General features: G+C 36.9%; 1 protein-coding gene across 4 annotated transcripts; it reads right to left on the bottom strand.

Annotated features, from left to right (window-relative positions):
* Window positions 1–46443: 46443 nt before the first annotated feature.
* On the bottom strand, window positions 46444–108203 carry znf608 (zinc finger protein 608). 4 transcript variants are annotated; one of them, XM_051929428.1, is made up of 10 exons: window positions 108033–108203; window positions 104914–105902; window positions 85044–85299; window positions 56329–56416; window positions 52347–54792; window positions 51194–51602; window positions 49458–49612; window positions 48301–48451; window positions 47735–47816; window positions 46444–47426 (listed from the first exon to the last, which is right to left on the bottom strand). In XM_051929428.1, the coding sequence occupies exons 2-10, from the start codon at window positions 105709–105711 to the stop codon at window positions 47420–47422; spliced, it is 4392 nt and encodes a 1463-aa protein (XP_051785388.1). In that variant the 5' UTR covers window positions 105712–105902; window positions 108033–108203; the 3' UTR covers window positions 46444–47419. The 4 variants fall into 4 exon arrangements, with proteins under 4 accessions (XP_051785388.1, XP_051785389.1, XP_051785387.1 ...); XM_051929429.1 differs by lacking the exon at window positions 104914–105902 and having other exon boundaries at window positions 108033–108201; XM_051929427.1 differs by lacking the exon at window positions 108033–108203 and having other exon boundaries at window positions 104914–106256.
* Between the last annotated feature and the right edge of the window lie 35976 nt (window positions 108204–144179).

Raw genomic sequence — 144179 nt, 5'->3', positions numbered from 1 at the left:
AGCGATTGCCTTGCCTTCTGTATATGAGTTAGAGTGCAGGTATCTGGTACAAATACTTGAAGGGAATATAATATTCTGAAGCTGTCAATCGTAATAAGACTTTTGCTTGAGGCCACCGTTCATCCTGTAATGCTGAGTGTACCGAATAATTGGAGGAAACAAACCAAAAGGAACTAATCTCCATACCCTTCCCCCATGACAAGTAAAATTGCACAAAAAATCAAAACCTAGACACTACGGTGTAACAAATTAAGTTACCAAGTGCAAGACTAACCTTAACTGCAAAGTGTTCGTATAATATAATCACTTTTGTAAAATGTTGGTAACTGATAATGCAGCAGTAAATAGGCCGAAAAAAAAATTTGATCTGCTCTTTCTCTACACATGCTGTCTTACTATTTACTTCAACATGCAATAGTATGATGACAACAAATAATCCCACACAACATATGTTTGTAATGAAACCAAGAGTTTTAGAGCTTTTAAACTGTTATTAAGTGGAAACAAACACATAGAAATACTGTCCATTATTACATTTATACTGGCAACTTTTTATCAAGGGGGGGGGGGGTCCTACTGCTCCATGGTTATGATAGTCTTCAGCTTGTTGTTATGTGTTTTTACATTGTGTTAGAGGCCAGAGTTTCCTTTAGCATAATTGCAGGTTTTTAAGAAAACAAAAATGACACCTTTGTTTGCAAATATGCACCCAAAATCTTTTTATAGATGATTGGTGTCACTTATTGCTAATGTAGTTCTATTGAGGGGCATCAGGATTCACGTGGGAATTGACATGGACACTTTGAGTGGTGGGACAGGGAGGAACTACCATAATGATGTGAATCTGATGGATTTTTATTGAATTTATGTGCTGGTTGTGGAACGCTCATTAAAAACACTGTATCTAAATATATAAGTGAGCACCTTAGCTGAAGAACAGTGATTAACTTTGCAATAGTGTAATCTGATTTAACACTGAATGTTCTGAACAATAAGGAAAGATAAAGTGATATTCTGTCAAGTGGTAATCATTTGATGTTATGTTAGCTCATTTCCCCAGGGTGTAAACTTGTTCAACTTCCATAAGCCTTGCATGTAGGGCTGGGATCTTAGAAATAGCTAGCAAACATTCTGAATGAGATCAGCTTTCCTTTCTGGAAGATGCTCTTCCACATCTCATGTCTGAATGGAACTTTTTAAAGTTAGTGATAGTGGTAGTGATTGCAAGGAGCTGTAGTCAAAAGGAGGTTGGTGTCTAATATGTTGGTGAGCCATTCAATTAAAGAAAGAAGAGCCTGTAGATATGGTTTTTGGAGGAATGGAAGGTGCACTTTAAAGAACTGCTGAACCCAGAAGACTCTCCCACCTTGGAGAAGACTGTTTAAAAAGTATTTAATTGGGTCCAATTGCTGAAGTTGAGATGGGCCACAGGGATCAAGGGTACTTTGGTAGATGATACCTACCTAGAAGTGTTGATTATTTGTTGAATATTGTTAAGATTCCCGGTTGATATCCATGTTTAAGTTTTCAATGCAAAAATGGCCCTTTTTTCAAATGACCTGATTAGAAAGTGTTTTTCCAGTAACAGAGAGACTTACACACTTCTTAGCTTTTTCAGGGAAACTCTGCAAAGGTGCCAGAAAGAAGCCTTGATTTAATAGTTATATCTAAGATTCAAGAGGAGCAATATGAACTACAGTACAATATCTTGTATGCTAGCTGTAGTGTCGTATCTAGTTAGGTTATCGTGGGAAAGAATAGGGCCGCTATGCATGTCATCTGGTCCACGCAGAAGTTATCTATAGATCAGTGGTCTCAGACTCTGGTCCTGGAGGGCTGCAGTGGCTGCATATTTTCATTCTAACTATTTTCTTAATTAGTGACCTGTTTTTGCTACTAATTAACTTCTATGAATTAATTTTAATTGACTTGCTCATGAAGACTCATTGTTTCTTTTTCCTTAATTAGCAGCCAAACAATAACGAGATACAAAACGAGCTAATACATGACCAGCAAACTGTGTCCATCATACAATATCTGAAAATAAAGAAAAATGAAGGTCTCAGGAATGTTGATCTGCTCAGGTCCACAAAACATGCACAATGAGAGCAGCAACAAGCCATAGAATTAAAGAATGGGTGTAATTAACAACAAGAATCAACTCCTAATTAAGCAACTGGTAGGAGTCAAATTGGTTGGAGTTTGGGGCCCTCACTTAGTTGGTCTTCTGTTGGCTCACACACTTCACATATGATTTTTGTTTGGGTGCCATTTAAGAAAAGAACTGAAGCAATTCAGAGCAATAAATCCTACAAAACAAGTCTATTAAAATGAAAGGAAAAAGAGTTAATTAGTAGCAAATTAAGAAAAGAGTTAGAATGAAAATCTGCACCCACTGCAGCCCTCAAGGACTGGAGTTTGAGACCACTGCTATAGATTGTTAATTGAATCCATTTACAATGCATGTAGGACCCCAGAAAATTAAGTCTTGCCTCCTCAACAATACACTCTTTTTAGCATATTAAAGCACAGATTGTGCTTGGAGAGTATCCAGTTTGTACAACTGACCAGATGGTTGCATCTCTGGTTACTTGACATCAACCACTTATCCAGATTAGGCTCAAAAGGAGTCAGTACCTAACCTGGAAACATACAGTACAATGCTGAAACCATTACTGGATAGGGTGCTACACCCAATCTTGCACACACTGGGACAATTAAAAGTTTTTAGATAGATAGATAGATAGATAGATAGATAGATAGATAGATAGATAGATAGATAGATAGATAGATAGATAGATAGATAGATAGATAGATAGATAGATAGATACTTTATTAATCCCAAGGGGAAATTCACATTTTAACTTAACATTTTTAATTAACCCAACATGCATGTGTTTGGGATGTGGGAGAAAAACTGGTGTGTCCAGAGTAACACCGATTGTAATAGATCACTCTGCTTCCTTATGACTTTCAGTCTTGGAGCTCAAAGAAAGCCCAGGAGATAGATTAAAGAGCCCCAGATGCCTAAAAAAGTGTGTTTTGTTTTCCTCAGGTATAGACTGGAAGTTGCTGCTAAATGGACACACCCAAGAAGGATAAGGAAGCATATAGGAAGAAGATAAGCCCCAGTAGGTCAACAGAGGGGCACCTCAGGACCGCCTCTTTTAGTCACCTGACTCAAGAGAGCCTTATAAATAGAATCAACTTGGAGAAATCAGTTCACAATCACATGCTGCCATAGTAGGCACTCTAATCTTTGGAGAGTGTACCATTTGCCTATTTTTAAAATAAATCCCATAAAGATGGTCTAAAAGGACATTTGGTATTCAAACAGGAAGGATTGGTTGCATTGGTGACTTTATGTAGTGTGATAAGGATGAGGCAAAAACATTGTAAAGGTTTAGGGCAGCCACCCGTATATTGTTCCACGGCTGCTAAAATAGGTTTAAAGATAAACAGAGACTTTCAATGATCTGAGTCCAAAACAGAACTGATTGTATGGAGGCAAGATGGTGGTTTTAAAGGCCAGTAAAGGAAGTGACGTTATCATTGGATCTGGAACCGGAAGTGACATCAACGTCAGGACCGTGGAAGTGGTGTTGTTGGGAACGGAAATGATGTCTTCAGAGGCACCAGAACCTGGCGGGATATCCTGAGAATGGTCTGCAAGGAACTGAGAGAGACAATCAGTGCACCCCTCCGGCCCCTGGTCTGTTGTGGAATTACAATTACTCAGGCCCTTTAACTGCCTCCTACTCGCACGAGTGTGACAGTAGAAACTAATAGGACATGAACACACAACAATAAGGCCAGGAGAGATGTCACATAATGGAGATGTCCAAAACCCACTATTACCACTTTAAAATCTAAAATTACTGTTCTCTCGTAGGGGGAGCAATTTTCCCAGAATAAGGAATTGAAATAACTCATGTCCTTGTTCTCGAGTGAGGGCAGAGAAGAGTGAGGATTGACCAGTAGGCTGACATAGTGGTAGCAGGTTAAATGACAGCCAATTGGTTTAACGTAGGAACAGCCCAACTCTCTTAGAGGACCCAACAATAAAAGCCACCACTTCTCTGTTTGGAGAAGAGCCAATTTATGGTAGCTATCTATTCAGGATGAGGTCTGAACACTTCCCATAGTAAATGTACTGAATGTGGCCCTCTGGGTCAGATCCAGAATAACCTAAAAAAGATTATATTCTATTACTGGCCCCAGAGACTCAGGGGAAATGTAAATTAAGTTAAATGTAAAATAGTAGAAATGCAAAATGTAAAATGATGATTGTTCCTAGAGACAGAATAGCCTGGTCAGTGCTACTCAGACTTTTACCTCAGCGAATTACACCTGAAGAAGTACATAAAAATGAGGATGAGATATATTTATTTCATAAATGTTTTTCAATCTTTTGAAACAAACTAAAAATAAGTAACAATTTGCTCCAGAAAGTCTCAAAATCATTATATCTTTTTGAAAGATTAAAGGCAAAAAAAAATCAATAGGTGCAGCTGTGCTCTGGTTAAAAGAAAAAAAGCAATTACTATAGTTTTTCCCGTGGCTCACCGCAAAAGCATTGCAATATTAGTTGAAGACAGGTCACATGCTTTTAACTGGAACCATTCCTTTAGGGCATGTGTCCACAGAGGATAAGCAGAGGCTAACCAAGATGAACTTTGTCTTTCATGGTTCAGTAGCGAGGTGCAATCAGCTGCTTATGTTGGTTGACAAAAAGAAATCAACCGGCTGACATTGGGATCTGAGGAATTGAACCATTGATTGCTTTGGAACTGAGGGGTTAAGGCTATAAGATGATAAATGAAAACGGTGGCATAGAATAAATATTAAATAAACTTTAGAAAAATTGTCTCCTTGAATTTACAATAAATTTGTATTATTTTACATAAGAAACATAATTCATTAAACTTATTATTTCACAGAGTGCTTTATTTGGAGAATAAGAACATTCATATAAGACCATTCTACTGAAATGATGGCTGACAGCTTTAATTACCATTACTCAAAACAACTGGAACATTTGTTTGTAGTTGATAAATATGCATCAAGAACAGAAATATTTAAAATAATGCATGTTTAAACAATTATGTAATTTTAATATTTACAGATGAATTGTTTTATATCTTCTTTATATGTATTTTTTTGAGTGATGGTGAAAAAGAAGGCGCATTATGTTAGTGCTCATCAATATTTCATATTTATATACAGTACATTAAATATATATACAATTTTTCTGTCTTAATACCTGTACTTTTTAGTGCTTTCAAAGCCAAGTTAACTCAATTCAGGGATGCCTGTAGCTGGAATCTTTACCAATAGCATGGAGCTCAAGGTAGGGACCATTTAGGTGGCATCCCCAGATTGCAGAAAATAATCATTGGCTCCTGAGCAGTTCAGTGACATACAGTATATCATATATTTGGGAGTGTGAAAAAACCTACATGAACACAGACAGAATGTACTGCCGCAAGTGTGGCAGTTTGGATTTGATGAAGATAACCATAAGATACATGTACTTAGAAAAAGGTAGGGGTCAGAAGTGAGAGATAAGCCAAAACCTAAATGAAGAAATCAAAAAGTACAAATAGGATCAAACACTGGGAAGTCTTTTTAGCAAAATGTAGCCTCTTAGAAAGTCACGGAGTAATGTATTTATCAGCAAAGTCAGAAACCCTGGAAATGCCATGGTTGACCTTTATACGGTCACTTGTTTGACGGCAGAAACATCATGCTTTCCAAAGAATTCTAGGTAACATTATCAGGTTGACAGCTGGACACAAATGTCACAAAATGTTGACACCCACATAAAACCAGATATGATGTTGTGGTAAGATGGTAAAAAAATCCAACATAATCAAGAATATGAAATGTAAAATCCTTTAATCCTTGATGAAATTAATGAATAAAAGTATTATAATGTGTAATAATTAATAAATGTATTCATTATTGAAAGTATAGAAAAAAATGTAAAAGTATACTGACCACAACACAGTACACGCAAATGCTACACATAGCAAAAATATTAATGTCATACTAACTAATGTCATACTGTCAGAGCCACCTTAGTTCATTACATGGTCACTGAAGGTCACAATCTATTGTAAGATTGTCTTAGGGCTGATCACAGGACAAACACTTAAGCACAACCAATTGATAGTAACCAATTTGTCTACAGTGAGGATAACATGGGGAAAAGCCAGGGTTCCCAGAGTAAACGTACATGGTCACAAGAGGAATGAAAATTCTCCACAAAGACATTGATGATTCCAGCTCAATATTAATATTGGTTTAACATCGCATGTCACAATTTGACACTGAATAGCATTGTCCCAAAACTTAAAATGAAATATAAAGCTCAGATGGCTCAGAGATTTGTGCTCCTGCCTGATGGACCCTTGTGATAAATAATTGAGCCTTGACACAAAAAAGAGGTTTGGGGCAGCCTCCCGTATACTTGGAAAATGGCTGCTAAAGCAAAAAGGTTGCAAAAAATGGTCTTTACAGACGAGAGTCCAAAACAGAACTGAGATTTGGTACAGACATGGTGGGTTTTAAAGATGGAAGGAGGAAATGACATCGTGAGGGCTGGAACCGGAAGTGACGTTAAAAGGCCCAGGCGGTAATTCCCGCATTTGGTTTGTAGGGAAAAGAGAGAAATGAGCAGTGCACTGTGCCACCCCCTGGTCTGACCGGGAATTACCTTCTTTCGAGCCCTTTAGCTGCCCTCCATGTGCACGTGTGTGACACCTTGCATTATGGGTTCAAATCCCACACCTAATCTTTGTCTGTGTGGGAGTTTGCATGCTTTCTCTGGGTCAGTATAATTAAGTTTTTCTCTGATGCCCCCAAAGATATGCATGGTAGGTTATTTGTTACATTTAAATTGCCCCCAGTTTGAATGAATTCTGTATTTGTGATCATGTGTGACATGCAATTGGCTGCCATGTCCATGGCATTGTTCCCACATGCCCTATGCTTGTGTTTTCCACAACCTTCAAGTGGATTGGGGGTTTAAGAATGGTGTTTTGTACTCATAGGTAAAACATCCAGAAGAGCTAATTTCTGATGTATGTTAAATTAGAAAAAATACATACAGTAGTTTTATTATACTTTGAAAATTTAATTTCTTAACAGATTTAAGTGCAACAACATATGTTGCTTTTTCAAATGTAAGATACTGTATGCAAGAATAAAACAGAAGAATTGATACTGCTGAGAACTCAACTGCATATAACAGAAGCACAAATAGAAAACTAATAAAGAGGTTAAAAATTCATGAGATGGATTTAAAAATGTGAATTGAGGTAAAGTGTACCAGGAAAATGATCGAGAAACTGAGAAATCAAAACTAACTTTAGTTGAAATTAACAAGCCAAAGTTCTGAAACTAACCTGCAAATCTTTCCTCTAATTATGGCTATAAGAAGTCTTTCTTGAGACAAAACCAGTACACAGATCACAGTGTGTTGCCAATATATAGTGACCAACTGAGCTACCTGTCTAAGACAGGGTGAAATTAATTATGTAATTAACGTGTTTTTTATTTGATACATTGTTTATCCATTTGGTCTGATATACACACCCAATCCCTTTCACTCGTCCTTTTTTGCATAGAGCCGCCTGTTTTCGTTGCTTCCTCTTGTCATTGCTTGTCAAATGGACCACTCCTATAGTCAAAGTGTCTTGCTGGGAAAATGCAATGGTGATCGCCACTGCATTGGCCGGGTTTAGGCTAGAATGACTCTAGCCTAGTCATGGGTTTTGGTTTCCCGAGGTGTGCGTCTATTTATTTTTATATTCACTCATTCATTACCCACAATGCACAGTTATCAGTCATTAGCAATACACCTATAGGCCTCATTTACGTGGCCTGAGCGGGTGCAAGAACGTTGCTATCACGTTGCTACTGCCAGCACATAAAGTTGAACAAAAGAATAAGCTGATAAGACCAATTTTCTTATTTTTAGACGATTATTTGGAAGTTCATTTTTGAGTTTTTTTGACTCTTCTTTTAACGTGATTTGACATGATTTTTCTTCCTAACCCTAGTAACCACGTAGACAAACAGGTATACAAACACATGCACACACAGACACAAGCTTAGATACTTGTCCTTTTATTAAGGTGGATAAGCTGATTTCTTCCTGTCTGGCAGTTACTCTTTGTTGGATGTTTTCAGTGTTAACGTTTGCAGATCACCATCTATTGGAATGTATTTTGTTATGCATGTAGCAATAAAATGCATTGTATTTTTTATTCGAACAGATGGCACATGATAAAAGTTTGCACTGCTTTTACGAATCTCATACCCAATGGCATATAATAGAGTCATAGTAACCAGAATACCCAGATACACAGACACTTGTCATTTAATCAACCTTTAAACTGCTGGAACTGGCTATAGTCAGTTCCCAATGCAACTTGCCTGCATGCCAGAGCCGAGTATATTCAGCGACATACATTTGGCAACGTACATTCATTGAACGCCACAACTGGCTATAATCACTTCCCAGTGCAATTTGCCAGCACGCCGGAGCTGATCAGTCAGTGGCGTACATTCGTAGAGCAGCCATCTCATGACAACTGCCGCCCCCTGCAGCACTGCAGCCTCACTGTCCCTGAGATTCAGCTGCTGCACTAGACTAGCCTACAAGCATCAGTGTTGGCCTCTGTGTGCTTGCGTGCAGCCAGTTCAAGCGCAGTTGGCTCGGTGATTTACTGAATTTCATCAATGGTGTCAATTGCACCTTGTACATTTTGTTCCAGTAGTTTTTTAAATAGTTTTTACAGTTCATTGGCAGTGTGCAAAATAATCAGTGTTGCAGTAATTGTGATGCTCTTTGCATGGAAAAAAATGAGTTTTACATTAAAATTTCACTTTTTCTTTGTGAATTGTGACGTTTACTTAAAAAGTGTAGCAAAAAAGTATTTGGCATCCAGAGGTGCATTAAACCCCAAGTATGTGGCAATTTAATGGTTAAAGTGTTTGGCACCATGATGTAATGGCTCTAATAAAGTAGCAAAGACAGTGAGAAGTTTTGGGGCCCCCGTAGATAGATAGATAGATAGATAGATAGATAGATAGATAGATAGATAGATAGATAGATAGATAGATAGATAGATAGATAGATAGATAGATAGATAGATAGATAGATAGATAGATAGATAGATAGATACTTTATTAATCCCAATGGGAAATTCACATTCTTCAGCAGCAGCATACTGATACAATAAATAATATTAAATTAAAGAATGATAATAATACAGGTGAAAAAAACAGACAATAACTATGTATAATGTTAAATATTAACGTTTACCCCCCCTGGTGGAATTAAAGAGTCGCATAGTTTGGGGGAGGAACGATCTCCTCAATCTGTCTGTGGAGCAGGACAGTGACAGCAGTCTGTCGCTGAAGCTGCTCTTCTGTCTGGAGATGATACTATTAAGTGGATGCAGTGGATTCTCCATAATTGATAGGAGCCTTCTGAGCGCCCTTCGCTCTGCAACAGATGTTAAACTGTCCAGCTCCATGCCAACAATAGAGCCTGCCTTCCTCACCAGTTTGTCCAGGCGTGAGGCGTCTTTCCTCTTAATGCTGCCTCCCCAGCACACCACTGCGTAGAAGAGGGCGCTCGCCACAACTGTTTGATAGAACATCTGCAGCATCTTATTGCAGATGTTGAAGGAAGCCAGCCTTCTAAGGAAGTATAACCGGCTTTGTCCTTTCTTGCACAGCGCATCAGTATTGGCAGTCCAGTCTAATTTATCATCCGTAGGCAAACTCTATGTAATTGTTGTCTCAAAAAGGCAAATAAAACATGAGTTAAAGTGTTACTTTACATCTTTTCAGAAGGGAGTCTGGATACAATTGCCAAAGATGGCAATTCCTTCCATTAAGACTGGCAAGAAGAGGCGGGTCCAGGTGGATGGACACCAGGAAGTGACATCGGTGGTGGAAAGAGAGGGAGAGAAAGACAAGGAGTGTCATCCCCTGGAGCAGCAGAGAAGTAACGTCAGCAGAGCTCTTAAACTCTCCACTATATGCACACATGTGACAGGCGAATGCACATGAGCAGAAACCATGACCAGCAAATGTCAGTGATCACTTAACAGATATCCAAAAAAAATAAAACATTGATCCAAATAAAAAAAAAGTGTAGAAATTATGCCAAAACAATGACAGAACAACCTTTCGAAAAAAACTGCATAAGTGTAAGCAAATCTAAACATTGCAAAATTGTTTTAATTCCAGGTGACAGCTGCTTCTTGAACCCTTTTACTTGCAATTCTTTCCCTCTGTCAGCCTCTTGTATCTCGGTTTCCCTACTAGTGACCATGTGTCCCACCCTAGCCCCTGACTCTTTGGCAGTGAGCAGTCATTAAAACCCACTGTGGGGTTATTTATAGAATAATCCCTAGATTTATTTTACAGGATCACAGGCACCCCAGTTAAATTCCACACCTGTCACTTCAAAATGCTCTCTGGCAGCCCTCAGACATACAGTACAGCATTCATGAGCTCCTATTTATGTTTAAAAGAGTAGGCACTCACAGTGGTTTTGGGGATGCCTGTTTATGTTGGTAGGAAATTACTATTCTTGTGGAGGACTTTTTCTGGATTTGTTTCAGTCTATCTGTGAACATCCACAGGCTGTCTACCCAAATAACTTTGGAAAGACATTTTCCATCTTCCAGTGTTGAGTTCTCTCTATCTGTGTTGTCCAGTTCTTGTGCTCTCAGCATGGCCTTTCTGACCCCGAAAACTCCTACCAACACATCCCTTTCAAAATTCTGCTTTTCCAATTTAAAAGTTTTCAAATCAATGTAGATGTTTAAATAATAAATCCTTTGCATGTGCAGCAATTAATAGTTTTTACATTACTCAGTACAGATTAGACAAAAACCCTGCCTCAATATTCATCTTTGACAAAAAAAGCTTAGATTCTAAAGGCAGAACATATTCAATTCAATTAGATGTATTTGAAACAGCAGAAGCTCAGTTGCTGTATAAATTTCCAAATATAATAACGAAAGCTCAAAATTATATTAAGTAAAACACAAAAGCAACTAATAAAGTAGAAAAAAGATGATGGAAGAAATTCATATCCAAGTATATTAGGTCTTTGTATTCCAAAACATAAATTTAAGGTTGAAAGTCTCTAGAATAACAAATTATACATTTGCTGTTTATGTTATGTATTTTTGTTTTTCTCTGTTCTCTGAAACTCAAAGTGGCAAGGATCATATGGCCTACATGTTACTTCAATGTGTGAAATATCCATCCATCCATCCATCCATCCATTTTCCAACCCGCTGAATCCGAACACCGGGTCACGGGGGTCTGCTGGAGCCAATCCCAGCCAACACAGGGCACAAGGCAGGAACCAATCCCGGGCAGGGTGCCAACCCACCGCAGGACACACACAAACACACCCACACACCAAGCACACACTAGGGCCAATTTAGAATCGCCAATCCATCTAACCTGCATGTCTTTGGAATGTGGGAGGAAACCGGAGCGCCCGGAGGAAACCCACGCAGACACGGGGAGAACATGCAAACTGCACGCAGGGAGGACCCGGGAATCGAACCCAGGTCCCCAGATCTCCCAGCTGCGAGGCAGCAGCGCTACCCACTGCGCCACCGTGCCGCCTGTGTGAAATATGATCATCTTTTATCAAACATGTCATCACTTCTTCCTCAAGATTTATTATCTCCATTTAAGAAACAACCACATGCATAACTACAGTATGTGAACATAAGATAATGCTGGAAGAAAAACTAACCTTCAATGTATCAAGGAATATAAAAAAATCATCAGGTCTACAAGTATGTCCAGTTATGAGATAATAAATAAGTTTTGCGAATAAATTCTCTCATATCTGGAAATAATGGGAAATTTACATCCAGAAATAGAGTGTCTGGATTAGTGAAATACACTTTTAAATTTTCAAAAATAAATCATCCTTGGAGTACAGTACAGTAAAAAGGGCACTGTGATAATCCAAATAGTTGTGTGATGTTGGTGGGGACTACACAAGCTTAACCCCTCCATGAATCCAATGCATCAGTATTTCTTATGCCAGCTTCAATTTGACCAAAAAATACATAAATATATACAACGTAATAAATAATACATATCATCATCATCATCATTATCATTGCCTGACACCCCTCCTGGGGCATAGGCTGTCGACAAAGTTCCTCTAGTCATCTCTGTCCTCTGCCTTCGTCTTCAGCTGGCTCTAGTTGTATCTGTCCCACCTTCTTTGTCAGTGATACTTCCCAGGTAGGTGAATGTTTCCACTTCTTCCAAAGCTTCCTCTTCCAGCATCACCTGGTTTATGTTGCTTGTATTGATCTTCAGGATCTTGGTGTTCCATTTGTGTATATTGATTCCTACTTGTGCTGAGGTACCTCCATAAATACCTAGTATCTACATAAATAAATAATAAGCACATATCGCAAATGTAGCTATAATCTTGAAAGTGAATGTCTAGGGGTATCTTCAGTCTCTTTGTTGCTTATCACAAAAGCACACATTTACATTTTCTGAAGGCAAAATTAGGTCATCACACAACAGCTTCTGTGTGAGGTCTGAGTGATGCTGATGATGGTCAAGCTACTTATATGTTGTTGTCCATGGATAACCTCATGTATTTCTTGGTAAGCTTATGTTTTAAAAACCTGGTAACTGGAGGGTTGCTGTAATCTGGATGGTAACCCATAGATTTGGACTTCAATGGTATTTCCTTTATAAATTAAGGCCTAATTAGTTGTTATAATAATAATAATAATAAAAATAATAATTGCTGTTGTTGTAAATAATAATAATAATAATTGTTGTTGTAGTAAATAATAATAATAACAATAATAATAATAATAATAATGGTCCAGGGTATCAATGCACTATTACTCTTTGTTACTTGATACACCCAACAGTATTGCTTGTGACATGTGATGCAACAACAACAAAAAAAATTGTAATACCACTACTAATACTACTACTGCTACTACTACTACTAATAATAATAATCTTATATATTAAACATCTATGCGTGGAAGTGTGTGTGTCTGTCCAGTAAGTAAGAGGTAAGTAAGAGGTGGAGTCTGGGTAAGACCTCCACTGCCGAGGAAATAGAAACTCGCTTAGCCGCTAATACACAAGCGAGGCCAGCATGTCGGAAAAACGTAACCTCTGAAGAAAGAGTCACTCACTTAGCCGCTATTACAGAAGCGAGGCGGGCACATTGGCAAAACGGCATCCCTTTTACTTTTCCTCCCGCTGCTAATACACAAATGAGGCGAGCACATCGGCAAAATGAAACTTCCCAGGAGTGAGATACCCAGAGTAGTTCCTTTCAATTACCTGACATCTCTACACTTCAATTTTTTTGTGATGATTTCAGCAGTTTCTAGGACCCTGGGCTTTTTACAGCATGGGCTTACACAACTAGTAATAATATATAAAATACTACTTAAATAAAATTAAAACTAATACTACTACTGAACATGCTTAAATCACTTACTAAATGCAGTAAATGCAGGGTCAAAATGAAGCTGACTATATAAAGATTTTAAAAATGAACATGTGAATATGTCATCCACACTTATGAATTTAGCTTTTTGTCCTTCCAATGACAGCAGATAGAAAACCAAATTAGTGATGTTAGCTGCCAATAAAACAAACCAACAAATGAAATTAATCTGACCTACAGTAATTGCTCTTTTTCTATATTAAAGTTGCTTACGTGGTGTTTTCTCACAATTCACCCAATAGCTAAATGGGCACAGCCTGTGTTTTGGGACAATTTACAAACATGTCTTCAATGCAACAACACTCAGGGCACTTCATATGTCAACTAACGTTAGCAGCCTTAAACAACGTGTGTAGGTCCTGAGGTCTATCTGGTAGTAATAATTAATCCACAACCATGTGTCAGTTAGGTACTGTAACATCAGATGATATCTGTTAAACACTTGATATCTAAACTATTACACATAATGTTACTCAACTATTACTCCAGTAAACTGCTAGCTTTAGTAAAGTAGCAGTTGAAGTAAAGTTAGTTCGCTTACTCTGAAGTGACAGGGTCTCCTGCACCGTAGTAGTACAGAGGAACGCTCCTAATGCCAGTGTGGATCTGTAAGTCTTTTTCAGACCTTTGATGTACTCTTCCCTTGCCAATGGCTATTACGGTACAACCCGTAATCCTGTTACCTGGTAAATCTTTCACAATGCTTTTTTTAAATGAAGGTTATTTAAGTTTGATATACTAAAACACTAAGAGGTACAATTTCAGTGTCAAGTTTGCCCAATTACATTCAATCAGAGTTCAAGATACTCTATTATTTGAAAACCTTATTATGTAAAACTGTGCAGATAAGTATTAGAATTTGAATTGCATTAATATCATTAAGTTAATTAAAAAACAAATACACTGCAAACAGGGCTCTTTTGATATCCACACTTCATCTACCTGTGAAAATTACAATTGTAAATAAATTGGTTGGCAACAGGACACATTTACCAGAGGGGGGTACTTGATTTTCACAGGGGCGTACAAATATAGCCCACATAATTTTCAATTTACAAGAAATATTCATGAGAATGCATTAGCAGAACTTCACCCTGTGCAAAGGAACCTCACAGGATCACTTGCAACAAGGCAAATGTAGGTTGTATTGATCAAACTTGTGTACTGGGACACCAGAAAGCACTTGAGCTCACACACACAGAAACCAATCCAGCCATGTTAATTTCGATTCACAATAAATATGCCTGAAAATGCAACCAGTTCTAACAAACAGAACTTCGTCCTACACAATGCAATGCAGCACCATCTCACTGTAATAAGCCAAAGGCAGGCTGTATTGATGAAACATGTAAAAGATGGCACTTTTTGCTTTTCATTCCTCTTTTTCAATATTTATCGCTAGTTTATTTATAATTGTATTCCCTTTCTTTAATGAGTTCCTATCTGGTACAACCAGTATCAAATACTTTACTGCATTGTATTTTGAGTTGCCTTTTCTGGCCATATTTTTATCATTGTTGCCTTAAACTCATCCACAGACATTGTGAAGCTCAGGAGATTGTTGTGACGAAAAACTCTCCCTGGATTCATAATTATATTTTACACAGTGGTGCATGAAAAAGTAGCCATATGAACAGTATGAAGCATCATGCTAGTTATAGCAGCGAACAAATGAAGTCAGGTGAAGTCAGTGGGAAGACTCTATGCGAGTTTTGTTTCATTTGGTTAGTTTTTGTTTTCTGTGTGCATGCTGGTGAGGAACCATTTATTGGATAAACACATTTTATTGCTGACCTCTGTGTGTTTAATCGGCCACATCAAGATCACATGTGAGGGATTTATGGAATAATATCACCCAGTGAATCTCACAATTTAATAATCACCGAGAATGTGGCACCAAAATCATGTAACCCTTCCATTCGTTGTCCTGTGGTTGTAACCAACATTGCGAATCATATGGAAAGAAGTTCTCTTAAGTCAATGTGGCCATTATCACAACTGATGAGTGTGTCAAGAACGTCAGGTCAGCATGTTCTCCATGATTTGTGAACTATATTTTCACTAATATAACTGAATCTTTGTCTTCCCAATGGAAAGCTTGTAATACATTCGTTTTGGAGGCGTTCTTTAAGCATTTTGAATATTTGGATGTTCAGATGGGTAACAGTTATGAGGCATTAACAAAGCCTGCTGTTTCTTTATGTTTATTAACAGAAAAGGTCAAAGATAATGCCTGTATCTCCCTTTATATACTAGCTGCCTGTTTAATCTTACACTTAGCTTATCAGTCATTTCCCTTTTGTGAGTATAGACAGTATAGACAGTTAGTGCAATCTGAATTCATTAGTTATGGAGTTCAGGAGTTCAGCCTTCCACAATTGTAGTCATGCATATATTCTTTATTCATGTTCAAACCACTATTTTCTTTGACTTCTGACACTTCATTTGATAGTGCAATAGCCTCAAACCTGTCCAGTATTGATCTTCTTATTCTCAATAGTATGATCACATGCCTGGTGGCATTTTGATATTAACCTGCTATTTTTTGTTGAATAGCTTCAAAAATGTGTTGCATTTAACCGTACTGTGATGTATTCAGGTGCTTTATATGCCATAGGTATAACAAGGCTCTATTACTAATTCAAAATGCTTAAAAAGGGTAACAAAAGAATATGACTTTAGATTTTTCTGAGATGTTAAATGCTTAACTGGATTGACCATTCCAAGGTAAGGCGGAATTTAATCAATTACTGCAGAAAAAAGCCGATGGGTCTTAACTGTATTGGAAAATTGGCAGACCACATTAAAAAAAAAGTAGATTAACAATGGTGCTTCAGAGTTAGCGTAGATTTAAACCTTGTTAAAAATGGTGATTGCCTTTTTTCCGGGATAAAAATGTTTTTTAAAAAATTAAAATGCTATGAATAACAGTCATAACATAATTGTCTAAGAAGGTGATGGCTACACTGTATGCTGCGTGTCCTGTTGCTTTTCTACACAGTTTCCCTTTTCATTTCATTGTTAATTCAAGTACATAAATGCAAATAAGAATACAAGCACTGATCACGTCTATCCATCTTCTTAGCCTGCTGCTTCCATTAAATGTTCATTGGGAGGTTTACCCCATTTTATTTATTGTAATAGTTAAATGAGAGAGTCAGTGTGCCCAGGCTTACCTTTGGGCTGTTATCCCCTACCCTAACACCTATTATCACAGTAGTGGATACAAGGCGAAAAATAATCAACTATGCTAATGTACAGTTTTAAGTATTAGAAACCAAAGGAAAGCCCACACTGACATGGTGAAAACATGCAAATCCACATACACAGAAGCTGAGGCAGGAATCTCACCAAAGTCCGCGTAGTTTTGAGAAAGCAGAGCTCAGGTCCGGCTTTAGTTTTTTTGCTGCCCTAGGTGAAGTTGAAAAAGTTACACCCAAACCACAGAGTCTGGAAGGCAATGGCTTTTTGGATATTACATGAAGAAGTTTTTCCCCCTTGGAGTTTTGATCGTAATATTACACAGAAATTGTATTGAAGACTGGGGGAGGCAGTCTCCCTTGGTATTGTATTGAGTCTGAGTGGTTGTAATCCTGAGTTTGTGATTCACATTATTAAATTCTGAGAAGGAAATATTTTTTTGAAGTTAAATCAAGGCTACCTGAAAGATTAAGTTTTCCAAGGAGCTTCGGTCTGTAGGTATTTTTGAAGAAGCATACCTGTAACAGCCAATCTTAGAAAGTAAAACTTTGAGTTAAACTCATATTAGAGTTCGGTTAATTTCAATAGAATATAAATTTCTTTCATAGTCATAGACAGTGGTATTGTCTTTTCCTCCTGTAAGTTAGTAAGAGATAGAACTTTCTTGCTATAACTAAGATACGGTGTCTTAATTGAGTCAGTTGTTGTTTAGAACAGGTCCCAGTAAAAAGGGACTTAAAAGACCATTTTCAGTTTAGAAATGGGATAGGAATGCAGTTTTCTGACTGTTTTGAAATGGTTCAGAAACGTTTTGAAGAGATTTGTAATGATTAGAAATGTAACAAGATTTATAAGCTTTGACACAAACTTTTCTAATGTTTGGCATTTTAATTTTTTATTTTTTGTGTGAACTGTTTTACTTTGAATTTTAACTAAAACTTTTAAAAGCAAAGATATTTTGTCTGTGGAATTATTTCAGGCTTTTGTTGAATCCCATTTTTGATGCTAGAGCTGCTGAACTTTGGTAATTTTGTGAAAATGCAGCTACAATACCCTTTACACTATTTTGACTACTCTTTCACTTACAGAATTGGTTATTATGCTACATTAAGATCAATTTCCCGAGTAACAAGCACGTTGTGTCGCACAGATGTTAGTGCTTTTGGCTCACAGGTCCAGGATGGTAGATTTGATTCACTTTCTGACTTTGCTTTTCTATTTAACCGCAGATCCCAAACAGGGTGCACATTAGGTTAATTGGTGGGTGAGTGAGCGTGAGCATGGGATGGACCGCCATAATGTTCTGGTTTGATTTCTGCCTTGCCTCTGATGTATAAAGATAAAATTGATCCTGTAATAAAAAAAAAACAGATTTAGAGAATTAATGGGCAGATGGATGGATGACAAGTATGTTAAATTACCTTCATAACAGCTTGACATACAATATACATTGTTGCCATTTGGAAAACTTGAATGCTTTAAACTCCATTTTCTGTTATTTTACTCTATGCTTCAGTGGTAATAATCCATAGCGATGAAATATTGCTTGTCGTGTTTATAAAGCATGTGGCCTTTTCTTGAGAGAGTTCAATCGCTGCTCATTTATGAACTGTGGTTAATCACACAATCTACTGAAAATGGACCTTGAACTCACTAGGATTTTTACAAGTGAATAAAATAATGGTATTTAATGAAATTCTAATTTCACAGGCAATGTGCTCATATGAACATCATAATAACTACCTTTATTTTAACAAATGTTTAAAGGATTCTTAACAGAATCTTACCATTCATCTGTAAACTTATTAAAATGGCACAAACGTTGCTGACATAATTAAATAAACACGATTAGTTTACATATTTAACTTTTATTAGACAGCTGCAATTTAAATTTTCAGTACCTATAAAAAGAGTTATTGGTGCTTTTTTTCTTTTTGCTTTATGAATAAACTGGGATTTAGACGGAGAAAGGGGAATATGTTTTGCTTGTAATTTGTTTAGAGGTTATTTCCAATATTAGTGCACAAACAGTTTTCCATAAGCAACACCACTTTTTCAGTAAGTAGCTTCTTTTGTTACTAGATGCACAGGCATGATGGGATTACACATCTGTTTATTATTGAAATACAACACTTTATAAGTGCAAATGAAATGTTGCTAAGCTGTTATACTTCAGGCTTTTTTCTCTTAAATTCTCAGCTTACCTTATTTGTTTGTGATTTCTACATTTGTCGCATTGTTCTTTTTTTTTAACATTAATTTATGTTAAGCCTTAGAAAGACAATTGTGTTTTAACATAGCATATCATAACATTCTGAAACCCACTTAATTGAGTTCAGGGGCATAGGGGGTATTAGGCTTGTGTCAGGAAACAGCTCTGTACAAGGAGCTAGTCCATCACAGGGTCCACTCATGTACACACCCTCACTCACAATGGGGTGATTTTAGAGTCTCTAATTAGCTCAAGCTGTATATCTTGGAAATGACTTGGAGATGTGAAAAGAAACTTAAGAAGAATGTCTGGACACGGGATTCAAAGCCAGGACACTGGCACTATGAAGGAGCAGTGCAAACCCCTGAACAACTGTGCCAACTTCAGTTCTGCTTTATTGTATCTCTTAATCTTCAAAGTTGCAGTCAAACTTTGGTTTCAGTTATCAGTTGGTCTGCTTCAACAGATTCATGCGGTTCTGCATTTCAGTCTGCGTGTCTGTTATTATCTGGCGTGACCTCTAGGTACAGTAGAAAAGCAAACCTCAAGAGGTGCACAACTTAATGACGCCGAGAACAAGTCTTAGTAAACAAATCCGTACAACTGTTACAAGATCACATAATTTGAAATCAAATCACCAATATGCATGATATTCTGAGAGATTCAAGTTTCTTTGCCAGAAGATGGTAATGCTTGTTTTTAGACAGTATGGTTTAGAGCTGCAGTTATTCTGATATCTTTTCTAATTTTTTGGTGCTGAATGAGTTCTCAATTTAAAAAAATCTGAGCAATGCAAAAAGTAATCTAACAGCAAGACAATTCTCTGCTCTTTCTAAATTACTGCATGTTTTCATTATCATGCCTTCTATTTTGTAAATGATTAGGCAAAAATTGCTTATATTATTTAAGTTTTATTGTGTGAGCTTTAGTTATTGTGTAGCATTGGGTTCTGCTAAGCTGGAAAGACAGCCCCCCAAAACAACAAGACCAAAAGATGAGAGTTCTCAATGTCAAAAAAGTAAAAATCAAAAGGCTGTAAATGATTAATAAATTGTGCGCAATTATGCACAAACCAAGATTCAAGTTGAAAACCATGCAAAGCACTAACTCACTGCAAGCATACAGAATAGCTAATGTATGTAAAGGTTTTTGGAACTGAATACAAAATCTTTGACACGATGGAGAGGACATTGGGGACAACATCACATGATATAACTTGATGGCTTGCAACAACAAAGAGTCATAAAATGGCATAGACCAGAAGAGTTGAACAAAACGACAGCAAGAATGTAAATAAAATAACATTGAAAATGAATAATGTTATTAAAATGATATAGTAATAAATTAAGAAAATTCTTCAATAAGTAAAACCCAAATTACCACCATGGTTTGGACGCTTACTGCAAGAAAGTAGTCCATTACAAATTACATCTTATTGTTCTCAAATTTTTATAGGTAAAAGTAATCACATCTATAATTACTTTTACATTACTTTCTAAACCCATTCGAATATGTATCATTTACAAAGTACAAGGATAACACACAAATTCTTTCAGTCTTTTAATAAGCAGAAAATAAGCAATAATAGTGAAATGTCATGACATTGACAATTGTTTTTTTTTTTTTCTCTATTTTCGTGTTCACATGTTTACAATGAGACCAAAAAGGAGGACCTGAGAATGGAAAAATCTAAGGAGCTGATGGAAGTGTTGCCAGATACCGGGATGGTGTCAAGACTTCTTTAACATGGCAGTTTGGGTGGGTTGGTGAAGAAAGTTGTTTTTTTTATTTTCCCAGTACTCATTTTTGTAATGTTTGATTTATATATAATATATATTTAAAAATAATCAAAACAAAGTAACAAGCTGGAGACAAAACCAAGCCGAATGTCTAACCCAAAACACAAAACAGAAATCATATTAAAAAAATTGAACTGAAGGTCCACAAACTAAATAGTAATCTTTTCCCTAACTAAAGGTAGTTTTCATGGTGAGTCTTTCCGTAGATTTTTGACAGGTGGAGAGTGATGACACAGTGCGCCACATTTAATGCAATGAGCATAACAACAATAACCAACATGGCCACTGCTATCAGAGCACAGCAATCTTCCAAAATGCCATTGTGATGTGTAACCATCAAAACGATAACATAAACTATCAAAAAAGCTCCAAACTAACAGTTCTAGAACTGCCCAAATGATGAATAATCACACTAGGTAAATAATTTGATTATACATTTCAACATTGCAATAAACAAAAACAGACATCCCAAGACTCCCAGAAAGCAGGATGATTTCCAATCTCTTTGATATTGTACTGGAAACCTCAAGTGGAAGTCCCCAGGGTTGCAAATTGGATCCCAAGAGTGACACCACCCAAGGGTGCCCATTGGAGTGGAAACCCCAAAGAGGACCGTGACCCTAATGCCAGCAAATCCTCGAACAGCCTCCTGTTCCTTTTACTGCATTCATGAACCTCACCCAAACCTCCCTGAAATCGGTTCTGCAAAGGAGGGATGTCTGTCATAATCAAAAACCTGAATGTTTTGGTGTTTAATGGTAAAAGTACTGGTACTTCATTATTTTTTGCATTCTGGTGTGGTATGTAAAATATGAGACATCAGACAGATGATCTTCTCTTCTCTTTGAGATGTTCAAAACACACATGTTATACTACCTCATGAGAATGTATTGTTTTATTTGGTTGTTAGCTCTCCTGCATACACAGCTCATCACTCTGAGTGATGAGAAAATCAATATTTGATTTTATCCTAGCCTGTTGCAGACCAGTTGGTCTCAGTCGTTTGTTATGTCGCATTAGGTGATCGACTTCAGCGGAGCGTGAAGCATGCTGCCGACTTTCTCAGACTAGCTAAGATTATGCAAATGAAGTCTATGACTGGAAAAGTCATATAACATGTGACATGGGTTTAAGTAAAAAACATAATATTCCTCAATAATTCTAGATGGCTGGTGAGCCAGTTGCCTGATTCTCAGTCTGAAGAGAGAGTGAGGCCAGAGAGAGTTTGGACTACAGGACCTTCTGGCTAACAGGTGATAGCCAATTACTACTAACTGGGGAGGTTGAGGCCAGGTTGACTACAGGGGAGTAGACCAGGAAACCAATATTCTTATTATTATTCTGTACATGATTTTTTAACAATCGGGAGCTTTCCATTGTGCTTTGGTGCTCCTAACATGTTTAGATCAAAGCACAGCCAATATTAAATAATAACCACTGTCACCTCACCTTAATCCAACCTTATGGCAGCATATGGTGTCACTTATTGCTTTATTATGGTAGATGTGGGGATATTTGGACATGAAAGTGCCTACGAGGTCTTCAAAGGAAGTGTGTTTCTCTCAAAACATATCAATGACACCCACGAAATGCCACAACCTTGTGTCACTGATGCTACAATTCCCTCCTTTTGTGCTTGTGTGGGATTCTGCATTTCCACTTAATTAACATATGAATGCCATCATCAAATAAATAAACAAAGCATTTCTGCTCTTCTTTACCTGCTTTGAAATAATACAATTTTTGTTATTAATTCTATGTCAGTTACTTCTACAGGTGCAAACCTTTCTCAACAAAAATATTTACTGGAAGTATGCTGTGCCCCAAATAATTAAAAATGTATTTGACATTCTGATATCACAATGGAAGATATAAAGCTGGCTAAGTACAATGTACTCTGGTATACACACTGACAGCATGTGTTGCACTAAACGGGCTAACCAAATGGATTCAGCAAAAATTTGGAACACGTAGTACATCCCACCAATCTATAAGGACTGTACTTTGACAAATGTAGATATTCAGAGAGTGGAAGAGACATGTAGATGGGAACAGCAACCAATTTGAATGTTTTCTACAACAAGAACAACTCACACTAATCTCAACAGAACACAATACCGGGTGACACCATTTTTTGACAGTTCAGACTTGGTACTCTGTCAGTAGACTGTACTTTGAAGAGGTGTTCAAAATAAAGACCTGTATGATAACAATGAATAAGAGAAATAGGTGTATGTCTGGGTATATTTGTAAACATGTAGAAATTACAATGAAGAATTTTGTAAACAGCCCATTTCATATTTTACATTAAACACTTATATAGACCGTAGCCACTTTTAATAACCATGACTCTAAATTAAACTTAGCTAAATCTGCTGCAAACTGACACATAAATAGTACAGTGTGATTTGGTAGTACTAAGTGTCTAAGTAATATCACAAAGTTTGCATCAGGTTGTTTCCTTCCTTTCCTTCCTTCTTGAAGTGCTAAAGTTTAACTCTGGCACATGCATGTTCCACTGAAATAGCAGCTGATTAATTTGACAATTTGCCCAGGACCTTTGCTGAGTTGGAAATTTCATCAGCATGTGTTCATTATCTTAGCAAAATTACCCTCTTCACCTGCTTCCCCTTGTCAGCCCCTGATTCAGTCAAATTTCTCAGGCCTGATCTGAATATACTCAAAAGAATATGTCTATTTCCATTTTTTGGTTTCTACTTGTGAGCATATGGATGTAGTGCATGAAATTAAAGTCAGCAGTCGGAAAGATTCAGAAGTTTCATTGTGATTGAAATAGGAGGAGAGATCTCCAGTTAATACTGCCTGTTGGGGGTCAGCATAATCAAATGAAGTGTTTGGGGAGTGAAGAGAGCATCTGGAGAATCTTTTGCAGTACTCTCTCTCCCACAAAAAGGGATTTTCAATTAAATATATGAGTCTTCTTCTTCTTTCAGCTGCTCCCGTTAGGGGTTGCCACAGCAGATCATCTTCTTCCATATCTTTCTGTCCTCTGCATCTTGTTCAGTTACACCCATCACCTGCATGTCCTCTCTCAACACATCCATAAACCTTCACTTGACCATTCTTCTTTTCCTCTTCCCTGGCAGCTCTATCCTTAACATCCTTCTCCCAATATACCCAGCATCTCTCCTCTGCACATGTCCAAACTAACGCAATCTCGCCTCTCTGACTTTGTCTCCCAACCATCCAACTTGAGCTGACCTTCTAATGTACTAATTTCTAATCCTGTCCATCCTTGTCACACCCAGAACTGATCAAATAAGTAAATTTAATATTATCCATCCATCCATCCATCCATTGTCTCCCGCTTATCCGAGGTCGGGTCACGGGGGCAGCAGCTTGAGCAGAGATGCCCAGACTTCCCTCTCCCCGGCCACTTCTTCTAGCTCTTCCGGGAGAATCCCAAGGCGTTCCCAGGCCAGTCGAGAGACATAGTCCCTCCAGCGTGTCCTGGGTCTTCCCCGGGGCCTCCTCCCGGTTGGACGTGCCCGGAACACCTCACCAGGGAGGCGTCCAGGAGGCATCCTGATCAGATGCCCGAGCCACCTCATCTGACTCCTCTCGATGCGGAGGAGCAGCGGCTCTACTCTGAGCCCCTCCCGGATGACTGAGCTTCTCACCCTATCTTTAAGGGAAAGCCCAGACACCCTGCGGAGGAAACTCATTTCAGCCGCTTGTATTCGCAATCTCGTTCTTTCGGTCACTACCCATAGCTCATGACCATAGGTGAGGGTAGGAACATAGATCGACTGGTAAATTGAGAGTTTCGCCTTGCGGCTCAGCTCCTTTTTCACCACGACAGACCGATGCAATGCCCGCATTACTGCGGATGCCGCACCGATCCGCCTGTCGATCTCACGCTCCATTCTTCCCTCACTCGTGAACAAGACCCCAAGATACTTGAACTCCTCCACTTGGGGCAGGATCTCGCTACCAACCCTGAGAGGGCACTCCACCCTTTTCCGGCTGAGGACCATGGTCTCGGATTTGGAGGTTCTGATTCTCATCCCAGCCGCTTCACACTCGGCTGCGAACCGATCCAGAGAGAGCTGAAGATCACGGCCTGATGAAGCAAACAGGACAACATCATCTGCAAAAAGCAGTGATCCAATCCTGAGCCCACCAAACCGGACCCCCCTCAACACCCTGGCTGCGCCTAGAAATTCTGTCCATAAAAGTTATGAACAGAATCGGTGACAAAGGGCAGCCCTGGCGGAGTCCAACTCTCACTGGAAACGGGTTCGACTTACTGCCGGCAATGCGGACCAAGCTCTGGCACCGATCGTACAGGGACTGAACAGCCCTTATCAGGGGGGCCGGTACCCCATACTCTCGGAGTACCCCCCACAGGATTCCCCGAGGGACACGGTCGAATGCCTTTTCTAAGTCCACAAAACACATGTAGACTGGTTGGGCAAACTCCCATGCACCCTCCAGGACCCTGCTAAGGGTATAGAGCTGGTCCACTGTTCCGCGACCAGGACGAAAACCACACTGTTCCTCCTGAATCCGAGGCTCGACTATCCGACGGACCCTCCTCTCCAGGACCCCTGAATAGACTTTTACAGGGAGGCTGAGGAGTGTGATCCCTCTGTAGTTGGAACACACCCTCCGATCCCCCTTCTTAAAGAGGGGGACCACCACCCCGGTCTGCCAATCCAGAGGCACTGTCCCTGATGTCCATGCGATGTTGCAGAGGCGTGTCAGCCAAGACAGTCCTACAACATCCAGAGCCTTGAGGAACTCTGGGCGTATCTCATCCACCCCCGGGGCCCTGCCACCAAGGAGTTTTTTGACCACCTCGGTGACCTCAGTCCCAGAGATGGGGGAGCCCACCTCTGAGTCCCCAGGCTCTGCTTCCTCATTGGAAGGCATGTTAATGGGATTGAGGAGGTCTTCGAAGTATTCCCCCCACCGACCCACAACGTCCCGAGTCGAGGTCAGCAGCGCACCATCCCCACCATATACAGTGTTGACACTGCACTGCTTCCCCTTCCTGAGACGCCGGATGGTGGACCAGAATCTCCTCGAAGCCGTCCGAAAGTCATTCTCCATGGCCTCCCCAAACTCCTCCCACGCCCGAGTTTTTGCCTCAGCAACCACCAAAGCCGCATTCCGCTTGGCCTGCCGGTACCTATCAGCTGCCTCCGGGGTCCCACAGGACAAAAGGGTCCTGTAGGACTCCTTCTTCAGCTTGACGGCATCCTTCACCGCCGGTGTCCACCAGCGGGTTCGGGGATTGCCGCCACGACAGGCACCAACCACCTTACGGCCACAGCTCCGGTCAGCTGCCTCAACAATAGAGGCACGGAACATGGCCCATTCGGACTCAATGTCCCCCACCTCCCTCGGGATGTGGTCGAAGTTCTGCCGGAGGTGGGAGTTGAAGCTACTTCTGACAGGGGGCTCTGCCAGACGTTCCCAGCAGACCCTCACAACACGTTTGGGCCTACCACGCCTGACCGGCATCCTCCCCCACCATCGAAGCCAACTCACCACCAGGTGGTGATCAGTTGACAGCTCCGCCCCTCTCTTCACCCGAGTGTCCAAGACATGTGGCCGCAAGTCCGACGACACGACCACAAAGTCGATCATCGAACTGAGGCCTAGGGTGTCCTGGTGCCAAGTGCACATATGAACACCCCTATGCTTGAACATGGTGTTCGTTATGGACAATCCGTGACGAGCACAGAAGTCCAATAACAAAACACCGCTCGGGTTCAGATCAGGGGGGCCATTCCTCCCAATCACGCCCTTCCAGGTCTCACTGTCATTGCTCACGTGAGCATTGAAGTCTCCCAGCAGAACGAGGGAGTCCCCAGAAGGTATGCCCTCTAGCACCCCCTCCAGGGACTCCAAAAAGGGTGGGTACTCCGAACTGCTGTTCGGTGCATACGCACAAACAACAGTTAGGACCCGTCCCCCCACCCGAAGGCGAAGGGAGGCTACCCTCTCGTCCACCGGGGTAAACCCCAATGTACAGGCTCCAAGTTGGGGGGCAATAAGTATACCCACACCTGCTCGGCGCCTCTCACCGGGGGCAACTCCAGAGTGGTAGAGAGTCCAGCCCCTCTCAAGGAGATTGGTTCCAGAGTCCAAGCTGTGCGTCGAGGTGAGTCCGACTATATCTAGCCGGAACCTCTCAACTTCGCGCACTAGCTCAGGCTCCTTCCCCTTCAGAGAGGTGACATTCCACGTCCCAAGAGCCAGTTTCTGTAGCCGAGGATCGGACCGCCAAGGTCCCCGCCTTCGGCCACCACCCAACTCACACTGCACCCGACCTCCTTGGCCCCTCCCATAGGTGGTGAGCCCATGGGAAAAATTTAATATTAGCAAAACATTATTATAAAATAATTTGCTTTTAGTGCCTCATGAACAAGTTCTGAAATTCACGATATTAGGGAGTCTACTTCTTTCTCCCTACCAGCTGTCTAGAATTGGTGATTTTTTGGCTTTTGAGTGACCTCCACAACATAGAAGTGGAGTCATTCATATACAAAAATGCACACGGAAATGGTCACTCCAGTTTGTAGGTGAGGTTAGGTCTTTTTAATAAGACAACCATAAACGTACAATGCAGAGCTACACCAGATACTTTCTCTACTCCCAACTACATAAGTTGCCTAGTGGTTCTGCCTTCCTTTATAAACAATCAGTAAGACCTTATTGATAATAATAATAATAATAATTCATTACATTTATATAGCGCTTTATTCTAGTATACATTTCTGCTTACATTTGCTCTCGTAGTTTACTAGTTTATCTGGTGGTGTCTGTGACACTGTATGTAAAAAATTCAAACACATTAAAAACTTCTGGAATTCCAGGCCATTTACCAGCATTACCACTTCTCTCTTTTATTTTTTCATTTTGCATTCATGAACCCTTTGCTTCCAAGTGTCTGCGCTATCTTCCTTTTTTTTTTTTTTTGATCATCTTTTAAAAAATCTTTTTATAAGAATAAGCATTAATATGCCTATAAGCACAGAACTTCCTCAAACAGCTCCTCCTCAAAGCAGGGCCAGTGTGATCTGGTCAGGTAAGTGCTTGCGCTGTGCTAATGTGTCACTAATACAACATTCATTGTGTGGGTGGCACAAAGACATTGTGTAGTTATGAAAGGCAACAATGGCAATTGATTCATTATGTGAAAGAAGGTGTTGCCATCCCTATGTAATTCTTCAAGTTTACACATATCATAATTTTACTTCTGTGAAATAAAAAAATCAATGTAAAAGGTAATAAATTTACTTCATGACCTATTGATGGTTAAATTACAAGACAAGTACTAACAATAATGCAAAATGCGTAGCTTTCTGACATTTAGCTTTCACAGCAGCACTGACGCTGCTCCAGCTTTTGATACCATAATGTCTCTGGTGATGATGATGTTTGCACTAATGGTTCTCTCCTCCATTCACATGTCTTTAGCTGGGATACAGTTTTTAATTTCATTCTCAAACCAGCAGAGCAGGGAAGAAGGCAGAAAATGACTATGGACAATGTGTTAGTCCATTACAGTGTAACGGTCGTCTGGAATATGTGTGCGTCACTGTGAGTTTGTACCTTTCCCCATTCCTGTTAGTGGAATGGCTTAATTTGTAAGGCAATTGCACAAGGGGAGGGGAGCACCTGGCTTGGAGGGCCAACAGTGTGTATGAGGAGGAGCCAACAGTAAATGGGTGGCGGGAAAAAGGAGAGGAGAAGCGCAGAACCAAAAGAGAAGTGGACACCATCACATGAAAAGGCAACAAGGAAAGGATTGACACTGCATGGAAAATGTCAGGTGAACCCGGGTTCATTTCAGGATGAATTATTTTTACTTTCTGGTGAAAGGTATTTGGGAGAGGACCTGACAGGCCAGCACAGGAACTGTTGATCTGTACATTTCCCAGAATAGGAGGTATGGTCGGTGCCTCATTCCCCACCGCAGACTGTGCTAGATATTCCGTACAGATAATATTTAAAGGACTATGAATACATTATTTTTTTTTACTCTTTCTCAAATTTATGTATGAGTAGTGTATGTGTTTAAATGTTTTGTGCCGTAATTTGTGTTGGGTGGGAAGCGCTGCAGCACGATATTATGTATATAGGGTTTTTATTGTTACAGTAAATGTGTGCATCTTCTTCCAATAATAATTTATTACTTAGCCCTGCATTCAGTGGTGTGTCTCTGTACTTGGGGGTGGTGTAGTAGGAAAGTAGTGTTGGTCACTCGTGCTCCGGATTATTTTATTTATTTATTTATTTTTCCTTTGCTGCCACTCTAGAAGGGCAGTGCATATTATAATCGTGCCAGTTCTAAGAGTGCTACAACAGGCCACACTCATACTAAGAATCACAGAGAAGGCAATTTAGAATCGCAAATAAATGTAACTAGGACGTCCTTGGGAGTGTGATGACAAAAATGAGGAATCCACTCAGTCATGGAGAGAAAATGCAAACTACACATGGACAATATCTCAGACAGAAATACAAATTAATAATTTATTCTAGTAAATATAGTAAAATTATAACATCCACTAAAAGATGAGTCTTCTAGGCCCTCTATGGCTTTTATACAGTATTTTTATCTTTATTTGCAAAAAACCACATGCATAGCACTTCCCAACCACTTGCTAGTTGCACCCTCTCCAACTCCCACACAATCTGCTAGACCCTAACTTGTTTCTAACACCTTCCCTGTTTTGGTTGCCCACATTAATGCCTGAATCAAACATATTATAATAAAAATAAAAATAACCCGGATGATATAAGCCGCTTATTCTCATTTCATGTTTCAGATCCATTACATCTCAATGTTTTTAGAAATTTCCTATCAACTTTATGTTCAAGTACTGTACTTTAACCTTCTTTATCATTACAGTTTGCAGACTATTTTTATTCATGTTTTTTTCTGAATGTGCATTTTCCATTGCAGGATCATTGAGAACTGGAAGCCATCCCAAAAGTATTGGGTGTGCACTAACGTAGGAATCAACACTAAATATAAAAGCAATGCATAACAACTTAGCATGCATGTCTTGGGGAGTAGAAGACGTACCGAGTAACCAGACAGCAAGCAAACTGCCATACTTTGCCATAAATTGAACCCAGGGGAATATAGCAGTAAGGAAGCAGTGATAACCAGTGGATCATCACAGTCTCATAGTGAGTAGTATTCAATTAAAATTAATTTCCCTTCTTGTGATGTTATAATAAAAAATAATTATAAAAAATAAAGTAATTTGGGACTAGTATGGTGATTGACACTGATTTATAGTACTGTATTTATAAAAAGTATTCATCCCTTTTGAAATTTTCACATTTTATTGTTATACAGTATGAAATCACACTGTATTTAATGTGTCTTTTTAACATGGATGAACTGAAAAAGACCCTTTAATGTAAAAGTGTAAACAGATCTCTAAATTATTTACAAAGATAAAACACAAAATAATCAATCACATTAAGTATTTACTCCCTTTAATATGACATATCTAAACCCTAACTGGTGCAGGCAGTTGTGTTTAGAAATCACCTTTAATTAGTTAATTGATGATCACCTGTCTGTAGTCGAGAGGTTTTAATTGGCTCTAGTATAATTGCCCCTTATCTGGAAAATTCACCTTGTAATGAGTCAGTATTGTGGTCTAACTCCCCAAGCAAGTTAGGAGAAAAGGTGTTTGAAAAGCACAAGTTAGAGAATGGATACAAGAAAATATCCAAGTCACTGAATATCCATTGGAGTCCAGATAAATCAATCATTAATTAATGAAAAGAGTAAGGCATAACTGGAAATCTGCCTAGAGTAGGCCATCACAAAAACTGAATGATTGTTCAAGAATAAGACTAGTGAGGGAGGCCACCAAGGAATCTAAGATAACTCTGCAGGTATTTGCCAGAAGGAGACTCTGAGGACAGCTGGAGGAAGGTTCTAAGGTCTGATGAGACCATAATTGAGCTTCTTGACCATTAGCTTGTATGTCTTGCTTGGTATAAGCCAAACACTGCATATTATCAAAAACATATCATCCCTTCCGTGAACCATGGCAGTAGAAGCATCATGCTGTGGTGATGATTCTCTGCAGAAGGCCCTGGAAGGCTTGTGAATATAATGGGTAAAATGAATACAGCAGAATATAGGGGATTCATGGAAGAAAGCTTGATGAAGTCAGCAAGAAACCTACGCCTTTGGAAAAGGTTTAGTTTCCATTAAGACAACACACCCAAGCATAAAGCCAAAGCTAAAAAGGAATGGCCTAAAACAACAATGTTAATGCCTTTGAGTGACCGTGTCACAGTATAGATTCCAATCCAATTGACAATTTGTGGCTGAACTTGTAAAAGACTGTTCCCTCATGATCCGCAATGCGTCCTGATAGAGTTTGCGTAGTTTGGCAAAGAAAAATGGGGGAAAATTACAGTGAGATTTGCAAAACAAACAGTGACCTGTCCACATAGACTCAAGGCTGGAATTGCTGCCAAATATGCATTTACTAAATAATGACTTGAGTACTTGTGTTTTATAGCTGTAACTAATTTAGATCACTTTGCAGTGATCTGTTTTCACTTTGACATTAAAGAGTCTTTTCTTGTTGACCAGTGTCAAAAAAGGCTAATTAAATCAACTTTTATTCAATATTGTATCACAATAATATGTTTAAACGTCCAAGGGGGCTGGTTATGTTTTATAGGCACTGTACCATAAAATCATGTCCAGTTGATATCTGTAAGGGCTTTGCACATTTCTATGTAGATTTTCCTCTGGGGTTTTTGGATTTCTTCATAAATTGTCCATGCATGGAAAGGTGTAAGCGCATGTGTATGAATGGTAGGCCCTGTGAATGACTGGAAGTTGTTGCGGAAAATACTAAATAAAGTCTTGAGCCATCATTATATGTGAAATTCAGACATGGCTGTCCATAACTTGCACCTATAGGTATAGCCCCCATGTTTTTTCTTCAAAGCAGATGATATCTTTAAGGAGTTTACACATATCTGTGCATATTTTCCTCTGGGTCTTCTGGATTTCTTCATAAATTAAGTGTGTGTAAATGAATGGGTAGGCCCTGTGAAAGACTGGCACTCCACTAAGGTTGGTTCCTGCCTTGAACCTGACACTGCCAGGATAGTCCTCAACACTTGGCACTCATGAACTGAATAAACAGGTCCAGAAAATGGATGGATGGTGAGTGCTATACATATATATGGCTTTCAGAATTATTCCCTTGAAACTTTTGAAAAAGGGCATACTAAGGCTGGGAAGTGAATTGAACATTTCTTGCTTCATATCTTTTTTTTATTTTGTGAGCTGCTATCATTGTGTGCCACACAAATATTGACAGCAAAACACACCTGAATTATCTTATCTGCCATCAATGTTACTTTTACTAAAGTCGACTGATATCTAATGAGCAACCAACCAATCACAGGTTTTATGTAGGCTATTGAATTGCAATAATTTAAAATTCTGTAAGTCTTAAACAGATATGTAGATTATCAAGATTTGCCTTTGTCGTAGTTTAGGGGAAACTAATTTGTAGTTAAAATAGAAATAAAACACCCTCAAGCATATTGCAAAACCTTCCGCCAAATGTAAGTAGAATTAAATAGATTATACATTGTTAACAAAAAAGATTCCACCACTTATTTCAACTGGATTTTAAAGACAAGATCCAAGTAAGCCTTTGTCCTATATTGCTTTAAGATAAAGGTTATTCTTTCTGAGGTAAATATGGGTTCAGCTAAAAGTATACATTTGTTTCAAATGTCACATTTGTCATATATGACAGATTGGCAGATCTAGTAAGTGAATGTGCATGTTCATCCTAGAATTGGGTGCAAGACAATTACCAGCGGTGTAAGGCTAACACTCCCAATCTTCCTTTCTAACATGTATCATCCTTGACCCTGGGAAACCATCATCACTTGGGATTAGAGGGTAATGACACTATCATTTACTGCTCTGCTCAATCTGTCACTTTAGTCCCCAGACACAGCCTGCACAGTAAAAATACTGCAAGTCAGGCAAAATATGGTGGTGATTTCTTTAGCAAATGATTTCTTCCTATTATGATTAGTATTATACCACTAAACCCATAGGGTAAAACCTTAAGCATAATGTTTTTATATTGAAGTAGGCACAGAAACAGACAAACATATAAAGTTAATAGGTGAAAATATCTTATTTTCCCTACTGAGTAGCACATGCAAGTAAGAATTTCACTGTACTCTGTACACATAAGAATAATGTCCCTATAAACCTATATGACACACTTCTGGAAATACTTAGAAGAGTTTTAAATTTTACCAGAAATTAAGCTTTGAATAGGTCAGACATAGTGGTGCAGTGGTTAGCCCTGCTAAATGCTACCTACAGAGCCCCGAGTTTGAATTCCAACTTGGTCACTGCCTGCATGTAGTTTGCATGTGCATCCATATTTTTGTGAGCTTTCCTCCTAAACTTCCTAAAGATATGCATATTAATTGTGGATCCTAAAATGGTCCAATGTCATTTGCATGTTTGAGTATGCCTCATAATAGACTAGTGCCCTGTCCAGGATTGTTTGTGACTAATAACTGCTGGATAGGCTATGGCTTCAATGAACCTGAACTAAATTAATTGAGTTCAATAATGTGTAGATGACAACTATCATAAGCAGCAGGTGACACAATGGTGACCACTCCACTGCTCCACAGATCCAGAGAATGTATCTCTACAACCCCATCCTGGTACTCTCCATGATGGGTCTGCATGTCTTCATTATGTCTCTATGCATTATAAGGTTTGAACATGAAAATATTTTATGATTGTTCCAACTAAATCATCATTGATGGATTCATGTAATTCTTCGTCCCCACAGAAATTAATTGCAGAATACACTCTGTAAATAATGGTCTCAGTCCAGATCTTCTTGTGAGTATTATAGTGAACACCAATGACCCCTTATACTATATTCTACATATGATTGCAGTTCATACAAACGTTCATATGTTTCAGCTGAATTTATTTATATTTTAATTCGTGTTTAAAATACTTTATATTCAAACATTATGTGAGGATGTTTTCTTATTGTCAGATATGTTTTGGTATGCAAGCTATGTATGCTGTGTATAATTTTGTCATATAATACTTTAAGCTATTTACATATTTGTGTTTGCCTTTAATTCTTTTTTTATCAAATTGCTGCCTGATTTCTTTGTTTTTGTTTTGGTATTTACATTGTGATTAGTGTACATTAGTAAGATGAGTATATGTATATGCATGTTAATTATACTGTATATAAATGAAATCCTCTTCATGTATTCCTGCTTAAATCTATTTTGACATGTATAGGTCTGAGCGTGATGTAGAGGTGGGAAGGAGCTGAGAGCTGCACTGCACACTAATTGTTCTCCTCACCCAGGAACACCTCAATCAACTGGAAGAAACTGTGATGTTGCTGAAACCCTGACTCTATGCCAGCCTTTCCATTCCCTCTGCTACTTTAACAGCAGAGTACCAGAAAGTCACTGCCATTTTGTGACCAGCACAAGAAATAGACACACCAATTTCAATTCAGCCTGTGTAAATTACAAAGACCTTGACAACTGCCATTAAATAGTGCCACAAACTGTTTTTTATTCTTTCTTTACTTTTTTGCTATTTCAAACTATTTAATATTGAGCATTTTGAAAAATAAATTAAGTTAAATTAAAGAAAAGAGAAAACTGAATGTGTGTAATGTTGCAACTCAATTTTTAATAAAATAATCTCTTTAAATAAGCATTCGAATTAACAAATAATCATCAAAGCAATCGGTTTTGATTGTATAGTACTTTGTTGTCCATTACATTATGCAATCAAAATAAAGGAGGTAGAAAAATGTCTTTGAAACTTACCAAATTATAAAAAGGATCATAAGGCCATTTCAGTTGTAGGCCTCATTTACCTAACTGTAGATAGCCAGTCCTGTGCACACTCCTGTGAAACCAGTCACGTAATTTAACATTCCCAGCCTCTCTCAGGTTTGATTTGCCTTTACTCATAGGGATGGTCTCCGTGTGCGTGAAAGCTGACAAACCATGAATGCTTATATGAAAGTACATATGAAATATAACGCAGCAATGAGTTATAAAGATTTGTGGTTGGGTGTTTTGGGCCTCAAAAACAGAAGAGAAGCTTGTCTGTTTGGTGTCTAGTGTGTTATAGACCAGAATGGAAAACAAGAAAAAAAAGGGAGCTGAACAGCTGAACTATCCATACCAGTTAACCTTTCATACAGCGCCAGCTCCGTCAGGCAGCACATTAGGCTGTTAGAAAAAGGGGCAAACACAACTGTGCTGGAAATTTGGCACATGATTGCTAAATGTGACATGCTAGCGATTTTCAGATGTGTAAACTGACATGGTTCGGCGATGAAATCGGCAGCTGTAGTCTGACATGCCCAACAACTAAATGTGACATTGGCTTTAGACAGTAATATGTGACCACATGATTTGGTTTATGTTGTATACTTTCAAAAACAGGTTTGTCTCCATCACCTCCAAATAAGAAAAACTACAACTCTGTTTTAGCAACTGGAATTTAAACTATTCTTCTGATTAACTTCACACTATGCTAGACCAGTGGTTGACACGGCAGATCTAGTGCTCTGGGTTTGACTCCTGTTCCTGGTATCTGTGTACATTGTGGGAGGTACTTGAGTTTTCTTCCCACATCCATAAATATACAGTGTCTGTTCTATAACAGCTCCAGGCATTTCTGAGCATAAGTAGGCCATGCAAATGACAGGTACCCCATCAAGAGTTTTCTCGTGCTTTGTTCTCAATGCTCCCGGGATGGGCTCTGGCCCACCACCATAAGGGACTTGATTAAGCAGATTTGTGAATGTTCTCTTACTACCAGTGTCAGCAGCATTAAAAAGCTTAGCATTAACTTAGACACTGTCTTGTTCATTGTTGAACATTCCAATGTCAGTATCTTATGAGCTGAGTAGACTTCTAAGGTCAAAATTAAATTCTTGAACAAGAATACAATGCAAAGCAATGATTTCTCAAGATACTGTATTTAACAAACGTGTTTTTTTAAATGCAGCTGATAAGAAGAAGAACAACAACAGCATTTATTTATATAGCACATTTTCATACAGATGATGTAGCTCAAAGTGCTTTACATAATGAAGAAAGAGAAAAAAGGCAAAATAAATAAGAAAACACTAATTAACATAGAATAAAAGTAAGGTCTGATGGCCAGGGAGGACAGAAAAAACAAAAAAAAAATCCAGACTGCTGGAGAAAAAAATAAACACAGCATACTTGTGATTTTGTGTATTGCTATATGTCTTCAACTGACTAGGTATGTAGAAACAAGCCTATTTCAGACCAAGATGTGCAGTAAATTGTGATTTCTAAACATTAATGATTACAACAACCGTCTTTGGAATCTTTTTATTGCAGTTATGTGTGAAATCTACAGGGAAGTGACAAAGTAGCAGCACATAGTCTCTATCTATTATTTTTGTGCCAGAAGTATTGAAATTGTACATTTAACTCTCTTGCTCTTACCATTAAAATTGTTCATCACTTAGTAGCAGATGATGTGTGCCCAATGATGGCATGCCAAAAGCAGCAGATGTCAACATTTGCTCTCGACTAAGTCCAAAACATAATAAACAGTTTTGGAACATAGTATAAAATGTAATTTCTTAAAATTCTGTTATGTACGTAGTATATGCAGTATGCTCAGATGGAACTTTATTAGGCCCACCTGCTCACTAATATAAATAGCTCACTTCTGCAAACACCCAATCATGTTACTGCAACTCAATTTATTTAGCATGTAGACATGATCAGGAGATTTTATTATCATTTGCCCAAATATTAGAATGAGCACAATGCATGATATAAGCAGCCATGTCTGTTGGACAATTGTTGGTTCCAGATAAGGAAGTTCTAGCATCTCACAGTCTCTGAAGTTTATAGAGATTGGGGTGATAAACAAAAAAGCAATGACCTGCAGTTCTTTGGTTAAGAACACCATATTAAAAAATATGGTCTGAGGGAAATGACTAGACTCATCCAAGTTAAGAGAAAGGCTGCAAATACTCACATAACAGATTTTTACAACAGTAGTGTAACCAAACTACATGTAAAGGTATGATTAACAAATTTATTTATATACTGCTAAAAAAAATGAAAGGAATACTTTTTAATCAGAGTATAGCATCGAGTCAGTGAAACTTCTGGAATATTGATCTGGTCAGTTAAATAGCAGAGGGGGCTGTTAATCAGTTTCAGCTGCTTTGGTGTTAATGAAATTAACAACAGGTGCACTAGAGGGGTAACAGTGAGACGACCCCCAAAACAAGAATGGTTTAACAGGTGGAGGCCACTGACCTTTTTCCCTCCTCATCTTTTCTGACTGTTTTTTCACTAGTTTTGCATTTGCCTACGGTCTGTGTCACTACTGGTAGCATGAGGCGATACCTGGACCCTACAGTGTGCACAGGTAGTTCAACTACTCCAGGATGGCACATTAATATGTGTCATTGCCAGAAGGTTTGCTGTGTCTCCCAGCACAGTCTCAAGGGCATGGAGGAGATTCCAGGATACAGGCAGTTACTCTAGGAGAGTTGGACAGGGCCATAGAAGGTTCTTAACCCACCAGCAGGATCGGTATCTGCTCCTTTGGGCAAGGAGGAACAGGATGAGCACTGCCAGAGACCTACAAAATGACCTACAGCAGGACACTGGTGTGAATGTCTCTGACCAAACAATCAGAAACAGACTTCATGAGGGTGGCCTAGTGGGCCCTGTGCTCACTGCCTGGCACCGTGGAGCTCGATTGGCATTTGCCATAGAATACCAAAATTGGCAGGTCCACTACTGACACCCTGTGCTTTTCACAGATGAGAGCAGGTTCACCCTGAGCATATATGACAGTGATGGTCTGAAGAGGCATATCCATGAAGGGATGCACAGACCTCTACAGACTAGACAACGGCACCTTGACTGCCATTAGGTATCAGGATGAAATCCTTGGACCCATTGTCAGACCCTGTGCTGGTGCAGTGGGTCCTGGGTTCCTCCTGGTGCACGACAATGCCCGGCCTCATGTGGCGAGAGTATGCAGGCAATTCCTGGAGGATGAAGGAATTGACACCATTGACTGGCTTCCACACTCGCCTGACCTATATCCAACAGAACACATCTGGGACATTATGTTTCAGTCCATTCGATGCCACCAGGTTGCACCTCAGACTGTCCAGGAGCTCAGTGATGCCCTGGTCCAGATCTGGAAGAAGATCCCCCAGGACACCATCCATCATCTCATTAGGAGTATGCCCCGACGTTGTCAGACATGCATACAAGCACGTGGGGGCCATACGAACTACTGAGTATGATTTTGAGTTGCTACAATGAAATTTCGGCAAAATGGACTAGTGTGCTGCATCATTTTTTTCACTTTGATTTTTCGTGTGTCTTTGACTTCAATCAAACGATGTGGCATCCTTTCGTTCCTAACACATTACCCAGGCAGTATCATATCATATCAGTATAGATATCCAGCATGTTTTTTTTCCCTTTGAGATCTGATGTGTTTTCAAAGTGTTCCTTTAATTTTTTTTGAGCAGTTTATATATATATATATATATATTTATATATATATAAATATATATATATATATATATATATATATATATATAAATATATATATAAAAGAATATACTGTATATATAATGGATTTTTATTATATTTTCCCTATTCTTATTATTGTCTGCACTCTCCTTCTTTTCATGGTTGAAAGTAAAGATGTGAATTTCTTTGTGAAGAGGGCTCCTTAATTTGGTCTAAGGAGACCACCGTAGGAAAGGGCTGGGTACTTGTGTGATATTTTAAAATCCTGCAAAGGAAAGGAAGACAAAACAAAAAAAAGAATATCAAGCTGCCAGCCTACAGTTATTATGGCAACAAGCAGGACCTGATAAGAAGAAGTAAACGTTGAAGCCATCATAAAAAAAAACTGAAGAAAATAAAAGAAGGTCATCAAGAAGAAAGTCACATTATCAAGTAGAGGATGGACTTAGAAAACAACTGATCTTGAATGAGGTAAAGGAATTGGAACTATAGGTCAAGCTATCATGGAATAAATAGTTAATTTGATCAGGACAAATTACACACAAACCGAAAAGCTGATTTTGTCTGACAATTTTTATGTTGTAAGTGTTGTGTTTATTTTTTCCAGTTTAGGTGAGCTTGCGTGTTTTAATGTGTGTTTTATTTAATGGAGGTAATTTTGGGGGCATTTGATGATATAATACTTATTTCATCAGCTTATGTGTTAGCTCAGTAAATGAGCCACTTTGATTAAAGATGTTTAGGAAGTGGCTGCAGTAATGCACAGAAGGGTATATCAGAACAATTCACCTTCACGGGCTCTAGTCCTCTCACACACAACTCCCTTCAGGTATGTTCTGCTACCAGGTCTAAAGACAACAAGATGACCTCTAGTGTCTGTCAACATATTTCATATTACAGTACCATGGACACATGGAATAAATTACCAGGTAGTGTGGTAGATAGTTGGACTTTAGGGAACTTCAGATGGATGAGGTTGTTGATGTGAATTGCCTGTTTTTCTCACAATTGTTGTAATGCTCTCATTTTACTTTTCTGAAAAAATCCTAGTTGACTTATTTGGATTTGAAAAATATTGCCTGGTGAGAAAAATCTTGAGACAATTCCACTTATGGTGTACAGGCTCTTCTAAAATAATGTTACTTATAAGACAGCTGGGTTCAAATTCTGGGACAGGCATCGTGTGTGTGGAGTTACCACAGTGACAATCTCTTCAGTGTGTGTTATCCTCTGAGGACACTGATTTTCTTTTCCATATACACCAAAAATGTGTGTTGTAAGTAATCTGCAGCTTTAATCTTGACTAGTATGCAGTAGTGAGGCCTGAAAAGGATTGGAATACTACATTGCGATTACAGCTTCTGGGTTAAATCTTAGTTGATGGAGCAATCAGTATTGCAGCCTGGTGCTGGTAGGTTCTATTTCACTCTAGCTGCATGATGGTAGAATTAGAAAAACAGTGACAGGAGAAAACTGAAACAGTGACCAGAAGGAAATAAAGAATAAACAAAAATTCTGCAACAACTTGGGAAAACCACAAGCCGATACCCATTATTAAGGAAATTTATAAGGAAAAAAAGAATAAAGAAAAAGATTGAGCAGAATATGTCAAGTTTAGTTTTAGTGAACAGTCAACATGGGTTTAGATGGAAGTTGTGTTTTACTAATGTGCTGGAACTCTATAAGGAAGCAACAAATAGATATGATCAGAGAAGTGCAAATGATATTATTTATATTGATTTTCAGAAAGCATTTAATAAGATCCACCATGAGAGATTGTGCATCAAACCTGGCTAAAACAGAAAGCAAAAATTGATGGTGAGAGGAACCTTATCAGAGTTAGGTGATGTTGGAAGTGGTGTCTCTCAGGGGTCAGTGCTGGGACCACTGCTATTTTAAAAATATTAAAATGAATTGGATTGGAATATAAATAACAAGCTGGTTAAGTCTACAGATGATACCAAGCTAGTTGGATTGGCAAATAATCTAGAATCCATTAAATCATAACAGAGGGGCATAGAGTGAATGGAGACTTGGACAGATCTCAGGTAGATGAAATGTGCAATTTGGAAGTATAAATGTAAGATTTAAAAACACAATGGGTGGTCTGAAACTTGAAAGTACCCCTTATGAGAAGGAACTAGCAGTCATAATGGGCTTGTTACTATGAACTTCAAGACAGTGTACAGAGGTCTTTAAGAAGATTAACAAGGAAGTTAGGCTATATGGTATGATGTGTAGAGTATAAGTCAAAGGAGGTTATGCTTAAGCTTTATAATGTACTTGCACAGTCTCATCTAGTGTACAGTGAACAGGTTTGGTCTTCAAGCTACCAAAAAAACATAATAGTGCTAGAAAAAGTCCAGCAAAGAGTGACTAGGCTGATTCGAATTAAATGTGAGCAATGAGAAAAGATTGAAAGAGTTGAACCTCTTCAGCTACTTTAAAATAAGGCCAACAAGAGCATGAGGGACAAAGTTGGAAACTTGTTAAACGCAAATTTCACACAAACCTTTTCTTCACTCAAAACCATAGACACATGCAGTAAATTACTTTGTAGTGTGGTGGACTTTATGGATCTTCAAATTTCAAATTGATGTTATTTTGGAGAAATTAGTTGGATAGAACTAGTGAGTTTTGTTGAGCTAAATGGCCTGTTCTTGTCAAAATGCTTCTAATATTCCAAAGATCTATAGCAATTTTCATATCCTGGTACTGAAAGGGAAAACAGCTATAAGCCATGAGAGGCACTGTCACAAGTTTATAGATGTATAATGCGCCGCAGAGAAACATCCTTAATGAACTTTCCCATTGGAATCAAAACAAAGAAGCGCAAGTCTAAGGAATTAATTTTCCCTTTTTTCTACAGAGGAGAATAAAAGAAAAATACTGTGTGTTGTATCTCCCTTTACCTAATTCACACTGTTGTGAGACCGGCAGACCTTTATGAACAGGCTTCTAGGAACTGCCAGAGCAGTAAGATAATCTTAGCTAATAAGGTACTGAGGTCACAGGTAAACATCAAGGTTCTTATTGTACAAGCAAGTGTCTTAGTATTGTGCTATTAATGCAACCCTTTGGAAATGTACCATCTTTACTGCGCTGATCATATGGTTCAAGCATTACATTAACTTATCGATTTTTCTGATGATAAAGTGTTTTGGAATCTGCTAATGATCTCTTTGGAACAAACTTCTTCTTCTTCTTCTTTCGGCTGCTCCCATTAGGGGTCACCTGAGTGGATCGTCTTTTTCCATATCTTCCTGTCCTCTGCAGCTTTCTCTGTCACACCCATCACCTGCATGTCCTCTCTCACCACATCCATAAACCTTCTCTTAGGCCTTCCTCTTTTCCTCTTACCTGGCAGCTCTATCCTTAACATCCTTCTCCCAATATACTCAGCATCCCTCCTCTGCACATGTCCAACCCAATGTAATCTCTCCTCTCTGACTTTGTCTCCCAACCATCCAACTTGAGCTGACCCTCTAATGTGCTCATTTCTAATCCTATCCATCCTCGTCACACCCAGTGCAAATCTTAGCATCTTTAACTCTACCACCTCCAGCTCTGTCTCCTGCTTTCTGGTCGGTGCCACCGTCTCCAACCCATATAACATAGCAAGTCTCACTATCATCCTGTAGACCTTCCCTTTCACTCTTGCTGATACCCGTCTGTCACAAATTACTCCTGACACTCTTCTCCACCCATTTCACCCTGCCTGGACTCTCTGTTTCACTTCTATTCCACAATCCCAATTACTCTGTACTGTTGATTGCAAGTATTTAAACTCATCCATTTTCGCCAACTCTACTCCCTGCATCCTCACCATTCCACTGACCTTCCTCTCATTCACACACATGTATTCTGTCTTGCTCCTACTGACCTTCATTCCTCTCCTCTCTAGAGCATATCTCCACTTCTCCAGGGTCTCCTCAACCTGCTCCCTACTCTCGCTACAGATCACAATATCCTCTTCGGAACAAACTATGGGTGAATAAAAGAACAGTAACAACTCACTAAAGTGATTCCAGCAAAGGCAAGGCATTACAATGCAGGAGGACAATATTTTTTGTTTTTCAATCTTCCTCCACAAAGCTAAACTGAAATCACATCTGTGTGAAGAATATTTCCAGAAAATGAAGTCATTTTAATCCATTAGTAAATGTATCATTGTTAGTCCATTAAGTCACAGACAATAAGAGCATCATAAAGCTGATCTTGTAGGGGATGCAACACCTGCAGGTAGTTGTGAATTCAAAAACCAATAAATAGCTGCTCTGAATGTTATCCATAACATCCATCATTGCCTAACCAACTGCTATCCCATCTTATGTTTATATGTACGTTTGCAGACATCTGGCAAATAAAAGTAGTTTCTTCAGTATCAGATTTATTGATCCTAAACTACTTTGGTCTTGTCTGTGTAGAAGTAGCTTTTCTTCAACTTTCTAGAATTATTCTCACCACTTGATGCTGTGAACAATATCCTGCTTATCAATTTGCTTTGTGAACTCAGAATTACAGGAAACAAGAGTCTCACTTGTACATAGTGTTTTGGTCTTTTACAGCATTAACAGTGCTCTCGGAAAATCTTTTTAGGCTTGGCCTAAGTGATAGAAGTTCTTCTACCATCCCTTAACATTCTTCAACTAGGCGCACATAGCCATAATACAGCTTCCCCATATCACGCCATTCAATTTTATCTTTCATTTACCAGATTTTAGCCCAGATCTCTCATTTCTTCCTGAGCAGCTAATCACAGATAAACAAGCATTACTTTATATCAATTTTACAAGTTCACTCTCCTATTTCTTTGGGCTTCTCCATCGACAGATCTTTTAATGTGTACTTAAGTGCCTTGCATTCACTTACAAGTCACTAACTTGAGGGTACCTTGATGATACATTGCATGACTTTTTGCTGAATCTATACAATCCCTTTTCTTCCCCCTTCATAATTTCCACAAGAGCCTTTCTTCACTCATATTATTTAATTTTTTGTTACGATTCTTGTTCTTACCACGCTGGTTTACTGCATCTGTAATCCTACCCCTAAGATGCATCTGTCTGGCATATCTGAACCTTCACTATTCTTGCACTTTTCCTTAGCAGTGCTCGTTCCATTGGCTTCCCAGTAAAAAAAAAAAAATCAGAAAGATAAAACAAAACAAAATCTCATACACTTCTGTATATTGTTTGGCCTTGAACCACTATGTGTCTATCTTTTCTTTTCTGTTGACACTTCCAAAGACTCATTTTTACATCATTTATTCAAGTTACAGAATAAGATTCACCTCAGAATCACAGCTTCTCCCAGACCTTCGAGTGCTTCTTGCACCTCTGCATGCCACCTCTTGGGAGAGCCTAAGTCTTTTAATTCTCTGTCGACAACGATACATGATAATTTCTCAGGAATCCAATCTTCCCTGAACACATCATATTTGGTTTGGTACTTGGACATTCTTTTAAAAATAAGTGTTGGTGACAACTGCATTGCTTGTTAGACTCAAGAATTGTTAATTGCATGGGAGTGTTAAACTTGCATGGTTTTGCTAAACCCTCAAACAATATAACTACATAATAATAAATACTAATATGTTTGTTTGGGTTTTAATCCTTGACTCCCTTAACCTTAACTCCAAAGCATTTTTGGGGATTATTTTCATTTAAATTTTGCAGGGTAAACAGAACAAAAATCAATTCAGAGTTACTGTATTTTCTTCAAAATACTGTTTTTGGACAGTTCTTTTAGATGTATGTTTGAAGGACATCTCCACCCAAACATTAGGAGCCAGCAAAATTCCCGATACAATAGGCTTCAATAAGGACCCAAATTAAACAGCAGCAAACAATATAAAAACATCCATGAAAAAATTCAGATTAACTCTGTCACAAAGGAAATTTGGAAATGGTAATTTAACATTTTAACAAAATACGTACATTTGGGATGTTGTGAGTGTATGAATAGATACGACATTTACATTATGTGCCTTGACTAGAGGCCCCTTCAAATTACACCATATTTCTATTAATTTTGAGTTGGAAGCTTCATTTACATAATCCTAGTGAGTCAACAGTATTTGTGGCTCACTTCCGTGACTTTAGCTGTGTAGTCTGATATGTCCAATGACTTGTCCGTCCAGTTTGACTTGATAAAAGCATTCTGCCAAAAGTACAATGCACACAATGCAGGCGCAAGGAGTAAGGAAGATGGGTGTCTTGGACCATACAAACAGAAGACAGGCTTGTCAGTCTAATGTTTCATGTTTTATATACCACGAATGGAAAAAAGGAAAATGAATACCACAAAGTACTCATGTGCAAACCCCACTGTACTGACTTTGCCTCAAGTTCTGTGGAACTTGGGCAAAATGCATTGAAGTTAATCAGGAACAAGAAATCAAGTTAGTTTTGAGTAGATTATATTGGTGTAATGGTCTAGGTGTTCGCTAGGAAAATGTCTGCCAACTATGCTGGACCAATTATTGTGGCCAAAAATCTGACCTGGGATGTGAGACAGCAGTGCTAACCATTGCAACACAATACCTCCCGGAGATAAAATTAATAGAATTAAATATCAGAACAGTAAAATTTCCTACAGGCAGGAAACGAACTCACCAAGGCTTGCCTTGCCTACAGATTCTAGATAGTAAATATTTGCATCTCTGGAGCTAAAAATTAAAATCCTGGCCCTTTTGGTTGTTCACTGCCACTGCTACCAAATAATCGCAACATTAACGCATGTAGATTCTTCACTTGTTCCTGTTTGCATCATCTGCAAAGCACTTTGTGTAATATTATTAAAGGGAGTAGGCACTCATATTACATACAAGTCACAAACAACGATAAACAAAAAGACATTATCTTTTAAGATGCAAAACCACCAACACATTTCCTGTTTCCTTCTGTGTGCACATATTGTGTTTAAATGTATTTTCTAATTTTTACTCCACTACTAGGATTAGTGTTATATACGGAGGTATTGGTGTTGGGGGATTTGTACCATTCAACATTAGCTGTTACAGCTCTGTGATGGATTGCTGGCCTCGCAAAGTATCATGGAGACCTGGAGAAAAAAAATTTAAGCCTGCCACATGGCAAAATTTCCAGGAAAACATTTTTCAAACAAAGTCACTGGTGAAGACAGCATATTCGCTGTGAAAAATACTTTGCTGTATTTTGCTGATCAACACTAGCATCGTGATTTGATTGCAGCGTAACTCGCCATACTTGGAAAGCATTTTCACAGCACTAGCTCTGACATGTAGGACTTTATTAGCTGTCAGAGAAAGGTACAAGCTTGTGATACTTTGGAAACGTGCAACTCTGCTGGAAAGTCATTTCAGAGTCTTCTAATTTAACATCCTATGCAATTTCTCATTGTGTAATACGACATCTTCAGGAGACGAGGCCAGCACCTGCAGTCGTCAAGTTTAAAACCTCTTCTTACTAGAAGTTGTATTATGCAATGTGCACTTAGAGATTTTTTTTTTTTTAATACAAGGGACGTTCAAAAAGTTGTTTTTTTTTGTTTTTTAACTCTATCAAGGATTTTAAAAACAAATGACATCACTTTTCTACACAGTCACCTTTGTTCATGATGCAATTTTCCCAGTGTCATACTAACTTTTTAATGCCCAATTACTACTCCTCCCGCCATCACCGTTTACAACGAAAATATAAAAGAGCGGAACCATTTTGAACGTCCCTCATACATTTTTTTTATATTGTTTGCCATTTTTCCATTTGGGTCCTTGTTAAAGCCCACTGTACCAAGAACTCTACTTCAATTGACCATGAAAACTTGATATTAAAGCACTTGTTCAGCTACTACTACAGGGTGAAGAGATACACAAATGGATCATTTTTAGGCAGAGTAATCTTTTAAAGCTCCTTCCACTGAGTGAAGAACTGTTGGTTAGGTTGCCCAACAAATTTAAAGTGGTCCTTTGTGAGTGGGATGAAGGACATTTTCACCTGACAATTCCTTTGAACCTTAAAAATGTAAATTTCTACTACTGAGTTGCAGAATTAATGAAATGGAAAAACACATACAAAAACAACTTTTTATTCTGATTGCCAAATTATTTTAAGGCAGGTATAAAAAAAGAAAGCATTCAATATACACTTTACATAAAATAAACTAGATTACAGCATGAAACAAGTAACCAGGCAACGTCTTTTAAATCTTTTCCCTAAATGTGGATAATTGTAAACATTTAAAAAGGCTGCAGAACTATTCAAGTAATAGAACAATCACAAATGTCTTCAGCTATGCAGGCTATCGGGTAATTGCCATTCAAGGTCATTAAAAAACATAATTATTATTATTATCATTATTATTATTATTATTAACAGACATACATTATATTTTGCCATTTAAAATCTATACAGTATATACACCACAGTTTTATGGTACTGGCACCCAAAGCCCTCAGAATGAATATTCTTCACAATTCACAATTACAAACAGGTGAATACAGTCCATGTACACGGATGCAGGTTTAAATAATACAAAGCCAAGGAGTTTAGTAAATAGTACACATATGTATTGTACCAAAGTGTCACTTGTATAGCTAGCCTCTCCAAGGGCAAGTAGAGAAAATTACAATATACATACAATCAGGCACACTGATACAGAACAATATATTTCTATACAAATATAGTGGCCATTTCTTTTATTCTAACACTTTAATTTTTTAAAAATTTTTTATTTTTATTTATTTATTTTTTTAAATGTGACAAACACATTTTTCTACTAATGCTTGCCACTAGCAGCTGACCCTGCATGTGTGAGCCTGGTTACTGTTACAAAATAAAAGGTTAAGAATATATATTTCAACAAAAGTGTAATTACAGCAACATTGGTAACTCTGTATAAAATTTTCAATTAAAAAAAATGAAATGACGTTTTTTGCCTGCCATTAAGGCAATCAATATCAACACCATGGAACTGATGTCTGTTATAAAGCATTTCTTCCCATGTGATCCAGTCACATGCTTGCTATGTACATTTTCCCCCCTCTTTTCATTCCCTGCAATATAAAAAGAGAAGGAAAGTTTAGTAAAAAAAAAAAAAAAATATAAAAAGAAAATCTTCCATATTGTTATTCTTTCTAAAAATGCAATCATTTTCAGAAATTGTCTTCAAATACAATATTTTACTCGACAAATTTAGACATATTTTACATTAGCTCAAATCCGTTAGCCTGATTTCTACAAGTACATACTTTGCATAAACACATACTTTTAAGCATAATCCTACCCATTTTAATATGCTTTCAAATAAATTAATCTCGTAATTTCCCCCCTCAAACAATTATTGACTTTTTTTTTTTCTTACCTCCTTTGTGCAGGAAATATACCAGATGCTGTAGCCTGAGCAGCCACCTGCTGACTGGCAACAAGGGCAGCAGAGGTCAAACCTAGAGGGAGAAAATAGAAACCTGCTTATGGCTCTTGCTGTTTCACAATGCATTTAATTGACTGAGCACCATGGAAAATGAAGAGTGCATTACATCTTTGATTTCCACTACAAGCTGATCATCATACTGTTTACATCCTCTTAATCAAACAAGCTGGAGAATTCTAAAATTCTACTCAGGCTGAATAAAAAAAAAAATTGTAAACTGCAAGGCATATTAAAATGTCACTTTCCTATCTGGGTTTGCTTAAATGATTTAAATTATACTTCCACTGACTTCTAACACACACAAGGTCTTCCATGAAATTAAAGAGACTGAATGAAATCAACCAAAGAATTGTGATTGATGTAATGATAGACCTCAGAAAACAGTACAGAACAATTTTCACAATGAAGTTCTGTTTATCAGACTCATATTTTGGACAGACTAACTGCTAAAGGATCTTGAGAAAGGGTAGATCATATGGTTGTTTTCTGATACTTACCTGGATAAGGATCATATTGGCCTGGTATAAGTGGATACCCCATTCCAAGATGCGTGTGGTGATGTGTATGTAGGTGCCGTGCAAAGGGTGAATGGCGTTCTCTCTCCCGTTCAGTTTCTCTCTCCCGTTCAGAAGGGCCTTTCTCTGCAGGCTTTAGGGCAAAAACAGTTTTGTAAGTACTTAGAAAGACAAGAACGTGCTTGTTTTTTTTATTCCCCCTGAAGAATAAGCCATTGTACAGTTGCCATAAAATATACATTCCAGATCAAAATATTAAGATCAAATGTTGTGTTTATCTATGGTGATCACCCAAGGGATTCTAGATTTCTTTGCTAAATTATCTATCAGTCATGAGACTGTTACTTCTAGCTTACATCTGTTAAAACATGGAAATTTAGATCCTTGGGAATGAATATGAAAATAATTGCTGACTAAAGTTTTTAACTATTGAATAATTTGTTCTCGGGGGTTAAAGCATCCAAGTAATGGGCTCAAAATGTGGGAACAAAAGCTGCACTTTATTGTAGGCACCACTCAGTCAGGTTAGCTTTGATAAATTTTAATTAAAATGCTTAGCTAAACTACAAAGCCAAGTCATCACATAGGAAATGTCTGAAGGAAGTCATGGGAAACAAGCTGACCTATCTTTTTGCTTAGCAACAGTAAAATCAGTGCTTATCAGATTTCACATTTTTCCTCCCTTTGAGGGTTATGAATCACAGGGCACCAAGTAGTGAATAGAAAGAATACTCCTAACCAAATACTATTTAGATTAAAGGTGGTGTTAAAATCATTTTTGCTACACTCTACCATGCCTTAAATCTGTTTATGCTTTGTACATGTCTTTCAAGTGACGACAAGTTCAATATTATACTTAAGTCATGTTTTAAAAACAATGAGGGATTCAGAAAAATTTCCCATTTCAAAGCCCAACAGAAATGATTCTGTAAAGATGATAACTGCAATTTACAAAGCCAAAACCTAAATAAAAGCTATTTTCTTTTTATAGTGAGCTTTAGTCTCTGTTATAAACAGTATAATAGCAGATTCATCCAGAAGTGTCTGAAATGTCTTCCGAATGAATGTTCATAATAGGGTCCCCAAAATAACTATTAATTCTTTGACAAGAAATTATTTACAGACTACAGTCCACATACCATTGGAGATTTACTGCGGTACTGATTGGCATGTTGCTGGAGCAAATCTAAAGCTTTTGATTCAGAAGCTGGTTTAGTGCTTATGCTGGGGCTTGTGTTTGCTTTCTCGACGTCTTCTCTTCCAGCCATCTTCCCATATATTGGATAATGGAAACCTTAAAACATAATAAAATTACCTTAAGAACCATCGTTTACACTTACAAATCAGCTATCTTTTTTAAATCAAATGCTTAAACAACATCTAATTCCAAAAAAAAGTGTGTATTTTTGTCAAATCATGGCTGAAATAAATGCACTGTATATTTTTACAAGTGGAAGATACAATAGGTGAACATTTATAAGTAAGTTAAATACAGTAATCCCTCGCTATATAGCACTTCGACTTTCGCGGCTTCACTCTATCGCGGATTTTATATGTAAGCATATTTAAATATATATTGTGGATTTTTTGCTGGTTCGTGGATTTCTGCGGACAATGGGTCTTTTAATTTCTGGTACATGCTTCCTCAGTTGGTTTGCCCAGTTGATTTCATACAAGGGATGCTATTGGCAGATGGCTGAGAAGCTACCCAACCAGAGCGCGTATTACGTATTAAATAAAACTCCTCAAATATATTGTGAGCACGGGGGCTCTTCGCACCCCTAGAGGATACGGCCGCTCCTCAAAAAACGCTGAAAGATTACCTTCACATTGCTCTCTTCTTTGCTGGGCTTACATATGGCTGCTTTATCAAGCGATATGATTCCTGCACAGTGCTTCGCATACTTAAAAGATCAAACAGCACGTACTGATTTTTGATTTTTACTTTTCTCTCTCTCTCTGTGACATTCTCTGCTCCTGACAGAGGGGGTGTGAGCTGGGGGGCTGTTCGCACACCTAGATGATACGGACGCTCGTCTAAAAATGCTGAAAGATTACCTTCACGTTGCTCCCTTCTGTGCAGCTGCTTCGTGAAGCGACATGCTGCACGGTGCTTCGCATACTTAAAAGCTCGAAGGGCACGTATTGATTTTTGATTGTTTATTTTTATCTGTCTCTCTCTCTCTCTCTGACATTCTCTGCTCCTGACGGAGGGGGTGTGAGATGCTGCCTTCCTTGCAACTGCTTTGTGCCGCGGTGCTTTGCATACTTAAAAGCCAAACAGCCCTATTGATTTTTGTTTGCTTTTTTCTCTCTCTCTGACATTCTCTGCTCCTGACGCGCACTCCTTTGAAGAGGAAGATATGTTTGCATTCTTTTAATTGTGAGACGGAACTGTCATCTCTGTCTTGTCATGGCACACAGTTTAAACTTTTGAAAAAGAGACAAATGTTTGTTTGCAGTGTTTGAATAAAGTATCTGTCTCTCTACAACCTCCTGTGTTTCTGTGCAAATCTGTGACCCAAGCATGATAATATAAAAATAACCATATAAACATATGGTTTCTACTTCGCGGATTTTCACCTTTCGCGGGGGGTTCTGGAACGCAACCCCCACGATCGAGGAGGGATTACTGTATTTGCACTTCATTGAAACAAGAGGAAGTAGCATCTACAGTGTCCTGTTGGAGATCTTTTGATTCAATTTCCTTTTTCTTGTTCTAAGTGGGAAATGCCATTTTCAGGGCATTCTCTCTCAATTTAGACAGCATTTCTATGGTTTTTAATTCCAAAGCCTGAGGTAAAACCCCTACCAACAAGTCACTGAGCAAGCCAATTTACCTATACAAAACTGAACTGAAACCACATCCTCTTACCTGGATAACTGTGCATTAGGACAGGAGAGACAGCTCTGTAGGCTGGATGATTGGGATCATACATTTGCAAATAAGGATAAGGATGCTGGTACTGAATATAAGATTGATGTTGGCTCATAGGTGAAGAGACAGCAACTCGAGCACCACGAGAATCTTTCCCACCAACTGGTGTTCTGCGATCTTCCGATTTCTTTGTGTCTTCCAAAGGTACAGATTGAGAGTCTTGTCTTTTAATGTCTTTTGTTTCCTCCTTTGCAGTGCTCAGAGAGACTGGGAGATTGAGACTTTCCTTTCCCATTGTCTTACTGGTGCAGTCATCTTTTGGCCTCTTATCAAGATCTTCAGGTTTCTGAGGCTCCATATACTTTGGCTGGTAAACATAATGATGCCATGATCTGGATTCTGGATCCTAGTTTTATGAACAAAGCAGAAAAATTGGAGATATGTACATAATCAACGGCATAATTTGCTTTTCAATAATGTCCAGCAAAAAGGGATTTTGCTGTGATGAGATTGTATAATATTTCAAAATTAACTAAGTGCGCAATGGGAATATATTTATTTGTATGACAGGTGGATGTTTTGGTAGCAGTCCACATTCCGATATACTTACAAGTATATGTAATATACTTTTTAAATAGGATTTGTAACTGTTATTCCTTTTAAAGTAAAACATACCACTCATTTTGCAGAATTATGATAAATGTTATCATATCTAAAATGCTGATAAAACACAACAAAGAAACTATACAAAATGTAAAAAAAATCTAAACCTTCCTAAACACATTAACCAACTTAATTTCCGGAAGTTCACTTGTTAGAAGCACCAATCATCAAATGAAATGATTTCCTTCACACAACTACTGTATATAGGGTAAAGGGCAGCAGCATCGCATTTTAAATCCATGATATTTCAGTTATAGACCCAACAAACCAATTTTAACATAGAAGCTCTGTTAGTGAGCTTACTGAAAATTATTTATTTTAAAAATAAAGAGAAATGTACTTAATTCTGGTTAAATCTTTCTGTAATTTTTACTGCTAGTCTTAACCCAAGAAGAGAATGAGAAGACATTTTATATTGATCCAGCCTAGAATTTAAAGCAATTTACTTGCTTATGTAACTGAAACAGAGTTAATACACAAAACATACCTGTTTGAACCTCAGAGTAGGATCTACACCAGTTTGCTTCATTGAATCCATCACGGATTTCATTTCCACAGCCTCTTTAATGAGTTGATGATTTTCCATTTGCTTGGCTTTAAAATTCTCTGACTGCAGCTGCTGCTGGTTTGTCAGCATCTGTGCTTTGCTCCCATCATCCATCTTTGATTGCCCAGATCCAGTTTTGCTGTTGCAGTTTTTGTTTGAATCAGGAGTGACTGGAGCTTTTGATATTGTGGCAGAAGGAACAGTCTTTTGTTTAATGTCTTCTTTGCTAGACTCCTTTTGCTGGATCTCAGCTTTTCGTTCTCCTTCTCTGCTGTTTTGAGCCATTTTTTGCTCTGCCAGTCGCTGATCCTCATAGTATTTCTCATACTGTTGTCGATACGCTGTATTTGTCGCCATTAATGACTTTTGGTCCATATAAAGTCCATAAGTGTATGGTCCATAGTAAAGTGACTGGGCTAATGCAGGATGTCTCTGTGTTATCACAGACTGGTGCTGAGCCTGCAAATTTGAATTAATCATTTCACTCTTTTTAGAGTCCAATGTCAATACCTCAGCCTTTTCCTTCTTTTCATTCTCTTCTTCTGTACCCTCCTTCTTAGATTTATTACTTTGAGGTGTACCACCATTTCCAACAGGAGCAGTGTTAGCCTGTCCGGAGTGCACATAACTGGGAGAATAATAGGGGTCATATCCATGGTAATAAGGAGACTGGGACTCTTTACCAGAGGAAGCTTGCACTGGGGTTGATGGTAGGCTCTTGACGACACTCTCTTTGTTGGAGGCTAGTTCTGATGGGGAACTTGTCTTTGACCTCATTCCCTCTGAGCGACTGTCTGAACCACCATCATCAGCAGCATCTGAGATATCAGAATAGGCTGGACTGTTTGTTTTAGTAGTGGTCCCATCACCACCATTCTGTGTTAAAACATGCAGTGGGCCCATGGAGGATTGTCCATTTACAAGCCCACTGCACTCAAGCCTAGAAGAGCTCCCTATAGAAGGGCTGGGTGCATTGTCTGTGAAGGTATACACCTTATCAGCTTCTGCTTTAATGCTGGCCATCCTGCTCTCCTGAGACTCTGATAATCCATTTGCAAGTACATCACTTCTGTTTAAATGTTCCTTTAAAAAATGTCCTGGTAGATCTTTCCCAGTAATCTTTGGGTCTTCCATCTTCGTCAGCTTTGCATCCAATTTAGGACTCCCAGTCTCCTTTCCTTCTTTATCTTTTAACCGTCTTTTTTCCTTTTTCTTTTTATCTTTGAGGGATACCAAAGCTGGGTTTACAGTGCTAGGCTCTCCCATAATTGTAGGCTTTGGCTGAATGGGTTTTAAAGGTGGGCTCTTTGGTGTTGCCTGGACAACAGTGGTTGTCAGCGATGGCAAGCCTGGGATTGTACCAGTGGTAGTGGCTGTGAATGTAGCAGTAGGTATGGCTATCAGCTGAGGAGGAGGAGGAGCTGGGGCGATAGGCCTAGTAGTCTTAGGCTTTGATAATGATTTGTCAACTTTCCCACTGTTTGCTTTCTTACTTTTGTCCTTGTCACTCACACCCTTTTTATCAATCATGCCTTCAGCCTCCAGCTTGGGCATTTCTGCTGCAGCATTGACATCAGTCACAGCACAGTTTTCCAAAGCTGCAGCCATGTTAGAGATGACAGGCAAATTGTTCAAATCATTTGCAAGTCCTTTTTTCTTGCCAGCATTTTTAGCATTCTTAGAATTAATTACAGGACTATGAACACTGTTGACCAAATCCCTTTTGCCTTTAGGCGTTCCAGTCACACTTAAGCTGCCAGGAGAATTGGGCCCTTTCACAGAACCAAAGCTAGTCTCTGTGCATTCAAGGACAACACTGCCTAGAGTTTCCTCAGAGTCCGACATTTTATCATCACACTCTTGTTCAAATTCCAATTTATTTTCAGGATCCAAGTGTGCATGGGCCTGATGATATCTTAGTCCGTTAATGTGCTTGTATTTTTTGTTGCAGTTTGGGTGTGGGCAGTCTATAAGTACTGGGGAGGAGCACCCTTGATCCAAAAAGGAAACTTCAGACTTTCCTTGAGGAGTTGTCGGAGTACTCCTAGAGTTAGTTCTAACCCGTTTCCCTGACTTTGTATCTTCAGAACTGGAATTGAGGTCCAATTCCATGGGTGGCTTGTTTTTTCTCTTGCTACTGCTAGCTGGAGTGATCTTGATTTCTTCCAGTGTGCAGTTTGGGGGAGTCCTCCTCCCACTACCAGAGTTCAAACTCCCACGCCTTCCTTTGCCATTGTTACCACCACCCCGGTTCTTATTCTGAAGCCCCCTAGCTTCCGTAAAACTAGGATCCATTCCAGGTGGGTTGGCAGCTACTGTACGAGCACGCTTTCCTCTTCCACGGCCTCCTCGCATTTCAAGGTCACTTGTTGGAGATTCACAGAACCTTTAAGAGAGTAAGCATTGTACACTTACAGTCAACAAAAAAAAAAAAAACAAACCAAAAACAAATATTTATTTTAAATTTTGTAATTTGCCTTTATTTGCCTATTCATCTATCTTTCCATCTGCCTTCCCAGGTCAATTTAGGCTTGCAGGGAGTAGACAACTACCACAGCATGCTAACCATGTCTGTCAGAAAATGTATGTTACAAACTGTAATATATTTGTGTTGGATATAATCATCACTTGAGGAAAATTACCTAGATAGTGGGATACAATACAGAAAAACCCCATGAACACAAATGCTAGATAGCCTTATCTGTGGTGTAAATCAAAAACTAAAAACAAATTATATATATAATATATATAAGCAATTGGATTCTTGGACTCAAAATTAGTATACCCACTTGAGATCAGTTAGCCTAACCCCAATTTTAAATGTGACTGAAGTCTGTTCTTAAAATTTCTTTGATCTTAATGGACGTTCTCCTCAAATTCACTGCCAAAGTATGCTATTCCTGTATTTACTTTGCCTCACCTAACTTTGAACTTTCCCCCTTTTTCATTTGATTTACACTACTGTTGACTTAACGTTCTGATTATTTTAGCTCCTGGTGTTTGTTCAAAGCCTATTTGGCTAATGTAGAGTTGTTTTCTTTTGTTATTAATTTTTTTCCTCTGTAGCAGTGTTCACTATGAAAGGCACCATATGAAAACATAAATATTCTAATATTTTTCACTAATGTATTTACACAGATTTTTTATCTGTATACTACACAAAACATAATACATTTCCTAAATAAAATTCAGAAATTGTGATTGTCTTGATAAGGAAACAAACTATTCATCCTATCAACTTGTACATTTTTGCCATTCTTAATTAAATGCCTACTTGAAATATATAATCAAGGTTATTCAAATTTATAATGATAGCCTTTCTGAATTTCTGGAAAATCAGTTGTTATTTAAGCCACTTAATGTACTACAGATTGCTTTTAAACTAATCTGTAAGAATTAAAACAATAAAAAAATGTGAACAAGGCTTGCAATAAACACAAGGCTATTGTTTTTACAGATGTTATACACTGCTAAGCCCAAGTCATTCTTTTGCTGTCTGCTTAGTCAGCCATGTTTATGCAATGTTATTTTAGCATTTTCACTTGGAATGATTTTCTTTTCATCTGGCTACAAATGTAAATAAATATGTCAGAACACACTAGAGCTAATAAAAAAACAAAAGCACCACTGTAATCTTTAATCTAAAACAGGAGCTTATACTTACTGCAATTCCCTGTAACATGGAGTGTGTGCGTGCCTAAAAATCTGCTGAAGCCAGTCAACATTAATAAGCCTTAAGCTCTTGTTTAATGCAAGCGACAACCCACTTTACTTTTAAAAATTCTGGCAAAACTGCAGGCACACAGGTTTCATCTTCTCCATTACAAATGTGGACATGTCAATGTTATGCATTACACAGTTGTGTGGCTTTTCATGACAAAACTCAATTGGAATCGTAATAAAGACACACATCTCTCATTACCTGGGAGGGGCCCAGTCATGCTTTGTGCAATCCAGCAGCGTCCCCACATAAGTCTTGTTTCTCCAAGTTACATTCACCACAAGGACACCTGCATACAAAAAGGAAAAAAACTCAGTTAAAGATGGAGGGGGTGGGGTGTGTGTTTTGGAGGTGGGGTGCTATAGCAATAGAAAGGGCATTAAATACATATATTAGTTACTTGCTGGACATCTTTCAAAATCTGTGGTTTGCTCTTTCCTCCACTTTGGTTTTATTGACCTCAAGGCATTGTGACCAATTCCCTCTCCTCTCAAACCGGAAATTTTGCACCATTTCAACCCTTTTAGTATGCAATCTAGAAGCGGCTGACAGAAGGAAATGGGTTTTCGCCACGTCCTGCTGTAAAGCAGCAACATTCGCCTCTTAATTTTGTTATTATCACACATAATTGCTTTTACTTGGAAGGCAGCCAGCATATGCTGAGTGCCAGTCAGCAGCATATCAAGACTGACCATGACTATCCACCCTCCTCCCCCCCACCAACCAACAAACTCAAGCAGATCCAGAAAAGCTGTCATTGGACACTCTTATCAAAGCCTGCACTCAGGGGCCTCTAAGCTCTTATCATCTGCACATTCTGAACAGACAAAGGGGTTTGTGAGAAGCAGGGAGAAAAAAAAAACCCTCAAATAAAGCCTTTTGAAAACAGGTTCATAATAGCGTGCCCCTCCTCTCCACATTACAGTTCGAAATCTCACAAAGACATTTATCAGATCATTCAGAAAATATTACCTATTGAGCTTGCTCTTAAATTGCCTTTTCCCTATAAAAGGACAAGCAGCCATGCAAGTATGATAGAAGTGCTTTTCTATCAGCTTTGTATTATTCAGAACAGGCGCAGATATATTGGCAGAAGGGGTAAAGATATAAGTGCACGTAAATTAAACAAATAAATGAAAGGCTTACGTGATTTGTTAAATACTTTCATAAAGTGAGCTACATTAATTATGGTATGCCATGCTTTTAAAAGAAGGTGCTGGTAGTGGTAGTAGGGAGATGCATCTTCCTGAACCATTTTGCTTTCTTCTCCCCACCATCACCACCCTCCCCCATCTCTTTCACCAGCTTGCTAGCTCTTGCGACACTGGGATTTGATTTAAATATTACTATTCAAGTAAACGCTCTACTGCTTTGCATAAAAACACAATATTCGTTTCAATGTCATTCCGTTTACGAACTGTTTTTTGGCAAGCTTCCAGAATACATGTTCAGCCCCTCCTGCCAATATTCTGTAAGTGAATTTTTATGTCTGTTTGGAGTGGAGTTGGGGGGATGAAGAACACACACACACTTATTATAAATCTCAAACCCATCATCCTAAAAAGAACACTGGGTTATCCAAACAGTTATTTGCACCCATGCTGCTTCACAGAATGTTAACCATTTCCTGTTAAAAAAAAAAAAAATTACACAATTTATAAAACAAAATTACACTGAAAAGTTAGACCACCCTTTTGGACAATAATTCTCTCTACCTAACCAAACCTAAACATAAAGTGGGTCAGAGTATTACTATATAATATACAGTAAAGCAATGCAGATTACCAATTCCAGTTTTCTTTTTCCTCGATAAAAGACCGAATACCTGCTTGCCTAAAAGGGTGTTCTTTGCTCTACAAACCATAAAAGTCTTTGTACCAGCAATGTCTCATGTGCAACAGAAAATACATAATTAAAACTGCTTAAGGGGAACATGAAAGAAACACTAACTCCTCCATTCAAGGCTATAGTAATAAAATTAAAAACAGGAAAAGTCAGCACAGACACTTAACGTTTGTCTGCAATGAAAGCCTTTTGTTAGAGCTAATTCCCTGAGGGTTTCATGTTTCCAACAAAAGCTTGCCTGCTGATTGGCCAGCTCCTGCTGGGAGCACTGGGCTCTGATTGGTGCTCTCAAACCTTCCACCACAGAGCACAAAGAGCAAGTAGCTTGGATAAATGAACATAAAAGACAACTACGCAGTGCCAAAAGAGTGTGTGCAAAGGGTTTTATCAGGCAGGAATAAACTAAACAATGACAGGGTCGGGGTGAAACCAGGAATGAGTAAACCAAATACAGGCTTGTTTACCCAAGAAGGCTTGTCAAGGAAAGAAAAGCCTTTGCCGGATTTTATATATCTGTCAATGAAACCAGTGTTCACTAATGAATAAAATGAACATGCAAAATATATACAATTACTTGGATATGGAGTAAGAGAATATGGGAAAAAAGATATTTCAAAACAGCAGCTTAAATGGTAAAGAATGCTATTTCCCTCCACCTCTTAAAAATGATGACTGAAGAATTCCCAGGAGTAGATTTTCAATTTTATTTCAGCAAACCCAAGTGCTGTCATGCTTCCAGCAATGAAATGAGCCTTCTAGTTCAGCTAATGTGAACACTGCTGCTGTGGTAAATATCTATGGCCGTTTTAGTGCCACTAAGATAAGGGAAACAATAATTTCTCAAAATTTACTTTCTTATCCATGCTTTCTGAATTTATGCATGCTTTCATTGCTTACGAAAGATCTTTCAAAAAGCCAAATGTTTGTACATAGTTTTTTGTATTATTCATTTTCAGTAATCACAACCTTCTGTGTGTCTAAGAATAACACACAGAATTTTAGTTTACTTCATTGGCGTCAAGCCACTGACCACTGAGTGGCTGCAGGGTTCCAAGTACCTCATAAGCACTGTGATACCATCTGCTTTAGATGGGCTTATTTGTGTTTAATCCATTTCAGTGCATTTAGCTAAGCATGAACAATGAAACTCAAACAAGGCTACAAGGACTAATTGCATAGGGGATCACAAATCAGCTTGTGCTGAATTTTACATTATAGAAGAGCTACACACACACACACACACAAAGCACCACACATTCGATAATAATCACAATGGCTCGCCCAATCTCAACCATTTGGTACAAAACTGATGGGAGATGAGATCTGATTCTGTACCCTGCAATATCAGTATTCTTTACGCATTTTTAAACCTCAAATCATTAAAAGCTGAACAATTCAAGGACAGCTGCTTTTATATTAAGCTTCATAACCTTTTCATTTTTTTGTGAATAGTTGTTTTTCTAATTTATCAACAATTTATGATAAAATAAGAACTCATCTTCACTCTTTCCTATGCTTGGGAGCAATTACTTGCAATACACAAAGGCTAAGGCTCTATTTTTCACAGCTGTCAGGCTGCCTTTTTCCCCTAAGGTTTTTCTAACCACTGCAAAGAGAGTTATGTTGTTTCATTACAATAGCAAAACCTTTCCAGCCTCAGAGCTTATATAATCTGTCACAGTCTTCAAAACTAGGCCTAATACATTCTGCCATAGCAAATGCATTAGTTGTCATTCTAGATTCCTTCCAACATGCTGTGCAAATCTAATCATTCTGCAGAATACAGTATGTATATATTCAAAACAAATTAATATTCCAAAACAATTCAGAGTTTCAACTGTACATCTTCTCCAGATACCAAGGACAAAATGTCAGAGGTGATTTAATCAAGTTCTTCCTTAGGAGGAACACACTTATTAGCAAAGGATCATCCAGGAGGTTCAACATGAAACTATTTTCACAGAGAGGGTGACTAATGTCTGGAAGCATTTAGCAGCAGATGTTGTTATGGCAGAAACACCAGATAACTCCCCCTGTGACAATGTGGGTGTCTCCCCCCACCCCCCTTTTATGGCAAAGGCTAAAAGCTTGCAAAGAAAGATAGTGAATGGCAGAGAGGTGGGTGAAAAGTGTTTTATTCTCGTCAGTCAACATATTATTATTATTATTGTGAATTTCCCATTGGGATTAATAAAGTATCTATCTATCTATCTATCTATTACTATCCAGTGTCTTCAACTACACAAGGACAAAATAATCATTTCCAGGGGTCTTAAAAGATCATCTTAATATTGCGAGAAAATAATATCAAAGACACACAGCCAAAATGTTAGTAAGACAACCTGTTATAAAAAACAAAATCTATTTTAAAACCATGACTCCTAAAGTGAATCCATTGCAGAAACAATTTTACCATTTTGTGCATATTTACAGAATTTGAGCACAGATAGGCCTGCTTTCCTGTTTTTTTATTAATTTACATGTAGCACATGATCAAATGGGCTCTTATATTTAATTTTTCTAATGGCCCAACATTAAAACACCTCAACTTATTCACAGAAATATCAGAGTAAGGCGTGTTTAAAATTTAAATAAGTGACACACAACGCACCTATGATCGGTTTTCATTTCTCCTAGAAACCCGTTTTCAGTAGAAAATACAAGACTGTTTCCATCACTGTCACACTCCCCGCTGCCTTTGTTCTAAAGCCCAATGAGCTTTATTGATCAAGGAAAAATCATTGAGCTTCTTGGAAAACTAGACTCTAGCTTATTCCGTGCCATCTATTTCTTTTGTGTGAAGAGACATTTGGTCAATAATCAATTGACCGGTCAACTAAAACTAGCTGTGGCTGCACATGCCCTCTGCTGCTTCAGGCTCTCTTAGTCTTCCTACTTTGTGTTTTTTTTTTTTTTTGCTTTGTTATAAGCAGCTGTAGAATGTCTGCTGAAGAGTATCACAGGAAAACCAAGGAGTAAGGGGCAAAGAAAATGAACTATTAGAAGGCAATTGTAATGTCTGCGCATAAAACCTGTTGAAGCTTTGGACATGTGGAGGTGCATTCAGTATGATTCTGTAGCTTATAAAAAAAAATCATTAAATTCCACTCATTAACAAAAAAACAAGAAAAAAAAAATTACAATTGCTTATGAAAAAGAAAGCAGCCTTATTGCTTAACAAAGGAATCAAGTCAGGAAAATGACAAATCACATTTACAACATAAAATAATTTCCTTGGACTGTTCATACAAAGAGAGCCAGGAGGTTACATTATACATATTCACATTCAATGGAGTATATAAATCAGGGGATCTTTTCCTTCACTAAATTTTGCAAATTGTTTGTGCTATGCACTAAAATATGCACTTATGAGAGTAGTTGAATATTTTGATGCACCACCAAGCCTTGAGAGAGAGTTAATAGTTTTGACTCAGCCATCACTCTACACAAAACCATAATGCTAGTATTTCCCAAATTATGTATAACAATGATTAATAATAAAAAAGTGTATAGTTTCTCAAGTTATGCTGTACAATCTTGTTTCAATAATATGATTTAACAAGGATTCTATATTCTGTTTTAATAGACACATACATACAGATGCATAAATCATCAATTTTAAAATAGCTACATTTGGCAGCTTTTTCTTACTCCTCAAAGACAGGTAGGAATTATTCCATGCTTAAAATACTTCCTGTGATATTAAATTAAAATGGTGCAATAATGCTTGACAAAGAAAAGGGCGCTAGAAGCCACTGTCATTCTCTCTCTCTCTTTTTTTAAAATTGGGTTAAGTCAACATGATTACACTTGTAAAACAGAGGACAAACAATCTCCCCAGGCTATTTCTGCATTAGGCTCAGAGAGTGTTTCTCTTAAAATAAATGGACCACCCATCCTCAAGGTTGAGATCAGGACCTGGCTTTATTGTCTCAAAGTCCACACTTTGTCTCAGGAGAGCAACTTCTGACTCTCTCTGAGTTGAACTTATTTAAACCTAAGCAAAAATGACTGGCTCACTGTTCACAGAAAGTGAAAACTGATGAATAATGATTAATAGAGGTCACACTGTGTTCATTTACATAAACTGCTGCTGTACCAGCCCAGCTCATTGATGGGCTGCGTTAGCTTGACCCTGTGAGCAGGTCAGCCTGCCAGTTAGAAATCTGCATCAGAGGGTGATAAAAGAAAAATCTTAATATGCAGTGCATGCTTGGTGGAAGTTCTCAAAATATTATCTTCACTTTGATAGAGATTAAATGTTTACATATTTTTCCCATTGATACTTATTTTTTTATGGCAAATATGCAGAACAAATAAAGGTGCAGACTAGGCACATTGGGAGTGATACTAGGTGAGAGATTATTGACAAAAAAGCATGCATTTAGCTCTGTAAATTATTATTAATCTGAGATACAGATGCTATAACCAGCTTTGCTTTCACAAAATAAAAAGGTCTTAAGACCAAATACTAAACACTCTTGGAAATGTGTTTTCCTTTAATGACATGCAGGCTTCCATTTTGGATTTACAACATTGTGATGTGATATTGCTTGTCTTGAAATTATCAGCAATCTCATTACTATTACACATTCAGATGCAGAGCACTCTGGCTTTAGCTGAAGAACTTCCTGTACTGCTGCAGTTGATCAAAAAAGAAATATTTACAGTGAAGTTACTAAACTCCAACCTCACCAAACACCAGTGAAATGGAAAAATAAAAATGTTGAAGGAATCATGATTAAGCAATGTGTATGATCTAGGTTGAATTTATACAAGAATAAATTATGGTTTCCTATTCCTGTTAACATGACAGCATCAGCTCATCCTTGTCCAAAAGATTACAAAAACAGCTACTGACCTTCCCCATTTCAATAGTGGTAATCTACATGCCATGCTGACCACAACTAGATGATAAGATATGGCTGCAATCCTCCCCCACCCCCTTAAGGCTAACAGCTCCCTACAAGGCTACACATCAATATTCTCCAGAATTAGCATTCAGAGCTTTCATCTTGCTTGTCACATTCATTTCCCGCTGTTACTTTAATTACAGGATCAGTGAAAGTGTTTATTATATCCTACAGTTATAATAAAAAAAAAAAAAAAAAAAAAACTGCAATACTGATGCACTAAAATTATAACTCTCAAGGAAAAACTTTAAATGACATCAGTTTGGGGGACTTGTACAAAAAGACAACACCTCAAATGCCCACAATACAACCCAAGGAACTAGGCGGCATCAGTAACCTCTAGACACTTACATTTTGTCCTTTTAACCTTCCTTTAAATAAATGCTGGAAAGAGGTTTATAGTTCGACACTGACATGGGTTCATGCTATGTAGTATGTCTAAAAGCCTATTAAAGGCTGTTTTGGAAATGCTGCGCTATTTGTGCCAGCCCCGGGCTCTTTTCATCTAAGTCTTCTGAGCCAAACAAAAAGCATTTATAAAGCCTTGTTGGCAGCCAGCTGCAGACTCCATAAATTATCAGCCCTTAACAACCTTTTTTTCCCCCTCTTTTTTAAAAGGGGGAAAATGGAAATTGGGGGAGGGAGATGATGGGGATTCAGAGTTTTTCCAACTATTATTACATTTTCCTATATAAGATGAGACTCTACTTTCCGAAGTATCAATTTGAAGACAAGCCAATGATCTGCTAATTCTCTACTACTGAATTGTAAATAACCTTACTGACTATCACAGACCATTTGCTTAATCTATTCAGTAGCAATACAGTATACAGCTTTACATTTAATCATAAAATTCTACTTTGAAAGACCACTATTTTCTTAAAATTCCCCTCTCAAACACAGTAATCCCACACTCATACACATGCCCCTAGTAAATGATGTCATTTTGTTCCCTTAATGAACAGAAGAGCTTAAAATAATAAAAATTATTTGAACAAAAATACACCTACCTAAATATAATTAACACATAACAGACTTTTTTTTTTACACTTTTATTAGATATCAAGCTGTGCATAATAATAACACAAGTTTTTGAACATATATTCTTCTGCATATCATACTCTTCCTTTTATAACAAAGTTATTCTTTTAGGTTTATTTAAAAAAAAAAAAAAAAAAGTCACTCGGCTACAGTTCAATCATGTGCTTAGAGACCAGAGCCCTCCTGTAAACAAGCCTAATGGAGTGCAACTAATAGAGTTCCTCAGGAGCATGGCCAGCTAACAGGGCCTTTGTCAGCACTCAGTGAAGCAAGTTAGGCTTTTATTTTAGGTCAGAGCACTCCCACCACCCTCAGCTAAACATTTCTCACCTAGCAGGTTACATGTTGACATGGGTTGTAAATGTCAGGAGAGGAATCTGAGAGTATGCAGAGGTGTGTGTGTTTAGTACAAATAACCTTATTCTAAATCTTCAAAAAAGCCATTACACATTTTAACCTTTCCCCCAAATTTTGTGTTGTCTCACTGAATGCTTGAAGCATGCAAACAATACTGTTAGTAATTCAGTTACTGCATCAGAGCTACTCTGCATTTAATTTCAATCATGCAATTTTGATGAATTGATGGTTTGTTCCTTAGATATACAGAGCAACCAAAAACTTATATTTAATAAAATAAATTACACATAAAAATCATGGAGCATGCAGACTGCATATGGTTGTTAAGGGGAGCATACTTAGCAACTGCTGTCACTGTCACTATGACCCACATCAAATAATGCCTAGATTTCAATGCACTCTCCTGTTGATCCAGAATTAATTGCACCAGTGTGACGACAGACATGACAGCAGCATTACGTACCTCATGAGGTATGCCGTTTGTCTCACTGAGGTCGCTCATATATTATATATATATATATATATATATATATATATATATATATATATATATATACACACACACACACGCACAAAACCACAGAGGCAACCCTTTGAACAGTTAAAAGTAGTTACTTTATTTGTATCTCCATGGTTTTCTGAATAATTGTCTGCATCTTTGTGCTCTGCTATTTACAATTTAAGTTAACTTCTTGCTTAATGTCTCTGTATATCTTGGCTCCGATAAAATATTACAATTAAATGAAGAAATAATCCATACTGCAGGGGGTGAAATGACCCTTTGTCTGCTTTTTGTTTCACAGCAACCTTCAAAAGCATGGGAACAAGATGGTAAGAAAGTGGTAATGCTGGTTTACTAATGTAGGCAGTATATCACGCCTTGACAGAAGTATGGGCCAACTACTGTAATAAACACCTTCTATTGATAGCATCTGCATAATGGCAGGTAACCTCTAGGCTGCCTGCATTCCACCTTTCGCAGAAGTCCAGACTGCAGATAAAACTCTCTAGCTAGGCAGCAACACTAGGAGTCTAAGATTGCAATAAATTATCAAATGCACTTTGGCCCCATCTGAAACACTGGCCCTTCCAGCTGATAAGCTCTGACCCCGGTGGCACATCAAACCATTTCACAAAAGGCAGAAACATTATTGCTGTGCACTAGGGACACCAGTGAGAGCCAATCAATCACGGTTTCCCGACAGCTCTTCTTCAAGCAAGCCAGATTCAAGGTTTTTCAACCTCCTTTGTTAAGACTACTACACCCCCATCACTTTTTTTTTTTTAATCACTTTTTTCTGTTTTTAAAAACAGAATGTGGTCAATCAAAATTAAATGGACTTTAACATACATTTTAACCAAACAGGAATTTCTAAACATATTTACCACTTTAAAAGGACATCACTTTTAATAAAAATAAATGTTGGGTTATATTAACCATCTGATTGACTGCATGTTTCATTTGTGTAACACATATTTTACAGGTTAAATGAGCTTGCTTATTGTGAAAGAATAATATGCCAAATTAGAAAAGAGACAATTTAAAGCACAGTAAAAATAGAAAAGTAGCAAATCATCATAGTGGAGCTAAATATGTTTTATTTTAATACGATTCTGCCTGTTACAGGTTTTTAAAAACGCCAGATCTCTCATTTATTAAGAAACAGAATTTACATTATGCAATCTTGGAATTGTCTTTCCATCCAAGTTAAACTCCATAGATGATATGGGGGTTGAAAGCAAATTAAAAATCAAACACCACGGTATGACCACTTTTGTATGGCTAAGCCAGAAACAAGGTCAGCACATGTTTTTTCATTAGCATCGGAAACAGACCAACATGTTCTTAACACCATAATGCTGAATAAGGCATATGGGCTGTTATGCAAAACTAACAAGCCTTTAGCATTGAAGTGCTTACATATTTATCTCTAGAGGTTGGCTGGGGGCTCTGGGGAATAGATTAAGGGCCTACTTTTGGCTTTACCACCCAGAAAACATTAAGATGACAGCAACAATAAAGCCACCTCTCCAGCCATCACTGGTCACCTCCACTCAGTCTGCAAGTAATTTGGTAAAACTGGGGAATTCAATAAAGGCTGCATGGGGGGAAAAAAAAGAGAAAATAATACTGGCCTGTTTAATTTTTTTTTTTTTTGGTTCCTTGAGTGACAAAGGTTATCAGAATATCCATGACTACTGCATTAACTGCACTTAACGAAGACATCACAAGGAACTTGTTCAGGGAGCTCTTGGTGTTCCTCATATTCTCGAACATCTCTCTTCCATTAAAAATAAGTATCTAGTTTGTGTTTTTGCGGGAGTATTTCTCTTGAAGATTGGACAGCACTTAGAAGATATTTACTGAGCTTAGTGGACTGCTGATGGAGGGGAAAAACCAGCAGCCTCCATCTGTTTAATCCCCCTGATACAGCAGCAACTCCTTTCAGCTGTCACTCAATGCAGCCCTGCTTTGCCCTGCTAGATGCTGTGAAAGCCAAGTACATATTTACACATATTTCAAAGGTTTCATTCTAGATGTTGATACTGCCAAGGTTTTCTTCTTTCCTTCTTGCATTTTGCATGTAGAAGATTATGTTAATACTGTTGTATATTATTTCATATGATCAGTTACATGTCATATATGCAGTACCTCCTTTATACATCATAAAGCAAGACTTAGATTGTTTTTTCTTATATATCTGAGGTTTAATTTACACAAGTCTTAATTAATGAATACATTGGCAACTGATGTTAATTAACACTAAATGAAGGAGCTGAAATTAACTGTCATCCGCTTTCTAAAAAGCCCGTTTTTTAAACACATGCTACTGTGCAAACCATATTCACAACAGTAATGAATTAAAGTAGTGCAATTCCTTAACCTAAAGCAAAATGGTCATTACTGAAATGCACCTAGAGAGCAAAATATGTGAATCACCCAATTAGAAGATGATAGCATTGGTATAATCTGTGTCATGAGGCAGACAGCTGAGGGAAAATGACTATAGTTCAGTGTGGCAAGTTTATAAAAAAAAAAAAAACACCAGTAAATGAGATAGCATGAGATAAGGTTTCATCATATATGGAAATCTCCTGCTAAAGACATAATTCTGTGTATTTTTTTCTTTTCCAATTTGACTTGTTTTTCCTCCTTATCGCTCAATAATTTTGTCTTCGATAAAGCCGATTATTAAATTTTCAATAGCAAATTGAATTTTAAAGCTAAACTACATGACTAATTATTATCTTGCAAATTACTGACATTTCTAACTTAAAAAGAAGCACTGCGAGTAGCATTAATCTGAATGCAAGCCAGAATCTCTCCTAAAAGACATCAACAAAAGGCTGTTGTCTTGAACAGCCCCAAGAAGTTTAATTTTATGGCAGTTACACAATTGGGAATGACAAAAAAGCCACTATGTACCGGCCTAGTTGTGAGAGATTGGGAGATGGTTGCTCAGCAATTAGCTCAGTCAATCGATATGCATTCAGTGAAGTTCCTGACTCAACTCCCAATAGCCTTCTTGCAGCTTGTCTTCACTCATGGCTCTTTTAAATTTAATGATCAGTCAGCTTCTGAAGTGCTTGGAAGCGACTGGTACACAGAATGCCCTACTGAGAAATTAATCATATTCCAAATAAATTGTGCACTGGCATAAGTAAAAACAAAACATTAAAAACAATGCTAAAGTAAAGAAACTCCAACAGATTTAAGCCAAGAAACATTAAAAATTAAATAAGGCAGCTAACACTACAGGCTACTAAATATCCATTTGCACTTTAAATGCTATGCAAATAGACTCAGAGGAATATTTTACCTTGCTTGCAGACATCTCTGAAGAGAGAGATTGGATAACCATGATAGAATCACTTTCCTTTGTAAAAACAAATTCCAGTAAATGTCACATTGCCTACTGAAGCTGAATTAACAATATAAGAGAGGCAATAATTAAAATACAGCATTTCATTTGGCTTATTGTACAAGTTGTTCTGTGCTTTGATTCTGGAGTGTATGCTCATTTATAGTTGGTCTGTAAAACACTACAAGAATTATATGCTTAACATCTCAGTATGTTCATATAAATTTAAATTAGTTCACCTTCAAGAAAAAATATAAACTGCAGGTTGCCTCGTGCATACACATCTATTCATAGCCTTTTTCTTTCTTTAGCAGCACATCAGCTCATTGCTTTCTGATGATTTTTACAACCATAGTGAATAGTGAAAAAAAAACCTCTAAGTGCAAGTCAGCCTTTTGTTTATTTATTTATTTATTTATGTAATCATCCTCAGTGCCAACATTCACAAGAAATGAATCCTTGCAAACACTTGGACTATGAAGCACAGTGTAACAGCACATAGAAATTATGGGTGCTAAGCAGAAATGATTCAATTAAAATTAATAATTCTCCCAGTCTCTAATTTCCTCATGTCCATAGGATCTGCTTCAACAGAGAAAAATTTTCTGCTTTTGCCATGGAATTTTAAGACAGTAATTATTTTTGGAGGTGTGTAAAGCAGACGTTTAAAATTGGCTACTTCACAGCCTACGACACATAATTCAAATTGTAAATAAAAACCTCAACTAGTTTTTTTTTTTTTTTTTTTTTTTTTTTTAAGAGACTTACAATTAATATACATACCAGTTACAATTTTTTTATTACTTGACATTGCATATCAATATATTTTGAGTCCTCTGAGTGAACATTTTTACCGCTTTCTATAGCCAGAAACTCCACTGGATTTGGTTGTATATATCATACTTGTCACAGCAACAGTTCCTCTAATTTCTTCTGGAATGTTATGGTGCCTTCAACATCTTAAAAAGAGGAGCTTATTATAGTATGTGGGTGGAAAAGTAAGTCCAACAATATTGATCCAACTAAGTCACTAAACCAGTCATAAACATACTGAATTGAACCCTCATCCCACTTTGTTCACACTACATTTCTTCCAGCTAAGGAAACAATTTTATAACATAGTACAAGCTAAACTGTGGCAAAAATACATTACTATTTCCTTATTATGGATAATTTTCTTACTGGTTTACTCCTCCACCTCATCATTTATAATTTAGAACACAATTTTTTACATTACATTTGAGTGAATGGTTACATTACTGAAACAATGACTGATGTAGAATCACAGCAAATGTATAACATCTCATTCCTTACAGCAGTTTCTTTTAATAGACCAGCCTGCAAAACAGCTAGGCTTAAAAATTTTAGAAACTTTATTCTGTTTAACCCTAGCAAGATTTTTTTTAAAATGGTGAACACATAATTATACGATGTTTAATTAGCATTTATAAAATTAACCACCAATATGAGTTACAGTTGCAGATATTTGTAGGGGGGGTGACATAGGAAATGCAACAAGGCATACAAGACTAGGAATAATTCCTCTTAATATCACAGTGCAAATAGGCAGCTCTGTGGTGCTTACAATGTTAAGCAATTCACCAAATTCCATTATTCTAGAATCAGTTTAGATTTAAGTTAGTTTAACCTACACTGTTTAATAAAATGGGCGTTTCTCTATGGCAAAATAATCACACCCAAACAGTATCTTCCTATTAAATTTCTGAGCCTTCAACAGAGCATGTTTCAGTCTTTCATACACGTATCAGGCAAGAGAAGATCCAAAGCTCAATGGGATGCCAGTATATCTCTTATAAAGTAATGCAGCATTTGTTACAGCCTGTTACTTGTAAAATGGGTGAAAAGGACTGCCGATTTTACACAGAGTACAGTGCAATCCTTAGATGCATGTCAGATCATCATGCAGCATGTCCCTACAATAGCAAAATATGTTACAGAAAAAGTGATACTGTTTAACTTCAGCTTCTATTTTTACCTTTTGTTAAAGTTAGTGTTAAGAGGTAACACTATCTAGCCTAATACTTTTCAAATATATTATGGTATTATAAACACAATACGGTTTAATTTTTTTCTTTTCATTTCAGTGTTAAAAGGATTTCAAAAATGTTCTTCTTTGTACATGATGTTGCTGGAGAAGAAACCAGCTTTACCATACTTTGATTAAACTATCTGAAAAATTACCAAACACATTTACGCATAGTTACACAATCTCAACAACAAAAAGGATAAATATAGTGTGTGTTTGGGGGGGGGGGATCACAAAAAACTGAGTTATATCAGAATAGCAGTGTTCTTGTTTTAGTCACACTGGAGTTTGATGATGATATCGTACAAGGTAATTCTGCAAGTAAAATAATAATAATGTGAAATACACTGCAAAGTTTGTTGAATTCTAAATATTAACACTGAGAACAGATACCTTATTTTTCATAAAAATATAAATCTAATGACCCTAGTTCTATAAATACTTAACCAGGAGAAGGAAAAAATAATCTCTTAACAGCAACTCAAATATTTAAGTTAACATTTAAAAGTAAGACAAAATATGATAGCTGCATTAAAGACAGGAAAAAAAAAACTGAGAACAAAGATCCTAGTTGGCATTGGTGTTTTAATACCAAGGACCCCACCATGTGTTAAATCAACTACAGTATTTCTAACTGGGTATCTAAAATGTTGTCTTAGACCACCCACAATGAAGGACAATGCTCTCTGCCACTCATTCTCCCACAGCCAACCTCCTCCACCCCACACTAGATTCTAAAAAGGAGCAAGGCTGTAGTGCTTGTATTTACATTTTAGCTTTCCGTTCACGAACAGTCTCCAGCTGGGAAAATGGAGTGTGTACAGTACGCTCTGCCTTCAACTGACATTTCCCATAAATTGCAACAGAAACACTGCCTTCAGCACCTTAATAGCCAACAGAACACAGATCTACACATCAGCTCGCAGCAGGGTAGAGAAACTATGGTTACTGGAGGAGAATGCTTCGAGCTATCAGAGTCACCTGCAGACAAAGAGACTGATTAAAGTGAAAGCAGCTTTTCTGAAATGGCTTCCAAAAGATTTACTCAGTAATAGTAACTGTCTAACTGGGAGCAGTTTTCAAAGGCCTGATGATTAGGGATGATAAAAAAATATTTACATTTAAAAAAAAAAAAAAAAAAGATTTTTTATAATTCTGCTAACAGAAAAAAATGGTTGTCCAAAAATTTAAATCTAAAGTCAGTTGACATGTACAATAACTCCACATTATGGTTCAAATAACTTCACACCTCATTCTTTAGACTTCCTCTGAGATATACATATCAAAGAATTGGCCTGTTTTGCTGAAGATTAAAAATATTGGTATATAGTAAACACCAAAAAAAAAAAAAAAAAAAGGATGAATGAGGTCAACTCAAAATCTCTCAAAACACCTAGATCTCATATTTCCTCTCACATAACACACAATCACAAGTGTAATGCACAGCTCTTTGCTAAGGCACGAAGCAAAAGAAAGGCAAAAAAAAAAAATCAAATCTCATATAAAGCCACTTGTAAAATGAAAATTGGTTGGTGAAATCAAACCAATCAACAAGCAATTCATTTGTATCCCAATTCACTGTTGTAATTATACTCTTAGTTGTTTAGGTTGTTAACACTAAGCACAGAAAAAAAAGAGAAAAACTTGGAAAGGAATAAAAAGAGGTTAGAAATAAACTGAAAAGGAGCACGTAGAAAACAGAAGTGAATAACTGTGAAAAAGTTCAGTTATCAGATGTCAAGCACGTTTGTCCAAAGTAGCTACATTTTGATTACCTATACAAGGACACCATTTTTGACATCTTTTTAGATTTACGTTTTTTAATAATGTAAAGTTTAACAATTTATAAAAACATTCACTGAATTTAAATTGATTTTGTTCTTGGAGATAAGTGTGTTTACAGGCGAAAGGATATTAAAAAGGGATATTTAACAAGACAACATGCATTTTATCTAATCAAAATGCTTTTTGCTAATTAAGTTTTCCAGAATGGCTAGAAAAATCCAATGTCATGAACAGTAATTGACAAATCAGGGAATGATAAAGCTAAAGCAAACAATCTTAACAACATTAGACATGTTAAAGTGTCGTTTTCTAATAAAAATGTATGATAAGAAATTAAAAGTTTCTTTTGTCTATAATATGAAAAAAAATCAGTCTCTTCTTTATACCTACAATAAAAAGGCTCATTTATGAGTAGTTTTACTACAGTGAAATAAGACTTACAAATGCATTTTCATGGACTTTCCAGTACTGGTTGGGAAGGGGGTGGAATTGGCGACTGTTATTTTTACTTACTATGGAGTACATGGCCATGCAGCACATATGTGTGAACTGGAGGCATGCTAGGGGAGATATATTTGAATGAAGTCGGGACCTAAAACTTTCCCAGATAAATAGGGGAGTCATACATAAAACAGCCTCATTGTGGCCAGTAGCCATATTTATGCTCCAAAACAGATGTTCAAGTTCCAAAACAAGCTTGAATGCAAGTGTATTTGTCAGAGGAGGTCATCATCCATTAACAGGGAGAGAAGGACTTGCAACAGCCAAATTGAATACCTATCATTATCGTTGAAATATAACCATGCTGTTTGCCTTTTGAAAACCACACATTTGTGAATATGCTGTTTAAACACAATGTTGAATAAACAGTAATTTGAACTATTTACCTGGCATCAGAAGCAAATGTATATTTATCCAATATCCAAGTTACAGAGGTACAAAATGTTCTGTAGAGTTTTAAGTTTACATTGTTAGCAAATTTTAGTCTGAAATCATTAAACCTGCATTGTCACTAATATTTCTTAAACTCAGAAAACTGAATAAAGGAGGAAAAAAAAAAGACAAAGTACTGCATACGTTGAAGATTGCCTTATAATTACTAATAAGTATAGTAGGAAATTTTGTTACACAGAAAAACAAAAACACATTGATAAAGTAGTAGATACAACAAGTAAAAACAAATATCAAAAATGATTGTATCCTTACTACATGAATTACTTGGAAATAACAAGCAACCCAATGACACTAATAAGGGCATTCTGCCAACATCTATCATAAGGCAAGAAAAGGTCCTTTATGTTCTTTCTTCAGCTGCTAAACTGCCAGGTGCACTTAACTCAGTTCAGTTTATTATTCCAATGTATAACAACTAATTTACTGCATCTTTAAAATCCTAGATAAAGAACAGAAAGTTAATGTTATCAAGGCTCTCTACCAGGAAAATATCTAAATTGATGGTTGATGCCCAGCCAACCAGCAGCTAAGACTTGCTCCTCCCATTATCAAGAAATACTGCCTGGCAAACAAGCTAAGAAATTTATGGACTAACTCCTTACCAAATAAAACATCAGGGTGAGTTACCTGGTTGCATAAAACCACAACTTGAGCCTTCTGGTTTAAAAAAAAAGTGTCAGCTTAATTTGTGGCACAATCAAACAGTATATGTAATTAGTATAAATATATATGTGAATTAAGCCTACACACAGGCACGGGAACACACACATATATACTTTATTGCTATAACAAGCCAAGATTTAAAAATATAAATACATATGAATCCTTTCCCTTAGTTAACTCTAAAACATAAAATGTAGGATGTATATATATTTTTACAAAACACCTACGTAAGGTAAACATAATCTAAAGGGAAAAAAATGTGTAAAGATCTAAGATTACGCAAAAAAAAAAAAAGAAAAAAAAAGCCTGAAATCTACCAACACATACAAAACTCCCTTGAAGCAGAAAACAAATTAGCAGCTTTTCCTGCAAAACACTGTTTGTCCAAAATAGAGGCAGCTTTTCACAAAGGCTTTTCTTGTTGCGTGCTTCAAAGATAACACCTCAGGGATACAAAAACATTTTCTCTAGCTTATTTCCTGTCACTTTCTTGTCTAGACTGGCATAACATTTTTGTCAACCCCCAGCTTTACCTTTACCCCTTAAGCAAATAGTGTTCAGACTTCACATCACATCTGGTAAGGACTTGAAACCGGGAAGCACATGTTAAGCAACTGTCAGATAAATCTGTGATGAATTATACCATAACTGAACATAGAAAACAAGCCAATCAAGGAAATGTGATAATCTGTAAGTAGTTAAAAAGCCTCCGTTTAGATTTTAATTTAGGAAAGCAAAAAAAAATTTACACAATAAAAACCAAGGACAAAGATTTCTTCACTGCCAGTTGGACAACCAGGCTCAAATATCCAATATTTTAATAGCACATTTCAAGTCTAATGTTTACTTTTTAACAATAAGAGCAATATGAAGGAAACTGCATGTTGATGTGAAGTGGATTCACTTTTACATAAACTCCTCTTGAATACAATACATACAGCAGTCTGAAACTTTACAAAAAAGTAAGTAATAGCTTATTAATGTGTCTTAACTTTATTCTCAAAGGTAAAGAAATCCCTGGTGAAGGAGGTCACACAGAAAATAATGAGCAAGTTTTATGCTTTCTAACACAAGAGACAGATGCGATTTTAAATTTGGACAAGACTCGCCGAATAGGAGCTGGTCCTTCGGTTTCCTTAAAGAAAACACACACTATTTAAGAGGTTGATGGTGCAGTGGATAAAATTTGTCTCTGCAGTCAGAAAATTAAGAGTTTCAATGAATATGCATTTCTGAGAAGACCGTTCAGTCTAGTGGAGGAACTGGAGACAAAACTCAGAAGATGTTGGTTCAATCCCTACCCTGATGCACTGTATGACCCCAAACAAGCAGTTTAAAGTAAATTTACTTTTATGCTCCATATGTCAAAAAAGCACATTTAAACTACAGTATTTTATTTTAGCTGTGCTTGCAAAGTGAATTTGGATAAAGTGAATGTGTACACTACTTTTTTCAAGGTAAAAAGATTTAATGAATTGACAAGAAGTTTTAGAATTGTTGATCTATGTATTAGATTTGTAGCTATTCTCACCCTACACTTTTAAGATTATAAAACTATATAAATATACACTTTATTAATATTACCTCTTATTTTTGCAGATTAAAACAATACACATTTGAAATATGAAGAAACAAAACCGACAACCCAAATTTTATTTTAGAAGCAGTAGAAGGAATCCATATATAAAACATACTATATTTCATTCACAAAACAAGTAAAAACGCACCAACAAAAAAAAAAGAAAACCGCAATAAAAATGAGTTCGTGAAAATAAGGCACCATCTGCCAATTATGTAAGAATTTAACTGGATGCACAACTATAAAAAAGATTTTATCTAGATACCTCTAATGGGGAACTTAATCGGTTCTAAATTTAGAATACAATAAAGTGATCAAAGAATAAAATAAGTATATCAAGGATGTGAATTTCCTCTACTCAACTAGAAGAATTCAAACCTGCCAATTAAGATGCAGTAGTAAAATTACACTCTGTATTACTTAAAATTAAAGGAAATTAAAACCTTACACTAAGAGGTGCAATTAAAAAATATATATGGCAACATTTCATTTATGTTATCCTCTGGTAGGAATCATTGAACAAGCTCAACCACTGCAAGCCATTTTTACGATACCATTCTTCTTTACCCCCATTACCTTTTGTTATATTCCCCTCGACTTTGGCTGTCTTCTGTTTGGTGAAGAAGGGTGTTGTGAATAAAAATTAGATTTAGTGTTTTGGGGCTACTGAACTGTTATGTGAACAATGTACAGAAGTTAAAAACATTCAGACATAAGGGGAAAAATAGGAGTATTCAAAATGAAATAAACATAGGTATCACTTTTTGAACCCTTCAAACTCATAAAAATGTAAACCCTGATCACACATTTCAGAAATTCACCGATTACCAGATGCACTTTAAATTGACTGCTTGGGTTTCTTTCAATGCTTCACACATACATTAATATGAAAAGGATCAAATAAACCAGAACAGAAAAGAAATAGGATATCATTGGTTAAAATAATTATCTGTGCAATGGTCATGCTGTGTCAGGTTGCAATTATCCCAGAGGACACATATTTAAGGGAGCAGGGAGTGTTTGTGTGTGTGTGTACGTACGTGTGTGAGGGGTTAAGAGGTAGTCAGAATGCACGGATGTTCATTAAGGCACATGCATTTACCTTTGCACTTTTTCCATTGATAGTGAACTGGACAACATAATGCCAAACAATGTTATTTTGATCTTTTTATTGACATAACATTTTAGTTTTGCTTGAACCTATGTAAACTATCTTAATATTTTCCCCCCAATCAAAAATCTTTAATACTAACTAATCTCAAGAAAAGAAATAACTGAACTGGTTATATATCAGTAACAAACATACTAGATGTAGTGAAATGCTAGACATATGGAACACATTCCCCAATAATTATTACGTAAGGAATCATCAAGATGCCACTATTGATGGTGGTTTTTGAAGAAGAAGAAAAAAAAAAGCCTATTCCAAATTTGATTATTCTACCTTCTGGGGCTGTACTCATTATATAAAAAAAGAGGCAAAAACATAATGTTATGCTTTTATCTTAGCATCTATGAAAATACCTGACCACAGATGGTATTGTGAAAAAATGACTTGTGGATAAATGTAACAAAGGCCTGTAGCTGTGAGACAATGCCATACTGCCTACAAAAAGACCCATAAAAACAGCAGATCATCATTATGTTTATTTAGCTGGTCAGACTTACCCATGCAATGGTAAGTAGCAATGGGAAGGAAGCATAATTTAACTGTTGTCTCTTGATACCTAGCACCTCTCATTTCTAGAAGTAGTTTGCGCACCTTTAACTGCAACTAGTATTGTCTTTGTGGTCCCTTGTTAATGTGGTCTATTTAGAATGCAGATTTTCTTTTTTAAAATCAGCACAGTTTTCAATGGTACTGTATCCTCAGCCACTAGTGCTGAATCAGGAGGAAAAGATCACTTTGGATTCCATACAGTAAAACAAACAGCACTACTCTAAAATTACAAGACCACAGAAATGGTGTCTATTGTCAAAGGGGCAAAAGCAGATGTGCAAAGTAGCTAATTAGTAGTGGCATTGCATAACCCCACAGTTTTGGCCAAAACAAAACTGTTTTTATTATTTATACATTTTTAAAATCCAATTTAGAGAGACCAAAGCAATTGATAAAACAGAAAATTTTCTTTAAATATTGGTTTGGTAAAAAAATTAACAAAACCTGAACGTGTACACTCCTTCTCCATGCAGGCTGGTTACTTGCTACTCATTGACGCAGTACAAGTCTGGTTTGCAACAAACAGCAGAACCCACACAATTAAGTGAAATATTTCCATTATGTCAGTATAATGGACCCTCAGTTTGTTTAAGCCTGCATAAATTAAGGAAACTTTAAAAGAAACAGCAAATATTTTGGTATGCTATAGCAGAAAAAAAATACTAAATTGTAGTTCTTTGAAAGAGGTCTCATCCAACTGCAAAGCAAATCTATGGGATGGAAATTATAAAACAGGTATGTTTTGCTAGTGCATTTCTTCCTTAAGAGAATTCAGAATAGTTCTATTGTTTTATTACAACAGACAGCTGATTTTTGGCTGCACTGGGAACAGTTCACCTATTAGGACAACATCCTTATAATAATGCCACAAATCCTGCCATCATAAACATTTTGATGTTTCTGGCTGCAAACCATTCCATTTTGATTATCCTCGTATCGGGAAGCCAAACACACTGGCAGGAGCTTTAGCAATCAAATTTGTTAAACTTTGTCATGCCTAAACAGAATCAATCCCTGTAGAGCAAAAAAAAAAAAAAAAAAGTCTTTCACATTATTAAAAATTATATATATCTCAGCAATCCCAAGTAGACTGGCCGCATATCAAGGAAAAAAAAAAAACTGAATAGATGCTCAGCTGGGTACACATAATGAAAATAAATCTATACACTGAAACAGGCTGTATTATTATTACTATTGTAGCTCTCCAACCCTGTATTGCATGGGAATGTATTTAAATTTAAGCATAATATTAAAAACAATGCAAATTATTTAAAATATGTATAAATTTAGGGAAGAACAGTGGTACAATACTTATTGCTGCCTCACAACACTGGGCTCAAATCCGTTTACTGTCTATGCAGAGTCTATATGTTCTCAATGTCTGTCAGGTTGTTTTGCTTTCCTTTCACTTCTTAAAGTCATCCAGATTAGGTTGGGCAACAAATCTAATTTAGCCTGGTACCAGTCAACCTAGACGTAGAATTGAGTGAGCCCCTGTGGATTAGCACCGTGCCTCACTGCAGCCTATATTGTCTGATGTTCTGGCTTCTTACAGCCAATACTGTAAATGATTGCTTAACAAAATGAATCAACAAGCAAATATTGCTAAAGCAAATCATTTCAGCACTCTATGGTTATGTGGTAAGGGAGAGATGTACCCACATTTTTTCATGATCTTGATAAAATATGGCATTTATGTGATGGATTGATGGGAATTCACTCGCCTCCAATACCAGATATTATAAACCTTCTTGATGTGTAGCAACAATGCAAAATATTAAGCAAATGAAGCACTTTCCCCTCCAGATTTAAGAAAGTAGAAGTATAGTAACCCAACTTTGTAATCTGTAAGCAGTATGAGAATTAAGGTTGTAAAACATAACAGTTCTGTATCTAAAAATATAAGAATGTAGATATGTAACATTTGTTCAACTCCAGTAAAAGAATGAGGAAATTGAATGTCAATATGAAAAGGCAATATTAAATAAAAACGGGAGTGAGTCACCTGTTATTTCTATTTTTGTTTGTTAGGAATGTTGGATGAAAGCTAAGAAAAAATTGACCTTTGTAAAACTTAAATTAATAAAAGGACTTTAAACACTGGGAATCTGAAGCAAAACACATCAACAAACAATCAATGACACTTTCTGTTTTTCCCTTACCTAAAAGAATAATAATTTAGCATTTACAGTGTACCTACTTGCTTGTTTTCAGAGAGGCTATTTAAAGAGCTATGCGAGGTTCCACCCGCCCCATGATCCTGCTTTGGTTAAGCGAGTTAGCAAAATGGATGTATAGAATGGGCGTTTAAAGAAGATATTTTTTTTTATTATTTTGTTAAAACACTACCAATTTTATATCACAACTTGTAATTAAATCAGAATTAAATAATTTGTATGGAAGTGGTAGGACAACACACCCAAGGTCAAACTGGGACAGCTACCTATTACTGCCCACCTCCCAAATACAAAACCTGAGCCAATTCAGCTTTATTTTCTCTTCTCGGAATGTCACGTAAAAGAAAATTTGGCTTGCCATGCAGTGCTTCTGGATATGATGAATGCTGCTGAATGAAGATACAGCTTCTGTAAAGGACTGCGCCTTGAATGCCTGAGTTCCCCTCCTCCACTCGTTTTGTCACTGCAGCAAGTCATTTCATGTTCTGCCACATTTACACCAATCAGCTTTGAGGTTTAACTTGCATTTCTTTTTTCTCTTTTCCTAACCTCATTTTTTCCTTTCCCAAAGAAAACACCACACATCACACACACAAAGAATAATTTAACTGTGTGTACTAAGGCTCTAGGGACACAGCATTAGATTTCATTCTGTTGGCAGGAGGCAGTTAATGTATGATGGTTGCTATACTATGTGCGGTTTAAGAGATTCTCAAATAATACTGTCCGCCCCCTTATTCAGCAGGCTGTGACTGGCTCTTCACCAAGCTGCTGTAAGTGCCATTTGTATACAGCATTTAAATAAGGCTATTATTACACTGGTATAAAGGCAGAAAGGCTGATTTTTTTGAGCCTATAATAGAGAAAGGTTCTTCTTGTCTTAGTTCTACAGATGTATCTGCTGCTTTAGATTAAAGGGATTTACCAGTTCTTAAAAATCTTTTTTGTAACCTTCTCAAGAAATGAGTACTGTATATACTTGCCTGCATGATGCAAACATTTTGGCTTTTTTTTTAAATAAGCAAAAGGATTGGTTTTTAATACTATAGCCTTAGTGCTCTACTATATTAAAAATGACAAAATTCTGAACATATCTTGATTATCTAGTTCATGAAACAATGTGAAAAAATACTGAACCAGCTTATTTTCAAGAGTCTTTCCAGACAGTATAATACTATATGCATGCACAGTATGATAAGGTGGCAACTGTGACATTCTGAGCCTTGCTGTTTTAAAAGCAAAATTTAAAGGTAATTCATGTCTTATGTGTCAAGTACTCGGGCAACTTCAGGAGCAGACCACCACACTGAGATCATTAGCATAGAAATGACTCAACAAAACAAGCCCAGCTTCCCCTAGGACACAACACACAGAAAGATGAGGACTCTAGGCGGAGTTAACCAAGCACAGAATTGTGAGACACTCTCTTCACATCTACACTACTTAGAATATTGCCTCCAACTACAACTTCATTCATTTTTAACCAACTATTTTGTGTAGGAGAGTGACACAATGGGGTGGGCTTCCTAACCTGTATCGGAGAGAGCTCCAAAAAAATAAACCTTAAGCATGGTCAAAATATCCAAATATGAAAAACTGTATGAAAATGAACAAGCACAGCATATATGGGTAAAATACAGAAAATACATCAGAATTTTATAAATTCTTTGACAGTATGTACATCTATAAATATTTGTTTTTTAAAAAAAAAAAAAAAAATTTTACCTTGATTTATAAATCTGGAAGAAAGGTTTGAGAAACCCAGAAGATAGCAGACTCCACGCTACTCGCATAACAAAGTCAACCCCTCCCTACAAATTAAGACCTCTTGAGATTTCTCATAGTACTTCTCTTTGTAAAATAAATTCATATTCACATTATATAATTAATTACCAAGTAAGTTGTCTACCTATACATGTATAAAGATCATCTCAGCACTACAAAAAAATAAAATAAAATCAAGTGAATTAGCCCTGCATGTTGACAGGGGGTTCTGAACTCTAATCTAACATGCTGATTATTACATTTTGCCACAATGGTTTAGACCTTTCAAAATATGATGAACACTCTATATATTTCAGCAGAATCAGCAGCTCTAGAATTTTAGATTAAAAACACCACACACACACACACACACACACAATACAAGACACACCGAATAAAGCATAATCTGAATTCTCTACAATAACTGGGAAAAAAGGCTATTTTAAATGATTTATAACTCAGTGCTAATAATGTTGTATAAAGGTGCTAAAATAGCTACCACCTAACACTTGACAGGAAGGGATGCAAAGGCTTAATTTTCTGCACCAATTCATTAAACAAATGGCCTATGCTGCAACCATGCATGTAATTTAGACCCAGTGACCAGAGTTCACACATCACTGCTCATTTAGCTTTATAAAACAATCAAATGAGCAAATTACACTAATATAGCATTAATAATAAAGCCAATATACACACAAGACCGAAAACAATGAGGGCGAGTGGATTCACTGAGAGCAGGGAAAAGGGAAGAGAAAAACAAAACCGTGCAGCTGCTTCGAGACTACAAAAAGACTTTATACAAAAGCTATCTAGTGCGACTTAAACCATATTTCTAGGTCATTGCACAATAAAAGAAAGCTATACTCTTGAAATGTTTAAGCACAAAAAAGGTCCATGTCACAAAATTAACCCTTATACATAGACAATTTTTAAACTGGCTGCATATTTTGTAGGCTTAATGCACAACATAAAAAAAACATGTGCATTATGTTGTAATATGGTATATAAAGATTTAAAAACTGTACAAAAAAAGGTCATTAGGAAACAAGAAAATGAACATTTTCATTCAAAAATAAATATTTTCTCAAACCCCAGTGCCAACAAATCATAGTAAAGAAGGAAGTCAATCTGTTAATACATAAATGAGAAGGACCTTATTTTGAAGACATTTGGCACTCTTATTGCTTCAGGGGTGCAGCTTTAAAAGATATGTCCAACAAAGCAACACCCTCACTCATGCCGACATGTGATCTGCTTGATAAAAAGCATGCTGTAGGGCCACTCACTTCTTAGAGTTTCTAGCAATTACAGGCAGTGAAACAGTAGCCTCTTGCATTTTCTTCCAGGCACTAAAACAAAAGGCTGACATAGTGAGGAATAGAAGACGCCTACTAGTAAGACGGCATTATTAGAAGGCCGAGAAAGATCAAAACAGCATGCTAGCAAGATGAAAAAACATTTAAAAGTATTTTTTTACTTAAATTTAAGTAATCGTTCTGTACTGGAATAGACAATGCTGATAAAATAATTATTAGTGCCAACCATCATATTTTGCATAGCTGGTTCCCAAGTGAATGTAACCGCAATGTGCTATTACTAATCTGTCAGGAACAGAAAAATAAGACCACACAGAATTTTGGGTTTTTTATTACACATAAGGACTGTAATGCATTGTTTTTAAAATATGTCTATATGTCAAAGTGACATAAGGGATACAAACCCTGCACATTCCATGCGTTCCAACCATGTACTGTACCTGCTTATGAGAATCTTTGGCATATTCCAGTAAAAATTGATTCATTATAGGAACTCTGCAAAGTGACAGTATTTAACAAGGTTTACATAATACACACCAGCTAAATGCATTTGGGTACAGACATATCTATGCAATTTGGGTAAAGTCCCTTTCATACTTTTCAGCATGTATATAAATCTGAATCTACACTGCGTGAAATAGCCTAACCAGTTTGCAAGAAAGTTAAGCAGCACTTAAGTTAACTTTAAAACGTGGATTGAGAAGGGTTTCCTCCATCCATCTGCTGAATCTGCTTAACCCAATGATAATAATCCTGGCTGGCTGGCAGCAATCCTGGCAGCACCCGTAGCAAAGCACTAATTTGAAGTGGAGGGGGCACCAGGTAATTAAGCTACTATAGCCAAATTTTGTACATGCAAACTTTAGCAACACTACATTTTTTAAGTTAAAAAGCGGCTAATCTGGGAAAATAAACATGGCTACCAGAACTCTGAGTTGACACTGAAATTAGTTCACCCTGCAAATTAATGCAGTATTTGAGAGAGTAAAAAAAAAAAAAAAAAGTTTGAATATGCACATCATTTTACTGATGTCTTGCCTAGTAAGATTAAATACTCTGGATTCAACTTTCTTTTATAGCTGCCTATGTTTAGTCAATTTTCATGAATACTCTATGCACTGATTTGTTTCTTTGTAATAATGAACTTAATTATGCTGTACAATAGTATGTGAATCACTCAGTGTTCCTAGCAATAGACTACATGATTCATCTGCTCTACCATATCTTAAGGTATATTCAGCCTTTTAAGTGCTTCCCTCATCAATATGCATATGCTCAACCGGCATGATCATCTGCTTTCTTTGGACACATGTAGTTAAAAAGCATGTTAAATGTTGATACTAAGCAATGTAAGAACTATCTGTTCAAGTGCTGGAGTGCAAAGGAGAGACACTGGCTAGTTATCACCCTGCATCTATCCGCTTTCAATGACTACCTCTGTCCCAGGCAGAGTAACAGGGTAGCTGAAGATTAGGCTCAGTAAATATTGTGCTCAAAACTAAGAAAAAAAATAAAGGAAAAACAAGTGATTCAAGAAAGCAGACCAGTACATCACAGTGCACATAAGTTACTTAGCTGACCTAGCATATAAAAGGAAGCTGAAAAACATGCCTTTATAAAATAAATTAAATCATAATTCTCATGAACATGATACAGTCCTCCTCTCCGAGTTGGTGGTTTCACTTCAATAATGGAACCAAAGAATTGGCCATCTGAGCAAGTTTAACTTCATATTTAAATGGTGTGCATTCACTCTGAAGATGGCCGAGGCAGATAAAAGGACACTGTAGACTTCATTATAAACCGATGAGGTCTTGTCCAAGGTAAAATTACAGTAAGTAATGCAAAAAGATTTTAAATAAGGAAAATAGTGAGATAAAAATTTAATTTGCAGAAAACTAAATATCAAGAAACGGCAAATTATGCCTTTCTTTAAACACTAAGAACTTTCCTTAAAATGTACTTCTGGTTCAAAGCAGCTATTTTAATAAATAGCAATGCTTCTTATATGATGTTACTTTTCTTGAGGAAAACACAAACTAATGCAAGAAATTTACACCAAAAATCTGCCATCATCTTCCAGAAGATTAACTACATTATATTATTACAAAATAGCTGAAATAAGCAAGTATCTGGGCAAATATTTGTACAAAAAAACAAACAAACAATCTCAAAAGCAGTGTTGCCTTTTCCCTGTTTAGCAATAATGCTATGGCTGCCAAACGTCTTATAGAAGGCAGGAAAGTACATAAATATACATTTTGAACACACCCACCTCCTTTGCAGGCAAGTCTATCAGTCAAGCTGAAGAATCCGCCTGACGGCCTGAAGACTAGTTTATTCTTTTAGCCCGACTACTAAAAACCACAAGTGCTTTTTCATTTCATCACAGGGGAAAAAAAAAAAAAAAAAAAAGAAAAAAAAAAAAAAATACACCTACACATTCAAAAGCTGCTTAAACATTTTAGCAAACAGGAGCTAAGCTACATGGAGAACAGCACCTTTTCCCCCAGCAATCAGGCAAAACTCAAATTTAGTTTTTAAGGTGGAACTTGTTAATAAATGCTCATTTCAAAATACAAATCAGAGAAAATAAGTGCTTTAAAACAGAAACCTGAATCCTAGTACATTTCCAGTGCTTTAAGTTTACGATTAAAAAAAGGAATGCAAGAAAATATATTTGGCTCTGCTTTAAATAATAATATTTATAGAAATACCAGATTTTGCAACTTATTTTTTGCAACTTATATTAAACACTGAGGGATGAGCAGCTAAAAGATCAAACCCAAGCAAAACTCAATTAGAGGTTGAACAAACATCAAAAATTCATTAGATCATTTTGTATTTTAAAATGCAAAGAAATTCAAAAGAAAAGAGATTTTTCCATACCTTCTTCTGTCTCATGCCATACAATTCCTTCTAGATTTACACTAGTCCCCGGCTCACAGGGTCCAAGGCATTCTGGCTCTGTTACAACTCCAACCTCACAAGTATTAACTCCCATTGATCGAGTCCTTACTAATAGTTGCTCAGTTGGGGTAGAAATATTTGTTGACGATGGAAGAAAGTAAGAAGGCAGGATTTGGGGTGGTAAGCTGCTGGAGATTGGTGGTGGGGGAGCAGGCACTGTAAATAAGGGATCCACCTGTTAAAAACAAAAGTGGGAGGACAAAGAAAAAAAAAACAAATCAGGTACAGATAGAATGCAAATGATCAAAAACCTTTGCAAGTCGCAATGTTGAAAAGAACAGAGAAACCAAACACTTCCTCAATAGAATTGCAAACTATAGCATTTCAAAAAGTGAACGAATGAATCTTCTTTATATATGCAGTGTATATGTTTAGATGTTCATTGTTAGTAAATCAAAGAAAATAAAAAATTACACATTTTTTGAAATAAAACCCCAACTTTTCGGCTACAACCCCCCCGATATTATGTTAAAAGTTCTGCCAACACAATAGACTGGTTCCGATACATGTGCAGCCTTTTTTTTTTTTTAAATCTTGTTTTGCTTTCTCACAATAATGACTTAAAAACCCTTTATACACTTTCAATAGTTATGCATTTTGACATGGCAAACAAAACCAAGTATTTTAATTTACTTTGCCTTCTTGTATCACATTTTATTAAATAACAACACTTTCATGTTTATAGCTTTCATTGCCATATATTAAATGTATTTTAACTACAATAAAATTAACACAACACAATAAAAAAATGTATAAAATGGCTTGCTAAAAAACAAAAGATTGGTTTACTGTCCAAGTCAGAACCCAGAAAAGGAGGTCTCACCTAGTAGAGAAAGCTTTGAAATATAACCCTCAAGACTGTGGTTGCAATCTTACTAGTAACAAATAATCCAGATGTAATAACGGTTAACAAACAATCACACTATACAATTTTAACTTTAGTCACTTTGGATGAAACTGCCAGATGACTAATAAGGAAGTTGAAGAATATCTCAATGGAGTCAAATAAGAGCTGTAATCCTTAACACACATAGATTCACTCACTCTCCCACCCCCAAGCGATCCTGGAAAGCTCACTCTTGAAATGGAGGTGTGATGTTGCAAAAGCAGGACTAATCACTATTGAGAATACTTTGTTATCTGCTAATGTAAAACAAATGGGAGGTGTAACCATTCAGCAGCAACACCCTGTATCAAGAACACTTGAACCATGACAGAGAACTGCTTTAATACAGGATTCATTATTCAATCATGACAAATGTTGCAATACAAAAACAACCTGCATTTGTTTGTCTTTGGTTACAAGAGGATTTTTACTAGTAAATACAATTTGCTAGGGGGCATTTAATAGATGACTCACTAGGTTAAAGTAATCATTTTAATTCGCTGTTTTAAAACGAAGTTGCTGCATTACCAGTGGGTTTAACAAAAAAAAACAAAAAAAAAAAAAAAAAAAAAAAAAACCATCAACAAATCAACTTTAATACAGTAGACAGTAATTTCAACACTATACAAGCCAGGATATTGATAATATATACAAATGTGTCAAGACAGTCTTAAAATGTTAAAGCTGTAATTGACTATTTTAAAATGTTCTATTAGGACGTATTTAACAATTTACCCCTCCCCGCAAGGCCCTCCAATATTTTTCTTTTCACATTCAGTAGTTAATTCAATCTTATGTCCAAAGAATTCTGGGCAACTGGTTAAAGATTACCATTTCTGTACCCTGCATGGTGCAGATTTCACGGGGAGGGAAACAACGTAGTCAAGTGGGCGTCCATATTTTCTCCATTTATACACCAAACACAAATGCCGTGAAGCACATTAGGAGCAATAATGAATGGAATGGCTGCCATAACAGTTTCTACAGCCCCAGTATCCAATTAAGAAAAAAAATCTGCTTTGCAATTTATTTTGAGTAAGAGTGGGAGAAAAAAAAAAAAAAAAGACAAACATGCATGAACATACTATGTATATTAACCCTTGGAGACTCTGAAGAAATTCAACAGGGAATGCTAAAAATAATCCAAAAGGTTCCAACAATTTCAAAATACTAAAATCCACAAAGGTTTTTGCATTATCAGTATAAAGGACAATGGAGAAATACCCCAGTACTATATCTAGGAATGGTGATCAATTTAAGAGTACATTTGTAAAGGTTTCAGACTTGGGCTTACTTTGCCTCTTAAGAATAACTCCCACTAATAACACAGGAGCATGTGGATGTTAACCATTATAAACAGAAAGAAGGAGGCCACAGTCTCGGGGAGGAAAATGCACATGAGTCAAACAGCTGCTGCTGGCAGTCTGTCAGATTGAGGAAAGTTAATGTCAAAATGGACACTTTGCAGTCCTTCACAGTTATTGCAACTTGATTATTCCCAGGAGTCTATAGAGTACAAGAAGAGCAGGCTTTGTAAACACTAAACAAAGGTTATTTCAAAACAAAAAACAAATGCACAAAAGGTTGGTATTTTATCAGTTTTTTTTCTCCCCATCAGAAAACTGCACAAATGGCATACATCTGTACCAATTCTGTCTTTATATTTAATTATAAATACCAATGCAATGAATTGTTACAAATTAAATGTACTCCTCACAGATATTATCCTGTTTGCATTTAACATATACATCTATCCATTCTCTACTCTGATTACAGAATCACAAGGAGCCCACCACCACAACATTATTGGGTATTAAAAAGAGAAAGAAATCATACACATCACTAACCCAAGTGAAACCTATTTAAAATGTAGAAAAAAGGTCAGAATTTATTACTGTGCTAGAAGGCTAAAGATGCATTACCATTGATATTTTCCCCACCACAGAATGATTTCAGCACCATCCTTCAAAGAAGAAAACACAACACTACAATAGTCAATACAATTCACTTCCTGTTATTTTAAGAGAAATTATGCTGAAGAAAAGATGCACTCTGAGAATCACTTCCTTACATTCTGACAAGCAGCCAAGAACATGAGGAGCTAAATCTGGACATAATCCTTGGATAAGCACCAGGCATGAGAATTCCACTAGCCAGTGCAAAATTTAAATTATGTGCATAAATAAGACAGTGCTACACATTTAAAATCCAGAGTCTGCTTTTCTCACTTAAGTAGCAGTTACTAAATTACCACATAAATCCTAAGGAACTACAGTCCAAATTAAATAGGCAAGTTAACAGGCCCAGCCTAGACTGGACTAAATGGACTATACATTATATAAATGCTTCACTTGTGTAAAGATACCTTGGATAAACTGACATTTCTCTCCATTTTATTAGCAGCAATGAGGAGGCTGTTAATTTTGATTTAGTATGAGTGTAGACACTAAAAGATTTTCTTTCATTAATTTCTCATTTTAATCAAAACAGCTAAACTGTCTGGGCAATACAGAGATCTAATCTAATCTTCACATAATCAGTAATACAAGTGATTAAGAGTTATTTTAAATCAAATTTGGTTTAAAACAAGCTATTACCCCCCCCCCCCCCCCCAAAAAAAAAAAACATTAGTAGTCAGAAAGCAACCCTGGGAACACATCAATTATGGGAGAGTGCCAAAAGCCCTTGAGATCCAAAAGATTAACAGCCAATCCTCTGTTTTACAAGCACACATCAAAAGGAATATTAATAAGAGGAGGAGGTGGTGTATAAGCTTGTCAGTATAAGTCAAACCCTAATGAAAAGGCAGGTTTTCCTTTTTCGCTATTGTTCAAAGCTTAGGCTTGACCCTAGTCAGTTTAAAAAAAGCCTACATTGAGATTTTGCTTTTTAGGAAATGGATACTACTTTAGATTCAGTGCACTAATATGTGCTGCTCAAGGTTATTTAGATTCTCAAACATAAGTATGCAACTGAATAAAACACCCTCTTTGCCAATGCTATCCCATTTAGTTTCTAAATGTGCCTTTCCAGCTCAATACTGTGACAAGACAGAGCCTGAAACAATGGGATGCAAGGCAGAATTAACCTCTACAAGAGATACCAGTGTAAAATTGGGTACACACACACAATTGTCAAATAAGGTAAACAATTAGCCATATTGTGAATTCAAATTCGCCAGTTCACACAACATGTACATCCTGCCAGTCTAAAGGGTGTATAGTACCCAGAGATAAACCTAAGATGGAGGGAGAGCACTGGGCCATGATTCTTAATGAAAATTAAAATGAAAAGCTATCTTTACATGTTTAACAAATATGGATATGTTTAACTAATTTGCCAGATTTTTTTCCAATATCTACACAATCAACAGCAATATCTTATTACTGTACCTCATGAATCAATATTAACAGCACATTCCAAGCTCAACACCAGCCTCTGGGTGCGAGAACAGGTCGAAATTAACAATAAGGCCATTAAGTGCAATAACCTCGTTCACAACCAGCGGGGCTGATAAATACCTCATTTTTCCATTGCTTTAAGAGCAGCTCAAGTTTCTCCGATTAAAGTGAACATATGGACAAAATCCTTAGTCACTAGATTAGTCACAGACATTGCGGGTAAGCCGAGAAAGCAAATGCTGCTGTACACAGAGAATTAGCCCCACATCCACCACTGTAGAGGTTCACCATGCCAAATCAAGCATGCACACACAAACCAAGCCTTTTTCTTTTTAACATTTAGATTTCGCCGAGATCTACATATATAAAATTATTTTTCAGGTTATCTGGGGGTGGGGGGGATCACTTTGTTCCCACATAAGAATAATTCTGTCTATATTAACAAATACACCAAACTTACAAAGATGTAAAAAACTGAGAACACATCACCTCCATCATCCCTTGCGAGCTTTACTGAAACACAGAAGTGTAAAGAAACAGTAGCTTTACACATTCCTTTATTGGAACTACACAGTATACTTATTAAACTTGAAAGCAGCAAAGTACCAGGAAATAGCTACAGTATGTCAGCCTAGCACCACTTTATGTCTATAACGTTTCCAAAATAGTGTATGGTATTCATTTCATATCATTTATGCATCTGTGCCAATGTCAAAAATTACATTCTGTGTGAATGGCAGCATGCTGATGAATCAGTGCTGCTACCTCATAGTTTCAAGATCATCTGTTTGAATCCTGACCTGGTCCTTCAGTGTGGAGTCTGCTTGCTCTGCATGTACACGTCTTTCCTGTGAACTCTGGGTTGCATCTCATATCTCAAAGAAGTGGGGGAGGTTGATTTGTAACATTTCTCTATATAACCTAGTGTTGGTGAGCTCTGTAATGTACCAACACTCTCTCCAGGGTTAGATCCTGCCTTCAGCTGATGCCAATGGAAACTTTACTTGCTCTTCACAACCCTAAATGGGATTAGGCAGGTTTAGGTAATGGATGTATGTGTGCAAAATAGCAGACCTCATCAAACTGTCACAAGGTCAAATATAAATGGAATACTGAGAAATTAAGTGTTTAGTTTAGTGCTCTGTATTGGTGTTCATAAAACTCCTTCAAATGAAAATACCTTGTGGGTTTTACTCTGTAAACCACTCAGCTACCAGCTCAACTTAAACGACACTAAACTACTTAAGATCAGTAGCAAATCAGATTGTTTTGAAAGCTAGTTTTCTTGCTAAGCATGACACCATGGAATGACCTACTCAGAAATCTGTCTTGTTCATTTGGTCTTACATCAGCCTCACATATACTCCATTTAAGTTCATGCAACATTTAAGTAAACATCATAGTGCCTGGAGGAGTCTCATTCCAGGCAGAGAACACATATCAAATGACCTGCATCGCTCCTTGTTAATTAATATCCTGGACTGGAATGTAATTGATTAAATTTACACCTTACATTCAAAAAAATAATTATACTACATCTGAGCACTACCATGCCAGTTAGACAAAGAAGCACTAAGTCTTCATTTGCTGGACTGTGAACAACATCCCCCGAGTATGACCAAGTCCAATTAGGGTTCTCTTAAATTTTCTCTGTTATCTAAACATACAGAACACGCTGAAGGTTATAACACCTGGCAACTCTCAAGACAACCTTGAATCTCCAACTGGATGAATAGAAGACTATGTGCAGTATATCATAAAGTAGAAATGGGGCTTTACAGTGTGTCCAAGACTTCCAAAGTAACATTATATTTGGCCTCACCTCTTGTGCAGGCATTAAAAAAAAAAAAAAAAAAAAAAAAAGGAAAGAGGGATTGTTGCCTAATCCTTTACTTTATATTGCATGTTACTGTCAATTTTCAAATGGAGTATTATATTCAATTAACTATGGTATATACTTATTTCTCAACTGTGCTTTGATGGCTCAACAGTCTTAATAATAGGCTTTTCAAGTTGTCCCAGTAGTACACATTGGCACAGACTGGAGATTTAAAAGAGGCCAACAAAGACATTTTCATGTAGCTCAGTTTTTTTTTCCCCTCTCCCCTTCCCACTTCTTAGGAATTTACTCTGCTTGCTTAATGATTTGCAAACCATTTCAAACTTGAGCCTATTGTGTAGTGAAAAGGTGCGTTAATATGTCTTTTTAAACCCCTCCTTTAAAACTAATACATTTTTCCCCTAGCTACATTTGAAATTATACTTTAAACAGACCTGAAAGGGTTTGCAAAGAGGAACGTAAACATTGCCAGCTATTTTATAATAGGATAGATGTGTGTAATTAGCTCACAGTTTCCTTTGAGCTGCAGAAATACTCAGGTTCCAGCAATGAAATCAGCCAGCCGTGTATTACAACATTTGAAACCAAAGTATCAAGTAACATGGTGTATGCAGAAGTGTTTGCCTTTTCTTTCCTCTCCTCTAACAAGTCACTGGGTGCAAAGCGCTTACACATTTACTTCTACTAACACCACCTAATAATAACAGAAGCATAAAAACTTAATACTAAATTGTGTGACAAATTATATTACAGGTACAAACTGCAATGCTGAGAAATATGCATACATTTTGATTCTATTAATAATTTACATTCTTGAAAGTATGCCGAAGTGTTAAAGATTTCTTAATACAGCTTGCCAAAATTTGCAATACATATTTGCAAGTGACATTTTATGAGAGCAGAAACAAGATTTTTTACAACAAAAGGTCATCTAATTTAAAGGTTACTTGTCATGTGGCCCAATAATGCCACAAAAAGCTTCAATTTATATTTTTTGGGTGGTGGTCAATAGGTGACTTAACTGCCCAAGTTCTATACCAACCATTAGCAAGGACCTCTAATTAATTAGGGTACTAAAACAAAGGCTGGTGTACACTGAGCTCTTTCTTTTCTTTTGAAGCCTTTGTAACATCTGATGAATGCAGTCTGAAGCAAATGTATAATGAAAAGGGAAAGGAGGGACTGACTAAGGCATTGTATTTCATTAAATTGAGAGAGGCTCCCCCCACCCTTCTCCTTTCCCCTTTCAAGAATAGCCAAAAACAAGAGATACACGTCTGTTCTGCCAACAACTGGTGCCCCACAGCTATAGCCAGCATGCGTTGTCAAGTCCCTGTCATGTTAAAAAGCAGCAGGGTGGAGGGGCCAACCCAATACTCTGGAATCAATATCTTGAATTTGAACAGGTTGCTAAACCAATCCCCCCCCCCAACCCCATATAAAATCATAAATATCTGAAGTGCCTCCACCCAGTACTTTAAAAAGGCAAGAAATTTAGAACTGCCTGATCAGGCTGGCATTGTAAAGAAATCATTTACTCCAATAGTACAGAATTATTTTTAAACAAAGAAGCATTCAACAAATACAAATTTAGTCTAATGATTTGTACTTAAAATGGCACACTATACACAATTTTTATCTCATCTTACAAAAAGCAGTTGAACCTATGTAATTCAGCTGCCCCAACCATCACTACCAATTCAGCTTAACAAAAAAATTCAACAGAAACTGGTTGTTCCAAATAAATTAACTTTCACTTTCACAGATAGTGCAAGAAACATTCCGAAACCTGCGCAACTGAATTTAAGGTAGCAAGGGGACTGGAGTCTTACATAAATATTAAAATTTACCATACTTTTAAATCTGGTCTTCCCTAGTGAAAGTAAATAGAAAAGTCAAACTCACAACAGCAGCAAGAAGATAAACCTACTAGTAAAATTAAAATATGGGACCTTCATTTTAATACTTAATATATCAGTAAACTCATGAAATGTGAGATTTGTCGATTACATACAGTTAAAGTTCCAGAGCTTATATCCTCATATTTCTCGAATTGATAACTGCATTTAAATGTTGATGGATATTATTCATGAAACTATTAGTGAATCATCATCTGTTAAGCTTCACGCTTCCTCTACTTTGTAGCCAGACAAAATAAAAAATAAATAAATAATAATAAAATCACACAGTAACGGTAATAAGCCCCACGTTAATAAAAATACACAATTTACTAAAAAAGGTTGGCAAACTTTCTGCACACCAGCCCCCCCCCCCCCCCCCATCCATGGAAAGTCAGCGTATGATATTTTATCGACATCTTTATAGTAACAATAAAATAGTAACAATAGTAACAATAAAAACTACAAAAAACGGTTTGTTCCGCATTTAAAGAGATGGATTGATACCCTAACCCATTTTTATGGCAATCTATTGCACCAGAATTTGTTTACAGCATTAGAGATTTCAATATTTTTCCTTAACCTTCATAAACTATTCTGTCTATTCTGCATGGTATGTCCACCTCAAGTGAATTAGGAAACTTGACTGAACTACAAATAGTGGGCTGCTTTATGTCTTCAATTCTTGAGTACTGAGTCATGGTACTGAAGTTGTCCTTTGGCAGTTCTCACAGTTCTGCCAAATTATGTGCCCTTTAAAGTGCTCACAGCAACTGGGTGTTAAAGGAGTTAAAAATCACACCTGCTTTCAAAGTGAAATATATTTTAAACAGCAAAATTGAGGTCTGCATTTACAAACTGTGATAGTAAGTTATCTGTCAACCTATTAAATTTGTCATGCCATTGAAATTGCATGTAGTTGCCAACACAGTTAACGGTTTTTCCTGCATAGATTTCCAAAAATAAATTAAAGCACTTTATTTCTGATGCAGTAGGCTTGCTATGCTTATGTGTATCACAGAAACCCACAGATGAAACCGGTTTAAACCTTGTCCTAGAGATTCCACTGAATCACAATTTTGCTTTTTCTAATCCTGGTGGGAGTAAAGCTGCAATGACTATATTAATCCCACAAGAAATCTCTTCATTAGGCATAAATAGTTTGTTGCTGTAAGTGGTGCAGGTGAAATAAGCAACCAGAAAAAGAAATATGAGCACCAAGTAAATAAAGCTTTTGATGTTTGGAATACTCTGGAAATCGATGCTTACTTGATAATAAAAAATTAAAGATTATCCACAGATTACCCCCACCCCAAATATGTTATCTAGATATTAAGAGTAAATTATGAAAATTGTGCCTTTTAAAAACACAGGATAGACTTAACTCTTGGTATCCTTGGGGTACGATTTATAGACCTTGGGGTCTATTTGCATTGTTATTTTTTCCCCATCAAAAACAGAAACATTTATCCCTTTTCAATAGAGAAAAGTGTATATACAACTATTGTGGGGGAACATTATGCATAAAAGAGACAGATATTTCAAGCTTAGTAATTGCTCCTGTCAAGGACTGTCTGGCTGTGTATATTAAATTTGTTATTTTTGTGACCCTGTATTCATACTATAATGAGTTTTTAGAAGACCAACCGCAACAATTTACTTTTTAATTAATAGCTCTTTTTGTTGCGGCATTACTGCTTATATTGCATCAATCTGCTCAAGTAACAAGTCCTACTGTATTCCATCCATCTTTACTGCTGAATGTTCAGCCAATTAGCTGCAAATAATCTTTGTACTTCTAAGCTGCAGTGCACTAAACTACAGCACACAAGCATACATTTTCAAAAGGATAGGATGTAGATAATCAGAAGAAAACCCCAGGCATGAAACAGCAGCTAGGAAAGCAAATGAGAAGGGCATATTTAAGTTTCTGCCTGAAATAAAGGTATAGCAAGTCCTTGTGCCATAAAACTCATCCCCATCCCCCTTTATTCAACTAATAGGAAAATGCATTTAAGGTTGATGAAGTCTTTTTTGTTGCTTTTGATCCAACTTCAATAAAAATTGCACTTGTAGAAATTGGCCTTGCTGCAATTTTGATCCTAATTGAAAGCAGATTAGGATGCTACCTCAGGGGACTGTTGTCAAGAGAGGAAAATGGAGCAAATGGAGAGGCAAAGCTAAAAAACCAACCCCGCAAGAGGAGACAGATTTACAGTGCTCACAGTACTGAAAGGGGGTTTAAACAAAATAAATTTTCACACAGACAGAATAAGATTACCCCATACTGTTGAAAACAACAATTCAAAAAATGTACATTATATCAAAGCTGAAAATAATCTAACATCTAATGAAAAAATTACAATTTTGTATAAAGCTTTCTGTCAATAACATTCAGCACCAGCAGACCACAAATATTAAATTATTGTCAAAGCAAAAAAAAACATAACAGAGTTGATATTTCTAAGGTGCTTCATGTCATCTAGAATTTGTATACTAAATCACTGAAGAAAAAAATGTTGATCTGGGAAAAAATGAAGAAATGCAGAATCAGAAGTATTTTCACAACTACTTCCAAGTAGTTGTGTAGACCTAATGGCCTTAAGGATATCAAATGGATTGATCACATTTTCCATGTTTCATAAAACAGTAATTAGCCAGAAAATAACTGCAGAAAGGTGAACCTTGCCCTCATGATGGGAGAGGATTGTGGTTCTTAGAACTTCTGTATTGCTCAAGGAAGCACTAAAGTAAGTGAACAGATTTACTCCATAGACTCCTGTTGTCATTTTTGCTGACAACACTTTTGCCACAAAGTTCATACGCCATGCATTTGTAAATAAAGTATTGCTAATCAATATTACAGTAAATTCTGGAGACATCTAACTAGCTAAATTATTAAACATTGGGACTGGGTACAGATAATGTGTGCATTTAAGGTACTGGTGTTTAAAGAACTTAAAAATCAACCAGATGTCTTAAAGCATTTGCTATGGGCTTTATTACATACAAGATAATGTTTAATGCACAATTAATTAAAACCATAGAGGGACTATAATCTGCATTCCACATTTAGCATCCTAAGACTCTACAAATCTTGATGAAATTCATGGTAAAACACTGCCAACTTGACTTGCATTGACAACAGCTCTGAACGAAACATGCAGATAACGATTACTCAGTCAATACTTGTCCCCAAGAGATAAAATTATATTTTGAGTTGAAAAAAATAACATTTTCAGTTTTTTTTAAGTTGATAGGATGGTTAACATTACATTTAGCAGCAAATAAAATTCATGATAAACATTTCTAAAATGGAAGCAATATTACTAACATGGTGCAGCATATGATGAACCACATATTCCATCTGTAGGCAGAGTAGTGGACGGTCACTAAAGCTGCATGGCCAAAACACACAGTCTTGTAACAGCACTTCATCACATAATAACATTACCAACTATTTTGAAAATTATGATGGTTAATTCAAATCAGATAAAAACTAAAATCTTAAAGTAGATGTTAATCTAATTAACTTCAAGTAGAAAATAAATATTCAACCATAGCAATATGCACACAACTAACATGCGTCAAGAAAATAAAAATGTTCTTGTAGTGAAATATAAAATTGTGGACAAGGCAAAGGAAAAATAAAGCAATTTAAATACACATATTAAATAAATCACTTCAAAATATAGAGGAATTTTCACATTTATAGAAACAGTAACTAAACATGTACATAAACCTGCAGAATTACACGCCAGACCCTGTAAGGCATGCATTAGTTCACTTAAGAGAGTGGTTAAAACAAGAGTTTAAAAGGAGAGCGGGGGAGGAGAAGTTGCAAAAAAAAAAAAAAAAAACTCTCAAACATTTAATCTTTTTGTTGAGTCCTCAGTATAAAAGCACCTGCCAAGCAGTAACTGAATCATAAATGTACAAAGATTTAAGAAATCACTGACTACATAAAACAGTCTTTACAGAAAATAATATAATTCAAAAGGCAATTCCCTTTATGGAGAGGATAAAAAAAAAAAAAAGTCTTTCATGTCTTTGGTTAGCTATTTCGAAAGAAAGGTGCTTAAGACAGCTTTCAGTTATTTTCTGTTTTAAAGATATGAAACATCTAGCTTTTAACCTTCTCCTTTCAATGCAAAATGCAAGGTGTAGTGCAGCGCACTTCAGCTTAAAAGCACAACAACCAAAGGGCATGCTATTATTTTAGACTGTCATGGGAAAGCAGTGGATTGCCACTGGGTCTCCTCATATTTCTTCTTTCAATAAAAGAGGCCACCAGGGAAATGTGAAAAAAGGGAACAGACAAATCAAGCCTACAGAGTTCTGTTAAGTAAAAGAACACCTAGACAGCTCAGTTTTAAGGGTGAATTCGGTAGAAGGTTTAATAGCACAGATTTTAGGAGCCTCCGTTCCAAGACTTTAATCACTCAAGAATACTAGAAAAATGAACCAGTACACAAAAAAGTAAGGCATTTAATTGCATCTTTAAGGTGTTAAAACATTTCAGCAGTAATCATTGCAAACAATCTGACGTATCTGTGCATTATTATAAAATTTAAAATCAATGCTACATTTCTGGACTTTAAAAATGTTGAAATGATCTTGCAGAAGCTAACAATCTGCATGGCGAATTTCATGCCATGCAAGACTAGACTGCTCAAACTAATGAGCTTTAGCTGGGTCTCCAAAACAGTACAAATGGCTCTTTTGTGTGCCACTCCACACTGTAACCTTTAAAACTAGATTGGAAAATAAAAGCTGGCCTTTGTTTGCCAAGACAGTTGGTACAGATGAAGGAGGAGGAGTAGTAAATGGGAGGAGGAGGGACATTCAAGCACAGTAGTTGGCAATTCCCAAAAACCTCAAAGTGTCTATGGTTAAGATGGTCTATTGTTAATGTAATGAATGAATGAAGAAAAAAAAAATACAACTTCATTGTCTTTCTCAAAGTCGTGAATATCCGTAACATAATACATAAATAACAAAAAACAAGAACTCCAAATCAAGAAAGAACAAATACACGAGCCATACACCCATTGCAGTGGTGCAGCTACCTTCTGTCAAAGCAATTTTTTGCTTTTTTTAAATATCTCAAGCATGTACATAATGAAAACCAGGAAAAGATCCTTTTCTGCTTATTCTTCCGTTTTTCTATCATGAATCTCACAGGACTTGGAAAAAAACAGTATAGAATAGTTCTTTATACATTAGTGTAACAAGACTACAAGTAAATGGTATAACTGAAATTTCACAGCAAACATTTGAAAAAGATTGCTTAAATCATTTCCTTAAAGTTCAATAAGATTTTGTGGACAGAAATAAACCGAGAGGAAAACGTGAATTTACTTTTATCTGTTTAATTATATGCTGGTAAGGAAACAATCATTAAAGTACAAAACTACAATATTTCATTTATACCCGTGTAGATGTATTTTTCGGCAGAATTAGAAGTCAAATACTTTGACTGCATTGCTGGTGTAAACCTTTATGGGTCACAAGTTAAACAATTTAAAACAAAGAAACAAAAAAAAAAGAAAAATTTTGCTGTTTAGCCTTACTAAGGTAATGAAGATTTAACTTTTGTAATGCCAAATTGCTTCATTATTGTTTATTTTTCATTGTAGAACTGTCATCCATTATCTAGCTATTTAATTTAAAATGGCCATGCGTGTTCCACTGTATTTTTGCTGCTTGAAGCAAATTATATGCTAGATACAAGGGCTACAAACAGCTTTACCACATTGCTCAATATCAGACAAACATGAAAGGGTTTTAAACAACAACAGATTTCACTTCCTATTATCTATGCATTTTAGCTCTTATCCTGAAAAAGTCAATGCTACAGTCTTTCCTTGATGAGATAATATTGTACAAAGGGCTATTGTGTAACATAAGGAAGTACAACCCATCCAAGTAAAATGGATAAAAACCATAAAAATCACAACCTTTCAATAAAAATATTTTAAGCTAGTAAGGAAGTAAATTGCAATCTAGTGTTATAATACTGATTTTCAATTTTCAATATTCACTAGATTCTAAAAATAAAGCGACTACTTTTGATTTCAGACAGTAAGCCAAACAATTTATAGGACAACTAATTAACAGAGGAGACAAAAAAGGCAATTAGAGACTAATTACGGAATTATTTGGAACTATAACTAGCAGACAGTGCATACAAACCAATAACAACTCTCTCCTTAATCTATATCCAAAAAAAGACTAATATCTGCCAAGTCTGCAGAGTACTTTATACACTGCAGAATGGTATGTAAGACACAAGTCTTTTATTGAATGTAATTCAATTTCCTTACAAGAAAGGATCAAAAGTAAATAGAGGTCTTTATGTCAGTGTTAATGACTTATTCCACATCTTAGATTAAAAAAATAATGTGAATGATTTCTACTTTCATGGTGTGTGTATTTATATATTATATACTGTGTATAATTATATATATATATATATATATATATATATATATATATATATATATATATATATATTATACATATATATACACACACACATACAAATACACACACACACATACAAATACACACAATGAAAAACAAAGCTGTTAGGAGTCTTTTTCATGATGGTAAATCCCAAATGTCGTTTTATTATGTTCAATAGACTGAACTCTAAATATATGGACACTCCCATTCTACTGACTTTTCCTCAGATTGAGTATTGCAGGAATTAGCTTAGCTCAAGGACAAGGGACTCTGGCTGAATGTAAGGCATGATTACACACATGGCTCTTCCATTTATAATCCATACTATCTTTATCCTAGCTCTGTGTTACAGCAGTAAAGCAAAACGATTTTGCAAGACACGGCTACTCGACAAGAGGGCTGGTTGGTGGGGGGTGGTGGGTGAGTAAACACTACCGCAGTCTTCTCATATAAAAAAGGAATTCCAAGCATTATGTCAACTTCATAATGGGAAAATATTTTAATATAAATCATAAACACAAATATTTACCCCCTTACCCCACATGGCTTAGGCCATTCTACAGTTAAAACTTTATATATAATTATAGATCCTCTTGGGAAAAGTAAGAATGCATTGTGTGTTAATGATCACAAGACGGGCTTCCTAAGCTTTTTCCCTTCATCACAATTGCAATAGGTCCTCCCTGGAGCTTTACCATTAACAAGTCTGTTTCCTGTCAGCCCACTCAGAGATAATGTCATTTATCTCAAAGCGGCACAAGACCCATCATTAGCCTCAATAAAAGACCACGGACAAAGGCCGAATGATGGCTTATCAAAAGCTCAGAATGTGCAGCCAACAAGCCAAAGCCTGGAATTCAAGTATGGCTAAAGAGTCCTGACAACTTTATATATGTTTTTAAATTAAGTAACAATTTATAAAACACACATTTAAGAGTAAAAACTCATTTTTCTCCAATTATCACTTTATAAAACTTTTATTTTATTGTTTTTTAAAGCTATACTGGACACTTTTGGTTGATCATTGTTTATTTGTAAGCCACTAAATCTTAACACTTGATATTCTTCTAATGTTCTTCGCTTCCAGACCATTATTGCTCCTTATATTTTTTATTCTATTGAAATTCTGTTGGATTACATGTACCATAATCTGTTTTTAATATACATATTCTCATTACTCTTACTGTATGGGACATTCAGCTAAATGTAAGAATTTAAATAGTTAAAAAAAAAAAACAAAAACCCATTACTATCAAGTATAACTAAAAAGTATATTTAAAATGTGACTAACAGACAAGCCTCCCCCCAAATATCAATAACTTATGCAGTTTAGCAGGGCACTTTATGTAATGTTATTAACATTGGTGAAACTGTGCTTTAACAGCTTAAACGTAACTCCATTTAGAAAGCTATTAAGTCTCCAAAGTGCCTGTAACCTTTTAACATTTTTAAGGTTCACACATTATCAGACACCCCTTGAGCAATTATTAATGAATATGAAATATAAAGCATTGTCTGTTAACCATTCCTAACTTTTTATCATAAGAGAATGAAACATTTTGCAGAAAATACATATATATATATATATACATATAATTGGATCACTAATCAGAAGAAGTTTAAATTGTATGTCTGGTCATGGCCACTTGAGAGCAAGGGAGATGGGTGTCAGTGAGGAACTCAACCAGAAAGCTTTCACTGACCAGAGGGCGCAACCTCTTAACCTTTCTGAAAACAGACTCTGGTCTCTCCATTCATGGCTGCAAAGATTTAAGTAGCATGAGCTATAGATTCTCTTGGGAGCTTGAAATTACTGCTGATTTCTATGGCTAACAATCTCAGCTAGCGCTTCTTGCCACAAAAGGATAAGACTTCCTTCATTTATTTTTTATGACCGCCTGAGATTCTGTTTTACAATAAAAAAGGATAAAAGAAAAAAGGACTAAATCCATTACTTTAAAGATCTCCAAGCATAACAGGTTTACTTATTGCAGCATTTCTTAAGCAAAACAAGAAACACACTGCTTAGTTTCAAACACCAGTACGACAGATTGCAAACTATTACTCCAGAGGTAAATCTATTATGCAACACTTCACATTAATGACAAAATACTCAGAGGTTACGCTCCATAGGGAAAACTTCAGCCCATCCACAGGACTTTCATAACACACAGCTTGCACACTTCTACTCTGTCAAAACTAAAGGACAGTCTGCTCTATATTAAACAAGCCAAACTGTTCCTAACACTTCGCTATATGGCTTTAAACTAAATCTATTCTTACTGAAATCCCTTCCTGTTTTTCTCCATTCAGCATGAATCCCACCCCCCATCCCATATGCAGGAAACACAATTGTGACATACTAACAAATGCACCCAAACTGGCTTCTGACAAATATTCAAGAAATCTAGTGTTAGGATTTTGCAAGAAAAAGAGAAAAGAGATTATAAAAGAAAGCCTCATGGGAGTGGTAACTTACCCATTACAAGTCTGCTTATTCAGGCATGCCAGTAATGACTTAACCACAAATATGGACTGCATGAATATAGCACAAACATCTCAGAATTACAGACTTCTTTAACTTGACCTACACATTAAGGGAGTGGCACGCTTTACAACACATTTGTGGTTTTTATATAAATGTGCCAGCAGAAACCAAGTCACAGATTTAATTGCCTTTTAGAAGCACCAATTTATCATGTTTTACATGACGTGCTGCAATGTGGAAACAGCGTAAATAGACCAAAATAGATGTGCCAGCATGCCGTGCAATTTAAGCACAAACGACTCATCTAGGGAGCCATTTCAAACCAAATGCAAGACTCTCTCCAAATAGGTTAATAAAATGTGCCTCTGACAAGAAAAAAGAAAGAAAATTAAAATGCAAATACATCTGTTATACCACCCCAAAGGGTGTTTGACCCTTATGGTATTTGAATATAAACACCAAGATTAAAAAAAAAAAAAAAAAAAAAAAAAAAACAACTCACAAAACACAAACACACATAGACAATATGAAAACCTAAAAATGGCAGAAACATCTTCATTTATAAAAATGGGCATCATGAGGAGAAGATGAAGAGTACATATTCAGATTATCTTGACCACTGAATAAATACAAAGAAATCACTGCTGTACAACATGGCTTGTGTCATATGTACCAATGATCAGTAAATGTGCAATGTTCCTGGAATTAATGTATATGCATATTCTATGCAATCCACATGCATGATAACTAAACACTTTAACATAAAAAAAAATACAAACATGACTTCTTACCATTTAAAAAGGGGTGTTGTGGACAGCCAATGAATAGTGCATGCTCAAAGAAAAGCAAGCAGATAAAATGCAACCCACATGTTTGTTCAATTAACTTTTACAATATTTTAGTGGGGTCTTCCAAAGATAATGCTGGGATCGCTGAGGAAGAACACACAGCACATAGTAATCTCTGTTGCCATGGCACCAGCCACTGAGATACTGAAATGTACAGACTGCCAGTTAAACAAAATTGTTGAATGTGAACATTTGGCTGAAAGATTAAAAAGAACTGAGGGGATACAGAAGGGCGGCCCCTCCCACATTCCAGGCAGACACTGAATCCAATCAAACAGCGCCGATTTTTTTTTTTTTTTTGGTCCAAGCTATTGTGAGTACCAGATTAGGTCAATTTATCTTGTTGGTTAAAGGAGATTTAAGAGCACCCAATTTGCAATCCACTACTCTCTGCAAACACCACCACCACCCCCCTTAACACTTAGAATCGACTGAATGGGCTTGGCAAATGCTGCAGTGCTGTCGTAACCAGTGCCCCCCCACCCCCCTTACTTGAGAGATTTACACGCATTAGAGACATTTATGTTAAAACCCATCAAATCAATAATACTCTTTCATGCCCCCTCCCTTTCTGAAGTCAGTTTAACACTTCAATGTAATTATACATATGAAATATTTCCTGAAAAATAGCAATTTTGGAGATAATGAATTTTGATTTTACCTCCTACGCAAATGTTATTTGCAATTAACTTTTGGGAATCATCCCCTTCCCAATAAGAAGGAGGTGCTTTTCATCTTTTGTGTTAAGCCCTTTCAATACCAAACAACAAATCCTTGAGATCCACTTTAAAATTTACTGAAAAATATGGCATTTTAAGAATAAAAAAAAGCTGTTGCACATTTCAAACCAGCAGGTTTCTTTATCCAGCTACGCAGTAATACGATCATTTCATAAGGGCTCTCTTGTTTGCGAGTTTAAAATAAATGTGAAGGGTCATAAAATGCCACCTTTTAAAAAGTGAATAAAACGGCTAAGTGAACAGATTAGTTGCCCCCCCCCCCCATGAAACTGCACGTTGTCAATTTACCGTGATTTGACTTTAAATCGAGTGCAAATGTCAAAATGGGTTAAGATAAGTACACACTTCTACTGATCCACTGAATGTCGAAAGTGAATTAATATACATAGTCGACTAACCAAATCTGGGGACGATTTTCTTTACACAAGTACCTAACTGGCGAAAATCCTTTTTATAACTTGACAGTGCAGTTGTTCACCGCCAACTATATTATAGAAAAAGAAAAAAAGCAGCCCACCACCAAAGACACCATCTCCCCAAAGGCTTTTTTGTAAACTCCAAAAACAAAATCATTCACGTCTCATATAATCATTTTACGCCGCTTCTGTTTCCTTTAACAGCTCAGACCCTTTGACCTTTAATTATCCAACAAACAATAGTTCGCAGTCCCCAGAGAAACCTTACACTTAAATAACTGCGGCACTCTGCCTCTGTGTGGATTTCCCAGAATTTAAAAACAAGGGGCTCTGACGAGCCAAATTTGCCTTGCCACAAGCGCGTGAAGGTTGAAGGTGCATCGGTCGATTAAAAAAATAAATATAGATATAGGTAATGAATCGTGACATTAATTAAAACTAAAGGTAAGTGATGACTGCGGATATTGGGGGGGGGTGGTTAGCGTTCGACACCAGCGACTGCTGACTACAGTAAACATCCCTTCCTCTCTTTGCAGAAAAAGGACACACTAACTCCATTTGAAAGCACTCACATAATGTAAAAATACACGCCACACTACTCTCTTGGAGACTTGGCACCAAATTCCCTTTGGTTAACATTAAAACGGCACAGCCATCTATCCACACGCGTGCGCGCGGGCACTTCAGCAACCCATCAACACAATTTAACAACTGAATGGAGGGAGAGAGAAGTAGGCGAGATCCGGGGGAGGGGAATGTTTGCTCTAACGCCACTCATACACACACACACTTTTTTTACCGTACCTTTTCCGATTTCAGCTTCTTAATTGGTCTGTGATTTTCCTCTTCTTCCTCCTCGTCGTCGTCCTTCTTTACTAAAGCAGAGTTACTCGAGATTCCAGAATCCAGAGCGTTTTTACTCAAGTCGCCCACCATACTGTTCCCACAATGGTACGGACTGCCTTTAGCCCCAAATCCATACAGGTGGCCAGATGCGGCGCTGGCGGCCGCGTGCCCAGAGTCGTGCTTATCTTTCCTTGCCTTGCTAGCTGCATCCTTGTCTCGTTTGCCACCACGGCTCTGGGTTTTGCCGTTTTTCTCCTCTTTGCCTTTCGTGCACGGAACGACGGTGTTTGGGTTACTAACAGCCTGGCTCTGAGTTGAATTCATGCCAGATGCCTCTCCAGGGCGCCCTTGAACTTCCTGCCTCTTGCCCACACCGCCGATCTGAGGAATCCCATACAGGGAGGGAAGGGATTTATTAGCATCCTTGGAAGTTTTGCTCCTTTTCACTTTAGATTTGCCAGTCTCCTTAGTGGAATTTCCCTGAGGAGCAGAGGGTTGAGCAGATGTAAATTTTAAGCCATCCGATAAGGCTGATGTTCCATTAGCACCACTAGATGCCAAAACCCCGCAATCCTTGGAGCTACTCGTGCTATTAGTGGAATTATTCATCTCCAATTTTTGTCTGTCCTTCTCCAAATCAGCGTCCAAGTCAATGATCAAATTGCCAACTCCAATTTCCCAATCATCACCACTGTCATAAGTATCGACTGCGTTTGAATCCACACTTTTTCCACCTGTGGAACTATTCAATGACATCCTGAAGGTGGGATTTCTGGCATTAAAATGTCGATGAATTCCCCCGACTGAAGATGAGAGGACATTCGTTGTTCCCGTGTGTATCTAACTCTCCGCTTGTTTGTTTTGTTTCCCCTTCTAATTAGCTTTATTATTATTTAAAAATCAGTGAATCCTTAGCTCAACACACTTATGTCCAGATCCATCATACCCTGTGGTAAAAGCAAGGGGAAAAAGTTGTATGGCCACAGTCAGTAATTTATGCCACCAGCGGACTTAATGAAATGCGTTAAAGCTCTTGTTTAATCACGTTACTCTGGGAGCTTAGCACGTTCTCACCATACCTGCTTTCCTTTTTTTTCCCGATTAAGTAAATCACCATTTAAAAAGACAGTGCCCCACACCCACCCGCCCCTCCAAAGTGTCAAAACGCATTACCAAGACTGTCAATTAATTGTTCAGTTTTCAATGCAAATTGTAATAACAAACTGATTAAAAATAAGTTAAAAGAACAAGAAAAAATAACGCATATGCTTATTTTAAATCAATATCGAGAAACAAAAATGACAGCGGAGAAAAACACAAAAAATACCAATGGAATTAAAATACACCAACCTACTAGAAGGTTGTAACTGATATAAAACGGCTGATGAATCACGGTGGATTTCAGTCATCGTAAATCCGCTCGATGGTTTAAAATCATGAAGTTTATGATTATTCCCACGCTAATACGATCCCTTACCTCGATCCTCTCTAATAGGTTTGTTTTCTCTCGCCAGAGTAACAAACACTGTTAACATGCTGTTTAAAATCACCCGAACAAGGGAGACGTAATAATTACAGTAATAGGTGCAAACGTTTCCGATAAAATAGTAAATCCTTCAGTTGATAGCCCCTTCCTCTCTTTGGATACAAATTCCGAAAAAAAGCAGATGAAGACGTGTGATACGATTAACAAGCACCACTTTTTGCTAGTGCAAATGCCAGCCAGAAGCCAAATTATAAACTTCTCCAACTTCGCATATTCCGCCTTCACAAGCCGAGACTTCACAGTCCTCCGGATCAGTAAGTAATGATACCATGAAACAAACCTACAGGCGTCCGCTTGTAACAAGACAGAATTTGCTAACCCTGGGATAAATTACCGACAGAAAGGAAAAAAGGGGGGAGGGGGCTGAAAATCCGGAATGGAGTTTGATGGCTGTCTGGATTTGGCACACGTTTCCACCACTTTTCTACCTATGATAATATTGCCGGCCAGCTGTTAAAACAACAATATTAATATAAGTAAATGTATATTCCTCCCGAGGAACGGCCAACACTGCGATGATTTGTAGTTCGTTAACGCTTTGAGGAGTAAGTCGTTTTCGTGAGGTAGGTTTCTGACAACCTCGTGGGAAGAGTGGGATGAATTAATATTGCTCTCAATTCAACGAGAAAGATGAAATTACAGTTTGAACAGCGTCAGCAGTGGGTCATCTTAATATCTAGTAATCGGGCTGTTAGATGTGCCCAAATTAAGGTCTCGTCCGCTACTTTTAATTATCAGCTAAAAGCTGTAATGAATTGTTGATGGCAGTGGAGTGCTAGTGGTTTTGACGGGGGGGGGGGGGGGGGGGGTTACGAAGGGGGAGGGGATCATCCTTTAAAGCAGATATTTTGCTATAGTTCAGGCTTTCTTATCACGTGAGAATAGAGGCTTTCGTGAAAACATAAATTGTTGTTTTAAGAAAAAAAGAAACGACGTGGAGAAAAAAATCCCTGTCGCGTACATGAAATCTTTGTGTACATTTTAAAGCGTCAGTAAGACCAACTTAACTAAACAATCTTGTTAAAACCAAATAAGAAGAACCTCGGCAGCTATAAAATGATCGGCAATGCCTTAGCTACAACACTACAAGGTAAGCCTCTCAGAATCCACGCGTATGTTCGTTTTATTGTACTTTTTTCAAGATATTTTATGTAACTGGTTACTGCTTTATTCAATATGTTTTTATAAGACACCCCGTTGAATGCATTAAATAGTCCAGTTTGGTCTCTTGCTGTACATTTAACCCCCCCCCCCCCCCAATCGGAAATTACTGCGCTGATACCATTTTAATGTGTGTCTGTCATTTAAACTGTTCTTAAAATCACATTATTGAAATGTCTTGGGTTATAATTTGTTGTGTTCTTGTAGCCAAATTAGTTCCAGGACTCCGTTTGTTTTTTTTTTTTTTTGGTTTTTTTTTTGCTTCTTTTCATCAGATATTTTTACCTGATGATGACCAATTCAGCACCAAATATTTTTAGACTAGCCTTGTTGAACGTGGGTATAGCTCTCCACACACAATTATACTTACGATCTGCATTGGTTCGGGTGTGTCTTTTCCGTCTGGCTTCATTGAAAGTTCTAAATGAGTGATCTTTTAGTCCAATTTTTTTTTTAATTACACACATCAGCCCTTATGTGTAAAGAAAAAAATCCCACACGCTGCCTACACTCTTAAAGGGAGAAATGCAAAGTGAGGAAAGCTCAGCTTCTACCTGAAAAGACTTTTCTTTGTTCCCTATGTCCTTCTGGCTCCAGCCAATGAGATCCGCGCTTTTATGAAACCGAGCTTTGCTATTGGCCTCCAGATTCTACTCTCCTAGAAAAGGAAAAAAGGCTCGTTTCACACACTGAAGTGAACAAGCTTGCTGAGGCAGATTTTCCTATCAACTTCAATGAAAATAACGCTTGATTTCATTTACATTAAACATTTAATTGTATAAAACAGCAGCGTTTTCTTCTTTTGCCGGATTTGCTTTGTTTATCAGAAACAAATGTCAGCAACGACGGACGAAAGCGTAGGGTTAACGAGCTTTGTAAATGTAGGGCATTTTAGATGAGAAATGTACTTTGATGACCATGATCGGAAAATATAACCGCGATCTCAAAAAACACATTAGGGCACATGCTTTCTTTACACACATTTAAATCTGAAGGCTTGGTTGCGTTTACTTATTCTCCTCGTTTCACGCTGCGGCCGATAGTGTGGTTGAATACCACCCGCCGGCAGCATTTCAAATGGCAATCTAGAAAGATATGATGATGGACTGACTGCTCGCTACCAAAAAAAGAAATAATCTGCTATTGTATAATATCTCACATAGTAGTAATCACTTCATTATCAGATTTCAACCGATCATTATCTTAAAAGTGTACATTAAAAATCATGCATTTATTACGCAATGGCGAATTTTCATGACTGTGTGCGTGTTTGTAACAATGTCAGCTCATTAAAATCATTAGAACAGTAGAAGTTCCAGGCACTCGTCGCATTGATTACATACATCGTAATCGCTTATCTAGTATAACGTGTAGACATTTATTTTCTTTGAGTCGCAATGCTATATAATATTCCTATATATTACAAACTCCCATATTTTGAGAAACGAGGGCGTAATTATATTTTTTATTTCACGATTGAGAAAAAATGCACGTAAGCTTTTGCACATGGATACTATTTTAAATCCATAAGCAAATGATCAAAATGCGAGCAGTTAGTGACTCAATTTTGAGGGTCTTTTGCCTGACAAGTGTGAAAAAGTAGCCAGTTTTGACAATGTGTCTCCCTTCCCCCACCCGCGCTACAAACTATTAACATGATCCGTGTAACAGAGAACAAGAGACTGCTCTGTTTATAGAGAAATTATTTGCATTCAGTGCAGGCTAGAGATGGAAGAAAAGTGTCACTCAATTTTAATGCGTTGCATCAATAAATAACCTATTAAAATACAAACCTCAATCTGGGGAGTACTGGCTGGATAAAAAAAAAATCATCAAATGTAGATCTAAAGAGGGAGTCGGATTTCTGCTCCTTTTGCACAAAATAATATCTTTGTTTAACTGGGGAAACCCGTTTTCCCAGTTTTGGGTTTTTGTGCCTGCGCCATTCATCCTGTTAATAATCTTCATATTTTCGTATGTTTAGCTCCTATATGGTTTGGATTGCATTTGCTACTCTGGTTGACGCATCAACAGAAACATACGTGTTGTTACAGCAACAGAGGTTATTAGCGCCCCGGGGGAGGGAAGGGGGTTTACAGGCAAAGTCATCAGGCGGGCGAGTCTGATAAATTGCTTCTGTTTGCCTAATCTCAGCAGCCACCCCTCCCCCTAGTAGCCACGCTTCTAATGATCAATACCAGCCCTTTCTTATTTTCTTAAAACTAACATGCATACATTATCGATGACCATTTACTATAATATTTATTCTCTATTTGCAGTTCACTGCAGCTTTCTCTACCTGTTTTGACATATATCTGACGTTGGTATACATAGTCTACACTTGCTATCTTTAAACCACTTTTTTCCCAGCTTGTAAACAACAATTACCTGCTAATAGAGAAAAACGGTTGAATTATGATGCATGCAGGGGGCATGTTGTTCAGTATTAAAACCTCTCCTAGGTAATAACGTGCATCGTCCTTTGTATGTCAGGATTACTGCACCCTTGTTTTGGCTGTCAGGGGTTACAGGTGGGTTTAGTGAGACACGCATGCACACACACACACACACACACACACACACACACACACACACACTGTCCAACTGGAGAGGAGTTAGCGCCGAAGCGCTTTTTTAAATATGGATCTCCGTGTACAACAACCGTACATCTCCTAGCCAATCATAATTATGGAAATAGTCGACTACGCCTTCTGATTGGATGCTTCTGAGGACTGAGTACCGCGGGCTAAGAGAGAGAATGCGGAATTGTTGCACGAGGCTTATTGGTTTTGTGTGGTCAAGACTTGTCAGAAAACTTGAAATGTCATCCCATTTGCTTGTTTACACGTATGGTTTACCTTGCGTTTCCACATATCTAAATGATGTAAGACTTTGGTCAGGGGGCCAGGTTCAGCAGGATACCATTAGCCAGCTAGAAATGAAAGATCAAAAAGAGTAAAATATAAATGGTGCTTTTGGTCTTTTCTAAAGAGGCCCTTAAAAAGAATTGTTTTGTTTTTAAATAAATGATTTACATTAAAGTTCTAACAAAGATGATTATAATAGGCACTGGTGCCAAATACCAGTCTTCACCAAAGAGCAATATAAATAAAATGATGATGAAGCAGAGAAAATCTGCCTCTAGATCATTTTCTTATGTTTTGGATCTGAGCCAAAGTGATTGTGGCTTCAAGGTCAAACTGGCATTTTCTTTCTCAGATCCATAGACTACTCAGTTAAGTATTGAAAAATGACATGGAAAGTACTCATTAAAATTTCCACCTACATAAGTAATTTCTGCATCACCTGGTAGATTGTTTAAAATACTATAACTGAGTTGGTCATATGGTGTTACAGTAAATAATTAAGGTGCCTGTCACCAAAGGGAGAGTTTCAATTTTTTTTTATTTAATCATTTAGTAGTTTACATTATTTATGCTTGTGAATGTTGGAAAAATATATATTTTTTTCCACACTACTGGCATCAGATTAAGCTGGAGACCCCTACTGGGATAAGCAGATTCAGATAGTTTATAGATGGATGGTATCAGATTTGATTATAGCTTACAGCCATTGGAGAGAGAGAGATAAAGAATGAAAGAACATGAAACTTAGTTTAGACTATTCAGTGTGTGTGTTTGCACACGTGTGTTTGTGTTTATATGTATTTAATTTAATGGAATGTTCAATAAGATAGGGAGTACACAAGTAAAGATTGATGTTTCTGATTAGCTACATAAATGTATATAAACCAGATTATTTTAGCTATTCTGTTATTTTAACAGAAAAAACTTTGGTGGTTGTTTGGAGAAGGACAGAGCTCTGTAATACAATTTCTACAATGTCTACTTTAGGAATGCTTTTCTTCATCTCTCAGTCAACCATATTTGTAATTAATAGTTCAAGAAATTATTGGAGCACAGTCTGTGCAGTATAAAAATATTTGTGGTTGGTATGAGGACGATTTGCCCTTGGTCCACTGTGGCCAAAGTCTTTTCTTGAAGCTTTTGACACGTGTTTAAAATCTGAATTTAAAAGAGTGCATCACAAAGTATTTTCAACAATATACTTTTAAATATGGGTAAGATGTCTTCTGCATTAAGTCTGTATGTTCTGTTTGTTTGTTTGGCTTTTATAAATAGTTAAAATTTGTACACATCAGTTTGCTACTTTAATGTACTTATAGTTATGATTTGTGTTCCCTGTATAACACTATGCCTTGTGCCACTTACTACTGCTTTACTCCTCCTCAACCTCTGTATCTCTTAACAGGAAAGGTAGAATATCAACTAGGCTGGATGGATAATACATACAGCATAGCATAATATGATACATACAGTGTAACACTGGGAAGATGGTTATATGTAGTTTGTACAACCTGAATTATCTAAGCATATGTTGTAGGTAAAGCCAGACAAAATGATGGCTATTGCACTTCATTTCCGTTGCAGTGTTGGTGAAAAGTCAAGCAAAATGACACCTTTTATTGGCTAACTAAAAAGATTACAGTATGCAAGCTTTTGTGGCAACTCAGGCCCCTTCTTCAGGCAAGAAGTAAGTGCAGTGTTAGTAGCTCAACAGTCCCAGAGGACTTTGGAGAAGGCCCGCTACAACTTTCGATCAAGAGGCTCCATTTCAGGAAGTTTGGCCGGGAAGCAAGGATGCTCATTCTATCTTTTCACAAGTGGTGTATTGGGTACAGTCAATTGAGGGATGGCCTATGGGTATCTCAGACATGATGGATGGTTTATATCTTTTAGTTTTCTTAGGAGTATTAGGAAATTTACTAGATTGTTTCTGAAACTGAGAAGAACTAGCTCAGCCAACTCAATCGTTTACTGCACTATTGTTGACAACAAAAGTTGAAAAGTTGTTTGGAAATTAGATGAAATTACACTTTTTAAGAGGTCATGGGTAAAGGAGAGCATGCTACGCAGTACATTTTTTTTATTATTATCCATCCATCCATCCATTTTCTAACCCGCTGAATCCGAACACAGGGTCACGGGGGTCTGCTGGAGCCAATCCCAGCCAACACAGGGCACAAGGCAGGAAACAATCCTGGTCAGGGTGCCAACCCACCGCAGGACACACACAAACACACCCACACACCAAGCACACACTAGGGCCAATTTAGAATCGCCAATCCACCTAACCTGCATGTCTTTGGACTGTGGGAGGAAACCGGAGCGCCCGGAGGAAACCCACGCAGACACGGGGAGAACATGCAAACTCCACGCAGGGAGGACCCAGGAAGCGAACCCGGGTCTCCTAACTGCGAGGCAGCAGCGCTTTATTGTAAATGAAATGAGTAGCAACTAGAGGGAACATGGTTATTTTTATTATGAGGAACCTTTGTTTATTGTTATTTACTTCTGGTGAGTCAACGGTTCCTTTCCATTATCTACCCTAATTTTCAACTGCTTATTCAGTGTCTTGTCTATATGATTCAAAAACGTGCACCCTTTACAATTAAGAAGACACCTTGGCTTTGTCTGTTTGTGTTGCTTGAAGCAGAGCTTTTGTCTGACATTGTTGAAAAGGTTTGCATTTGAAGATAACAAAAGTGAGCTTTAACCATTTTGAAAGGCCAGTAAGTCTCTATTGTCATTCACACATCTTCACTATAATATAATGAACAGCAGACACATATAACAGTGTTGTGCAGTATATTTTAATTATACTGAATTAAGTATAAATTTGGGGATAAGGATTAGATAAGGGGCGGCACGGTGGCGCAGTGGGTAGCGCTGCTGCCTCGCAGTTGGGAGATCTGGGGACCTGGGTTCGCTTCCCGGGTCCGCCCTGCGTGGAGTTTGCATGTTCTCCCCGTGTCTGCGTGGGTTTCCTCCGGGCGCTCCGGTTTCCTCCCACAGTCCAAAGACATGCAGGTTAGGTGGATTGGCGATTCTAAATTGGCCCTAGTGTGTGCTTGGTGTGTGGGTGTGTTTGTGTGTGTCCTGCGGTGGGTTGGCACCCTGCCCAGGATTGGTTCCCTGCCTTGTGCCCTGTGTTGGCTGGGATTGGCTCCAGCAGACCCCCGTGACCCTGTGTTCGGATTCAGCGGGTTGGAAAATGGATGGATGGATGGATGGATTAGATAAAATGTATTCTAGCTGGAATATATATGTATTTGTTGATAATACAATGTCAAAAATAATGTTCCTGCAGTAATTTTGTTTAAATCTTATATCTAAAATTATATTTAAGTCAAGACAGAATGATTATTTTATTTCAGTCTGTCACAAAAATTATATCTTTCCCTATTCTACAATATAATTATTTCAGGATAATATAATGCAAGTTCCTTCTTTCCTTACCTGACTTTTGTAAAATAAAAAAAAAGAAAAACATTTTTTTCAAACAATTACTCATCTTTATATTTAACTTTTATAGTGAAAATAGGATTGGGTAAGTGTCTTTAAAATATCAAATGGTACTTGACAGTTGAATCGCTAGAAACAGACTCTTCAATATCCATCTCTGTTTAACTCATCTATGTTTCCAGAGGAACACCGTGACAGACATGGAGAGCGTGACAGCTCAGACATAAAAGCTTCATCAGCAAAGTGCACTAGTGGGCATAATTCAGTCACAAGCAATCAGGATTGCTAGGTTTTGTGAGTAATATTTTAAGAAAAAAGACTGCAAGAAAATCTCCAGATTGCCACAAGGAGACTTAAAACTTGTAATTCCTTCTCTTAAGAATAATTATCGATACCATAGTATTTTTTTTTTTAAACCATAACTTAACTAGTGTATCAGAACATAAAAATAAAATTAACAGTGGATTATTGACATGTAAAGAGATTTTAAAAACTAGTAGACTTTAGGTTAAATGATATGTTTTTGTTATTACCAGGATTGAAAATTATTATATAAATGGTTTTATTGAGATGTATATGATGAAATTACTGTATTGTAACAATAGAAAGAACAGGCGTAAGGTTTGGTAGAAATATCTGGGACCAGTTACTAAAAAGTAGTTTAGTGCATCTGTCGCAAATATGACCTATAACATAATTTAGTAGAAGACAGTTGGTGTGTTTCTATGGATCATGGATAAAAATTCAATATGTATAGAAGAGGCATGGAACAGTGTCACTATAAATGACAGAGATGACATACAGTATCATAGACAGGAGGAGAGCTTAAAGTGTTACATAACACAGTAAAATCATTGCATGCAATCTTATCTTACCTCATCCTAAATGCGGATGAAAAAAAGTAAAAAATAGACTTGCAACCACAAAAAACTACTATTTGGATGGGAATCATTACTGCCTGATAAATGCATTTCTTTACTGTGTTTATGCTACACATGCACATATAGCAAGTGCCCTAAAGAGTATGGTATTGCTCTTGTGTGGAGTTTCATTCCAGTCTCTTAGCCATTTTGTTTCATGCTTTTGGTAAGCATTGAAATACATTGATTGAAAGTTTGTAAATAGTTGTGTATTGCTGTGCAATATGTCATCTAATAGTTTAAAAACCACTGTGTGTTTATGCACATGGTATTTGCTATTTATTTCACATAGTGCTAGATGCTTGGTCTCAATAATTTATTTAATCTTGCCCTTCATTGGAATCTCCTTGACTCGTCTATGGTTTGTCACACATATTAAAAACAGTACTTACTGTATTTGTGCCTTGTGGAACGAGCCCCGGACACAGACAGATGGACATCATGTTAAAGTCACCCAACACACGTTTATTTACAATATTTACAAGTCTTAAAGTTGCACAAACCCCAGTGCCACAGCACCAATCACCCCAGTCCAGGCCAGGCCAACACCACAGTAGGCCTTTCTTCAGACCACCTCCTTCTCTCTCTTCACAGACCTTGTCCTCTTCCACCTGACTGTAGCCACTCTGTGAAGGGAGGCGGCCCCTTTTATATGCACCCGGATGTGCTCCAGGTGCTTCCCGGCAATCTTCCACCGGCACTCCCCAGTGTGGCGGAAGTGCCGGCTGCGTACCCGGAAGCACTCCGGGTGTCCCAACTCGACTTCCCCCCAGCACTTCCTGGTGTGGCGGAAGTGCTGGGGTCCAGGGCTTTCCAGGCATGGGGACGCCCCCAGGGCGGCGACCATGAGCCCCTACAGGGTTGAGCTTCCCAGCTCCGTACCCGTGGCCCCCAAAGTAACCAGGGAGGTCGCCCCCTCATGGTCTGGAGGAGGCATAAGCCCTCCTCCGGTCTTCCTGGGTGTCCCAGCTGGGTACCATCCCCAGCTGGGTGCCACAGCCTATAAAACGTGTGTATGTGCATATTAAATCTTGAATTGAATTATACACAAAACTTCATGATTCTCCACTTTTAACAATCTGTTTTTTGTTGGATTCACACTAACACTAACAGTGTTCTCCTTGCACCCTGTGTGTGATCTGCACTAATACTGCATATCTTACTCAAGAAAAATACTTTAAACTGATAAAAGGTGTAGATCTAATTGAATCCGTTTGTAATATGAACTGTTTATAGTGTCTTGCAGGATTCTGAAGCAAACAAAGAGTTAAGGCAGTTGGTAATATGTTTCTATATCAAGTAGTTTTGCATGCCCAATAAAAACAAAATTACATTTTGTTTTGGAATTGTGTCTGTTAATATTGGTTGAATTCAAGAAATGCATTTAAAAACTAGTTTTGCATCTATTTTACTGTATTTTGTGAATATAATTTCTTGCATGAGAATACTCTGCTCTGTTTGCATTGCAATTGCAAGGTAACATAGATTGATTCAAATCATTTTCTTAAACCAAATGTATGTAATACCTGTATGTCCTGTATACCAGAAGTTTTAGGGCTTAAAATACAATCTATTTGTTCACAATCCTTAGAAATAAAGTACAATTGCAGAATACTAGTGTTTAGGCACATGCACCCTCATCCTTTCATTTTCCAAACAAACTTATTTCAGAATCAGTATAGGGCACAAGGCCATTAGAGGCACATTCACATATTCATACTCTGTCTTACAGATCCAATTTAGAGTCACCAAATAGAAAATAGTTTACAAAATGGTTCAACTCAGAGTACACAGCCTCACAGAGAAATTATAAACAAAATTTATGTGTTTCCCAATAAAGGTCAGATGCAAGTATATGCAGTGTATGCGGATGGAGAGTGGGTGTAAGTCAGCCATATCAATCCTCTTCACCTAACACTTCTTACAAAGGCACTTTATCATTCGCTTTATGTTTTTTAATCTCTGTTACTTGTAGAGTGATAACAACAATTGTAGATAACATATTTTCTGCCTCTTACTTAATTTAAACCTATTGTCTTTGTAGTCTTCTATAACAGATGAAAAAGTATATTGGCTGCCATTTTTTTTTTTTTTTTTACTTAAACCTAAATGTTACATATGCTGTTTAAATTGCAATTGTTTGAGTTACATTCAATATATTAATTAATGTTAATGAGTCTTGTCTGAATGGAAAACATAGAAGGTCACTGTGGAGGATATACTGTATAGAGACAGTTAATTTCCTATATGTTAATTTGCTAAATGTTTATCTTTACTTGAATTACCAACTGCACGCCAAACAAATGTTTACATGGCTTTGGTGTTTCATATAATATAAATTTATTCCATCCTGATTATCTTTACTCTGGCTGATTTAATTGCTTGAATAAATATATTCATAATTTCTGTGTATAACAAAAACAAAATGCCTTTCCACTATTTAGCAGATACATGAAGATAAATAAATTTCAAGCTAGGATGTACTGTATGCTGAAGAAAAATATATGGGAAAAAATGGTAATGGTCTCAATTTTTTTTCTGTGGCAAAGCCTTTTCCACAGGGAATTTGACATGCCTATAATTGCTGCAGCATTTTTCTTTGCTTGGGGCTTAGCTTGTATTCTGAATTAAAAAAAAAATCTCTCTATTTCTAAAAAATGATATTTTGAATACCAATTGATCATAAAGGGTTAGATCTCTTAAAAGCTGCTGGGCTGATTTATCTATTTGTTTTCCATTAGTTGAGAGATGAAAAAGATAACAAAGGCTGTTCTTTTCCAGTGTTGAAGACAGCATTCAGAGAGCATGTTAAATGTGCTCAGGCGTTCAGAGACAGTACAGATCAGTCTTTTGCTGCTCAATGAAGGACTTAAGTACATGACTTGCATGCTAAGGAGCGACTTGTGTTTCAGTTCAAGTTTACTGTCTAATTCTTTGGCACAAACCCCAGAGATAGAAAATGTAAACTAAATAAAGGGAATGGGTAATGTTTGGCTCAAATGCTTTTGTGGAAGAGTAAGTCAGACCTTGGGGGCATGTTGGAAAAATTGAATTGAGAAAGGGTTACCTTGTGAGTCAGATTTATAGCATATCCCAATTGTAGTCATTAAATAGTCTGCCTGGGAATGTGTAATTATGCTTGCCTTTCTGATATGTACTGTGCCAAAGCACATCAATGTCTCCATTGAATTCATAAATATCGCAGATAGTAGTTTGTGGTAGATAACAGCATATGATTGTGGCTTCCAGTTTTGTTCAGACTAAATGCAAAGCAGAACAGACTGCAGTGGGTATTTGTGACTTTTAATTTATCTGTCAGGAAGGGTACTTATCTCTCTTTCGGTATCTCTGTGCATTGCTGTGCTTCAAGAGATGTCTCTGTCACACTTTGCATCTCTCAGGCAGTGTCTAATTTAGGATCCATTTCACGTGCCTTCTTTGCAGAGCCTAATGTAAGTGATTAATCCTGACTCTGCTTAATACTGCAAAGAATGTGGCAATGACCTTAGCTGAACACTAGCAAAGTAATTAATGTTACATGAACTGGGATATTTTTTTACCCTGGGACCTGAATAAACAGACATGCTGTATTCAGTTGCAGACCTTCACTCAGCTGCAAATGTACTGTGATTTCAAAGGGTAATGTTTCAAGTGTCATAAGCAGATTTATGAGGTAAAAACACATTCCTTGTAGAACAAAAGGAAAGAAGAAGAAAGCATGACTAGATTTTCCTTTAGTGAAATCTGGAAAGCTTGCAGTGGCTTTATAGTGAAAAAAAATGCCAGTGGGTGCATCTGTAGTGTATATCTAATATTGTTGATTTAAATGTAAAGTATAGGCATTTGCTGTTAAATGTAACAAAGGGCAAATAGTTGCTATAAGATTTCATAGTAACAAATATTTTGACAGCTCAGAGATCTGTCTGTTATGTGGGCTTGGTTGAATAATTAGCAACATGAACGTGTATTTTAACTTGCTGCTGATACGTACAACATACTTTATTTGATTCAAAATGTTAATCATATCCATCATTCTCCATTCTCTTCATTAGTTTATACTTTTTATAATTAGTTGTAAGTAATCACTTCAGGAAATGTCTAGAAGGTGACATTACTGTATAGAACTGCTAGTGTACATGCATTATGGCTATTTAACTCGGTCCACTGGAGGCAATGGTGTCTCTTAGGTTGTACTGCAACAGACTTCTCAATGAAAGACTCATCCCTAAATTCTGTATCATATTTAAAGGAAAAAATCATGCTTTTAAATACATAGGTTTATGGTGACATTTGGTTATGGGCTACTTAAGCTAGTGGGGAGAAGGCTAAACTTTTATTAAAGAACACTTTATTGTACAAGCAACATTATAAAAAGTTTTGGATGTTTAAAACAATAAATGTTTTATAATAAGCAAATGTGCCAAAACAGTGAGTGTCAACTGTAAGACTAATTTCAATGCAGAATGCTCAATGAGAGCATTAAAGGCGCAAAACAGTTGCATAAATGAACATTTTTAAACAGGAGTTCTGTTTAGTAAATGTCTTAGACAAGCAAAAATCCACATACCCTGAACATTATAGAATTATTTGGTGTCTATAGTTCAAATACAGAAAAGAGCAAAAAAAAAAGTCATTAAAAAGAAGTTCAAGTAGAGAAACAAGTAGGCTTCTAGGGTCACTTTTGTACAGTGAAATTCCTATTTGGATGTGTTGATCAACATAAACACATCGCCATTCCCCGACACCATGATCAGAGGATGTTGCTACCTTTCCTCAAATTATTTGTCTTCCTTATCTCCAAGCCTCTGCCTTGCTTATCTAAAAATAAGTACCTTATGTTGAAGTTAGAATTATAATTACAGATATTTCAAGAACATATAAGAAAATGGGAAAACAAAACAATGTTATGGCTCAATTAACATGTACTCAGAGAAACCGCAAAACACGTGTCGCATACTCTTTGCATTATTTGACAGTAAACTATATATAACATTTTATGATCTGCTTCTTGCGACTGAGAGGGCGTGACGGATGTTTGCCGGCTTGCAGATCAACCACATGCGTTACCTGGTAGGTAACCACCCATACAATCAGATCGTGGTTCAGACTACGAATGCTATGTATATGTGTGTGTATGTATATATATATATATATATATATATATATATATATATATATATATATATATATATATATATATATATATATATATATATATATCTGTCACATGCTCATCAAATCTTGTTATTGAATCGTTTTATACATTTTGTTTCTATTATAACATCATAGGGAGTTTAAATTTTTTCCCTCACAGTTTCAAGTGTGAGTTAGGAATGGATGATGCTTTAGGCTTAGGCTATCACACAGCTCAAGCACACACATGCACGCACACACACACACGCACGCACACATGCAGGCCTATACTGTGTCAACTTTGAGATATCAATTTAATTAAGAATTATTTTTTTGTTTTAGGGTAAAATAGAAAAAAAACATTCTTCATGAAATATTTCATAGTATAGATTTTCTGTCACTGCTCCAGCACCCAACGAGGCAAAAATTGATGATAATATCTGTTTCCAAGACCCTATGTTCACACTGTTATCTTATTTTAAAGTTTTAGTTTTTATAATAATAAAAATATACATAAACAAAAACACTTCATGAAGTGTGCTGTATGCAATCACATATACTGCTTCAGAAGTACATGAAGTACATTAATAAAGGTCACAGTTGAGCATTGCCTTTCACCCTACCTGCCTCTTTCTATTTGCAATGAAGGTGTAGCATTTTTTGTAATTAACCCTTTCAGCTGTGCAGATTTAGACAAGTGTTTAATCCCTTCTGATGGATGAGACTACTATACTCCTCCACATTTGCAGAACTAGAGATTTAAAAGTGTAAGTCAGGTGTATTGATGTTTTGCCACTAAAGGTTGTCTTTTTGTGACACCGATGACTAATTAATTAACACAATTTATATGTGTGGCTCTGTGTATTGTAATAAATGAAGGTATGAAAAAATAGTTTGTATTTTTTCTTCCTTTTGTAAGACTCAAATGACATGACATAAAAGTTCATATATTGTGCATTGGTCTAGAAATAAAATTAACAAAGACCAAAACACTCTAATAAATCCGCAACTTCTGATATCTATTATTATTATTCTTTCAGTTTTGAGGGCATTAGTTTTAGATTTGCATGCTACTAGTGAAGCAACATAGTGCTGCTTTGTGTGGTGCATGCTGAAAGCACTTTTATTTTCTTCTTTGACAGTGTTTTGATATACTTTTCTGTTTCCTTAGCTGTCCAGGCTGTTTGGCTGTTTCTAAATTGCTGATGATGAAGCCGCTTCTTGGCAGTCTTCCCAGATAACAGCTCTCCTGTAGATTCCAGTCTTTTTAGGAGCTGCCTGCCTTCAGCATAATAGGCAGCATTGAAAGCAACAAGGCGTTCGGTCGACAAGGTCGGAGTGCCTTTCATTCTTGCAATAATCAACCAGTGTAGCTCTTCCTCAGACCTGGGGAGAGAGAAGATAGAGGTCAAAAGAGCAATTACGCTTCACATCAGCTCTAGCAAAGCCTGGAAACAAGAAGAAACTAAAGAGATAAAACGTCTGCCTCTAATCCTTCTACACATTTTTTTTTCCTTGAAAATAATAGTAAATGCAATAGATTAATGATGAACACTAAAGGTTCACAATTCAAAACAACATTACCCAGGAAGTAAAATACATTTGTGTCCAAAATGGAGAAAAACAAGTACCAGCAATTTATAAAACATATTTTTTTTATTTTATGATTTGTAATTTTTTATTTTTTGTACTATTCTTTAAAACAGTATGTTAATCTGTAGCATGGAACAGTAATTAGTATTGCCTCACAACTCTGAGGACCTGAGTTCAGTACCTTCCCGACTCAGTGTCTGTGTGAAGTTTGCACATTTTCCTGTGTGTGTGTGGTTTCCTAAGGATTATTCTAGTTTCCTTAAACAACACCAAATGCATGGTGGATAGCCAAATCTAAACTGGCCTGGTATGAGTATGAAATGTCATAGACCGATGTCCCATTCAGAGTTTAATCCCTTCATGTCACTTATATTGTCTGGATTAACTCCAGCTAGCCAGCACTAGAGAATTAAATAATGAATGAGTTATATTTCCAAATCAGAATGGCCAGCCTTGTTCAAATACACATGTAAGAAAGTGCAATAATACAGAGTGTTTACTCAGTTATTTGCACATTGGGAGAAGACAACAGCATAGACTTCACTGATGTGTTTACTTTTGTGTTCAGAAATGCCTGTTTACTATGTTTTGATAAGGTTGCTAGATGTGTAATTTTGCTAGCTGTAAACAGTAGCCTTTCCTATTTTAGCATCTTATTATCTAAAAACTAGCTGAAAGTTGATTTGTGTTATATTTGTATACTTAGAAGTCTCATGGTTGATTTGTGTGATGACTTTAAGATTTAATAGGATTTCAGACGGTGGTATGCTTATAATGGTTTGAAGAATCACTGAAACAGTATTACTCTGTGGTATTCAAGCTTATTTAGCAGTATAACAAAATTTCAAAAGGGTTTCTTTGACGTTTGGCTTAAATAATTCTAAAAAAAATGGTGAATACAATACCATAAAATAAAACACTTTTGAAAATTATATTTAACTAAGGCTTAATTTCCTACCAGAGTTAATCTAATCCAAAGTGCCATCTGTCCATCAATCCACATCATGTCCACTTATCTATGCAACTTTATTATATGAGGAGCAACATCTCAGTGCACTGAAGTATTCTATTTGTATGCAGACAAATTGTTTTTACATTTGGAGCAAAAAAGTGTCTTGCTTAGATTACTCTGTTCCTGTCTTTTTATGTAATCTGCTTTATAAAATGTACATCTTAGCCACTAGTGCATTCACAGTCATGCATAGATGTATTGCTACGAGTACAGAAATGCAAGGTTTTATTATTATTTTTTTGGTTCCTGTCTAAATTAGCCGAAGATCCAATGACAGTTCATGTTTATTAGTAGTGTTTATGTCTATGACCTCTGGAAAAGACAAAGGCTTATTCTTGCATCAATAGTTCCATGTAGCCCTTTTGCTAGATACCCCAGCATTTAAGTGAAGGCTCAAAGCTTAATATTTTATTTATATTTTATTATTTAGATAGATTTTCTGATGGGTAAGTTTATATTGCTTTCTCATATTATATAGCAGTTGTTGTTGTTGTTGTTTTGTAACTCTTTTTTTCTTTTAGCCATCTTGCACTTGGCACTTGATGTACCACTGAGTGACTGTACCAGTACTGAGCACATTTTCAGACCTTTGTGGTGTTATTTTGTAATCCTCATCATTTGCCTGCACTCTGATCCATAGCAGAAAGCAAGTGAACTATGACAGATCTTAATACCTTTTTAAAAACTTTATTATTAAAAAAAATAGTACTAAATGTAAGTTTACTTTTATATATTGCAAGGTGTATATTCTAATTGTAGTTTGGTTGCAAGTTAATTCTGTGCAAAATTTTTACAATAATATATTAGTAATTAGTGGATAGCATTTTCAGATTTTAAGTGAAACTCACAAAAATCTGAGGCTGTTATGAGGTTCCAACTGGCATGTTAGTAGAGTCAGTCAGTCAGTCATTGTCCAACCCGCTATATCCTAACACAGGGTCACGGGAGTCTGCTGGAGCCAATCCCAGCCAACACTAGGCACAAGGCAGGAACAAATCCCGAGCCACCGCAGGGCGCACACACACCCACCCACACTAGGGACAATTTAGGATCGCCAATGCACCTAACCTGCATGACTGTGAGAGGACCTGGAGGAAACCCAGGCAGACACGGGGAGAACATGCAAACTCCACGTAGAGAGGACCTGGGAAGCGAACCCAGGTCTCCTTACTGTGAGGCAGCAGCGCTACCACTGAGCCACCGTGCCGCCCCTGATAGTAGAGTTTCTATGTAAAATATATATTAATGTAATATTAAGACAGAATAAATCAGTTGAACGAATTGCTGTGGTGGCATTGCTGCCTGACTTTTCTAAAGCCCTGCGTTTTGTATTCCAGCCTGATCAGTTCTGGTCTAGAGTTTACCATCCATCCATTTTCCAACCCGCTGAATCCGAACACAGGGTCACGGGGGGTCTGCTGGAGCCAATCCCAGCCAACACAGGGCAGAAGGCAGGAACCAATCCTGGGCAGGGTGCCAATCCACCACAGGACACACACATACACACCAAGCACACACTAGGGCCAATTTAGAATCGCCAATCCACCTAACCTGCATGTCTTTGGACTGTGTGAGGAAACCGGAGCGCCCGGAGGAAACCCACGCAGACACTGGGAGAACATACAAACTCCACGCAGGGAGGACCCGGGAAGCAAAGTCAGGTCCCCAGGTCTCCCAACTGCGAGGCAGAAGCGCTACCCACTGCGCCACCATGCTGCCTAGAGTTTACCCATTTTCCTAATTTGTATGAAGAATTTTTTTTTATCCACGTACACCAGTTAATATCTTTTCAAAGATGTGTGTATTAAGTTAATTGATAGTTTTACATTAGACTGGTATAAGGGTGTCTGGGTATAGATTATTTCCTGCCTTATGTCCAGTGCTGCTGGGTTTCCCTCTACCTCATTGTGAGCCAGCAATGGATGGAATGGGTTCAGACAAATGGTTGATTTATACTGTATGTATAATACATAATGTACCTATGTGGAAACACAAAGCAAAGTCTACTAAGATCATCCAGTTCAATCAAGGCATAGTCACAAAGGCGAGGAATTAAAAAAACATGTGGAGCGGATGTCCAAGTCAGGTCAGTGGTTACAGTCTCTGACAGTCTCTGGCACTTCTGATACTACTTTTCATCCCTTTCTCCTTACAGTGCATCAGTGCTCACTAACCTGATTATTATGTATAATGCAATTATCTGGATTGTATAAATGGGGCAAAACCACCTTTCCATCTCAGAATCCTGCTCTTTCTCTCAGTGTATATTGAAAGAGTAATGCATTAAAGATGGACAGATGGAACTTTTGTAAATAGAAGTATTTAGAGGTAAAACCTCCTCTACAATGGAAATCGAAATACCCCAAAATCTCAAATTATTTGGTTATTTTGACTGGAATTTGGTAATTTTATAGAAAAAACAAATTAGCCCACCCTATTTTTTTCATTTGTCTGTGTTTGTTATTAATAATTCTGTAGCCAGTGGGCTGTTCTTAGGCATGGCATCCTGTTTTTGCTGAGTGCTGAGAAGTGATTGTGCACAGAGAAATGCGGCTGCCGCTTTCTGCAAATGAATGCTGAAGTGGAAGTTTTGTGAAGTTCAAAGAATGCAATCTTAGAAAATTGTGTACTTGGGTACACACAGGACTTTGTAATATGTCCTTGCAATGTGGTGTTATGGTATGAAATACATACAAAATCAATGCCGCTGGCTGGGGGGTGGGGGCTTGGGGGGGTATGATTGCCCCCTCTTGGATTGTCTGTCTTGCTTATATACAGTATAGTATATATCCTGCAAACAACAGGGTGGGTGATGGGGTCCCTTGGCGGTGAAATATATGACATATCGTGGCATTGTGGAGAACTCTCATGTGCAATGGAAAAACCTAGTAACTGCCATTTTTCTCAAAATTGAGGGATTTTTTTAGTTTTTGGAGTTACTAGGTCTTTCCTGATGTTATAAGGTAGTGGTGATGGCCAAATATGTTTTCATTCCAGTCGTAGCACGATGGAAGAAACTAGTATGTACACAGTGTTTTACATACTGCAGGACAAAAACCTAGCAACTCCACTGACCAAGAAGATGTCACATATTATTAGCTTTTTCCATAATTGGTGAGAACTGGGGTGTCCCCTTAGAGTAGTGGATCTCAAAGTCGGTCCTGGGGGCTCGCTGTGGCTTCAGGTTTTTGCTTCAACCAGATTCATAATCAGTGAGCAACTGCTAACACTGATCTCAATTAATTAGTTGTTTTTTTTTCTCTTCTCTTATTCTATATTAAGAAAGCACAGAGGCATGATTTTTACATTTATTATAAGACCTTTAGAAATATTTCCATTTTTGCTATAGATTTAAATGCTTAACTCACTTTTGTTGCTTACTTTATATTTTGCCCTTTCTCTTTGCAGTTTTCCCCCTTCGTTGTATCTTATTAATGACAATTAAAAACTAGCAGAGCAGACACCCAGGAAAAGGACACTGAATCATGAAAGGCTGCAACTACTTTAGCGTTAGACCCACTAATTAGAAAACAATGGATTAATTAAACAATTAGAACACCTGGAAAAATAGAGTGAACATAATGATGAAAATATTGTTAAAAAGAAAAAATAATACATTATTCCCATATAACTGCTTAGTACATTTTAATATATTTTTTTTTTTTTACCAAACTTAGTTTTCTAAATTCCATATTGTTCCCAAAACACAAAATCTGGGCAATAACAGTTCACTTAACTAGCCCCAGATTCCAATTAAAAACAGAAGTGGGTTGAAACAAAAACCCGCAGTCATACAGGGGTCCCCAGGACTGACGTTGAGAACCTCTGCCTTAGAGGGATGACTGCAATTTGTTGCTGTGCTTCAGTTTGCAAAGCAGAAGCAGGGAAGTGCCAGCAAAATGTATCAGCCTACTTCAAGCCCTGGGTAAACAAGCCAAGAGCAACAGCATGCCCTGGTAAGTTTAAACACAGCACATTAAAGGGGTCCCTCACAGGCAAAACATAGAGGGAGTGAAAATTGTACGTGGATAAACATATTTCTTTTTACCTGTTCTTTTTCTATACAATGCTTAAAATGTTTCATTGCTTATGCAGCCTATAAATGTCATTGTTGTATGCTATAAGTTAAAGTACAACATGATTCCCTGTATATTGCTTTTAATCTGAACCCTTCAAAACTTTCCAAAGGTAAAAGATTACAGATCAAATTGTTACATTCAAGTCTGATTAAAGCTACCATTTTTACAGGATGTGCTACAGGGTGAAATTACATTTATACCGAAGATTAATGATATTCCTACTAATTACCTGTTTCAATTCAAAAGAATGCAGTTTTCTGTGAAATTGTGTATTCCATTGACCACCAACACAAGCCAAGGTTAGTCAATGGGTAAAGATTTATGCCAAAGAAATGATCTTTGGCACGAGTGTTTTACTCATGGCCAATTGTATCTAGCATATTCAAGAGTATGGAAGTCCAAAACATTAAGAATATTAGTTCTTGGTTTTAAAAAAATGTAATTAATTACATAGTACTTATGAAATGTGATTAACCATCGATATTATAACTGAGGCCCATTGTCTTAAGAAATTGCAGAACAGCTAGTCAGGTAATAAAAGGCTAAAGTATTGCCAATAAGCTATTAAAGGCCCCTTGATTTTGTTAACTTTTAATATCATTGATGTATTGCATGTGATTATCTTGGGTTTGCTATTCATTCAAATACCTTTATGCACAAGAGTGTAAAACCACAGATGTAATGTAACTGATGGTGGTATTGTGAAACAATTTTGTTTGAATAAAACACTTTAGAATAAAATGCCAGCAGGTATATAATTAATTGTCCCAGATCCAACAAAGAAAGGTTTGCATTACTTAAGATGTAAAAGCTAGAAAATGCAAAATTAGCTGCACAAGCACTATTATAAAGTAATTTTTTTTTTTTTTTTTTTTTGCAAATACAAATCCTAGTGAGAGCTGCCACTTGGGTAGTTTTATGACTTTTGTTCCAGATTTTTTTTTTTTTTTACTTAGTGTTTTATACATTTTGTATAGTATTGCAGGTGTAAAATAAGTACTGTGCAAAACAAAGTGCAATGATTTGGAATAGTGGAACAGTGCAGGTGCAGAAAACATACAATTTCCAGACTTTAAACCTACCGCTAACGTTTTATATGATAGTCATTTTCAGAATGCAATTGAGCTGATTCTGAATGTGCAGTTTATATAACTGAAGTACATTTTTCTGTGTACTGATTACCCAAATAATAATAATAGGGACATTAACCTGCTGGTAAATGGCCTGTTTATCATATTGTCAGTTTCCTTCCATATTTCTTCCAAAACAAGCAAATGTCACCATAATTGTATGTGTGTGAAACATCCAGAACAATTTGATCTGCTTAGCAAAGCACTCAGGCGTGTACGGTGTTCAAAGGATATGGTCAGCATAAGCATGTTGACCTGTACTGTTTTTCTTATGTGCTATTTTAATGTAGGAATGTTATGGAGTGTTAAAGGTAATATGTTTTTGTAAGTGCTGTGTAATATTATTTAAAGCATTTTCCTTTTGCAAGTCATTTTTTTTAATCACACACTAATCCATTTACCAAGCATTCTTTTTTTAGTTTCAATTCATTTTTACACTCTTCCTTACCTTGTCCTTAAGTACTGTCCCATCCAATTTACTGCACTGTTTACATTTTCTTTTATGTTCATTCAATGTATTGTTTGATTCATCTTCTATAATAATCTTGCTAATTGATTTGTAATGAGCATTGTGATTGTGCTGACTATGAAAGACTATGCAGTACTGGACTGATTAATAGAAGGTGTCGTAAACCTGAAATAAGGTTTAGCAGTTACTGCAGAAGAATTTAATATAAAACATAGTAAATGTTAAGAAAACACCTATAACTGTGAGTTGATTTTTATTTGGAAAAACACAATGCTAACAAATTTAAAAATGGTCCACTTGCTTATGCTGCTGGCGCTGCATAAACTCTCAGAGAATCACTACCTTCATTCTAATCTAAACACAGTTGAGTAACATACTCTAAAGGGAATTTAACATGCTATACAGATTCATTGCCTCATGATATTAGTGCATTTAGTGTTCATGCTGTCATGCTTAACAAGAAAAGCCTGGAGGGGGGAGGGTGCATATGTTGCTCTGCCTTCCTCTCAAGATCACAGCTGGCTTAAACTAGATTTCTACATAGTTGTGCAGAAGACTTTCAAATCCTTCTCGTCCCTGGATGGGCTTCATCCAGTTTTCAGTGGCTGAAATAAATAATTGATTCATTAGTAAAGGTGGACTTCAGCACCACATTGCTTCTCTCATTCTCTGTGTTTTATTGTGCTTTAAGAAGAAAAATATGCATTCTTTAATGTAAAAGAAAAAAGACTTGTATAAAGGGAAGCTGTGATTTTTTTTTTTTTTTTTTTTTAAGCTGTAAAATCTTGTAGGTCAATATTTTATTATGTGGAATGAAATTGGAAAATCCAATCTTGTTGAAAAAATTTTCTAATCTTAAATTGTGTGGCAGGTAAAGCATAAATAAATGCAAAAATATAAAATCATCACGGGAAAAAACAAAGTCTTATGGAGCAATCAAATTTGGTAAATCCATTTAAGTTTTGACACAATGACCCATGACAACATTTTTGCTTGTATATGTTAATAATATAACAAGTATATACTGTATAGTATGCAGTATCAATGCCTTCAACTCTGTCTTTCTTGATTTAGCATTAGTGATAGAATTTACTTCCTAGTGACAATTTTGATTAGAGGGCTTTTGGGAGTGCTGGGGAGATGCCTTAGGGTACTCATTTATAAAACTTTGCATGGCTTCAAGCATGAAAATATGTCTACACTGTAAAAACTGGAAAATGCATATGCTAAAACATCCCTGATTTATAAACACGGGTGTATCCACATTTCTCTGTACTAACCCATACTTTCTCTGCTGTTCTTTTTCCGGTTTTCTGTGTTGGCAATGTGTGCCACCACTTGATCAAGGCACCATGCAGTCCTTACATTGATGGATCTAATGCCAGATGTCCACATGATCATCCTCATCTAATTCTTCCATGTGAAGGCTGAAAACCATGAGGACTCACTGAGATAACTGATGTTAAGTAGAATTCCCAGTGGGGGCTGGGCAGTCTTGTGGCCTGAAACCCCTGCAGATTTTGTTTTTTTTCCTCCAGCCCCCTCTGGAGTTTTTGTTTTTTCTGTCCTCCTAGCCATCGGACCTTATTTTATTTTTTGTTACTTAGTATTACCTAATCTTCTTATTTTTAGATTTTACTTTTTTATTTCTTCATCTTGTAAAGCACTTTGAGCTACATCATTTGTATGAAAATGTGCTGTATAAATACATGTTGTTGTTGTAATTTACCATTATAAATCACAACCATCTTGTAAATGTGCATATGTGAATGCACCTCAAACCCCGCCTAATTGCCTACCTGAAACAAACAAATATGGATCATTCTAATCAACAACATACACATACAATCATTGGCTGGTAGAGCAGGCTCTCTCCTGATGCATCAAGATCCCACTACCTGCATTCTAGAGTATCTGGCTGCATTCCTTCACTAAGCATGCAAGATTTGGGGATCAGGGAAAGCAATAGGTTGCTACTGTCTTAGCGGGTAGCTGCTGTTACCTTGTACATATTATGGCAAGGCAGCCACCATATATAGTACCACCACATCTGCCTAAGCTTCTTTGCCTCAAAATAAATGAGTGTATTTTAATTTGACAAAAACATGTTAAATTTTGTGTATGTACACCCACACCATATGAAAACTGAATGTGGCGCCTTGGCTAATGGCTTCCAGTACAGCAGGCATGATGGAGTGAAGCATGGCGGAGATATTCCTGACCTGTTGGCTACTTCTCTGAGAAGTGACAAGAGGTACCTGATATAAACTGACAAAAACAAAATACTTTAGGGCAAATACGGAGGATGGGTCATCTTAAAATACAGTCTGTACATCATAATTATCTCTTTGTGATATAATTATCACAGTGATATGAATTATTATGCATGCAAGGCATCATTTATCTGGTTTGGTTGCATTTTCCTACTTGATCAAGGCTGTTGTCATTTCCTAGTTTCTCAGAAATGTTGCATACAGATGGGTCAGATTTGCACATTGTCCTGTCAGAGTTTCATTTATAAATCCCAAGTTTTATATGGAAAACTATGTATAAACATGTCAACCCTCTTTTTGTGTGTATACAAGATTTATAAAAGGTGTAGATGTTATGATTTCTATTTTTTTCAGTCTTTCGTTAATTCTGAAATGGTTGCAGCCATGTTGTTTATTTTGCTGGGCTGATTACTGTTCATATGATTAGGGCACCTTATGATATCACTTCTTGCCTATTGTGGCTAAAGTAACTGGCAAGATAGCTGTCAACAGATTTAAAAGATCACAAGATTTACAGAGCCTAAAGGAGAAAATAAACACAAGAATAGGTTAAATGCACAGAACTGGGTCTGATAGAATCTAAAGGACCAGTCTCGCTGCATGAGTTTTTCAGAGATTTTTCAGAAGCAGACTTCATTTACATAATATTAGAGAGCTGGAAGTAGTCATGTGTGCTCTTGGGACCTCAATTTATATAGCTGGACATGCCCAGCAACTTGGTCCAACCAGTCTGTCTCTTGCTCCATCAAAATCAAACTGGTTTGGTTTTGCCTCAATTCATAGGGTTTGGCTATGTGCGTGCGTGCGTGTGCATGTGTGTGTGTGTGTGTGTGTGTGTGTGCGCGCGCGCAAGAGTTAAACAAAGAGACCTGAACCATAAGTACAATACCTGTAATGTAGGCTTGAGAAATAAGGACTTGCAAACAGAAGAGACGCTCATCTGTCTGATGCTTTGTGTTTTGCGTACCATGATAAAATAGAAAAAAGAAAAGAAAAAAAAAGTCTTAGATTTGTGGTACAACTCATGTACCTGAAAAGAAGTTCTACAGTATCAACTCTTTTGGGAAGAATGTTACTGGCTGTCAGAAAAAGGAGCAAGGTCCTAATACTTTAGAAATATGAAACTGTGCTGTAAAGTTATGTAATTTGTCATGTCTTGCGATGTCTAGTCATGTAATCTGACATTCTCGGGCAACGAGATCAGCAACTGAGTCAAGTTCGAGTTCCCTTTGTACTAGTTCTTTAATGTGCCACCAGATTTAACCTAAATGAAAAATTGAGAGTCAAAGTCAAGGAAACAAAAAAGAGTGCCTAAAATTTCAAAAGCACCCTTTTCTGAAAACTAAAAATTTGTTCAATGTTTGTTTTGGAAATAAATCCAAAACTTTGGACACCTCCGGTTTAATTGTCAAGAGCAAGTGACATCACTTACCTAGCCTCTGGTGTGGTAATTACAAAAAAAAAAAAAACTGCATAGAGTAGCTATGGGACTTAAGATGCAGGCACTCACTGGATTGTGTGTGGTTGTGTGGTCGGTTGGCACAGCTGTGCTTCCAGGTGGTTTGGTGTTGAACTAGGTGTAGAAGTGTTAGGGATGCTGTGTGGATCTATTTCACATGTTCATTATCACACATTCTGTAATACTGACTTTTTTTACTTTGTTAAATAAACAATTAAGCACAAAAAAGTAGCTATGCAATGTCTGAAACTAAACATCCATCCATTGTCCAACCCGCTGAATCCAAACACAGGGTCACGGGGGTCTGCTGGAGCCAATCCCAGCCAACACAGGGCACAAGGCAGGAACCAATCCCGGGCAGGGTGCCAACCCACCGCAGGACACACACAAACACACCCACACACCAAGCACACACTAGGGCCAATTTAGAATCGCCAATCCACCTAACCTGCATGTCTTTGGACTATGGGAGGAAACCGGAGCGCCCGGAGGAAACCCACGCAGACACTGGGAGAACATGCAAACTCCATGCAGGGAGGACCTGGGAAGTGAACCCTGGTCCCCAGGTCTCCCAACTGCGAGGCAGCAGCGCAACCCACTGCGCCCCCATGCCGCCCTCCATCCATTATCCAACCTGCTATATCCTAACTACAGGGTCACGGGGGGTCTGTGGGAGGAAACAGTTTTGTTAAAATATAATAATTAATTAAAAATACACCCAGTAGTTCATGAAATTGTTGTTTAAGATAACTCTGTAGAACATCAGATATCCAAGCATCCAGTTTATGAAAAACAAATTTATAATTTATTATTTTCTTTTTTCAGATCTTTTACTTTAAAGAACCATTATCTTGCTAATTTTAAAACATTTCCACAACTGCTTCATTTGGTGTGTTTTTTTTCAAACTTTGGTTCAGTTTCCCCTAAAGTTTGGTTTATTTTGGTCAATGTGTACATGCCAGTCACTCTTTGGTGCAGGCCAAAACAACTGTACCCAGACCTTTTGGAAAGGGTGGTCTCAGTGCGGTACTGAGCAAACCCTGGAGCGGTTCGCATAAGGTTATGAATGCGATCTGACAGGGGATCAACCTAACTACATGAAATACAGCATATTATGGGTGAAATTGAGCATGCTGGGCTGTGGTAATCATGCTAAGCTTCTGCTGTTGGTGATTAGAGAATCTTATTTATAGCATAGTATGTTAAGGGTTAACATAGAACATTAAAAATAATAGAAAGGTAAAAGTAAATACACACATAGCTACAAATGTTACACAACTCACATAAACAACTCCCACAATTACCAGTCAATCAGCGCAAGTCTAACACCTGCTTTTTACCTGATACATGCCCATTGCACAAGTAATTGTACAGCAGTTAAAAAACAGAAGTAATTTAAAAAGAATGTGTAAATTCACTTGTGATCGGAACAATCAAAATACATACAGTGTTGGAGAGAAATGAACAGTGATTCTTGTGAGACCAAGGATCAAACAACCTTAACTATACACCAGTAGTGATATGTGTAGGTAGGACACCTTCTCAATGTGATCACTTTTTCGGAGTGATGTGGATATAGAGGTATACTAACTTTGACATATGTAACAAATGTTGAACATTCCAGAATGAACATTATTAACAACTAATTACAGGAGTAATGACAGAAGACCGGTCATTTGAGACAGCCTAGGTTACTTTCATATGGTAGTTATCAAGTAGTCTTCCTGTTGTTCAATAACAGGTGTTTTGCTCATAGTTATGTTTTGGTAAATAAACCAAATAATTACAAAAAGTGCAGCAGTGTGCAAACACAACTGTTGTCGACCATTCGTGATATTTTTCCCAGGAAAAAAAGTTTCCGCACAACAAAAAGTCCATGCCATGCCCACAGACACAAATCTAATCCAACTAGAAACTGAAACAAAGTAATGAATCATCTTCTTATTTAGTCAAAGCAAATGGACGAGTGTTAACGCACCTTTAGATCTGCCTGATTTTTAAGACTTCCATTGAATTTTGACTGACTTTTGGCTTTTGCCTAATATATTGTTGCCCGTTTCTTTAAACTAATTTTCATCCTCGGTTGTCTAATTTGGGTCTCTGGAGTCTTCTCTCTCTATAATAATAAAAAAAATAATCCTGGGACAAGACTTTTTAGCCTGGGACGAGATGTGACTTTTTCAGAGAGATACTTTCATGTCCCGCGAGACGAGACTTTGTGCCAAGAGATTTAACCACGCCTGGGGCTGAAAATAAAAGACAGAGTACATGACAAAATAGAACGTCGTAAAGAGGTTCAAAAATGTTGGCACGATACACATGCAGAGCAGGTTGGAGATAATGAAAGTACTAAAATTCGAAAGTTTCAAAAAAATGATAGTAAAGATTGCATTAACGCAAAAAAACCCAGAAATTATTACTCGGTGAAATAACAGAACAGTGAAAGGAGATCGACTATATATTTTCGGATTTAAACTTTAAGTCGGAGACTTGTAGATTGTCTAATTCATGTTGCCATCAGGGAAAAGTAGTGTTTCTTCCCGATGAAGAGGCGTATCCGCGAGAATTAAAAGATTTGTTGATTGATGAAAGTATAATCCACATATGCAAGCGGCACAGATACGAAGTGACTGTCGCGTACTGCAGGCTCGGGGTTGGTTTTGGTTTGGTTGGCAAGTGAAATGAGAAGGGGGCAATGCCCCCTAGTTTATATATAAATATAAAATATTGAACATTCCTAAAGCATAGTAGTTCCTGTTTACTAGATAGATAGATAGATACTTTATTAATCCCAATGGGAAATTCTAATCATGATGTTAATGCTCACAAAACTATTCTGTTAATGTATGACATCAAGGTTATACATAAAGTTAGCAATAAAGAAGCAAATGACATGGCATTGCATGGATTAAAGCATACATAAACTTGAGCTTGATTCACAGCCTTCTCAGAGTCTGTGTGACATTTAATGTTGTTCTTCTTGTGTTAATGTGTGTTTCCTTCTAATATAGTGATTACCTGTAAAGAAGTGCATGTTAGGCTGACACATAACATTAAATTGATCCAATGCAAATGAGAATGTGCCTTACAATGTTCTGGTTTTGTTATTTTTATTACTTGTTGTTATTTGACGTCTTTATCCAAGGTGATTTTCAACATCTGAGATACAATTGGTTACTTTTTTTTTTTTCCTTCTTCAACTGGAGCACACACAGGTGAAGTGACTTGCTCATACAGTGTTAGTAGAAAGATTTGAAACCATAACCTCTGGGTTTCAAGTCCAAAGCCTAAGCCACTACACTGTTTCATGGCTTGTGCTGAATGATACAAGCAATGGGCTCTGGCTCTCTGAAACAATGAAATGGACCAAAATAGGCTTAGGAAATGGATGGAGGGTTTCAAAACCTCATGAAGGTAGAACTCTTAGTAATAGCCCAAAGGTATGTTTCACTATTTTCAGAGACATGCAGCATGTGTCTATTGTACTGAGAAATATTATAGACTTGTTTCATTGAGATATTGTTAATTTTTTTTTCCTTTGATACAAAAGGTTATGGGAAGTAGTTATCATTCACATTTTGAATACGACTAGTATAAATTGGTGCATCCCCATTTGGACTTCAGACACTTCTACTTCTGAAAAACAGGGTAAGCATTGCAGACAATTTCATGTTTTTGGCATGGTGAAATAAGGAAAATTTATCCTATATGGTTATTAACACCATTTTTACATAAACAAAACACTTTGCTGTTGTATTTAAACATTTAAATGGAGAAAGATTTGTTGTCAGTTAAATAAACTTAAGTAATGTGTTAATGTGACTCGGGTGATGCGGCAGTCCTTCTCCTCCTTGACCTGTCTGCTGCCTTTGACACTATTGACCATGAGATATTGCGGCTTGAACATCTTGTTGGGTTTAAAGGGGCTGCTCTTAACTGGTTCAGGTCATATTTAACTGGCAGACCCTTTTCAATTACTTTTAATTCCTCTTCTTCATCTACTGCTCCTCTTAAATATGGTGTTCCTCAGGGATCCATTTTGGGTCCTATTTTATTGTCCATATACCTTCACCCTATTGGAGCGATTTTTATGAAATTTAACATTTTTTTTTCACTGCTATGCTGATGATAACTCAGCTTTATATTCCTATCTGCAACTCTACAACAAATCAACTCCACAGCTGTCTGTCTGAACTAAGATCCTGGATGGCTAATAATTTTCTTGATCTAAATCAAAATAAAATGGAGGTGCTTATAGTGGGTCCATCAGCTAAAGCCCAAATTGGTCTTGGACTTCTCGGATCTTTCTGTCTTTTTCCAAACCTCAAGTCCGCAATCTTGATGTTACCTTTGATAGTAACCTCTCTTTTGAGAAACAAGTAAATTCTGTAACCAAGAGTTGCTTTTTCCAACTTCGTCTATTAGGTAAGATAAAGCCTTTTTTTATCTTCTAGGGATCTTGAGGTAGCTACTCGTGCGTTTTATTTTTTCTCACCTCGATTACTGTAACTCGCTGTATTCTGGGATTAACAAATTCCTGATACACAGGTTACAGTTGGTCCAAAATGCTGCCGCTCGCTTTCTGGTTGGGGCAAGAAAGTATGACTCTGTTTCTTCTATTTTAGGTTCTTTACACTGGCTGCCTGTCAGTTTTCGAATTGATTTTAAAATCTTGCTGCTAGTTTTTAAATCTTTACATGGGCTTGCTCCTACCTATTTATCTGAACTGTGTGTTTTACATCAGCCATCTAGAGTGCTTAGATCTTCTGGTCAGCTGTCTCTGGTTGTCCCTCGTACCAAGTGTAAAACCAAGGGGGACAGAGCTTTTGCAGCTGCTGCGCCTCGCATGTGGAACTCTTTACCTCATCATATAAAGGAGTCGTCTACAATTGAATTGTTTAAAACGAGATTAAAGTTTCATTTCTGTTCACTTGCATTCCGTGACCTTCAGTAATACGGATGGTTTCCTCTTTGTGATTATATAACATTACTTCTATTTATTATGTGTTTTATTTTTTTGTTCATATATTTTATTTCTATTTGTTTTATGTTAATTGTTTTGTTTTTCTTTTATTCTATTCTTGTAAAGCACTTTGGCCACAGCATTACTATGTTGTTTTAAATGTGCTATATAAATAGACATTGACATAATGCTTTTTTTTTTTTGTTTTAATTAGTTCCTAGTTTATCATTAACTTGTTGATTCAGTCACACCATACTTTAACATGATTTTCTTTGCTTAATTCAGTTAAACGTACACTGTGATGAACATGCACCCTATACAGGGTTTCTTCTTGCCTTGGGGGCGATGTTGCTGGGATTGGAAAGGGTGGCTGGAGAAGGCAGTTACATCTCAAAGAAAAGCATGCTACAATAATTATCGACTTAAATTGGTCTAGTTTGAGAGAGAGTGATGGACAGGAGTTCCCTTAGTGATGGTGGTGGCCAGTGTAGGGTCTGGCTCACCTCAACCCTACAATGAAACAACCAGGTTAAGTAAATAGGATGAGTGCAGTAGTATATCAACTGTGTCATTTCCATTTTAGTGTAACTTATTATATGCTTATAGATATATCAAATAGTGAATACATTTTTATATAATGCCTTTTCATCACTAAATTGCAGAGGTTTCAGACAAGAAATATGAGGAAACTACTGTAGATTACAAATTATCCATTATAAAACAACAAGTTAAAAAGTAAGTCATTTAAAAGGTTGACAGACTGATACTATCTGAAAAGCAGTCTTACTGTCTGGAAATGATTGTGTGACAATAGGGTTTGGATAGGGTGGGGTGCAACTTGTTTAATTGAATGGGTAATTTCAGTTAAAATGAAAGCCAGAGACAGTGATTTTTGAGGAGGGGAATTTAAGACCACTGGTGAGGAAACAAGCCTAGACTAGTCTTCAGCTGCTTTACAATTAATATACTTGTGAAAGACAAAATTAGGAAAACCCACTATGAGATGGAGAGTATAACATTTTCTGTTTACTTTTTCTCTTTGCACTGATGTGCAAGTACATTAAATTTTATGTTCAGCACATTTAATAGAGGGTCTGCTGTACATGATTGTAAATATGGAAAAAAAAAACACTATGCCCATAGAGTAGAATAAAGAGATCACTCGTGTTACATACTTACAGCATGAAACTCTTAACTGGCAGCTGGTATGCATTTCTGGAGATTAAATCCATGCCAAAACACTAAAAAACAGGCCAGGCCAGTTTAACTCTAAGAGGATGGAAATGACACAATCTTGCTTCCAAGTTATAATTTTAAAGGTCTCGCATGAATTGCACACGAGAGCATACAAGGAGCAGGAATGCAGAGCCTTTTAAAAGCACATGTCAGCAATTATAACAGGAATGTTTTGCTCAAGTGCTCCTCATGAAACCAGAGGTTTCTTGGTTTACGTGCAGACTTTAAAATATTCATTTTTTTTATTCTTCTTTGGAAATGATTTCCGAAACTGTATAATTTACATTACAAATCCCCTGTTAAATACATTTTTTTTGTTCTCAAACTGTTGGACAATGAAAACACATCTCTCACAACCTGTGACCTATTGGAGTGTTTCAGGAGGTTGGACATGCACTTTTGTTTTGACTCCTAGCCATTATTGCATCTGTATTCTTTTAGTTAACCAGAGCAGACTTAATCTGTGACCTTTTATCTGCAAAGGCCATCAGCTTTTTTGATTTTGGTAAGGCTGCTTTAGAGGGTGCCACATGTTACTGGGAAAAACCTAAACCCTTGTCTCTGTAATTAAGGTCTAGACTTGTTTTAATCTTTGATCTGAAAAAAAAAATAAACGATAGATATTACACAGTGATCATTTGGCAACGATAATCCTAGTACAATTGAATTTAAATAACAGAGAATGTCTTACAATTAGGGTTATGATAAGTCCTGTCATAATTAAATATATTATGTTAACAGATGCTTTGTATCTAGGTGTACTGTGCATTTTATTACAGTATATGCTAAGCAACTATTGCAGAGAGTACTTTAATAAAGATCAGGTGACAAGTTTTGGTCACATATTGTTCCCAGAACTACTTGTTTATGGTGTTATTTACATGCAGATGGAAGTTACAGGTATCCGATTTGCTTGTCACCTCACCTAACTCCCATTCCCAGTGGTGGAGACCTGCTGATATGGAGAAACTATTCACAGCCAATGTACCTATTTGTTCCTCCAGGCGAGGATATTTGTCAGCTGAATGCAACTGAAGTCAGGTTACCATTTTCTCATTTTCCCACGTTACTATAGTTTGTCGAATGCTAGGGCTTTTTTCTTCCTCATAATTGCACCATTGGGTCTCAGATGTTAAGTGCTTGAGAAAAGGCATATTTGTAAGGTTCGTGAAATTGAAAGACTGCTGAAATTATTTTTGCAAAGAAATATATGTAAGTATAAATCATGAAATCAACCACAAGGCTGCAGGTTCAACTACCACCACTTTTTCTTTCTTGCTCTATGCGTGCCTGGAAATAATGCCGTAGTGCTCTAAAATTGAAATCTATTAGTAGCTACAGGGTGATTTAAAATTGTCTCTGAAGAGGCACATTTGATCTTGGATATGTTTGCCATTTTTTTTTTTTTTTTTTAAGAGCAAACCTGCTCACTGAATTGCTCTTTATTTGCAAGCACTCTGCCCACTCTTGAATAGTAGAGAGTTGCTGGCATTTTAGACAAAAGGCAAGTTTGTGTGTGTGTGTGTTTTTTTTTTTTTTTTTTTTGGTGGGGGATGGAATGCAACAACTTAACTCACTTGTTTGCTAATGTTGACATGCTTAGCAGAAGATGAAGGACTTGTGAATGTTTCTCGATGGAAAAAGTAATAATGTTGAATAGTAAAATGAAAAGAAGAAAATTGTGCGTTTTGAATGGAAAGTTGGCTAGAAAATAAATACAACCTCATGCCATCTAGTTTTATGTACAGTACGTTTTTATCATTAAATTAGACCTTCTTTTCTCATTTTCTTCTTTAACACTTCTTTTTTTTATTGCTGTGCTTTCTACAGACTCAGTTTGTGTAAAGCATTTTTCCTCCAATTAAACATAACCAGACAGCTCACTGAGACTCTGGCATTTCATTATTTCTTTAAATGTATCCTCTGAATAAATAATACATCAGTAGCACGATAAAATGAAACCAGCAAGAAGGATTTAACTTCCTCTTGCTTGGATACTTTCAGAAGTTATTTGGAAAAACACTGATAACCAAAGCTATTATGTAATTATACCCATCCATAGAATTTCCTGAGGCAACTGAAGTCACCCACCACATTGATGTGAACTCGTTTTTTTCATTACTAGAAAAACAAATTAAAAAGCGCAATTAAGTTTCTTTTTTACTTTGCCCTGGGTCATTACTCTGCAAAATAGTAATGTATTATAAGAATGAATATAATACACATTATAACATGATAGGTAATGATTTCTGTAAAGAAAATAAGGTTATATTTTTATAGGTTATTCTGTAACATTTAGTTATTTTTGTAAGGAACTGATAATTAAATGATAGCCACAAGTCAAGACCACAACCTACTGAAAAAAACACTAAGTCAAGTGAAGACAGAAAGAGATGCTGCTGAATTTATAACTCCTACAATTGTAAACTAAGCTGAGGAACTTGGGTTTCACATGATTTTAAACTCATTTTTGAAAGAGAAAATGTTTGGAAAGATTCAAATATATTAAGACTGTCGTTGGGTTAGATGACAGACCGTAAACTGTAGATTAAATGGTAAAGTGATATATAGTCTGGTTCACACAGCCTTCTAATTTTTTTTATTTTTGCTTAGGGATGTGCACAGGAACTGCCATGTAAATTATATGAGGTGGAATATACTATAATAAATGTATAATCCAAATTAAAGTAAGGAAGCTCTATTTATAGATTAAGACAAACCGATCACACTAGAATTAAAATTTTAAAAAATTTAAAGATAAACAACATAATATGGCTTAGACATTTTGGTCCTCTTTTTAATTTGGAAACTAAGTGATACCTCTTTTGCATAATGACCTTTACATGTGTATTTATATTCCATATATTGCAATTATAAATAGACCTACATTTCAAGTAGAGTTTACAAGAAACTTTATAAAGATAATAACAAGGTTAGAAAACATGATAGATGAATAAATATGAATTCATTACAAGACTGTTATTGAAGGTTCAATCAGAAAAGTCAACCCGTTGCTGGAATTCATGTGGACGACAAAGCAAAAGAGGGCAGTTTTACGTGGCAGCAGTGATCCTGCTGTATTGGTTTAGTTAGTTCTCTCCTTATCTCGGCCTTCTTGATTTTCCATTTTTTTCAGTTAATTTTGCCTTGGTTATACTTTACTGCAATAAGACAGAATACACACATTAGATTTCGGCTATGGATGAAAATGGGAGGGAATTAATTTACTTAATTATACAAATATACTGTAAATTTGGATGTTAATTTATACAAAAAAAAACGAAAGCAAATGTTGTGACAATATTTTGCCTTGTACTTCTACTGGAATATACTCCTTTGTATTGCCATGATTTTTCCAATGACATTTTACTAGCTGTAATGATTTTTTTTTTTTTTTCCTGCAGGCAGTAATCTTGTAGAATAGGACACATTCCAAGCAACAGTCCTTGCTCATAACACTCCTAATTTTGCTACTTGTAAGCAATGGGAGCCTTTCAAGCCTTATACTTTCATTGCTGTGACACTTTAAGCTGTAGGCTGCCATTCATATTTTGGAGGTAAACAGGTTCCATGTGCCTGTGCCCGCTTGTGAAAGTGCATGCATCCTCTGGGGGGAAGGGATAATTTCCATAGATGTCTGTAGAGTTACCCTGCGTGAAATTATACTGCAGAGCAAACTCTTTCATGTAACTCTTACAAAATAAAAAGGAAACCATGCTGGTTGTTGTGATGCACCAAGACTCTCATTCAGCAACAATATGCTTTACACTTCACTCTTCATTTAAAAATTATCATTGATTAGGAAGTTATTTACTCAGAAGGCAAGATATGTTGATAGCAATTTACATACTCATAGTTCAAAAGGAAGAATTTCAACAGCGAGTTTGAAATAAACTAGAATATAATCATTGCCTGGTTTTAAGTAATAACTTTCGGTATATATTAAAATCACAATATTAGAACTATAATTTAAAATGTCAAATACAGTATCTTAATAGTGCCTTATGCAACTATTATCTGAAATTCTCAAGTATTGGCTATAATTGTTTCATCGAATAGGAGGACTTCCAGCAAGAACACTTGAGAAACTGAACTTTGTGTGCACTATATCTGTTTTAAAACATTGGTCATAAAAAATTCAACCTGCTGATGCCAATAGTAAGCTCGATATACAGTATCATGCACATCTACTTTATATCTTACCTATGTACTGTAAACCTTATATTTGCCAAGACAATGTATGTGAATTAGCACACAGTAGAGGAAACCTCCTAAAAGCAGTGGTTGTGTATTAAAAACAAGCAAACAAAATTAAAAAGTGAAATATTTATGGGAGATTTAACAACAAATTTTATTTTCATGCTGTATTATAATTTTTTTAAGTGAGATTGAAGAAAAGATTCTTTCCTGATACTGTAATGTTATAATTAGGGCACATTCAGGTCAGGTGACTTCCTCATGGTCATTCTGAATTTTTAATAATAGTGAACGAAGCAGTATTTGTGTGGTTTACAGTCAAACACCTTGACCACATTAAAACTTAAATTTTCCGTTCTTTTGCAAACTTAGTGAAGGAAGATCATTGGTCTCCACATGTTGTCTGCTGAGAATAGTAAAAAGGTAATGTTCATGAAAAATGATTTTAGAAATTCTTGAGTAGAAAACTGGAACATAAAGTGTTTTATCAGAGCAAATTAATAAGAATTTGTCAGTTTCACTTGCCTCAATAAAAATTACTTTTGTGTGTATATGGTTAGGTGAACATGACATAATATGGTTGTTGTATTATAAATGATGATGTATTAGTGCATATTTAAAAGCAAATGCTATTGCAAAATCTTCATGTTGCTGAAAAAACTGTTAAACATAAAATAACAAGCAAAATAAATAAATCACCCATCCATCCATCCATCCATCCATTATCCAACCCACTATATCCTAACTACAGGGTCACGGGGGTGTGCTGGAGCCAATCCCAGCCAACACAGGGCTCAAGGCAGGAAACAAACCCTGGGCAGGGCACCAGCCCACCGTAGGGCACACACACACACACGCACACACTAGGGACAATTTAGAATCGCCAATGCGCCTAACCTGCATGTCTTTGGACTATGGGAGGAAACCGGAGTACCCGGAGGAAACCCACGCAGACACGGAGAGAACATGCAAACTCCACGTAGGGAGGACCCGGGAAGCAAACCTTTTAGGGATACAGTAAATCTGAGTTAATCCAGGCAGCACCAAGACACAAGGCAAAAGAGCTGTCATGAACAACATACCAGTCTGTTGTTTAGCAAACTCATGCACATACTTGCATTCATTTACCCAAGACCAATTTAGAAATGCCAAACAAGCTAATATGCACATCTTTGAGGTGTGGGAAGAAAACCAAAGTGCCTGAAAAAGAGCAGAGACAGAGAATGTGGAAGTTCACCAGGCACTGACCAGGCTTCATTTTCCTGCATTAACCACTGCACTACTGTGCTCAGCAAAAGAATGAACTTTACATTTAGCAATCATATCAGGTTTCCTATCCTTTTAAGAATAACTTATTTATATTTTGTTTCAAGTTTTCTTATCTGAGAAAAAAGAACATCATTATGATTATGGGACCCAATACACAATAACTTTTTTTGGTGAAAATGTTATCAACATTTGGATTTCGAGACCTGTGTTTTGTTGCACAACCCTGCAGCTCTAGGTGAAAACTGCAAATTGCAAATACGTTAGCCACCTAAAAAAAATAAAATGGTACTGGAAATACTAAATTTAAGCAATACTGAAACAAAGGGCATTATTGTTACTCTCTCAAACAAGTTATCAAGTTCTCCACATAAAAGGAAAAGAAAAAATGCATTTTTGTGATTAATGTATCAAAACATGACTTTTTTTCTGTTGATAATAAGCCTTTTTGAGTTACACTT

Source organism: Erpetoichthys calabaricus, chromosome 7 (genome assembly GCF_900747795.2).
Source record: "Erpetoichthys calabaricus chromosome 7, fErpCal1.3, whole genome shotgun sequence".
Lineage (NCBI taxonomy): Eukaryota > Metazoa > Chordata > Cladistia > Polypteriformes > Polypteridae > Erpetoichthys > Erpetoichthys calabaricus.
The sequence above is the reverse complement of the archived record's forward strand: the minus strand, read 5'-3'. Positions and strand labels throughout refer to the sequence as shown.

Coding starts and splice junctions, on each gene's coding strand:
- znf608 (XM_051929428.1), bottom strand. CDS start 105,711: ATGTCATTGAATAGTTCCACAGGTGGAAAAAGTGTGGATTCAAACGCA. Junction 51,603..52,346: donor CTACTCTGAGGTTCAAACAG/GTATGTTTTGTG, acceptor TCATAAAACTAG/GATCCAGAATCCAGATCATG. Junction 47,817..48,300: donor CCAATATGATCCTTATCCAG/GTAAGTATCAGA, acceptor TTCTCCCTCTAG/GTTTGACCTCTGCTGCCCTT.